Below are 144179 nucleotides of genomic sequence, written 5' to 3'. Positions count from 1 at the left end.
TGACTGCTTAATGGATAAATGCTACATTAAACACATTTATAAATTTTAGGTTAAGGCGAAATGTTTTGTCTTTTCTGATACATGCATTGCGTATAAATTAAGTGAAAATTAAGATTGATTAATGAATAATTATTAATTTTCGTTTCCTGTCGCATCTAGTAAATGCTTTTGATTCTGAAGCCTACAGTTTATTGATACAATTGTCAAATACTTTATCACTGTTAAATAATTTTCTATAACATAATTATGACGCTACCTCCTTAGTTATACTTACTTTATGATGAAATAAGTATTTGTCATCTTATTTTTCTCTATTTTTTTTTAGTTTTTCACATATGAAATATGCGGGAAATATTATAATCGTCAAAAAACTCCAAATCGAGATTTTGAGGCATCTCCATGTTTCAGAACTCCCTAACTCCGAACAGTACTTTTTTGGCATTATGTCTGTCTGTCTATTTGATAGTCTATAGAGTCTGTCTGTCTGTCTGTGAACCCGATAACTCATAAAGGCTTTAATCTAGACTGCTAAAATGTGGTATATAGAAATACGACTAAATTTATAGATTTCTTTTAAATTCTGAACAACATCAATTCACAGGAATTCTGTCTGTCTGGAACACAAGTGAACTTTTTAGCTTCGAAGCGTAAAGAATTAGAAATATAAAATTCGACGCACAAATTTAGAATCTAAAATGTAGATTCTTAAGGAATTTTGAACCAAATCCATCAAGCGGTTAACCATCTGTCGGTCTGTTCTTTCGCATGTATGTAAACAGAATAACTCGTAAACGCAATAACTTAAATCAATAAAATTCAATATGTTATCTTGAGATTGTAACTGTGTGTGAATCGGCAGGCCAAAAAGCGTCAAAAATATATTTTTTCATGATAGATACCTTAAGTAAACTAGATTCAAGCCAAGGAATTAAATATCCTAACTATCGTTCATCAATGATATGCAATCTATTCGTGGATCACCCAGGATCCACAGTTTTATTCGGAGGAAATGAAGACGAGAATGATTTTGGAGAGTATGCGAGAAAGTTTCAAGGAGACTACTCCCAATGGTTTCAAAAGTTTTTCTATCTGTGAAATTATATTAGAATACTAAGCAAGCAGAAAAGATTCAAATTATTTCATTAAGTATTGTGCTATGCTAAGTTTCATTTTGAAAAATTCTGAGTTTTTATAGACTTCTGAATCATTTCAATCAAATAAAATTTAAATATTATTTTCAAAAACCAACGTTTCTGATGTTTTTGCGACTGCAGAACACAAGCGGTTCGAATCACTTTGATCCCGGGGACAAAAACGCAGTTAACTAAGATTCCTCAATCTTTAGGAAAAAATTGATCCTCTTTATAAGCCGGTTAAAGTTTTCTGCAAATTGACTAAGACAGCTTAATTAAATTTCTATTAAAAATGATATGTTAGTTTTTTTTTTTTTTTTTTTTTTTTTTTTATTCATTTGCTGTTTTTATAAAAATCTTGAACATGTTTTAAGAAGAAGGAAAAAATGGAGGGAGAGCTGTTTCGGATCCAGTCATACTAGAGCTTCTTAAATTAAGGACCTTGATTTCAAAAGCAGAATCGTTCATGAATTTGGGACCCCGCCTATATTTACGCCATATTCTTCAATACCTTTTAACAAAAATTATTTAAGAAGTTATCTTGAGTTGAAGTTTTTGAATTTCTTTTTAAAAGTTAATCGAAATTTTAGAGATAAGTATGTTAAGTCGAATTTTCGTTTATCATTAACTTGTGCATCGTTGGCCTGTTTTACTTAAAAACAGTGTTGAAGAAAATCTTTGTATACATAGATTGTGGCTCGAAGAATTATTTTGCAAGACAAAACGGACGTCTTATCCAGGTTAGAGAGCTTTTAATATCTTATGATGAGTTTTCGAATTCTTTCTGTACTGTGTTCTTCGAAATCATACTTTGTTAATAGAAATCTAAGGTGTTTTTATTTGTATTTACAGCTTGCGAACTAGATACAAATTCAGAAAAACAAACAATAATTATGTTCTCAAATGAAACAAGCATACATCATAAAACAGTAGAATAAAAATATTGTATTAATTTATTACAAGTAAACTCTTTTAACAAACTGGTTTATAGTTAAATTCATTAAGCGAATCATCATTATTCGATAATTCGAATAATTACTCCAACTTTATCCGTTTTCAGTAAACTAAAAAGCAGCTGACAGGGAATAGATTTAATAAAAATATTTCTCATAACGAAATGTGGATATTTTTAATCCATAATTAAAATAGTCTTCTCTATTTTATCGTGTCTTATCTTATTTATTAAGTCTTGTCTTATTTATATTATTTAAAGAAAAATGCGATTTGTATGTTAATTCAGTTAACCATGTATTACGTCTAACACCGTTTCAACTTCTAGAAATGAGCATCAATAATATTGCTTTACCCTCTTCGTTTTCTTTATAATATTTCTTAAAACACCTATAAATTAGAAGATAATTTTTTTAAAAAACTTGAATTGCAAACTTCTTTCCTATTTAAAAATAATTTCAACATGATATTTCAACTTTCTTATGTTATTATTTGTCTTATGTATGCAGATTATGCATACAAACTTCAATTTGCTTCTTCAACACCAGATAAAAATTAGTTCATTAGGCTGTATTGAGATATATTTGTATATTTACTTCGTATGAAAATTGAGTTCTTCTTTGAGAAGTCGGTCATTAAACATTCTGAAATTTGTTTCATTTCTGAATGAATTTTTATACTTTATGAACATAAATTTGATTGCTAGTGATTACAGAAAACAAATGCTTATTCTTTAGATCAGAAGCGTACACTGTATGTAATTTAATTTTCGCTTAACATGAAAGTATCTTTCCTTTCTTGATAAAAATATGTTTATAAAATTTTATTTTCATTGATAGTATGCAGCAAAACAAGCAAGTCCATAAGTAACAAAATAAATGCCTTGTAAATTATGTTGTTGTTTCTTAATTGCCTAATTTTTATGTTTAGTATACAATATCCATGCAGCGGAGTTGAAGGAAACAAGTTACACAAAAAGTCTCGGATGTTTTAGCTCTTTCTGAAATTTTGCAAATTCTTTTATGCCTTTATTTAAATGCATTTATATGTTTTCGAGTAAATGCTTTAATAGTATAATTGGACAATTTCCTCCGAAGTTGGAGATCTTTAAGCCGAATACAAAAAGAATGTCTTATTCTTGTTTTCTAAAGATTTTCCATTCAACGGCTTGAGTGGTTTTCTCCTCCCCCCCACCTTTCGTTTTCTGACGCAATCGTCAAAATTTCAGTGATTTCTTTTTCTTTTATCATTTGAAGCTTAATTTTTATTGTCTCTGTTAAGGTTTTGAATTCTGTTTTCTCCTTCATTTCGTTATTACAAAACTTTTTTTTTTTTTAGTTTCATTTATTGTTTACCCTTATATTCGAAATACAATGAAAGTATTTAAAAGGGTTCATTTATCTTTCTAAGAAATATCTCAAACTATTTCTTACTTTGATTTCCAATCAACAAGAATTAGGCATCTAATACGTAAAATTTGTATTGGTGAATACTATTTATTAGTTAATGGTATCTTTATTGAATAGTTATAATATAGATTTAGGTAGAATGACAGTTTAATATTTTCACTGTAGCAATTTGATCCAACAATATTTGATTAATTTATATTTTACCTTAAATTAGTTAAAATGCCACTTTTAACAATAATATTCCTTTTTTTCCATAAACTATCGCATTTAAAAATGGAAATTATTTAATCACTTACTCAATCACATTTTATACAACAAGCGAGATTTTTCAAAAAAAATAAATGGAAAAAACAACAACTCTGAAGTCAGAACTTCAATTGCTTTCGTGGAAATTTGATTCGCTCGTATGTAATTTGTCGGCTACTTCACCTCTCTCCCCCATTCAACTTTTACTTGAGGTGAAGCAATTATAGGTTGAGCGGTGCATACTAAACTTATCTACTGTTCCAAGGACCTCTATTATTAAGTAAGAAGTTGAAGCACATGCAAGAGGGCCTGGCCATCAAACCCTCTTAGTCCCGCCCATACCTAAATCTCTGAAACACACTTGGGCCTGGAGCAGGCCACTGGCCTCGGAGCATCTTGTTCCAGCCTACAGAGATCGACTTTTTGTTCTTCCTTTCTTATTATTATTCGGCTATTTTGTTTTTATGCAGATTTTTTTGAAACACGCTGTTGTACGAAATGTATGCAGCAGACGTGGGGGGAAACTGTTTTTAATAACTAGTTTTCATTATAACTCAATGCCAGCTTTTCTTAGCGTGTTTCAATTTTCTATGTTTTACCAAATATCGAAAGAAAAAAAAATGCAATGAGGAATTGTTTTTCAAAAGATAATACTAACAAAAGGTAAATAAGGGTTATGTTTTTCTTTTTTTGACTAATTGCCTTGTTTGCTTGCGCGCGTGCAAGCAACTGAAGCAAAAAAAGTCACCATCGCTGTGATCAGGAAGCTATGATAATTTGAATAAACCATTTTATTAAAATAACTAAGGAATTTATGAAGAAAACTGTGCTTTAAAATAGAAGTTTCCTTTGAATGTGTTTTTAGTTTTTATTTATTTGAATATCTCTATTCATCTTGTCCTCCAACAAAAAAAGCATTTATATTCAATGCATTTATTTATATTTTAGCTCTGCATTTTCTCTGAACTCAAAATCAAATTAAATTCTAAAATCTTTATTTTTTTATTGCATATGTAATTTTTCTGTCTTTATAAGAATATAGCATTAATGAAATGGCTACAAATTATTTATGCGTTTAATTTGATTTCATACTCCAAAAAAAGTATTTAAAATTAGCATTCATCATTACTATTACCTCAAAATGCCAAATGTCTGATTTGCCAAAGAATTCCATTGGTTCAAAATTTTTGTATAGTGTAATTGCATCTGCTTTATAATTGTTGCATTGCTGTAATACGTGAATATTGTTAGGAACGCTTGGGAAAGTTGACGAGCTGGACAAGATAAAGAATGAATTAGTTTATATTAACGCTCTCATTGCCATGAACCATTCCTTTGATTTGGACCACTACCTAAAAAGATGCTTACTTCTTTACTATCTCTTAATTGTAGTAGAGAAAAGAATATATAATTAGAAGGTGTGAATCACACTCGGTGAACAGGGGGATAAAACAAGGTGATTTTTACTAAACATAGGCGTGTTCTATTCGCATCTAATTTTACACTGAATGAGAATTCTTGCAAACAACCAAATATGGATGAAACGGCTCTCAACGTGTTAATTGATGGATATTGCTAGCGCTTCACACTGCTATAGTCTGTGTATTTTTTGTAGGTGCTTCAAGGTCGCATTTTCTACCGCGTTACTGGTACTAGACAAACAATAACGAGGCAGAAAATGTGACCTTGAACCGCCTACAGAAAATGCAGACTATAGGTAATACAAATTCGTACAGTGAGGCCTCGATCACATTATCATTGTTTGTTGACTGCCATGCTATAATTTTTTAAGGTCTGAAACGTAAGATCTCCTTGAATAGAAAGGAATGCGTTTATTCTTTGTTATAAATGATTACTTTAGACAATTCAATTTTAATATAATATAAATTACTCTTTATTTATATCTTATTCTCGTTAATCCAAAAAAAAATGAAAAACTTTTGATGTTTCAAATCAGTGCAAGATGACCAGGCTAAGTTAACGATCTCGCCATTTTGTTTCGAATACTTCTAGTTGAGTTTTATTTGGCATTTATATGCATTTATTACTTATTTTTTATGATTTTCTCGATCATCATGATCCCCAAATTGTTTCAAACCATACTGTAAGTCATATAGACCTAAAGATAATATATTAACAATCTTACCTTTGGAAGATATGCTAGTTCCAGGGGAGACAAACATATATTGAACAACAAAAGCAGGAGTACTGGGATGAAAAAAAAGATAAGAAACTGAAATTTGTATTCTGACACTCGTGACATGAGCTGAATATTCCTGAGAAAATTCAGTGCTGTTTCTGCATGTTGTGAAATCTATTTTGATAATCCATTAGGAAACTGGAACAGAAATTTGAAAAAGCTGTATATAGTGGCACAGAAGATCCTCAAACTGAGGAGGGAAATTCTGTTCTTGAATATAATAATAAACCACGTCGATTTTGTGTTGCCTTAATTTACTAGGAAATACATACTTCAGCATAATAACCCTTTCGTTAATACTATTCTTGAAAAACATTTGATAATCAATTAATTAACTTAGTCTTATATCTTCTATGAATAACAATATATTCAATTTTTACCTGAACTTCATCTTGCCCAGATATCAATATCATTTTGTCCCAGTATTGGAACAAAATGACATTTTTGGATTATCTTTTTCTATGAGGAAAATAATATTTAGTAAAATAAAAATTTATGCATCTACGTACATAAAAGAAAAAGCTATTCTAATAATGCATGCAAAGAAAAAAAAATTACCTTAAAAACTGAATTAATTAATGATCAAATTGTTAGGACCGTTATCTTGTCCTAGTCGTTCCTATGTTATATACTACTAAAACTTTCAGCTGCTACATCAAAATTTCGTGTATAAGTTTTCATATACGACGGAAGACATAGCGACTTTCATATAATAGCGAAATATGTTAAAATTAAAACTTATTTGAAAAAGCAGTAAAATGTTGACAACAAGCAAACGCAATCAACTGAACAGATACACGTCAGATATACTAGGCCAAGCTTGGTGATATTAATATATCTGACGTGTAATATATATTTCTCTTAAGAAACTACTGGGCATTTTCGACAAAAAAAATTTGAGCAGAGTATTCATAATATATTTTCTTTTTAATTTACAGAAATTCTCTTTTATTTTCAGATAAGATTTTCCCACTTTTCTAATTAATTTGCTTATATACATATATACCTTAGTTTGAGGATCTTTTGTGCTCCTTGGGATAAAAGCGTTTTTTGTTAATATACAGGACCACTTTATTCTTCGAAACAGCTTAAATCCGGCTTCAATAACTTTTCCTTCAAAAATTAGTTCCATCTTGAAGGGGGTGGGGAGAGGGCGGACGTCGATAACTTGACTGAAATTAATGTGAAAGTCTTACATTAACAAAATGAAATGAAAAATATTTCCAAATCAGATTTTACTTCACAGAAGTAAATTTTAATAGCTGGCAATAAAATTCATCATTTGAAAACCATGGAGCTAATTAGTGATAATTTTAGAAATGATACTTCGTTTACTATAGAAATTTTTACGCGTATCTCAATAGTAAGAATATATGCCATGGGACGTAAAAAATATATAATTTATTTCAGTTTATTACGAATTCAATATTACATCCTTTCTTATTAATCCTTGAAAGTGAAATTATCTCCTGTAATGAATTAAATTGAAGAGGATATTTCGGTATTAAAAGATCTGAAGAGATACAAAGTTCGATTAATGTAGGTTTCTAGATTTCGTTAACTGAAACCATAAATTTATTTGCAAATTCCTACTCGATACACCTTTCACGTCACGTCACACGTCTTTAAAGCTCTCTCTTTCTGTTTGAGGCAGAGATTATAAAACGAATTCATTGCTTTGATAATGCAAGACACTTTCACTCAATTTATTTTCTTTATTTAAATAGGAAGTGGTAAAAATAGAAAACTTTGAACTACTAAAGCATCCTTTGCCTGCAAGGAAATGAAAAGAATTAATACGTTCAAATTTATGCAAAAGCAGTTAGAACTGCCTAATTAGTATCGTAACATGGAATAATTCTTCAATCTAATGGCTGTGTATTTTGTAATATCAATGATTAATAACATATCTATCCATATATTGTCCCATAGAAATTGTTACTTATATCTAGGTTCGAACTAAATAGACAAAGAGTTGATTGTTTATTAGGCTCTCCTTTCCAAAGGGAATATGATATATCAGATATATGAAATGTTAGATGAATAAAAATTAGCATTAGTCATTTCGATAATTTTGTAAATCTGTTTCAAATTTTTGGAATAAAATTCAGAATACAATTCTTTAAGTAAAATTGTAGACCTCTATCACGTTTTGAAATTAATACATCCATGAGTAATGTATGGGTAAATGTATCCATGAGTAAATGTATGTATACCATGAGTACGAGTGATTTTTCCCGTAACATGCTCGTCTTTTTTCACTGTACTAAGAAGCAGAGCAAAACAGTTTATTTATCAAGATATTTTTTAATATGATTGATGCCATTAAAGGCTTACGGAAAAGCAAAGAGATCACTCCTCCAATTTCGTAATTCAGTGATCTAGCGAATCTATGGAGCTAAGCAGTCTCTTTTCATGTTCTTAAAAGGTAAGAACAATAAGTTGATGCTGTCGGCAATAAGTATAAACCGATTGTTTCGTGAAAAATGACCCCCCCCCTTCCATTTCAGAGAAGTCAAATAAACCAGAATATTCTTGAGAACTATGGATTGTCTTCATGAAATAATTCAATTTGGTTTTCTATGGACTTACTCATTTTTCATCGCCTTGTTCTAATATTCACCAACTACGCAATTTAATTTTCAAATATGAAAGTAGAGCTTTTATCCTTTGTTCATTTCATTCCTTTATAAAATATTATGTAAAATTCTGATAGAGATGATTTGAGATTTGTTTAATGCACTTTGCTTGAACAACAACGAATAAGGAATGCTTGAAGAGAAAAAAGAAAGCTATACCCGCTTGACAGACAATAAATAAAAATATGCTTCAAGCGTATCTTCTTTTGAGCCTATGTGCAGCTCCCATAGGAATTTCATGCTGCAATATAAATTTCCGTCAGATTTTATTTAAGGCACTTTCACTCTAGATAAAATACATAGTTTCCCTCCCGCTGTTATTGATTTACTTCCCCCAGGCCTTACTTTTTGTTCCCCCTTTTTTTTCCTACCCTCCGTCAACCTGGATTGAGTCAGATATCCCGTCGAATCTTTAGCACCAATCCTCCTGCAGTAGAGTTGGAGTAGAAGGGAGTTTTAAGCATCAACCGCAAAGTTCCCTTTTATTCCAGCATACTGAGGTTGATCTGGCGATGATTCTTTTCATGGTCGACTTTACGCCACACTTGCTGCCTGATAGATTGAGTTGCTGATCTGGCTTCTTTTTTCGGACGGTAACATCTTTTAGCTGCCTCTTTTTACTTACTTTTCGCTTTCTTTATCCATATTTTATATTGCATCTTCCTCACTCTTTTACAAGTCGACTATCGGCTCGTCGCTTTGGTTGTTTCTCTCAGTAATTTACTTACAAAATCCCTTCTAAGTAAAAAGTAAGTCTCCCCTCCCTCCCTAGTCTCATCTTGGCTGTAGACTCTGACAGACTTAGATAACGATCGATGTTTCCAGTGGAAAGAGTTATTCCTCTTTTGATTAATATTCTTGCATATGTTATTAATCATACAGCTTTTCAATCGAACATAATAACAAGTGACGTTTGGCTCGTGCTCTGATAAGAGTTCACTCATAAATGCCTTTAAATATATCTACGAAGCATTGCGTCTGCGAATTAAAAATGAAGTGAAAAGGCATTAGGCAATAATTTTGTTGAGCCTGGAAACTATGAGATACATTGTTCAGCATAAAAAGGAGACTTTTGACTCTATTTTAACTTTTGCATGGAGCGAAGTGTTTTGAATTCCTTTGTTTTGCCACTACATTAACTGTTGTTGAAGATCAAAAGTTTTAAGAGTAAATGACTTTAAATTGCATAGTGAGGGAAATAATATAAAAACTTAGGAGGAAAAATAATGTTTTAGAGATTATGTCAAGCTCTCTCATGAAATATATGCATATTTTTTTTCTTGTGACATTTCTGCATTTTTCTTCGTTTTAAAATAGTGCTGTTTCAGCACTAGACTTATAATATAAAGAAGATAATTGGCATTTTTATAAAAAGCTTTATGGAACTTAGGAATTATTATTGAGCAATGTCTTAAAATTATAAAATACATATAAATTCCCATACTTTTGCTTTAAACTGTAAAATTTATTTTAAAAAAATTCAGACAAACAGTCGACTATACAGCAATAAAACTCAAGGAAATAATTGGAAACGAATGCTGAACTAATGAAAATTATATATTCTTTAAGTAATTATTATATTTCTTAAATACTTATATTGCTGATATTTATAATTTCATTGTTTTAAAAAACAAACATAAAAGGAACATTTATTTAACGCTTTGTTTCCTTTGTTAAATCATGTTTCTGTCAATATTCTTTGAATAGGGCTTTTTAATTCTAAGATGTTGTTGGTTTACCCTTTATTCTTTACCGACGTATCAATTAAACTAAACGAATTAAATTAGCAGTTTAAAATGAAACCAATGATATTAGCGTCAAAATTCTTTTTTGTTTGCCAAGTTTTTAAGTAGTGGGTAAACGTTTTTTTTTTTTTTTTTTTTTTTTCATCGATAGAAGTAAGATTTTCATTAGATTATTCTAGTAGCATATTTTTCAAACCTGACCTCTTCGAAATCAAAATATTTTTAAACTAATTTCACTTTTGCAAGCCAATCCTGAAAAATGAAACATAACTTCCTGAACTCGATTTTTTCGTGGATATTTTAATTGCCTTTCCGAAATTAATTAAATACATGGAAATAAAAGTGAATTAAATATGAGATTAACTATAGTATGCGTTTAAATTTTGAGCAATTATAAAAACTGCGAAATTCCACGACTTTCTTAATAGGTAACATTTTACGACTCGGTTTAATTTTACATATTTCATCGTTATTATCATAAAGACTTACTTCGGAATATTAGAAACTCCTGACCTATCTAAATCTGAGAAAATAATAAGGAAGCCCGAATACGTATTTACGAAAATGAAAGGATATTTACATAACAATCGAATATTTCTTATCTTGTGGAAAAAGGAAAAAAAAATAAAAGATGAAATGGAAGATAGCAAAAATAAAATAGTTCGGAATTAAAAAGAGATTGCAAAAGATTTTTGTTATAAATAATTCTAACGTTTTGCTATAAAGCAGAATGCTAAATATCTTTAAAAAGGCAATGCCCATCTTTACTTCTAGTTAGCAAAAAATGAAAAGGCGGCGATTGATATTATCGAAAATGCACCGAAGAAAAGATTTACTAATGCAAATGCATTCTTTAATGCATCTTCATTGATGTGTCATCATTGTGTTGCTGATGAATAAAAAAGTAATAAATATGAATTTATACTGAAACAAATTGAGTGATAAATGTAGTCAAAAACATTGCTTCATTACCATGAAATGGAACTTGTAAAATTAATGTGCACTTGAAGTTAAACATTTTTTGCTGGATGGCAATGCAGTGAAAACAAATTTACGGGAATTCCTTTTTTGGGGGGGAGGGGAAGGGTTTTAGAGATAAGACAATGAAAGGCAGATAGGAAATGATAGGAATTATTGCTGTTAACACATGGATATTTAGACACAACCTAGTGAAAAGGAAATCTTTAGATAAAATTATGTTTTATGCATTGCTAAATACAAATTCATGAGCCGTCCTTGCATCAAATTTAAAAATGCAAGCAAAATTAAAGCGCGCCCACCCAATATTTCATACGATTTCATAAATGGATTCAGTTTTGATAAAATAATTAAAAAATTAAGATATACTTAATTTTTTTTTGTATTCTCAGATCATTAAAATGGAACGTCGGATGAACAAAATCGAAAGCATAATAGTTGCTAGCGCATGAATTATTATGCATAAAATTTATCAAGTCACATAAAAAGGAAATCATTTCTTACAGTTCCATGTTTTACGTACTGTGTTAAATAATGATTCATGATATTTTTGTTCTGGTTTAAAAATGCAATCGGAAACAAAGCATGCAAATCTGGCCAAAGGTTTAATATTGTTTGAAAAAAAATTCAATGTTGCACAAAATAGTATATTTTGATTTTTTTTTTTAATGTTGCTGATTCTGTATTCTCAGATCATTAAAATGGTATATCAGGTGATCGAGGTTGAGTATTATTGACCTCATTTGCTTTTTGTATTTAATGGAAGTGTTAAGATGGTCGAAGTTATTCGTAAGATAAGTGTTGTGCGTGGAGCAGAAATAATGACTCTTTTGAGCGACGAACCACTTTTTTCATTAAAAGGCTAGATGAATTTTTTAAAACAGTAATAATAATAATAAATTTCAGAAACACTCATGAATTATTATTCAATATAATAATATGAACTCTCCAGTAGCGAGATTTCTTAATTTTAAAAATAAAAAATACCGCAATCGTATCATATAATTTTTTTTCAATATTTTGTTAAAAACATACGGAACGTAATAATTTACAGAAAACAATGAAATTGGTATTATGGATTTTAATAATTAAAATAAACTTAGGCAGCTCACTTAATTTATAACTTCGAATTTAAAACATTTTACTTTAAAAAGAATGTGAAGTGAATATATAATATAATAGTGTATCAACTTTTATTTCCACAGCGTTTCTTAAACTGCAGCATTTTGCGCATTTTCATCGAGTGTTCTTTTTTATGTCCAACCCCCCCCCCTTTTTTTTCATGTTTTAAACACATTTCTTCTTTGCTCTGATTTACCTTCAGTTTTCATACTGCTATTTCTGTTTTTATATTTTTTCTTGTACATTACTGTCTCTCTCTCTATATATAATATATATACCGAATTAAATTGTACTAGAAATATATTTGTAATCCCTTAAGACAGATTTTTGCAGGTGATGAAAATGTAAGGAATGATGATGATGTCCAGTCTCATAAGGGGTTTTACGTCTCAAAAACTTGTTGCATTGATTTATTCAACAACACTAACAAAAAGATCTACCCCCTGGCCAGGCGGACTTTGTTTGCAGCTCAACAGGAGCTAAAAATATCCGAAAAATCTTAAAAAACAATAATGACCATAAAAAGAAGTATCCTCAAGACCTTGTAGTATTCATCCCCTTAAAGCATAGCAGTGTTTACGTCTGCTTGGGCTCTAGTGAAAGGGATAGCCATACATCATACAAGGCTTCCGTGTGCTGCAAACTGTGCTACAGTAGCGCATTAATCATCCGTATGAGCCGTCAGCTACTCCCTTTATCCCCCCTTTTTATGTCTGGATCGTTCCATTCTGTCTCCTACCCTTAAATTTTTTCCTTTACATGATCTTTCTCTCTCTCCCCTTTTTTTATCCCTTCTTTCTTTTCTCCCCCTCTAGGGACCTTTCATAAAATGGGTACTGTTCTGTCGATTACCAAATTCAGATAGTCTTTCAAAATATGAATAGCAAACAAATTTGTGAAAGAAGTTGAAGTTGTTTTAGGACTTTTTTTTTCTTCACAAGAATATGTTCTGGCACAACTAAATTAAATGCTTCTGAATTTTTGACTTTTTAGCGATCATAACCGAATTTTGAATAGAGAATTTGATACCATATTTAACTTAACGAAACACCCAAATTTGATGCATTTTTTAAAAATGTTGAAGTTCTTATTCATTCTCAAACATACTTTATATTTAGACATAAAAGTTTAATATGATGTTATAAGATTACTGACATGGTATTGCATTAATCAAGATTCCGAATAATTCATTAAATCGTTGAAAACTCCAGTGACAAAATATTAATGCACAGATAAAATTAAATATTACATTCTTTTTGAAGAATAAGCAAAAACATATCGAATTATTTTGCCACCTATGAGATAATTTTTACTAATAAAAGTTGACATAAATGCAGATTACTGGTGGCAAAAATGACTAAAAAATTGTTTCCATTCTTGAACAGATTTGTATGATACGGTACTACATATGACGAATTATTTAAATCCATTAGTTCAGTAATTTTATGCGCACTCGCTTGTATTGATATTGTTTTGTTATATTCTTTTATCACCAAATTTATTTGCATAATAATTAACTAAATATGCGATCTGGAGTTTTGAAATTTTAAAGAGAAATTGGCTAACAGGTAGAAATAGCTTGTCATTTTTGTTAGTATTGAAAAAGGGACATAAATTGATCCAAATTGCTTTCTCTTTTATAATAATGACCTGTTTATTTGTCAAGGATAACGATATTTTGTTTTTGCCTTATTAAGAAATAGAAAAAAGACAATATTCTTTTAAATACTTTAATTGAAAATACATTTTGTTTTGAAACTATCGGTCCTCAAATTGCTTAAACGTATTTATGTACATGGAATTTTCCTTGAGCAGTTCTGTAGATATTTTCTCTCTGTTCACAATGCTTAATTTTTAGAAACAGAATTATTATTGATTAAAGATTAAGTAGTAATTATGATAATCTCTATTTAATTAATTATAATAATTATTAAATATAATTGTAATGAAAAAGAAATGGAATGTAGTTTTCTTTAGCTTTAACCAGGGATCTCTTAATATTTAATTACATTAATTATATAATGCAACAAGCGGCAGCGATTTCTGGTGGAGGAAATATTTTGGTTTCAGGAATATTTTATCTAAAAAGCCGTAACTACCATTCTTAATTTGTTTATATATATATGTCTAAATTTTGTACATAATTGACTTTCTCATCACACTTCTATAGCTTTCTGTTCATGTAGACAAATTTTGATTAATTCTGTTTAACAGTTTGTTTCTGTTTCTTTTCTGTTCAATGACTGAAATGTCATAATTATTCTTTTCTATAAGCTACTTATATGTTGTTTCTAACGTAACTGCCACTGTCTTCACTTTTACGATACTCTTCATTCCATTTTGCGAATATTGCTTTTAAGAGCATATGGTTTGGTGGAAGAGCATATGGTATACTGCTAGATTTAAAAAAAAGCATTTTCTTTTGATATCAATGTGCATTTTTTTTAACAATGTATGACTACAACTTTGTTTTTTTTTTTTTTTTTTTTTTCATTTGATAAAGAGTAAAAGTTTCTAAATAGTATGCAATCTACAGTGACCCTCTTGTAAATCCTTTGCACCCAGATGGCTCCTCTCTGGCACCATTCAAGATGGTGCATCATTTTGACATTTTATTTATTCATTTATTTAATTTTTGATTAATAAAAATACTTTCACAGTAGTAAGAAGATGTAGATTAATTTTTCTGGGAAACTCAGCTTAAAACAATTATATATATTGGAGCAATGAACACGCCCTTGTGTAAGGTAAATAATTATGCACCGAATTACTTTTCCGATTGCAAAGAGTTAACTTTCTGAAGCGTTTCGATGTCTTATTTTTATATTTTTTATGTGCGATAGAAAAGAATTGTTGATTAATAATTGAATGTATTGGAATCTTTCTTTAACAGTCAATATATTAATCAAGTAGCCTTCTAAATGCCAAAACTGAAATTTATAGTTAGTTTATATTGAACCATACCCAATTTTTTTTTTTTTTTTTTTTTTTTTTTAGTTCTAATGTTTAAGCTTCTAAAGCTTTATTTCAAGAATATTAAAATAGCGATTGGATAACCATGTTATTTGAGAGAGTTATTTGTTACATCAGCCCTTTTTATACTTAGTGTTTATATCTGGTATGTTCTATTTCGGATATGCTTTGACTAAATAATCCGATTTATTAGAATTGAAAATATAAGATACCGAATGATTTACTTGCTATTCCTTGGAATTAAAATATATAATTTTTTTTCCCACCATCAACAGGTAATGAACAGAAAATGTCAACACTTAATTAGCACAATTCTGCTCAGCTTGGAATTGGTATCTGAACTTGAACATTGTGGAGGTTCCTTATAAAATTGAAATCGAATTCCTTATCAATTTAAAATGTCTAATATTTGAAATAATATCGCTTCTTGTGCCCTGACCAAAATTCAACAAGGATTTTTTAAAAACATTTTTGTGAATTGCCGAGTATAGAATTATATCAATTTGTAAAAAGATAACAATAATCTAGAATGCAATCTCAATTTAAAAAAGGAAGAGCTAAGATAAGCATGTAAAAAAAGGGGGGAAGAACCACAAAATTTTCTTGATAATCTGATTACCCAAATGTATCAGCCCCCCAGGGGGCACCTCGAAATGAGGATGAGATGCTTCCGGTATGGTGGTTGGATCTTGCCACCCTGGAGGGGTACACAAAAAGGTGGGGGATCTGGCTTCCTCCATCGATGACGGGACGTACTTCCTTCGGGAAGAGTTGTACCGTGGTCGTGGTACCCTTAGGACTCAATTACTGTTCCCGTCAGTGTTGCTGTTGCAGCGCTTCGGTCATTCAGTATTTTTATCCGTGTGCCTTCGGGCGGATCAGAGAGTCAGAAGTATGACTTACCATGTGTATCGGAAAACATACAAGGAAGACATAATGTGCATTTTGAAAGATATAAAGGGAAGTCAGCAAACTTTCTGTATTTTTATTCTAAAAGAACCCCTGTTGATATTATAGTGTATTCAAATTCATGAAAAAAATTATCTATACAATATTTAATGCATGCTTGCTTTATATCATTCACAAACACTCCAACGATACGAATAAAATCAATACGAATCAATCGTTTTATATGAATACGTATAAAATCAAATACGAATCAAACGTCTCCCTGTAAGTGTGATTTGAAAGTTATGAGAGTGATTATTAGTTCAGATGTCAATCGCTCCTTTTATCAAGTATGAAGTTCGTCTCCAACTGCCGTCTTGTAATTTCAAATTAGGCTCTAATTTAACTAAAGGCGTGATAGATTTTTTTTTACTGTAATTTAACTCTAGTGCCTATTAAAAAGTTTGCCCACATGCTTTTTAATTCTTTTTTAACGATTTCAATGAACAGTTTTTCTAAGTTTAGAAATCTTTCAGCATTAAAAATTGCTGTGAAGTGAAAGTGTTGATTTTAAGATAGAAAGACATTGATTCTTTCTGAAGTTAACTAGGATTTTTAATCTGTTCAATAGCATTGAATAGATGCAAAAACGTTGAACATCAATTTTATCAAATCTTCCTGAAAGGACTAAATTCCAATCGTAGTCAGCATTTAATTCAAAATTTTCTCCAGTTTTCTTGGTATTTGAAAGATATAATTATTCTCGATTATTCAAAGTAACGTTAATAATTTCTTCTATGTAATAAAAAAAGCATCAAATATTTTAGATTCAAAAGCTGGACTTCAAAATATTTAAAATGGTGCCTCGATTCACTTTATCTTGCTTAAGAATACACCTTTTTTTCTAATTACAATGCACACATGTCAAAATAGAAGAATGATATCACCAGTTTTTGAAAAATGTTTCAGATTATAACTTAATGATTAATAATTGCAGCTTATTTTGATAGAAATGACAATGTTTAGTTTTAAATGTCAGGTGACTTAAGATTAATTTAATCATCAAAGTTTCATTAGCTTTAATATGAATACTTAAAGGAACTTCACCTCATGTCTGGCGTGGAGCTTATGAATTGCACATTGTATTATGTAGCGTTTAAAGCTTTGATATATTACATGATGATATCCAAAGTTGTTTATAAAAGAGTTTTTAATGTTTGAATGTTAATCGAAAATTTTAAATTGCAATCTGCTTATTTTGAGAGCAACTTTTATACTGAAAGCAAAAAAGCAATACAGTGGGAGAAGTGCATGCATTATTTGTGTAAAAATCTCTTTACTTTAAAAAAAAAAAACTTTTTATCAAAAATATATGATTTTTCCCTATATATATTTTTTTCAATAAAGGGCCAGCAAAAGATTAATACATCGATTGATCACCTGCCTCTTATTAAACTATTTATCTATCTATCTATCCATTTATATAATATTTTTCTTATCTATATATTATATTTCTTATCTATCTATCCATTTATATAATATTTTTCTTATCTATATATTATATTTCTTATCTATCTATCCATTTATATAATATTTTTCTTATCTATATATTATATTTCTTATCTATCTATCCATTTATATAATATTTTTCTTATCTATATATTATATTTCTTATCTATCTATACATTTATATAATATTTTTCTTATCTATATATTATATTTCTTATCTATCTATACATTTATATAATATTTTTCTTATCTATATATTATATTTCTTATCTATCTATACATTTATATAATATTTTTCTTATTTATATATTATATTTCTTATCTATCTTTACATTTATATAATATTTTTCTTATCTATATATTATATTTCTTATCTATCTTTACATTTATATAACTTAAACGGTATTTCTAAGCATACTTGAAATGAAACTGTATAGATTGTTTGTTATAACAAAAGTTTAATTAATTTAACTATTTATTATTATTGCTGTATTTTAAATAGTTATTTAGTTGCATGTTAACGTAAATATAGCCTTCAGAATCAATATTTTAGATTAGAAGGCATCCCATACAGCCTTTAAAAATCTCATTCACTTCGTACCTATTGAAGCTCTTGCTGAGTTCCTGTCGCCAACTTTTTCCGACATCAGCCTATTCGGAAAACGGGAATTTGGCAGAAAAAAATAAGCGCTCCCTTTTTTCAATCTGGCAACCTGGATCTGTCATTTCATGTCGGGATTTTGACGAGAGATGGGGACCAATTGGCGGAATGCATGAGACAGGGGGATCTCCCCCACCCTCCTCCTTATCCTAGCGAGGTCAGCGGGAATGCGGCGCAATTTTCGTCAGACTGCTTGCCAATTCTTCGTTGGCAGAAGAAAAAAATTCTCAGCGATATTAAAAACTTTCGCTTCTTTTACTTCATTTAACACATCGTTTTTATCATCGGATTTCTTCGAGGAAATTTTAAATAGCTTAGAAAGTGTGTGATTGAAATTGTGAGATATTTTCTGATGAATGTAAAGCTATGTGAAATTGATAAAATGATTAATCTCTTGACCTCGCAATTCAATTTAATTGGATGAGACATTTTAGTGCATGCATTTGTTTTTATTTCTCTCCTTACAGTAAAAGAAGGGACAACTGAGAGACTTAAGGATAGTTCGAAAGATTTTTGATTTTTAAATTAATTGCTGCTTAAATACAGGTTTAATACCCCAAAATTCTGTAATTCGGCAGGAGTCAAAGTTCATTTCCATTGAAAGGATTAATTAATTTTTCACTTTTTATTTAGTCACATGAACCATACTTTGTGTCATTCACATAAAGTAAAAAGGAGTTACATGTCTTTTATTTGAAAGTAAGAAATCAACGTTATGCTCTTTCAGTTTCACATGAAATCTCATGTCTTTTTGTGAAACTGAAATTATCATAAAGCATTTATTTTTTCATTCTTTTTTTGCATTTATGTAATTAAAAATTTACATTAAAGTATATTTTCCTTTCTATAATTCTTCTTTTAGAACAGGAAAAGAAAATCAAGTAATGCTTTTGTATATGGCATATTTCCTCCATTAATTAATGTTTATTTAGCCCCCTCCCCAAAGCAAATGGCATAGATTTACTCGTACTTTGTGCATCTGGAAGATTTAATGCTCACATTGTGTTAACCCTTTCTAAGGCCATGGGAAGTATGTTTCCCACCAAGTTTATCAATCTTTGTATGAAATTATGTAGGTTGCCATAAGTTCTGACAAATTTTTTTAGTAAATCAGAATTTTAGATGCTTCAGTTCTTTATCTCACACAAAATGATGTCTTGATTTTTTACTTAATTATTAATTAATCAAATTAATTAATCAAATAAAATTTATTTAATAAGCTAAATGAATCCCTTTTCTTATTCTAATTTCAAGTCTCAAAATATTTTAACATAATATGACTAGAAAAAAATGGCCCTTTAAAAAGTTAATGAAGAAAGAAAATGGGCATGGTTTTGAGATAATTCCTTTTGACATTGGATTTAAAGTTTTTAGTGAACGTGGGGAAACAGAAACGTATGTGTTTGTATGATATATGTTGGCTCGTACAGTAACTAATGACGTCGCCTCTTTCACGATAAGATTTGGACTTGTGAAAGTTTTCTTCGGATAGCAGATTTGACAAATATAAACATTACGGAAAAACAAATAAAACTTTCTTGCAAAGCCACAATCTGGAAAAATATACCTACTACAGGCAAAAAATTTGAACTTAATTGAATTCTGTGATTAATCCATTGAGAAGAATACCTCTCTACCATGCCTTTTCATATTTTAATTGAAAATGGATTGCATATTTTGCTTAACCTTGTTGCATCAATCCAGTGGCAGTGTAGAAGAAATATACCAAATAATCCAAAGGCAATACAGAATATAGATGTTTAAGATTTGAATTGATCGTAAGATCAAATTATCACCTTAAGTCTATGTTCTCAACATCTATAAATGATATGCCACCAGCAAACTTTAATCCATTTTTTTTTCATAATGAAGGATAATATTTATAAATGTTGCAAGCATTCGAATTTTTTGAGGAAACTTAAAATTTCTTATAAAGATTTTTTTTTACAACAGCATCAGCCTGTTACTAATAAAAAGTATCACTAGACAGTTTTGCTTTTCCTTTCAAAAAACTCCAAAACCGTTGAAGTATTCTGTAAAGTCCTTTTTATTTCACGAAATAATTATAAGATAAAATTTTAACTCACAAATGGTGTATATTTAACCTTGTCTCCTTAAATATAATTCTGCAATACCATCATCAGAGTTTTTAAATTTATTGAACTGAATTGAAATGCATTCCTCTAATTATTTAACTACATTAATAAATAGACTATATTTTCATTAGTTTTTCACTTCAAAACATGCACTAATACACAAAATTATAACGTATTTTCCAAAATCTTTCTTTTTAGAATTTAAGAATGAATTTATTAATAAAAAAACTACAAAATATTAACTTTGTTAAGGTAATAAAACGATAAAAAAGAACAAAATGGTGAAATTTTACTTTAAACATTTTTTGCCGTCAAAAATAGTCAATATGTTGTTAGGCTATGCAGGACGGACGGACAACTTTCACAAAACTATTGCAAAATGATAATTAGACTGTCAATCAGATCATGGGGAGTAAATAGCTACTTTCCTGAGAGGGCGGGATGGACCCCCTGGAGTTTTTAGAAGGTTAGCTTCGAATGACCCACCCCCGCAATGTGTGCCTGGAGTTGCATTATCTTATTCTGAATTAGATAACTTGCTGAATAATGAATACAGCCAGGACAACATTTCTTGGAATATGATTCTTTCATCAGGCGATCTTGGCGATCTTTTTGTGAAGTGTAGAAACACTTGCAAACAATGTCATAACCGTAAAAATTGAAATAGGTAGCAGTCGAAGTACTTACTCTTTATGCTAATTGATGCAATATGTGATCAAAGTGTCACTTCTACACACAGATGTTCTAATCAGTTACACGACTGCTTACCAATGCGTACAAGTTTTGGAAAACTTACAACATTATTGCCATTACCCTCAAAGGTATGACTTATTATATTTTGTCATATACTGAGGCTACTCATCCTCCTTTAAATGACTGGCTTTAAAGTAATTTAAATAAAGGAAATTGTGCTTGACAAACTTCTTTTCGTAATATTAGATATTTTTTTAATATTAAAAAAAGTAAACGCCTTATACTAAATCTCGGACACAAAAGTTGATACTGAATGCCAAAGATGTTTACAACTTACAAAAAAAAAAAGTACTATGTTTAGGAACATATTGCCATACTAATAGCAATTCGAGAGAGTCACCTCCTGAACTCTCATCTAGAATAGCAAATTCTATTACTTAAAAGAAGATAAATTAAAAGAAATAAAAAAAAATTTGAATATTAAGTTATATTTAATAAAGCTACTTTTATGACAATCCATGTCAAGTTTTTCAAATCGAACCAATGTGGGTGAAAAGGTCAAATTTTAGTTTATAAAATAACTGTTAATGCACATAATTTATTAAATTTATTTTATGAAATTGTTTTTTTTTATTTTAAAATGTTTGAAGTATACACGTTAAAAATCAGATCGTTGTAGAAGCTCGTCATTTTCATCGTTCTGATCGATCGGAAGAATAAAATATTGCCAAAAGATTTCTGAAAATGTAGTAATTAAATAAAATATTGCCAAAAGATTTCTGAAAATGTAGTAATTAAATAAAATATTGCCAAAAGATTTCTGAAAATGTAGTAATTAAATAAAATATTGCCAAAAGATTTCTGAAAATGTAGTAGTAATTAAATAAAATATTGCCAAAAGATTTCTGAAAATGTAGTAGTAATTAAATAAAATATTGCCAAAAGATTTCTGAAAATGTAGTAAGTAAATAAAATATTTCAACTCTATTGAAGAATGGGCTATTGTTTTATTTGTTTTAAAAAAATTTGTGATTCCAATGCACAAAATTATTCAATGAAAATAAATTTGTTTATTATTATTTTATAATTTAGAAACTATTCATGCACAATGTGTTTGCTGCAGTTTTCTTTTATTTTATAAACGTGTTTCAGTAGTTAATTCTTCAAATGATCGAGATAAATTTTCTGTATTTTTCTTCAAAATCATTAGCAAATTTATAATTTTCATTATTAGGTTTAATGTATTTCTTGAATTATTCAATAATTGCATAGTGGGCATTTGGATAAATTTTAGTGGTTGAAATTTTCCAAGAAATCTTTAAATAATTTTGTGTATTGTTTTCATTTGGTCTCAGAATCTGGATTTCAAAGAAAAGTTTACTTGTCTGGTCTAGAATAAAGAAGAACCTCTTTTCTATAAAACCATCATTTTCCTTTCTTCTTGAATGTTACAATTTCTAGCAAGAGCATTTACTTATTTTCTTAAATTCGTATGTCGGAATAGATCTTTCTGTAAATCATGTAATTTTTTTATCAAATATTTCAAAAAAATATTTTGGATTAGAAGCTTTTTCCTTTTATTAAATTTTCCCCCGCTTTCAATTTTTTTAGAAAACTTACTGAAAGAAGAAAATGCTTCTGGCAGGATTTTATAACATTCATCTCTCTAAAATATATATATTTTTTTCAATGTATTAAAAGCAATAAGGCTTATGATTCCTATTTAAACGAAATATATTATTCAATTTTTATGAAAAGACATATTCAGGTCCCATAAAAGTTTCTTTAAAGGACCCTATAGATCTCTCTGTTCAAGTCTTTTATCACTCTGAGTTTTACAATAAATTTAAATACTTACATAAATGAGTTAGTTTTATGGAAAATTTTAATTTCATTATCTAAAATCATTGTTGTATTTTAAGTATCCAATTTTATGAAACGGCATTTATAAATGCTTCCTCTTTCTTTAAATTTTCCAACGAAAATTTTTTTTAAGTCGTTAACATTAATTATTACAAAATCAAACGGATTAAAAATTGTGTCAACAGTTAACAAAATCTGAAATTTTCCATTTTCTGACTGAATATTTTAACTTGAGTGTAGCTTTTTTTCTTGTATATTCACAATATATTTAATGTAATATACTAGTGCAATTTTAAAATATATTCAGTCCATAAAAAAAAACCATAACTGAATGGTAAAAGTTTCTTTTTATTGCACAATTTTTTACATCACAAAAAGCAACTTTTTTGTGAACAAATGGAGCGAAAGTATTATTAAATCATACTTAAATTTTTATGAACATTCGAATGAAACCTTTTTATTATTCATTTATTTTTATTCGTTTTATTTTTCTATTTCATTAAAACAAAATATTTTTTTTTCCTTAACCAAATTCAGTAAACGAAAGGAAGTCTTATCTAGAACAAAGACATTTAAAAAAAAATGTTTACGATTTTGTTGTGAATGTCGAATAATAATTTTTAAGGAATTACTACAAAGAAACTCATTAACAAAACAACTGCAACGGTCTTTATTTCATGAAAATACCAGAATGAGAATCTATAGCATAAGGCTTTCACAATGGCTTTCATGTTCAATATGGAGGGAGTATAAGCAACTTTTAGTGATGAAGGTTCAAAAGCTGGGAATAAACATTTACAAACAAAATGCGTTGCAGTTACTCGCTAATCCATTGAAGCGGCACACACAAAACTAAAAACATAATCATGGAAAAAGACTTTTTGCCGCTTATACATAAGACAAACATTTAGACAAAATGTGCTGATTTTTCATAAAAAGAATGTGCAATATACACATTTGACATTATGTGTAGTAACAGAAATAATCATTTGTTGTTATAACTTGCTAACAACATCAACATTTCTGTCTATCACCGAATATTTTAACAGTGATATATTTTTTTTTCAGTCCCAGTATAACGCTATGAATGTCTGTTTTTTCCCCCTTCCATTATAAATGGAGAAGACAGTTGCTTAGAAAAAATTATTATTTTCACACAAACAAATGAAAAATGAAATATGAAAAATGCGTCCATTAATCAACTTAACAATTGGCATATTTAGAGATTGATTTTCAACATTAAAAACATTTTATAAAATTCTGTATATTTATTTATATTGTCATACATGCAATGGCAAAACAACTCTACTGTACATTCGAGATTTTTTGAAATTTCGATTATCAATTAACATTCAACTTTATTCATCGCTTTTTTTTTATTTTAAGATAAGTATGAAAGATATAATTGTGGCTATTAGAATAAACTGCTAGTCTTTGTTTAATTTAATAATCCGAATATAGTTAGTTTTTTAATTTAATAGTATGCCACCAATTGTTTGGAATTAAATCTGAATTTGTGTTTTATTCAGAGGTGAATCTGTTGCACAATAACTAAAAAAAAAGTCAATGAAATATTGAAATCATTAATATATATATATATAAACAGCTTTTTAAGAAGTATTATAAAATATCTATACAAAAAAATTAAATGTCTCACTTCATGATACGTCAATAGAGAATTTTGTACACTTTATTTATTGTATATTGAGAAAAAAAAACAACACACGCTGGAATAGTATATGATAAAATGTTAAGGAGGTTTTTCATACATGAAGAATTGTTAATATAATTTTTTGTGACATTAACTTTTTAGAATTGTTAGCTAGGTCAATAGTATTCTGTACCTTTATTTCGTTTAAATAAATTTGTTTACAATAAACTACTGTATCAAAGGCTGTAGGATTTCTACGCTTTTGATACAGTAGTACCCTGTTTTCTGGACCAAGCGTAGGATATCTACGTTTCTTAATTGAATGAATGCCTAAGACTACACTAAATGTACAATCACAAGCAGGGGTAAATTTAATTTTTCCTAAGTGATTTGAAAAAAGGAGAACTTTTTAGATAAGCATTTCCCAAAACATTCATAAGTGTTTTAAAAATAATATAACAAAGGTTCTGAATATAACAAAATGTGGATGCTATAAACAATTAAGTCATCTGAGATGAAAGTGTGAATTATTTTTTTTAAACATTACATAAATATTCTTTTCAATTTCACGCATATTTGCCAAACGGTTTAAACATTAAAAAATCTAAACAAATTTTCACACGTAATCAAAAAATTAAATATCTATACAGAAAAAAATTCTCACACAATGATAATTCGAACATTTATTTGGTAAATTGTTACACTTAATGACTAATCAATATGAATACTTTAAATTCGAAGCTTCATTTCAAAGTGACCGATACCATATTACCGCAAGTCATTATTAATGCTATTCAAATGACCTGAATGCGTCGATAAATAATACAAAATCATTCTGATTTCAGTAAAATATTATATACAGGTTTTATGTGTTTTGATTCACTATCTTATGAGTATTCCTATAGAAACATATTCTTGGTAATTTAATCAGCCACTTCAATTTCAAATGAAAGAGTACAAAAGTATTTACACAACGATAACAAACAAAAAAAATTATTTACACAATTCGGATTTGTAATACTTGAATGTATGCCAATCATCATACATATTCAAATTAAGATATCTTGGAAAACTAGACAGCTAACGAAGCTTGCTGCAACATGAATTTGTATCGAAAGAAATTATTCTAAACCGAGTAAAGATGAGAAATTTTTCTGTTCTGTTTCAGTCTATGAAAAAGCAGGTGAGAAAGCAATAGAAAACAAATATCAATTTCCTTAATTCTTATTTACCTAGATTATGATAAACCATTTTAAAGTGAAACTGTTAAAACTTTTTCCAGCAAATTGTTTTTTAAAATTTATTTTATGAAGAGAGATTTATTTTATGAAATTTATTTTCTGAATTTTATTTCAGAGGATATATTTCAGTCTCTTTTTTTTATTAATATTTAATATTCAGTGCGATTAATTCTTTAACATTTTCTGAAAATACTAATAATCATGGAATATGCATTTTGTAACAGATAGCTCTGAATCGCAGCCCTATATTTCAATTCAGAAGACAAACTTCGAAATCGTTTCGACAGCATAGTTTTTTAAGTAAGGATGTTAAAGATTTAAATATTTTTAAAGTTATCAAAAAGCTAAATTAATTTATATCTTTAACTTTTTTTTAAACTTCTTTGACTTTTTCTTTTTATGTAATTAATTTTCTTCATTATTTCTTTAAAAGAAAATTGGACTTTATTACTAAAATTGCAAACTGTGCTATTTGAGTGAATTCAAACTTTAAATGGACAAAGGTATGTGACCAGAATTTTTAAAAAAAATTTTAGTTAGAAAAAAGTTAAACAACTTAGCTTAGTTAAACAAAAGTTAAACAACTTAGTTAGCTGTTAAAAATTTAAACACTTTTCCGGATATTGTAATAATTAGTTTAAGTACAAAACGGTTTTGAAGGAGTTACTCTTGTATACGATGTAATAAATGACCTTCTGTATGACCTTTAAATAGTATTTTAATAAGCACCATTAATTTATTTAGTTAAAAAATTCAGCGCTATATCTTTAACAGATATTATAAAACATATCTGTGTCATCTTGAACTGTCATTTAATGCCAAAATGAAAGCAAAATGTCAAAACCAAATCTGAAATTTGTTGATGTTATTTTTGTGAGTTACTGAAGCTTATAATTCAAAGACTTCGCAAATACACAACCAAAAACGGTACTCAAGAGATTCCCGTTTTTACGAAATATAATAAACAATTTTTCTCCCCAGATGTCTTAGTTAAACAATGAAAGACATTTATCAACACATTAGTACTTCATACTTAACAGTATCTAATATTTAACACTCATTTGTTAACATAAGTCTCCATCAAGCAACGATATATCTTTAATTAATAAGAATAATAACATAACGTTGTTTTGCTTGCTTCAACTTTTCAGGCAAAATCAAAATGCAATAAACCCTAAAGAAATAGTTTTTCGCTTAAAACTTGTTCTGAACAATTTGTAACAAGTTGAAGATCGATTTAAATGATTTATATAATAGAATAAAAGAGATTTCTTGTATATTACCTGAACCAATCTGGAAACTGTAATAGTTAATATTGCCTATGACGATATTTCAGTTATTGAGTGCTATATTCAAAGGAAATCTTTGATATTTAAAAGTAGAGATAAGGGATTTTAATTCAATAATAAATTTTAATTCTAGTTTCTGTATAATGAACTTGTGTTTATTCACATAATTACATTTTTTCATATCGTACAAGAAATTTAAAAATTACCAGGAAGTCAGCAAAATTTTAAAACTTAACAACATTAACATGGCAAACTCTTCAATGAAATTTCAAAATGAATGTAAAATCTGTACACTTTTAACATTTTTAATATTTTTTACAAGTATAAATTAAGAGTCACTTAAAAGATACTGAAACTTTAGTACATATTGGCTTTGTCATTTAAAGATAATTAAATTTTAAAAAATAACAGAGGGTAAAGAATGTATAATTATACTTCTACTGCATAATTACTGCCTATATACACACAACTTTTAACGAATGCAATAAGCAAGATTTTCTTCAAATAATAATCTTTAATAAATAACTATCCTTATAAATAAAGTAATAATTGATAAATAATGAGAAATTCTTTGAAATTGAATTTTTTGTCATTTCACATTCCTTTTAGTTTACATTCTCGACTCTGCTATGTATTAATAATGATTCAGGGATAGTTTTTAAAACTTATTTATTTTGTTTAGAGAAACATACTTTGCATGTTATGTTCTTTTTTCAGGATATAACTATAACTCGCATTCAATGAGTGATTAATCGAAAGAAATTTCTAATGTCCATATAACATAATTATTTTAACATTAAAGATTTAAAAAACAGTACATTTACATTTGTGTGGATTAACCTTCTATCAGAGGATAAAAGAAACATGCAGATAAGCTTTTGATAAGGCAATAAAGGATTTTGGATGGACATAACTAAAAAAACAACTATTAAAATCTTTAGAAAAAATGTAGTAAATAAACTACAACAAATTGATACATTTATATCAATTTTATATTCTCCTGAGCATGATAATTGTCACTCGTTCTTTTCTCGTTTTTCTTACTTATTTGAAATGATGTTGAACAAAGCACTTTCATTTATACAGCTTGCAAAACGTGGTTTTATTGTCACTAGGGTGCTCAAATAGTTCAGCATTTTTGTATAAGAATCTACTATGCAACAAGAGTCAGTTGATTGAAAACTACAAGATTTTCAGTCTTTGTGGGAGTTCATTTATGAAATGAAGTGCAAGAAGACTTGTAACCACCTCGTTTGAGCATTCATGACTTGCGCAATTCAAATTAGCCATTGCACTAATTTGCTAATGTCACTGATTTAGTGTCTGGTGGTGTAAGTTGTCCACTTACAACTACTGAAGTTGGAGGAACACTGTTTGGTGAGCTTACAGGTGCGGTGCCAGTGACAGAGCCAATGGGACAAACAGGTGGCGAGGAACCAGTCTCTCCTCCAGAGCTTGGAGGATCAGGTGGTATGAGACCCTCTTTCGCCCTCTTCTTCTGCTTCATTCTTCTGTTCTGAAACCATATTTTTACTTGTGTCTCATTTAGATTCAATGCTTGGGCAATTTCCATTCGTCTCACCCGCGTTAGGTATTTGTTGTAGTAAAATTCCTTTTCCAGTTCTGTAAGCTGCTTTGTGGTGAAGTTAGTTCTTCCCGTTCCGGGTCCACCGTTGGGATCGTTACCATTTGGCGTTGAAGAATTATAGCCATTGTACTCGGGCTTTACAGCTGAAAGGAAGAAAAGAGATAATGAATCAAAGGTGTCCATTCATGTATTATTATTATTTATAATTTCGAACAAACAATATTGCAGTTGAATTAAAAATTTCAACGATGAGAAAAGTAGTCAACATATTTTAAAACGTTAAATGTGAATGTACTAATACAAAGTGCAGATTTGACTTTCCAGTAGCATATCTTGAGATTTTTTGGTTTGGAAATTAAACTTAATTCAGTTGTTTCCCGTGATTTCAGAGGGCTAGTGTATTATTCTCTAACTACTACAGGTTTGCACGTAATTAACAATTTGCTTCGTTTCAATCTGTTTAAAAAAGTTGCATCATAAAAAACGTTTTAGAAAAGTCGTCTTTTGGAGGATTAAATCTAATTTTGAACGACTTTCTGTTTTTCAAATTAAGACCATAATTTTTTTCACCCACGCAGAGAGAGAGGGGAAAAAAATTCTCAAAACATACCATTAAAAAGTAATTTCAAATTTGTTTTTCTCGTCCAAACTTTATCCAATTTATTTTTTAAGCCGTATAATTTATCACAAAATGCATAAAAAAATATAGTACCCTTTCATAAAACCTGTTTATTATTCTGGTTTCATTTACCACACATTGCATCAATCACTCAAAATAAACAAATTTTGATGGAAGTCGCTCAAAACTTGGCATGAAAAAAGACAGATCGACGACACACACTAAAAAAATAGGGCTGAAAAAACTGACACAGAAAAGGCCTTATTGGTCAGTACCATCCAATCAACGATCACATACTACTTCTTGTCTACATGTTAATAATGCAGGCATATTCCCAGAATAATAAGTTTAAGTGACTTTTCACAGTTACTGCTTCAGTATTCAGCCAACGTTCGTTGTCGTGAAACACCTCGGTGACTGGCATGTCTATTTTATTTTTACCACCTAGATTCAACCTCCCAGCAGGATATTAATAATTTTCTTAATGGTGGAAGGTATATATAAAATAACGCATTCCTCTCTTCCGACAGCAAAGCTAGCATGTCGGGAAGGTGGCAAACTCCGGTAATGAGGAACTGGTAAGCAGGTTGTAACTGATTGGGTAATCAATTACGTAGATGCGAAGGAGGTCTTCGAAGCCAGCGAGGGTGAAGCTTTTCTCGTGTGAGAAATATTGCTTCAGAGTGGTTTTAAATTGCATTATAAGCGTTAATCATTTCGAGATGATGCTATGATCAAAGGATCACGCAATAAACGATTTTCTTTAGATTTCAAGTGAGTGGAGTAGGTGCATTCGTATGTCAAGCAGCCATTTTCAAATTAATAAGTTTCAATAAAATGATTTTGGGTGGATTTACTTTTCTTTTTATGCATAGAATGCCAAAACTGTTTAAATTACGTATGGTTTTTAGCTTTTTTATATAAAAAAATCTGAGGGAATCACTTGCTCCCTCTCTTTCTAATCACTTACATAAGAAAAAAGAAATTATTAATGAAGCGTTTTATGAAGAAAATAAAATGAAAAATTTTAAATACGAATTTGAATCGAGGCAATAGTTTCATAAAGCAAAATTTAAGAAATAACTGAAAAATAAATCTTAATTTTCTAATTGATTTTAAACTTTATAAATGAATCATAAAAGACTATTTGATGAGAGATAGTACGACTAAAATTTGTCTTTTTTAAGTCAAGAAATATTAATTCGAAATATTCCGAATCATTTCAAAAACATCTAACTGGGAAAAATGAGTTTTAGCTTATAAAAAACATATATGAATTCTCTCATCATTCCCAATTACTTAAAATTAATTCAAATGACTTTATATTTTATAAAGAACTTATTAGGAAATAAATGCATTTCAAAAACCAAAAATATTCTTTATATTGGCGATTTTTCTTGGCTGAAGCTGCTTAGGATCGCTATAAATCATTTTCATTATAAGACGTCTCTTCTTTATTGGTTAAATAAAAATGAGAAGAAATAAGGAGTTTTCTTTAATCTAAAGGACATTTTGCAGATTTTATCAAATGAAGCTTAGTTGCAGAATGCATAGTTTTCTGATTGACAGCAAGCTATCCTTCGGCAGCTAAGGCATAGTAAGTGAGGATCAGCATAATTTGGTTGGTTTTATAAGTGCAAAAGTTCAGTCAACTCCAGACGACTAGGTATTAAGGGGATTAAAGTTTATAACACTGATTAACGCTAGGAGAGGCTCAGAACATTGTAAATGATAGCAGCAAATTCATGCAGTTAAAGATTACTCACATCCAGTTAAAGGAAATTTGTCACGGGCTGAAAGAAAGATCTTAATTGCGAAAAAATTGGAGATTTGGTGTAATGAAGCAATTTATTTAATATATTCCTGAAAGAAAATGAACAAATTTATACATTTTTAATAGATGAATCTCAAACTTCAAGATTCCTTATATTAGTTTATTATAAATTATCAACTCGTTATTATGAGATAATGCGCTATTAATTCGAGATCAAGTTGTTAAATTATAGATTGCAGTAATGGTAGCTTTCAGGGATCAGTTGAAGAATAGAAAAAAAATATTCTTATTCATACTTCTTAAAGTTCTACTTAGTATAGTGATAAAAATATTTAAACATCGCAAGCGTTTATTCGTTATTTTATTTCTGGAAATTGACTTTGATTTCTTTAATAATTACCTGCAGAAATTTTGAAAGATAACATTTGTCAACATTGAATGGGCAGCAAAAAAATCGACTGATTTATTTGAATTAATAAAATGACAAAGAAAAATAAAAGCAGTAATTAAATTTATACTAAGCAAAAACTAGCACAAAAACAATAAAACAGCTAAATTTATTCTGAATATAGACTAACAAAATATTGGCGAAATAATATAAAAACAATCACAGTAGTTTTTAAAAATAATAAGGTTTTCATGTGTCTTTTAGAGTTTTTAAAAGAAACTTCAAATATTTTATATGATGGGTTATTGAAAATATATGATGGTGACCGTATTTTAAGTCGAGATAAATTATTTCAGGAGGTGAGCATGTCATAAACTGTTAAAGCTGTACCATTTATGATTAATCTTAAAATTATTGTTAAGCGTTTTGAATTTTTTTATATTCAATATACAGTGCTGCAGGTATTTTTATTTTAAAAAATGACACGTAATTCAAATCATAAGTAATCTCAATGTATTTCACGTTAGCATGTTTATATGTCTGTGTGATTGACTGATTCTAAAAATGGAAAGGTTTTTTAAGTTTTTCGGCCTGTTTCATCTTCCCCATTAAGAATTCCTTCCATTTTGTTCAAAACACGAAATTATGCCATTGCATCAGCTTATCCCTATTATAACATCCGCTTTTAATATTAACGTATGCTCTATCTTTTCTTTTCTCACGATTGTAACACTCACTACATTTAGATATATCGTTCACTCGTTCATCATGAAGAGTGAGTGCATTTATTTTTAGAAGTAATGGTAATAAAAAAAATAAAAAAAATACAATCATATAGCACGACTCTGACGTGTGTAGGTGGCTGGCGTTCGATTTCAGGCAAACAAGTAGAAGAGATAGGAGCTAGTTGTAGCAGTTTTTGGAAAAATGCTTATAATTTTGAATGTATTGGAGACTCCAAGATTTTATTTTTATAGCTTAACCATTCATTATATGCATAAACACATTCAACAATTTTGTTGATTTTAGCATCAGAACTATATATATATATATATATATATATATATATATATATATATATATATAATATATATTTGAAAAATTTTCGGCTGTTACAATTTGCCCGGACAAATTGTAACAATAAAAATTTGCAAAATCATTTTTTCTTTTTCCGTTCTTTTAATAATCAAAATATGTCATTTGGTAATTACTATCACTTAGAATAACGATAATAAATGATAACAAGTGGTTTACAGTAAAAATAAAACATTTAATCAAAATATAAGTAACTCTGCATCAAATGGTAAAATACTTCTTATCGTACATATTTTGTACCCATATATTTCAAATTAAGTATTCAACCCATTTTTCTTCATCAGAATCGGAGAGCCTCAGCAGTCTGATTTGGATTCCAGGTCGGAATATTTCTGATTTGAAAATCAATTTTGCCGAAGGACCACTGTGTACGTGGATTTGGTGTATGCTATATCAGTAGAGCCTAAATGTTTTCCCTCTTGTACGACACACAAGGGGGAAATAAAGTGCCAACTCAAGCAGTATCGTCGTCGTCTAACTGCTGTTCAAAATTACATGGCCTATTCCAAAATAACCTCAATGTTGCTTCAAAATGGGGTGCTAATGAAATATGCTATAATATCATCAGGATTGCTGTACCCATCTCCACAAACTAGAGGAAAACCATTCTTCTTTTTTAAAATCTTTGTTAGTTGAAAGTCCTCTTCTTCACACTTTTTTCTATTTTCTCATTCGTATTTTTCTTTTTCTTTAAGCTTTTTTTTTATCCTTTCTTCTTGATTTCCTTTCTTATTAATTATATAAACATTTTCTCTTTCTACCTTTCTTAATCAGATGGGTGAGTTTGGAATTGTTTATATTTCATCTTTTAAACAAAAGTTTAGAGCCTCTATTAGACTCTTTCAAAAGTGAATCTTTAGAGAGTGATCTGATCTTTGAAGATGCATAATACTTAATCAAAATGTCTAAGTACGTGAATTAAACACAAATGAAGCGAAATCTCTCAAGGTTTTATTTGTTACAATTTGCCCTGAGATTTTGTTATAACTTGTCCCATCACAAAGTTTCGGACATTTTTGTTGAGTTATAAAAAAAATATTGTGATTTAATAAAAATAATAACAACTTTGTGAAAGCTAACACATACACAAAGTAAATAAGTACAAACATCTTTAAAAACAATCAAGTAACTTATCTTTAATCAAAATTTACAAAATATGTTTTCCCCCTTTTCCTAGCTAAAATGGAATACGTGTTCATAACTTCTCACTATCCGTTTCGACCAGGTACTGACTGTACTGATGTAATAGAGCCAGTTATAAGAATAATATTTAGCAAACATTTTGATTATAATTTTTAAAAAGCACTGTGTAATGTACGTGTTATAACTCTCTTCAGTTACAACTAGCCCCTGGTTCCCTGGATTTACTGTGAGGGTAAAAAATCACGAAGCGGTTATCCTTATAGAGCATTCTATTATTTATCTATTGAGGTCACGAAGAAATAATAGAAGTGTAATAAGTACGATTGTACTCATTTAGGAACTTTTTTCCCTACTGCTCATTGTTGACATATCTTCAATCATGTAATAGGAAGAAACGAAGTGTAGTCAATACTGGAAAACTTGATTCGCATCTATCTCCTAACTTATAAAAATAGATTCATCTGATATCATCCATTTCTTATATCTCATCCAGCGTCAGAACCTGGATAAACTATGCTTGTTGATTAAATAACTTCTTGAAATGATTCTGAAATGAAGAAATTTGCTTCAAACTTAAAATTCATAAATATTCCTATAACTTTGAAATTGCGCATGTTTATGACCTCACAACCAACTTTATTTCTAAATGAAGCATTATCAAGGTAAATAATGATTTTCCATTTTCAAAACTCATGCCTTGACTTAATGACGGTCCTTTAATTCTAAACTTTTTTTAACATTGCTACAGAAAATCATTAAGGTTTTTCAATACTTCCTTTTGCAAAAGAAAAAATTGCATTGTAATTGTATTTGAAAAATTCAATTACAATATTTCAAACTTGCTGCATTTCATTCAATTAGAATATACAACTTATTAATTAAAAATAAAATTCCTAGGTCTATTTCAATTTTAATGAATTCAACCTGCATTTTGACTTTTCCGTATGCAGTAAAAAATATTAAAGGTTTTTATTTTAAATAAAATCAGTTGTATGCCTAGCAATCGAGTCAAATTAATTACCTTATTTAATATGAGATTCGTATGAATAACAATAACATAAACAAAAATTTGTAAGGTTTATTCTCACCATAAACTTTCAAACTCAAAAGCGGGCCCATCAAACGCAAAGTAATAACAAATACCTTATCACTCTACTTCGTCGAGTTTCGGATTCTTGTGCTTCAGGCATTGGCGAGGGGAAATATTTGTGGTTAAGCGGCATTTCTTTTTTTCTTTTCATTGTAAGACGTTTCTGTTGTTTTTTACTTGCACAATTTGGAGCATTAAATTGTGTTTTTTTTTTTTCTTTCGAACATCCAAACCAATATGTCGTAGAATTATAATCATTTCACAATTATTTCTCACTTGTTATTATAATCTATCTGAAGACTGCATCAATAAATTATCAATCAAGCATTTTTCTGTATCTCTGATGCATGGTTGACATAATTCAGCAATTGAGCTTGGTTTATTTTTTCCTTACTTTATGCGCGAATGAAATAAATTTTTAACTTTAAATTCTTCCAAATGTATGCATTTTCCACCATTTTTTTTTTTTTTTTTTTTTTTTTACGCTTCGATTCTTAGACCGGCGATGTAGACGTTCTTTGAACAACGAATAAATTTCGCTTTGTTTTAAAATTTCAAATTAATAATATTTATTCAGTAGTATATTCATAAAATTCTTATTTTCTTATCAAATTGAGTATCATTTTTAGGTAGAGAAAAGTTGGGATGAACTATTTATAAATTTTGATTAATAATAAGAACGCCATGTTATGAATAAATTCATAAAATGTAAATGAATATAAATGTACTACTTCTATGTATTATCAAGGATCTAAATCTTGTTTCATAAAAATGACGGGATAAAATACTGTTTAATTTTCAGAAAAAAAGAAAGCTGAAAATTGGCGTAACGATTCGAGCGAAAAAGACACCATCATCTACTGCATATAGGCATTACTTATGATCAAAATCGGCAATAAATGATAGATGTGACATATAATTGATATATAATATAATTGAAAGCAAAAAAATTGTGCTTAAAGAAATTATGTTTAATTAGAATGCATTAGACATTTTTAAAAATTTTATGTATTCCTGGATAATGCAACTAAAGATATGGCCAGTATACAGCGAAAAAAAGTGACCAAGAATAAAAAAAGTGTATTTTCTTTATAAATATCACGGCTGTAGTGAATTTGCGAATACCAAAATTGATGTGCAGCGCATTTTTGCATTCTGACGAAATTTAATATGCGGGTTTTTTTGTTGCCACAGAGAAGACATTATTTCAAAATGATAAGAATCGATTTACTTATTTTAATTTTTTTTATTTATTTTATCACTTTTAGCTACATAGCGACGATATGTGGAACTGAAATAAAATATTACTGTTAATAAAAAATATTGCAGATTCAAAAGATAGCCCATTTAAATAAGTAGTCCGATCAAATAAATTTCCATTTCTTGTAACAACTTTAAGTTTAATCACTGCTTTTTTTAGTTAAGCAAAAAAAAAGAAGAAAAATTTTTTTCTGATTTTTTTTTTTTCGTGACATTATTAATGTACCAATCATTTTCAAAGCATCTCTGACAAAAAAAAAGAGAGGTCAAAGAAAAAAAAAATACATTTAGATACCTTTCTTTAAAATAAATATATTGTCGTAGTTAAACATGTTGCACAGTTTTCAATGAATAATAAACTGCAGCTGAAAAGGCTACTTTATGATTCCGACTTTTCCGCCATCGTCAGTTTAAATCCGGTTGATGTGTTTCAGCGGAGAATGTGTTTTCAGTCGAGTAATCTTGTTACCGAATGAGTAGCTTAACGACACTAACGAGGCGTATTGAAGCACGGACACGACGAGACAAAGCCTTAAAAGCTTTTTCAACCCCTGAGCATATATGAAACAAAAGAAAATAAAAATAACTGGGAGAATTCCACTCTTTATCAAATCTCTGTATTTCCTGCATTCTTCCCCCTCTCAAAATCTGAACTTCAACTTGAGTACATCTTTAATTTATATATATATATATTTCTTAAACAGCGTAAACATTCATCCCCTCTATTGAAGTCTATCAAACTAATTTGAATTCATAAGTTGCTGATTCATTTATTCCATGTTTCTTTATGCTAATACCTCTAACTGGGAGGTCTTGCAGATTCGATGGGTGTCAGGTCAAAGTTTTCAACGCAAGATACAAGGGCGTGGTTTCATCTTGGATTTGAGCAATGTTTTTCTAGGATCAAACTTGAGGAATGAATCAGCTATTTAAGTAAAATGGATTAAGGGGCTGGGTTAGGCCAATGAGATTTCACACCGAGATACGTCTGTGACTATCACTCCGAGCAGAGCTTAACATTAAATGCCTGTCAGTGACGTTGTACTCTAGAAATTGAAGTAGTAAATATTTAGGGGAGTAGCACACATGGGGAAGATGTATCATCTTGACTGATGTTTGAGATTTATGATATGGAATGGATATTTCGCGATTTCATTTATTTTCATATATCGTTTCAGTAACAAGCAATCATAAACTTACTCACGGTGTTGTGATGAATTTCAGTTTCGTGTGTTTTAAAAAAATTATGCTTATCTGAATTTTATCATGAATAATGTAGGATAATATACAAAATTATGGCATTTGTTTTCAAATGGTTATAGCACAGCTGTTGTTTTTGTAATGGTATAAGTTTAATCAATGCTTTATTTGATAAGTTCGAATAAATTAGATGAAGGATAATAATATTTGACCAAAATGAAGTTTCATGTCTTCTCAAGGACAGCAATAAATTTTTAATAAAGTAATTCTCATAAAAGCATATAACTTTTTAGTGCTTACAGCATTTTAATAATATACATACCAAAAGGTGAATTCTATAAATCCTAATAATGATAAAAATTACATTCTTTTTTTTTATTTAGTTTAATTTCTTAGATGGATAAAATTAGCGTTGTAAAATTTATTTTTTAAGAAAACTAATAAGATTAATTTTGCAATAATTTTTTAAGGTTTTTGTAAGACCAGAGCTTTTTGAATCTTTTCCACTCCTGATGCAAGAAAATAACTCTCTCGATTTCATTTTCGTTCCAAAGCTTTAAAGAGATTTCCGATATGGATAATAAATATAAAAAAGAAGAAAAAAAGTGAGAAAATATAATTTTGAGAAGTTATGTGATAAATTTGAAGGAAGCCGAGATTATTTTTAACGACTTTTGGATACCAAAGCTAAAAACTCAGGGGGGGGGACTGGATTTAGGGTAGCTTTAGTAATTTCAATATTATTTTAAGCTCCTCTACAGCTCAACTGGTATTTATTCTCTGAATAGAACTGAAGCCTTGAACTTTTTTTTTTCTTACTATCTAATTAAAAATCTTCCTTTTTGGAAATGTAAATTCAATTAAAATAAGGAATTCAATTAATATAATTAAAATAAGGAATTCAATTAATATAATTAAAATAAGGAATTCAATTAATATAATTAAAATAAGGAATTCAATTAATATAAACATAATTCCATTAAAATAAGGAACTAATTCAATTAAAAATCCATAGAATATGTGAGTTGTCTGCGGATTATGTGTAATTTTTGTATCGAATCATAACGTCTTAAGATGATTCAATAGTAGCTTACTGCTTTCAGAAACGATAATTCGATATACGTATGATGCATGGGAACGACGATCCAGGCTTGATAAACCCATTTTCTTACATTATTTACAAAAAAAAAAAAAAAAAAAAATCTAAAATGATTTATGGTAGAATTCCCAATTACAGAGAAACGAAAGTTTTTTTCGCTGCTTATATTCTTCAAATTGCAAATAAACTTGTAAGAATATCCAAAGCCCTTCAAGAATATTAGTCTATAAATCAACGCTACCCTCCAATTTGTGGCTAGTAGTAGACCGCCTACGTAGAAAGGCAAGTCGGTTCTATTCATTTTGTTCAGTAGATAACAAACCCACGTGTCGCTTGAAGAGAACCCTCTTCTGAGAGGGGTGGTACGAAAGATCATAACTTATCAGTTAATACCAATAAGTGGAACGGGTTCCACCTCCAGTGTAATACAAGGAGCATAGACAAATCATGTAACAAATGATCATCACCTGGACCATGTCTTCAAGTACTACCTACGTTTAATTTATGATCATAGACTTCAAGACAAGTTTTCCAAGTCTATTCAGAAGAGTGGTTTGTGAGCGCGTGTGGTGCTATTCAGCCATGAACACCTGTGCTTGTCGAAGTTATCTTTCCTTAGTTTGTCTCCGGTCATAGATTAAGGATAAAGTATAGTGGAAAAACGAAGTTAGATGTTAGGTTTATGAGTTATGGCATATTTTATCATATTAATAAACAAGAAATGTAGGGCACAGATTAAAATTTGTATGAATGTTTAACTTTTATATTTGCAACTGCATTTTGAAACTGACATGATTTTGAAGCGTCAAGACTTTAATAAATTTTTAATTAAGAATTTTGTAAATTTATTAAGTAATTTTAAAATGTATCACAAAAATTTATATTTTCATCTGATAAGAAAAGAAATTGTTGAGCTAAAATATTAAACACTCAACGTTTACAACACGACATACATGCGCGCGCACACATGACACACATGATCACGCATTCGGGCACACACCTAGTATATCTTATCATAGATTCGGGACAGAAGGTTCAGTTTTGAAATGTTCAAATAGTCTGACTTAGCAAATATGAACTACTACTTTAAAATAATTGATATTAAGATGCTTTTTTAGGAAGAGATCTAATCAGAATTTTCTAATCTTTTTGATGGAACTCATTTTCACTTTAGTAAGAAATCTGTTTAGCTTCTGTTTAATTAAAATAAACAAGTTGATGCGCTGTCTTTCTGAAATTTGAATAACCAACCATCTAAAAATTCCTCTTATTGTATATGTGCATATATATTACTGAGATTTGATGCTATACTGAAGAATTTTCATCTTCAGTTTTCGTTCAGTTAAAATAATTGCTGCTCGAACTGCAACACTTCTACCTTTCTTAGCTACCCTTTTTACTATTTCTATTGTATCGTTTTCATCGATGAAAGTTTAACCCTTTGACTACACATTTATTTGAAAGCGTTTTTTGTATTTGGAATGTTTTTAATTTTTTGAACATGTGAAGATAGTAGCTTTTACGTAAGAATTAATTTATTTCTTCAGAATATATACTGCAGCAAGATACCGATATAATTGAAGCTAATTATCATTACGAAAAAAAAATGGAAACAAATTTAAACAAATATGGACCGTTCTGATACGTGAAATGCACTCAAAGGGATAATATTTACAAAATTATGTTCTTTATTTCAGAATTTCTATTCAATATTCAATGAAATTCGTTGGCAACAACTTCAGAATTTCGTTTTATAATTCTGATAGATGCTTTAGTGAAAGTGGACTATAGATTTGAAATTTATGTATATCATTATTTAATTGTTTTGAACTAGATACGCAGAGGAATTATAGAAGTACGAAAACAGAAGCTTCATTGCTGATTTTTAAATTTGGGATCATTCATTGGTAATAGTTCTTTCAAAGATACATTTTAGTAACAGTATGTAAATTTCCGGTCATCTAGATTTACTGCACTTGTTCCACACTTATTTTTGCAAGGGGCCATCAAAACTTATCAAATAAGAATCGGAGCGAATTATTTTTCCAATGCTTTCTCAACACCTTTTTTAAAATTATATTTCCTTCTAGATTAACAAATAGGCTTAGAGCAAGAAATTTTAACTCGTCAGTTTTGCCAGAAAATTAAAGCAATCGACTCATTTTTGTTTAACAAATACGACAGTATAGCCATCGTTATATATAAGCTTCAAAACAGCACTTGTGATATGTATTAAGAAAACACAATGCAAATTATATCAAACGATTTTATAATTTTAGGATTTATTTACAATAATTTTAAGATTTTCTATTTTTAGTATTGTTGGCTAGAAAAGAAAGGTTTTAGTGTTCTAAAAAATGCGTTTTCAACTTTACAGATCAAGGCTGCAACTGACTGTAATTAATATCTTTTGAAGGTAGGGACCGTTTGAATTATAAGGCAATGTGAGTATCGAAATAGTGCCAAGAAAAAGAGCCATTTTCAGGAGATAAACATCCAAGATCCTTTGAAAACGCATTTGACATTAGGCACAGCTGCTGAAAGTATAAAAACTGCAAGCTATTTACTAAGTCGTAGAGAAATAGCCCCACATAATTAACTACCTGGCTCTAAATAATCAAACAAATAAGATAAACCCTTAGCCGAATGATAGTAACAGGACTGATCCATAACAGTAAATTCAAGCCCCAAGAAAGTAACGATTGACTTTGATCAAGGAACTCCACTTTCGTCATTTTTGCTTATGTGTATTCGATACTGAAATTACTATGTAATTAGATGTTTACAAGACAAGAATATATTCCAGCAGAGAGCAAAATGCCACATGTCAAAAGGTAATGAACACCAACAAGACCGATTGCCCAAATAAAGGACAAGATCAAAGTGGACTTGTCGTCACAATTGACGAATTGGCCCCAGGACGAGTCCCCTTGAGGAGAGACTCCTAATGACATGTTTTTAGTGGGGATACAGGGCATGAGGGTTTGAATTTACCAGTTGAAACCAGAGACTTGAGGACTCAGTAAAAGTCATCAGGATTCTGACGTTAGTATTTTGAAACACATAAATCCTACAATGGGGTATTAAGATTTTGGATGTTTTTTCATTTGATAATTGTTTTTCAGCGGTAGTCCTAAATGTCACGGGAAAGGACAGTAATACTTCAACAAAATTTTATTTACTTTGAAATTGTAGCTTTCTTACGGTCCCTGCATTATCTTTCCAGCAGTATAGCAACTCGTCCGCATATGAGCACACGAGCGATACTTTTGTTCGAGCATACGGCTTAATTTCCTTGACTAGGCAGTCTGACAGTCTCTTTCCTTTTTTTTTTTTTTTTTTTTTTCTTCTCATCCTTCTAAAGCACCGCCTGTGATCATCCCAAAATGTCAGTTAATTTCTAAGGAGGCTTGAATCAATTGAGAGTTCTTTACAATCCAGGTGAATCTTCTATGGCAACAGGGATATGTATGTACATATATGATAAACCCTTTTTCACGTTTGATGTAAAAATTAAATCATTTCTAGTTCTTTCCTTATTTTAACAGTCTTAAAGCTTACGTTTGGATCGTATTTCACCTTGAAATTTTGTATTAGTAAATTAGACTCAGTATTGCATTCCACTAAAGCGGTGATCTCTGCTTATTTGCTGTACTCTTACTGCTCTTGTCTTTGTACGTTTTGTTTTTTCCTGCAATTGGTCATGTCTTCGTGTTTATCGGGAAGATATCATGAGGTAGTCCTGAAAGTTACTTTCAAGAATATAATATGATATACAAACGGACTGATTAAAGATATTGCCAAAGAAAAAAAAATTATTACTGAACTTTTTCGACCGGAAATATATTTACTTAAAATGTAGACTTCCAACTTGTCTTTATATCTTTCAGACGAATCATCTGAGTCTAGTTTTAGCAGTTTTGTTTTATTCTTAAGATTAATACATTTTGCTCTTGTTTCAGTTTTAAAAATCCCTCTTTATCCCTTTCTGCCCCCTTTAAAAATCCCTTTAATCTGCCTTACTTATTTAACAACTTTATCTCTCATTCAAATGCTTGTATATAAAAGGAGACAAACCCATTGAAAGCTATTAGAATACCTATATCCCGATACTATGATCCATGCGAGAATACGACAAATCAAGAATTTAGGATCAATATCAAGACAGGAAATAGTTAAGACTACAAGTTCATGTCTCGAAATTATTTTTCTAGTTTTTTTTTTTTTTGAAACTTTTAAAAAAATAATTTAAAACTTAGCTACCCGCAATTTGTTGGTTATTTAATTAAATAACGAGGGGAAAATAAGTATTAATTCGAATTGCATTAATTTTTTTATATATACTGGAAATCTTTCATCGTCAAACTTTCAAACCTGGTTAGATGTTAGGTAAAATGAAATTTTATTTGTTATGTATCTATGGCCTCGTGTAACCTCTTTTTTTTTAAAAAACATATCAAAGCAAGCTATCCAATTACCGAATTAATGCTGCATCTAATAAAATTATTCCATCCCGAACTTTTTAAATTTCAGTTGTTTCCTTACGACTTTTAAATGGATTATTTACAAAGGCAAAAAGTTTTTTTTTTTTTTTTTTTTTTTTTTTTAACAAAAAGAGAGAGAGAGAGAGAGCGCGTGCGGAAATCCACAAACGGATTGATAAACGGGATTTTAATTCGTTTAAAACAGGACGTTTTGAACAAAGGTCGCATTTTACAGCAATAATTAAAAGACAATTTTTAAATTAACTCGTATCATGTGCAATCAGTAAGTTTCTATTCCCTCATTAGCCACCATGTGTAATTTTTTTCTTCTAATTTTTCTCATTTTTTTTTTCTGTTTTTTTATTATATTCAGTTATCATCAGTATGAATTATCTACGTGTTTTGACTTAGATTTCATGGTTAATAAAGGTAAAAATTGATAAAGTATATTTCAGAATATATAAAAGCTCTGAAGTATTTGATACATTTCGAAGAAAAACTCAAGAGCCATCTTCTGAAATATTTTGCATGATTGTAATATAAATTTGGCTTGTAATATTTGGAAATATTTTCAATAATTCTAATTATTCTTTTAGTTCGACGCTAATAAGAATAAAAATGTTGTTATAAAAGAAAATTTCGAACAATCAAGGGAAAAACGCGAAAGTAATTAAGTATCAAAACAAATTAATAATTGCTATATCAGATTCGTTTTATCTAATTATTTTACAAAATAAAATTGAAAGTCACATGAGAGTCACAGGCATCAGAAAGATATCAAGAATATAGTTAACAGTGTGCTTCAAGTTACGTTGAAATTATTTCGATCTATAAAAAAGAAATGGAAATGTTCTAAAAGATGTCAAACGAAAATCCTTGTAACAGAAATTTAAATCAGAGTTGATGATTCATGAAGAAGCATAGTAAAAGCACAATAATTGAAACAATAAATGTTTTATCATAAATCTGAATGAGGAAGCACGAAAAAATATCAAGAAAAACCACAGCAATCGAATGTAAAAAAAATTAAGCAATTCCAATTCAAGATCAAAAACAAAAGAAACATTTTTGAAATCCGATTACTGATAGAAATGAAGAGAAACATTTGAAGAATCATTCTGAAATCCAAAGGATTTGTAATGCAATGACTGTTTTTCAATAAAATTTGGTTTCCCAAACATTATTTAATAAAGATGCAAAGAGCATCGTCAAAGAGAATATTTTCTTGATATTCTCAGCAATAATTGAGTCTTTCTCTCGGAAACTTTTTGCATCCATTTTATGGAGTTTTGCTGCATATTAGAAACTGTAAAGATAGCCTGTTAGACTAATTTTTGAATGCAACTGCAACTGAGATTTTTTTACATACACCTTTTTCAATTCAATTTTTATCATTGATTTAAACTAGGTCACTGGTAACTTTTTTTTATTCTTATCAATCTCATCACTCATTGATAGTCATCGTCCTGTAAATCGTCGTTCTTAGTCGGTATGCACCATTTTGCGGGTTGCCTCCAAAACTCTTCCATCATGTATTACATGTGCTTGGAAGCCCCCCTTAAATATGTTCGATTAGTAACCCCCTTTCTCATCCCAAAATAAATCATTTCCCAAACTGGTTGCTGCAATGTATAACAGAATTTTTAATGCTAGACAAACGCGGAGAAAAAAAAGAAAGAAAAAATGGGATAGTTCTCAGAGGAGTGTCAAACAAGGCGGCGCTGTCCCGATCAAAATCAAACCGCAACGAAACAAATTTTCAATTCCTGTGAGCCACATATCGGGAGACTTTTTCTTTCATGGGCAAAATGCTGTGAACGCTTTACCCGAAACAATCTAAGGGGTTTCTGTGAAGGAGAAATAATAATAATAATAAAAAAAAAAAGCCTGCCCATCTAACCCGGGAAAGCGTGAAAACGGCGAGACGATTTTTCGCGAAAAAGCTGCGTGCATACATGTGCATGAGCTTCGATGGGAACAATTCCTGACGCTATTGATCATGGTCCTGTTCCTCTTCGTCCTCATCCATCATCTATTATCCGAGAAGACTTCACTCCCTCTGCTCCTTCCTATTTTTCTAGTAGGGGAGCCCCCTTTTGTGCAAGCCCCTCGCCCCAGCCGCCGAATTAATGGGATTAACATACGTTCGGACCAATTGTTTTTCTCCAGCCGTTCACTTCTCTGGAAAGCCTCGGAAAAGCCACTGAACCGTTTTAAAGACTTCACGTTAACAATCCGGCAGTGTGTTGGCAGAAGAAGGGGGGGGGTTGCCCAAAAATGTGTAAAAGAGGGGGGATCGTGTAAGGTGGTGTGAATGGATTTCTTAAAATTGTTCAAACGATTAAAGTTGTCTTGTTCATTGGAAACTCTGAAAAATGACACGGGACTTATTGAAAAATTTTCAACAAAGACGGGGAGGTTTGTGGGCGCGTTCGTTATTTTAAATTCTGTTCAGGGGAAAGATATTGGTAGTTATTGAAGCGTTACTGTCCGAAAATGTGGTATTGAACTGTTCGTTTTCTTAAGAATATATATATATATAAAAAGATATGAATATGTCCGTAACTTCAACATAATTCACAGAATATCATTATTTTTGGATACGTTTGAAGTGGTGCGGAAGTTTTAAAGGTTCGAGTTGATTGCAGCTCTGGCCTTCTTTTCGATGTGAAAATTTTATATAAAGGAATGAATGTTTTTGCCTTTGTCAAAGAATGTTTTCTTTATAAATGAATTTCATATTAATGTAGGTTTCCTTGAAATCATATTTCTTCAAGTTTATATTTAGTAAATATGAAGTTTCATGCACACGCTACTTAGCAAGTGAAAATATAAGTGTATCTTTTGCAGGGAAGTATATGTCATTTCTGAAAATTCACATCTTATGAAATGTGTAAATGCATGTATTGGCTGACAACAATAATGATTTGGTGAAAACTCGATTCATTTTATATCAGAAATAAAGCTCTCAAAAAGTCTTTGATTAAAGCAGATTTTTTCTGATCATAATCTGCTAAAGTATACGGAAGAGGAGGAAATAAGTGCAGAAGGGAAATTAAATGTGTTTATGTCAGTGAAGACAAGTATTTATGAAATTGCAGACATCGTGAAGTTAAAAACATGATGGCAATAAAAGAAAGGAAATTTCATAATGTTATCAAATCAAAATTTCTTAAATAGTACCTTCCTTTCAAGTACCAAAATAAAAATAAAGAATGAGCGTTCCAAATCGTAATTTAAATTTAGAGAGTTCATGAAGCTATAAGAAATAAGCGAGTAACTATTAAAAAAAATTGAAGCAGGTGTAGTAATGAGGGCTATTTCCCAATACCTATAGAAATGATATTTTTTTCTGTATTGAGACACTTTGCTTCGTGATTTTTCTGATTTTAAAACTCTGGCTTAGATACGAATATATTACTATGACATTTAGTTTATAGATTTATTTTGGTTTGAATATTATAAAAATGAATTATGAATTAAATAAATAAATAAAACTCAAGAATGGAAATAAATTTTGTATCTAAAAATATGACGCAAATTGAAAATCTGAATTGAAATTGTACTTGAATTACAGTTATTAACAGCAATTAATTTTATTTTAAATTTTAAGTTAAAATTTTCCTACATAATTGGAATTATTCTATAATTTGACCAAAAAATAGATCTAAAAACAACATGGATTTATATAAAAGAATATGAAGAAAGATATAAAATATTAGATAGCAAGAAAGTGAGTTGTAATCACTAACTATATTCAAGAAAATATGAAAAATAAAATATGCATAACATTTGATAAACTTTTGGAAACAACAATAATATTAAATTAATTTTTTTAAAGAAAACATCATTATATTAAATACCATAAAGAGCATTTGAATTTTTTATTTACCATCATAAATAAACTTGCGTTATTATTTGTTATATTTATCACCATAAACAAGACTTGCGTTATTATTTATGTTATATTAAGCATCATAAAAAATATTTGGAAAATTCTTTCGACTTGCAAAATATTATAAAAGTAAGACAAAATTGGCATAATAGTAAATAATACTTCCTGACAACAATTCAAACCATTTTCATATTATCTGTATATATGTGAACAACAAAAGTCCTTTAACATTCTTTTAGGAAAATGTTGAATAGCTTAATTACTTTGAAGCATTTGAACCGCTTGAAGCTGAAATTTTCATCACTTATTTGTATTATCTAATAAGTTATCTTTTTATATGAATCATTTTATATGAAGAATTGATTATCAATAAAACTAAGAGATAATCATTCTATATTTGTAAGCAATATACATTTTTTTTTTTCTTTTTACTCGAACTAAATGTTCGAGAAATTTCTTACTACCCACTTTTTTTTCTAGATATATTGTTTTTAAATTAATGAAATAAATACTCCTTGTACTTTTAAAACTTCTATAAATGAGGATCACGTTATTTGGATCGTCGTAAAAAGATTGCACCTTTACCGAAATCTCAAGTTTCTTAATTATTTGGGTTGTTAAACGGCAACATATTACAATGATGTAAATATGGTTTGTGGAATAAGAATTTTGGAGAAATCGTGAGAAAACGCTGCATCACTACAGTTAGTGATTAAGTGTTTACACTTTGAGATAAGTGTTTTAGCAAAAGGCTAATAGTTCGACTCTGTTTTGAAGTAGCAAAATATATTATTATATCTTGCGAAAAGAGTCTTGTTTATTTGCGATTTACTATAAGAATTTTATTAAAATAGTTTAAAGACAAGGGTAGGTAATTTTTTTTTGTATGTGTGTGCATGCAGTCAAAAAGTTGCTTTAATTGGATCATAGAATTGTATTCATTTATTTAGGTAATCCAGTGGTCCAATAGCCCAGAAAACAATTTAATAATTAGTAGCGCTCATACACTAGAAATACAGCAAGCAAAGACAAGAAATCACAATAAACAGACAGAAGGTATCATATGTTAGTTCAAAAACTAAGGCAGTATGGTTTTGTATCAGTTGTGAGAAAGCATAGAAAGAATAATACAATACATAAAATGCCATACTTGTGATCAAACATTATTTGCTGGTATAAATCTGAGAATAAATAAATATTTTTTCTAGAATTGTGTTTCAAGAAATTGGTGATCCAGTTTGTGAATATAGTTTCTTTAAGCTTGACAGATAGCATAATTTTGATATGTTATTTTTTTTAATACTTTTAAGTGCATTTTCTTAGAGATTAATTACGTTATTTAAAAAAATAATAACTGAAACAAATTTCTAATACATTTTCTTTCCTTCCTCTATCATAGTACGATAAAAAATAAATACGGGTGACATAATAAAATGTTAGGTGCTCCAAATAAAATATCTTTTTATCATGATTTTTTAAAAGCTGACTTTCTTTAAAAAAATTATATTGAATATTTGACAACTTGTTTTGATTTAAATTTCCTCATAGACATAAAAAGAAATTTTTTTTTGCAAATTGAATTCTATATGAGCTGTTATAAACATTCTGTGCAAACAAAATAAAAATTATTCTATAAAAATTATTTTATATTCTATAAAATTTATTTATTAATAAAAATAATTTTATTTGGTTTAAAAATGAGAAGTTTGCAATATTTCTACTTTTTTTCAAAAACTTAGTAAAGAAGCTCTCATATAACAAAGTGCAAATTGTTTGACAACTAAACAATATGTTTATGCAAAAATGAATCATTATCACTTCATTTGTCTTAAAATTAAAGTTTGTTTTATAAGCTAATATAAGACAACTTCTTATCGTTTATTATGTTTCCAGAATATTTTATGAAGTTTTATCTGTCACCACAAATGGCTTTGATTTATTTTTACTTAGATTAGCCCTCGTACACAACTGATTCTATTTTATTTTATTTAGTAATTTCGTTGATTATTATTCTATAAAGCTTAAAATGATGAAAAATTTGATTTAGAATTACTTTTTCTCGTATGTTAGATAATGAAAAAAATTTTATGGTTTATTGTAATACAGTAATATCATAAGCACTTTCAAACATACTATGTACACAAACAATTTTTTTTTTTTAAACTTGGATTAAATGTTCGAGAATTTGTTTGGTGTCTATTTTTTCCCACTGAGTGGATAAGGAAAGTTTCCGGTTACTTTTGAAGAGCTCATCTTTCTTTGGCTCTCAAATTGCCTTTTCTGCACTCCTTTATTTACCCCCCTTTCCCTCTATTCCGAGAATCGGTTCATTTTGAAGCTTCATTGGATATGCTGCAATAAACGGTTCTGACAGTTTGGATGAGCTCTCGTAAGTCGACGCTTTGTCTCTTTGCCGGGCAGATATAAGTTAAAAGCAGGTGAATCAATAAGCTTTAATATCTATTGACAGCCAGCTATTAGATATAAGGTAATGCTTTTAATTACCGCCATCATTTTTTGGGTCAGATGAGGTTACTAAATCATTTGCCACTTAGCCGCAGGTGTTTTACGTAAAATCTCAAAAAAATTTCTAATGTGGATTTGTTGTCAATTCAGTCGGAAAATTACTATTGTTAAGATCAGGGCCTCTTCCCCTATACCGACTTCCTTCGACCCCTTCCCCCTCCTTTTAGAAACGAAAAAAAAAAAAAAAAAGTGAAAGTAGATATTGCATTTTCTTCCCTTACAATTGCATAAAAGGATATGAAAGCTAAAGATATATTACTGATAAAATATTTAATGCAAATATTTTTTAAATTTTGATGATTTAATTTGAATGAAATTATTTAAAAAATAATTAAAATATGACGGATCTTCTATTTTAAATCTTTATATCGCAATGATTTAAAATAATTCTGTCATAGATTATCTCCGATGATAGATAATCTATCATCGGAAATATATCTATCGATAAACGTATATGCATATATAGAAAAGTTTCTCTCTGTTTCTAAAACGGACAAAGTTATGAGGCTTTAATTTCATTATTTTAAGCCAATTATCGACCATTTCGAGAAATCACTATTTACTGGTTTACTATTTGGTCGATTTTCCTCGAAATGGCCAATTAGGTAGTCGAGATGGTCTCTAATATTCGAAGTTTTATAACTGTCAGCTACTATTTTGTTTAAAATAAATGCGTGCCAAGAATATTTTAGTAATTATGACAAATAGAAACGAAGAATGTCAAAAATTTATATTTCCTAATTTTTTCAGCAAGACATTTATTTTCTGAAACAAAATAATGTTTTTTACATAATTTAAAACAGGCATATATATATATATTGTCATTATTTTTTTTACTAGTAACAGAGGAAATAACAGTAATATGCCTTAAAAATTTCTGCTAGAAGTGTAAAAGCAAAATGTTGTGATGAAAGCAATAACAATATAATAGAGGCATAGGAAAATGTTACTAATATAAGTACCTTGAATCCTTTTAAAAATAATTTCTGCATAATGAAATATTCAAAAGGTAATTCCGATTTTTAATGAATAGAGGAGACAATATTTTCGATTGGAAACTCTGTAGTAAAATGTTGAAATACCTGAAGGGGCTTAGTATAATTTTTAAACTATAAGTATTCATGTTAATAATTCACCTTATAAAATATTAATCATCAAAGTTGCATTAATTTATCCAAAAGGCCATATAAACAAATATCTCAAAAAATATATATGAAATTGCCTTTTCTGCGCAGTAAACTTTTATCAGAACTCCAGCTTTCAGTCAGCAAAAAGACCAAGAAATTTTATTCAAAACATACTTCCAGATTGCAGGAAATAAAGCTAAAAATTAAATAAACAAACCATTAAATGAACTTTATCTTTCAGAAATATATGAAATGCAAATGATCGTCAATATCTTGGAAGGTTACCAGTACCTATAAACATTAAAAAGCAGCAGAAAGATCCTTCTAAATCTGATTTCCCATTTTTCTACTTCATAAATTCCAAAAAATGATGCAATTTGGTATATAAGAGTAAAATATATATTTATTGAAAACTGCTGATGAAAAGTATTAATAAAAAGAATTAATAAAAGAATTGACAAAATGGTACATATTTATTGGACAAGTAATATTCAAATTAAGTCTGACGAGTCTTTGAAGCATATTAATGTGTATTTTAAGCAAATCCGGATATTTCGGAGGTCCACAACGGAAAATTGAATTTTGTCATAGAACTGTAAATCTCGCATGTAATTGCAGGAAATAGTATTTCGTAAAAAACTTTATATATAATTTTTAAAATGACTAAGTTATTAAAATAAATCGTCAGTTTGGAGAAGGGAAAAAAATACAAAAACTGGTTTCTAGAGAAGATTTTTTAAAACTTTATTTTTCTTATTTATTTCTTATTCAAGGTAGATGATTACGTTGAAAAATAGATTTTTGCAAGAGTATGATTTTTAAAAAAAAAAATTTAATATTCTTAATGTTTAAACAGGTTTCTTTATGAAAGTCTATTTTTTGGAAGTTACACTGCATTTATGTTTTAATGCTATTTTACATCTTTAGATGCTATATTCTCAAATTCTAATCCTTGATAGAATTTTCTTACGAAAAACCTCATAAATTAAAATCTAATGCATATTTTTTGTCCAAATTTGATATAATAATTTATCAATATGTTCTGCCTTTCCTGAATTAGCGAATAAGTAATCTGTTCATTTATAAATATTTTATAGTTTTTTTAGTACCTTACAATGTGAAAAAAATTGAAAATTTCGTGTTATCTCTCAGTCGAACCTAAAATTTAAAAAAATGAATAGAAATACTGCTTATTGTTTTAGTTCAGGAACTTGATAATATATTTCTTAAGCTACCTGTTAAAAAATTTAAGCAAATCATTCGATAAACCTTTAAACTGGAAGATTTTTGCTCTATGCCTCTTTTTAGCCCCCCTCCCCCCATTTTATCCAATTTTTAAAAACTTTTGTCATTTAACTGGCATATTTTGGTTTAATAGATGTCTCTTCAATCTTTTTTATCCAAATATTCAAAAATATAATTGTCGAAAGTTTTTTTTTTAAAATTTATCCCGAACGTAGTCATATTACCCTAACCAAACTTTGAAATGAGATTGCTTACATCAATAGTCTACTTAATGATTTTCTATCCTTTTTTACAGTTAACAACGAGCGTCTGCATGTGAACATATGGTTTGCTCATGCTGTGTATGTTTCGATTTGTTGCAGCTTGTTCAATACATTGATTTAATTACAAGTGAATATTTTGTCCCGTTAAATTTATCATCATTAAATAGTTTTATTAGTAGTGAAAAACTGTAACTGTTGGTACAAAATATTGCCTTATTCATCGCTTTACAAACACGAATATTAAGAACTATTTTTGATGATATAACACAGATTCAATTTCTTCATTAAAAGATAAATCATCTTCAAGTAAAAATAAAAAGTGCAGGAAAAAGAAAATGAAGCGATTGTCTTAATCCACTTTCGAACAAAACCACGAAATCTTCTGTTAAAAAGTATTGTCCCTTTTCCCACATTTATGAGAAAACATTATTTTCCGTCTACCTAAATGGATTGTTTAACGTAGCAGAAAGAACGGATGGAATTCTTCTCATAACAATTAAACTAAAACGAGAAATTAGATGACACAATCGAATGCTGCTGAGAAAGTTCCTTTTCCCTGAAGAGAGAAAAAAAAGTTTTGCTCATCCTTTGAGCTGTGGACGGTCACTATCTTCTGTTGGGAAGTCATCAATCAAAATGCAGTTGTTTTCTGAGTGTACATACTACATTCTGTCCATTGACAAAGTGTTTCTTATGCATTTAAAATCTTTTCTTTATCTTTCGAGTTTTTCGTCCCCCTTTGCGTGGTGATGAGTTTCTAAGTGTTAGGAACAAAAACAAAAATGTGTAATTTTTTTTCCCCATAGGATTCTTTATGCTTTGAATTTCATCAATTATTCTTTTACTCATGGCGTTTGTATAATATTATTTACACATCGGTATTTAAGAAAGGATTTGGAGTTGTTGGATGAAATTTCTTCAAATCCGCTTAGCTTTCAAGAAAAATCTTCAGATGAAATGGCTGATTTTGAGTTTAAAACATATTAGAGATTTCAGATATTTTAAATTATTATGAAAGAACTGCGAGCAGAATTACCATTGCAAGTAACTCCTAGACAAGTAACTCCTAACTAAGTAAATCAATTTATACTTCTTATATTTTCAATTTAAAATTATCACTGAAATCAATAACGTGATACATGATGCTATAATCATTTATTTAAGAAGATAAAATTTTTATGTGAAAAATAAATAAATTAAAAAAAACACAAATTGAAATTTTTAAATGACATAGCAGATAGCATGACAGGCAGACATTAGCAGAAGCAATGTAAATTCAGTCTGGAAGAAATATGAAAACTTGAAGTAATCTTTTGAATTATATTTTGCTTCAGGTTTTGTTTTCTATAAGATATTAAAGTTTTTAAAAATAAATATTAAACGATTAAAAATTTAAATAAAAGCAGTTTCTGAAAACATTTTTATTAGATGTGCAGAATTTTAAAAAATTAATTTCTGCATTTTAATCTTCAGTTATATTTTACTGAATTCACTATTTAATGTCGTCACTTATTAAAAAAAAGAAAATTCAATTTAATTAGTAGCTAATTGATTATTCACCAAGTAAAATTAGTTTATTTTTGCTATGGCAATTATTTTGTCACTAAAAACTGAATAAGAAGTAATATATTTTATGATGAAAAGATACGAATGCTATATAGGATATATTTTCGAAATAGCATCGCTAAAATAATAAATAACATTGAACTTCGTAATTATATTTGAAATTTAGAAAAAATATATAAAAAATTTACTCTAAAATTGTATCATAATACTTATTTTTTCCAAATAATACGTTTTTTTCTTGTAACTTCGTCACTTTTTAATGCTTCTCTGTATTTTGAAATGAACAATGCTTGCTTTTTTGTTTAATGCATAATGTTAAATACACATTTTTATGCATATACAGTTTATCTGTAATATATATTTCTTTGGGTTTGGGTCAAAAGAAGTTTTTACCTTTTCATATAAAATATTCAATAAATTGTTTGAATTTTGGGATGAAAGGACTTTAACCATTAGAATTAGGAATAAGAATTGAAATATATTCCATCTTGTAACGGAAAACGCATAACTTTTGTTCATATTCTCAAAATAAGCTTGATAATGGAATAATATTTATAAAAGATTTAATAAAAATGCTTTAAAATGAATTTTTAGCAAAAATTGTTTGCATTTGTTTAATTGAAATCGAACGGAAGAAACATCCCTTATGTGAAGAGGGTTTTTTCGCTAATAGCAAAACATGGCAATAGAAGGAAAGTTTTTTTTTTTTTTTTAATTTGCGTTTTTCTACGTGTGGGAAGTTTAATTCATTTTAATTTAATTTAAAACTACTTCAAACTTCTAAAAAGATAATCATAATCAAAATAAAAAATAAAAAAGTAATTAATTAGGGTGTAATCTGTAGTTAAAGCTAAAATGAAAATCTTGTTATAATAAAGATGTTAAATTACACCACTTTTATTTAAAAAATTGAAAAATTATTTAATACTTATCTTTAATTTAAATTTTAATATTTTTTCAATATATATTAATTTTCCACAAACTATTGAGAGCTCTGTTATATATTTATGGACATAAGAAAATTGGGCATTTTCTTTTCCCAACTAAAGGTTACAATTTCTGCCTGCATTTGGAGATAAAGTGTTATCCACCCCCACCCCCCTTTAAAAGTAAAATTACGAATATTATAAACGTTAAAAAAGCAAGTTTTTACAAGTCATTTTTTTATGACTTCACGCCTATGTAACATCTTGTACAAATTAAAGACAGCTGCTTAACAAGCAGCAAACTCATTCAAAATATGCAAGTCATAAAATATTTAGCATCTAATAAAATGTAGACATGTTGCATTGTTTAATAAGTACTTTGATTATTTTTAAACATCTGAAAAGTAATATTTCCTTTATTTTAAACCAATTTCCATCCCCGCTATTTAAAGGATAAAATCATTGAAAGATATAATGGATTTTCATAGGCAATTGTGAATTGGTGGATAAAAAGTTTTTCTTTAAAAAAAATTTTTTAAATGTTTTTTTTTTTTCATATTTAAAAAAAATTATTTTCATTTTTTAATTATTTTTAGCATTTAGACGTATCTGATTTTTTTTATCTATCGGAAAGGTAATACCGTAGAAGTGAATTAAAAATACATTTGAAGGAGTTTTGCTTTATTTGCATTACAGTTTGAGAAAAATTCTTCTTTATAAAAAGTAGCAATATAAGTAGTTTAGTAGAAACAAAACAAACAGCAATATATAAATATTTAATTAACGTAAATTTTCAAATTTAAAATATTAGCCATAAATATTTTAATTTTCTTATTACAGTTTAGCATATTTATGGTCATTAACTTTAAATAATTTAATGTATATACAGTCTAGAATTGTGTTACTCTCATAAGAAGATCTGTACAAAAAATTACATAATTAATATTTCTCGTCCTCTTTAAAATAATTAACAAAGGAACTAACTGCCTGTAGTCTCCCGAAATTTCCAAGCATTCTCTCCAATAAAGTACTTATCCCCTTTCCCCTCATAAAATTGTGGACTTTATGGCCGCGAATGCCTTGTATGGCATGAGCAAACGTTAGTTACGAAATAGAGATCTTTGGCATGAATATAGACTTTTTACTGATCGATCGTGCGAATGTGTTTTTTAGATGTCTTTTTTCCCAGCCAACTGAAATCAGCATTTGACACTGAACTATAGCTGTAGTCACAAAATCACTTACCGAATATGACTGATTTAAGTCGTCGTGTTTATGAATCATTGCGTTTACATGCATGTGAAGGAAAAGACCGACAGGCGACCATACTTTTGGTGGATTTAGTTTGAAACTTGTTCAGAAATTATATTTTAGATTCAAAACCTGTGTACTTTTTTTTTTATCTAGCTCTTTACGTTTTAATGTTTATTGAGTTCACTCGTATTTGAACAGCCAGGCAAATGGACTTCCTATGAATAAATTTCCTTCAAAATTTGATAAAAATCTACTAATTGGATCCAAATACAAATCAAAGATCGTGTATCAAATTTCTTTTGTCTATCTTAAAGCATTTTTCAGTTATTATGTTCACAGATAAATATAATGCCAAAAAATATCTTTCGATCTCGGGAAGAAACGGGAAATTTTAGTTTAAATTTTTAGTACTCTTATGCAAGAATATAAAAAAGGAGGGGCATATTACAATTTTTTAAATATCCGTACTAGTTGCAAGCATCATTAATTTCTCACTTAAAAATCGGAATATTATTCATTTGCCTATGAAAACAAGTAATATATATAAAAATTTAAGTCAGTTCCTACTTTCGCAAGAGCTGAACTCGCATTCTTCACCTTCACGGGAAAAATACTGAAATCCTTGCATTTTACCGATTGAGCTACTGTCTGTGGATTTCAATTTTCATTACAAACTTCTAAAACTCTATTTAAAGTATTAAAAATTAATTAAATTTAATAATTAATGAATTAATATCTGAAAAAACTGTATTAACATCAAGTGTCATCCACTACAAGTTTAAAAAATGTATTTGAACTTGAGTGGATGAATAAAAAGTATCTTGTTAACGATTGAAAATTTGAACAAGATATATAAATATATACATGGAAAGTGTAAACTAATAGTAGGAATTGAAAAATGCTCTTAATTGCTTATCAAAATTTTAAAAATATTTTCATATCATATCAAAATAAAACAATTGCATATAAGTAATATAGCCAATATTGCCATTTCAAGTGTTAGTTAAAAATTTTACCAAAAAAAAAGGAATAATAATGATAAGATCTTTATCTGTGCTACTTTATCTGTGTAACACTGAATTAGTTCAATAATCTTTCCTATGGATGAGAAAAATTGCGTTTGTTTGCCTTCCAGAGCAGTCTTTCTTATTTTAATCTCGCAAATTTATCCTTTGTTGATATAATCCTTAATTTGAATAAATGTAATGTACTATTAAATCTGATAAGATTTTTCACGTTCATTGATAATATCTATGGATTTATCATAATATCTATGGATTTATTAAATATTTATGATTTTTGCATAAATCACAAATAGTTTTACAAACCTAGCTGTAGAAAAATAAAGCCATTACTATCTTTAATACCCGCATGCCATTATTCCTTCAAATTATACGATTTTTTTGTGTGTGTTTAATTTTTCATTCAGACCAGCCTTCTGCGCTTTTTGATCAAACTTACTGTTTGTTGGTATTTTTGACAGCATTTTGGGATACTTTATTTTATACTTAAGTTATTTAAAATCAAAATGCATTAAATTCTTTCTATGAAAACATTGTAACTGTGCCTTTTTTTATATCAGCGTTTACTTTGCTTAATTGAATAATAATAAAACTCAGTAGAAATAGATTTATAGAGAAAAATAGGCGAATAGCCGAATAACTTTCACTGGACACTCAGATTACCTTCATAAAAAGTTAGTTAATTTGAAAGAATCTGAAGAAGTTATAAATGAAAAGAAGTTATTTTGAGAAGAAGTTATAAATTTGAAAGTAGAAATCAGAAGTAAGAATTTTTTTTTTAATTTGATGAAACAAATAGCATTAATAATGACTCCTTTTTCATCCTTACAACAGCAAATTTACCAATTTTCCAATCACCTTTTACCAATTTTTGTTTGAAATAAGAGAGGCCGTATTAGCCCTACCCAAATACTTTATTACAAATAAAATTTTTACTTTTATTTGAATACTTTTCATTATCGTTGCGCGTTTTTCAATGAATATATAAAATATTAAAATGACAGATAACAAATAAAAGGGCATTATGAATAAAGGAATAAATGTTTACCGAATAGTGAAATCAAATGACTTTTAATAGCACTCAGAAGTTATGTTAGACAAGTAAAAGATAATCTCTCCACATGCTCTATCAATTATAGTCTGTGTATTTTCTGTAGGCGGTTCAAGGTCACAATTTCTACCTCGTTATTGGTTGTCTGGTACCAGTAACGCGGTAGAAAATGCGAACCTACTATTTATTTCATTAATTGCTAAGTGGATAACTACATGCAACAGCAATCACTCGTGTGTCACGATAATGATAAATTATTTTCATAATCGAATCTTCATCGAAAATTCCGACGCAATGAATACCTCTCCAGCATTTCCCCTATATTTTGTTTTCTATCAACATCAAAATCATGATTCAAACATAAAATTGATTATGTTCAATTCTCACTTCATGTTAATAGTTCCAATAGGAAATTTATAAGACTGAAAGCCATGTTTAATATTTAATGATTTTTATATAAAAAAAATACAAAGCATTCATTTTCTCAATAAATTTTAAAGACGTGTTAAGTGTATTATAGAGTAGTTTGAAATATTTAATTTGATTTGGAATGCTGGAATATGGATTAAAAATTTGAATTCTACTAAATGTTTGTTGGTCAGTTTTAAAAAAGGAATTTTATAAATACATTTCTACTTCTAAATTCTTATGAAATAAAGTGTTTCTGTAAAAGACAAATTAAAGCAGTCAGATAATTGAGAGTTAAAGAAAACAAAGATAAAATATAGCAATAATAAAACAAATATATACATTATTGTGTTATAAAATAAAAAATATTTCAATTTATTTAAGATTTATTATTACACAAAAGACCCAAAACTCAATTTGTTAATAATTTGATTTTTCAAAAAACGTTTTTTCAGTTATTTTGTGTACCCCTCTGAAACACTTCATTTGCAACTCTTGCTCTACAAATAGCTCTACAAATAAGGCTGATCATTTCACAGTAAAATATTAACTCAATATTATTTACCATTTCTTGCGAATTATTTTGTATTGGTTAATTAAAATAAGTTTTTGCGAATTTCTTTTTATACATATTTTATATTAAACACAATTATTTAATCAACTGTGGCTTCTAATGATATTGGGAGTAAAAAATATATTCTCCCATTAGATCTTTAAACAAGGACATTTTTTTTTCAAAAATCATATTAAATTTTGAGAAATGAATAAAAAGTGTTTTCGTGAAGTATTCATGGAATTCCAGTTTTGTAGTTCTTCTAATTTAAATAAATTTGATCGAAACACAGATTGCAATTTAAACTTTAAAATTTATTCATACGAAATTATTCATATTCAGGCAAAGAATAATATGAGAAAAGATTTAGTATATGAGTAGAACTCAATATATGGATATTATTTTGTACCTTCATACAGTTAGAATTTAATATCGATATTTTATAATAGACGGTTTTAACAATTTTTTGGCAATTTGTTAATAAAATTAACTCGGATTAACCAAATTTACCTAAAATAACCACAAAAACATTTAATGTCTTATCTAAGCAAATTTTCATTTTTCTGAAATAGTATACTTCCAAAATAGTTAGTAAGATGTAAAATAGCATAAAATTATTTTTAAAATACGAAACATATAGAAAACAATTTACTTTATAGACACAGAGTTAATTAATAAAAGTATCATGGCACAAATATATTAAAAACCATCTCAAAATTTTATATTTCATATCGTTCACAGAGTTATTAAATTTGTCTATCACGTTTTCGGTCAATCAATCTATGTATTGCATGTATGCATCAATGCATTGTTTAGTTATGCAAGAAAATCCAATTTTCTTAATTTACCATTTTATGGCTTGTGTTAAAGAGCAGGATTAACTTTGCAATCACAGCTTTGATTGTAAAAATTAACTTTACGATAAAATATTTTCAATTCATGAAATAAGTAGTTATAATACCATTCCATTTTTATTATTTATCTGATATAATACAAGTATAATCAACAGGTAGTCGCTTTATTATTCTCTCAAATAAATACATAGTTTTAAAAATCCCAAATTCAGAAACATAAATAAAATAAAATCTCCATTTGTTCATATTTTATTAAGGTAACTGCTTATCTGCTCTCGGCAAGACAAAAAAAAAAAAAAAAAAAAAAAAAAACCATACCACACATTACGAATTTTTGTTGTTCATTAAAAAAAAAGTTTTCGTTTCCACCTTTGAATCCAATTCTTAGTTTCTTTTTACGATTCTTTCTCTCTCTCTTTTCTTATGAATACAAATAGCTGATGTCATAAATTAACCAGCAGTGGTTTTACAGAACCACAAACCGCTGATGCAGAACAGAGGAATTCCAAACATAATCCTTTTTCAACCTGGTCTCTTCTACGGCAGCCATCGGGCAAATTCAAACAAAAGACTTTCACACAAAAGCGGGGCAGTAAAAGGTAAAAAGCAAGATGGAGTGAGATGCCGGGATGGAAAAAAAAGACAAAAAAAAAAAAAAACGCGGAAGTTTATTGGAAAAATAAATAAATATATTCCTTGCGTGGCATCATTATTAAAGAGCAGCAAAATGGGAGGAAAGTGTTTCTTAATGGACTTTCGATGGCTGCGAAACGGGCAATTCCTCTTTACTCTGAATTAATGGTGTCTTGTCAAAGGGACTGAGGACAGGCTTCTACAACCAGAGCGAGTGTTAATCGAGTGATTTATGTGGGAAAAAGCGGCCAGCTTTTCCTTTTAATAGTATCTTTCATATTTCTTTCACACAGAGGATTATCGTATTTAAGAAGCAGGGACCGGTTCCGAAGATTCAAGGTGGAGAAAGAAAGAAGAAGAAAAGACTGATAATAAAAAGGTCGTATTAAGTTGCTCTTCAGGTCACTTTGTCGGGGAGGATTTATCTAATCTGTGGGACGTCGGAAAAGACTTCTAGCGGAAGTGTGCAAGGATTGAAGAAAAACAAATGGCATCGTACTGAGAAGAAATCAAGTAGAATAACATTTTTTATAGACTCGGTTTATTTATTTAATTTTTTCTTCGCATTTAGGAACATTGTTTTTACTCTGTTTCAATTTTAATTTGATTTCCGGTAAGAAACTTTTTTTTTTATTAAAGACCGTGTTTTTGCGAAAAATCCATAGTAACTGGATATTCCATCCTACAGATTTAAAGATTATGGTTGTTTAAATGGAGAACAACAATAATAATAATGATGATAATAATAATAATAATAATAATAATAATAATAAAGAAAAAGATAATATATACATATAAAATAAACCAAAAAGTGTGGAGTATGTTTTATATATCAAATTAGCGGTTATCGTTACGAGATTTTTTTTTGTAATGTTTGGAATTGTATTCATGCTGTTATTTATTTTCTATATTTTTCATAAGATTTATTTTTTATATCTATATGTTATATATTTTATTTATTACATCTAGGTTCGCTGATAAAGAGAGCTAATAACCAAAAATTATTTTTCATAGATTACACTATTCTTCAATGAAAATCTACGATTATCAATTTCGTTCTTGCTAATTCTATTCTATTTCGTTCTTGCATAATTTAGAAACAATATATAATATAACAATTACTGTTGTTGCAGCTTTTCTGAATAAATTTCTAAAATTTCTGCTGAATAAGTGAAATAGTTTCCAGCATATTAAAATCTTCTTTTGTATTTCAACTCTATTATTTAGAAGCCGCTTATTTAAGTAAAAAATGCAAGTATATTCATTACGAAAAGATTCTGTGCTTACAACATTCCTTAATAATTGACAAACAGGAGGACAAATTTTATAGAAAGGAAATATCTACAAAAAATTAATTTAGCATGGCAGTAAAACTCATTAAGCCTAATGGTTCCGTGTACGATATTTGCTTTAATATTTATATCCTTAATTAGTTGAGCATAATTTTTTAAAAGGAAAATACGCTGTTTGCAACACATTAATGATACAACTTGATAATGAAAAATGCGAAACATAGCTATTATATTTAAAAAATATTTTCATAAGGAAAGTATTTTAATCATTTAATCGCATTATGTTGATATAGTGTATTAAGTAAGATTGAAGTTTTATGTGTTTTGATTTTGCGTCTATCTTAGAGGTTTCAGTTATATTTGTAAGAAACCATAACGTTGAAATTTGAAATATATTAAACCGTTCTATATTTGTCATATCATTCTGATCTTTTATCAAATTGATTATTTGATTACTTAGTATTTTTTGGTATTTTGTTTTTAATAAAGACTAATTTGGTTTTGGAAGACTATGAAATAGCAAAACAAGTATGGAAAAGGGGAAAAAATTAAAGAATGGGAAATAACAATCTGCATACTACGAACTAAATCTTTGTTAAAGTCATCAACATATTTATTAAACGTTAAAATAGTTAATTTTTGAAAAAACAAGTTTAAAAAAATTTCTATCAAAATAGGATAAATAATCAAAAACGGATTCCAAGACATTTCTGGCGATATCTAAAATAATGAATATGGCTCAATGAATTTTAGTGATTAATTGATGTTGTAGTAAATTATGCTGTAAAAAGGTTTTTTAAAATAAATTTTGAAATAAAAATTGTAATTAAACATTCAGATAAATTTCTAGATGTTTTACTTAAATTCTGAATGCAACTAGATATTATCTATAAGTTCCAACGCGAATGAAGAGAAGCGATTTATTTAAAGTAAAACAGTATGATATAAATGTTGACTTGATGTATTTGAATGCTTAATCAAAAATAAAGCAGTTTTATGCATTAGTTATCATAGTTAATAAAGCTATGTATTATTATTTTTTTTTAAATTCTGTTATTGTTTGGTGTAATAGTGCCATGTTTGAAACTACACGAGGACTATTTTAAATGCAAATTCAGTAAACGTGTCAAACGTGTAATCTATTTCGAGCTGCCCAGGCACTCATCAATTCCTAAAGGAAATGAGTGTCATTTAAAAATGAAGACAAGGCAAGTGCTTGAAACTCTCATGAAACGAAATTATCAAAAAATGAAAGAAAATCTATTAAATTTTAAGTGAGTGATTTGCATTTATAATCGCAATCCTTGAACAAATGCAAAATTAATTGAAATTCAGAAAAATAAGAAAAAAAAAATGCGATTTCTAGAAGAGCCGGTAATATATGTATGTAATACTAATTTAATAGGGTTATTATTTTGTTTAGTACTTTTTTTATTAGTAGATTTCCGTTCAACTCGAACTAGTTCTGCTATAAAATGTATCTGAAATATATAAATTATCTAAAACTCTTTGAAAAAAAAAAAAAAAAAACTTTTTAACAAAAATTAGAAAACGAAGTGGTTCATGACCTTTTTGTAAATGTTTTATGTTTGATGAAATGGAAGTTGCTAATTATTCAAACAATTAATCTCTATGTTCTGAGCAACATGCTAACTTGGACGACGATAAATGATAACTTGGAAGCATCAATCAAAAAGAAAAGAAAGCCCTTGAAATAATTGGAGTCTTCGGGCGTTCAATCATGCCTTCATTAGTTGTGTTGGCCCGCAGATTCTCCTGTCTACCACCCGCAAAGTGCGCAGTCTTTCCCAGTTACACGCCACTTACATCAATCATATATTGATCTGAAGGACGTGGATCAAGAAACATCCCTTTACATCCTAAAGAGACCAACTGCTTTACCGACTCAGATTGTTCTAATTGGACTTGAATTGTCCATCATGGATTTCATAAGAATGTATGAGCGAATCGATTGACTAGACAACTTAAATAATTACAAGATTTATTACTCAATTGTTGCAAGGTACATCAATCATCAGAGTTTCAAGCAACAGTCCGAATGCAAGTTGTATAAACCGCTAAATTGGTTTAAAATGTACCATCTGCATTATTAATATATGTGTTTGTAGCAAGAAAAATCTTACTGTCAAGACTTTAATTTATTTTAGACACATATGTTGCTAGTGGGCGGAGGAGATATTAACGGAACTTTATATCAAATGCTTCTTTGTATTATTTTATTTTTCATAAATAATTTTGGTCACTATTGCTAATTATTTTTCTCCACATTATTCGTGACTTCTTAAATAATTTGCTAAATATGCATGCTATAGTAATTCTTTGGGAAAATATTTAAGGGCAAAATTCCTTCGATGGAATTGCAGATTTTTTTTTTAAGATTTATTATTTCTTTTATGAGGAGGCTTATAATTGCAAATTAATTAAATGAGTTGATTTATTTAAATAAAAATTTAGTTGAAAGTTTTAATAGGAAAATATCTTCTAAAATAACGTTAAAAATTAACGATATTAAATAAAAAAAGGATATACTTTTACTTTTATTCTGTGAAGTTTTCCATACTTCAGCATTGAATATAAGGGGTGGAATTAGATGTAAATTAGAGATATGATCATTATATCTGGTTGATATAAAAAATCTCAACTAATAGTTTCTACTCTGTCCTTTACAAATAGTCAAGTCATCGAACTGTGTGTAAAGAATTGTAAAGCTTATTAAAACTAATGTACATTATTATTTAACAGTAACAATTTTAGAACAGAAGAATCTGAGGAATTATTATTGAATTTACAGATTTGAAATAAATACTAGCAGTAATTTCAGAATTTTTTAATGGTAAAATCTTATGCTAATGTCTTCACACAATTTTTTTTACACTGCGAATATGAAATAAACATTTTAAAAGTTGTGAATTGTTTGATTCGACAAAAAATGCTGCATAATCTCTGTTTTACACAATAAATATTCCACTTTTTCAGTTTCTATTAAAAAACAGTCATATTAAAAATACATATATTTACTTTAATTATGTATCAAATTAATCTACATCTTTTTACATTTTTCGATTTTTTTTTCTATCGTATTATTTGAATCTAATGCTACCAACCTAGCTGTATCTAAAGCCACTTATTTTATCTCAGCCTACTTTTCCTACTTAAGATAAAGAATTAATAAAATTTATAAACTATTATTGAATTCGACTTTGTTTCTCCGAATCCATTCCTCTGTATCAAAGATTTCTAACCTATGGCGCGTGTACTCCTGGGGATACCCTAGTGGACAGTTTAATACAAGAAAGTATTGTTGATAAAAGCGACAAACACAAAACATGAAGGATTAAAATTAAAAATTAAAAATGTTATATATATATATATATATATATATATATATATATATATATATATATATATATATATATATATATATTTCCGCAAATTCGTGGGGAAATTGCAATTTAAGCAAATCCGTGCCAAAGCCTACTGAGATATCAAAGAAAAGTATCAAGTGAAAGAAAAGAATCAATAACTTCAGATGGAAATAAAATATTTAATGGTTCTCACGAACACAGAGCTTTTAGAGAGAAAATACTCGCTTTATGTGTACATTAAAATAAACAAATATATTAGCAACTATGAAGCAGTTTGAGGCATAAGATCATATCCGCCTTTATTTGAATTAACTCAGTTCTATGAAATAATTCGAAACATTGTATTGAAATTGTCTTCTATTTGATTAGATGAACATCGTACTTGTTAGTTTTCCTCAAAAGTTAACGAGAAAATTAGTTATTTCTCAGAGGAGACTTTTTTTTCTGAAGAGAAGGAAAAAATTCAAGAACACTCACGAAATACAATGGACTCTGATTATTACACAGGTCTGAGATTGAAAAAAATCGTCCTAAAATAATTAATGTTTTTTAATAAAATCTTAGAAGTTTATTAATGTAAAAATAATTTTAAAAATCCATTGTGTGAATTTTAGCCCGCAGTATTGAGTACAAATTTTACATATTTTAGTATTACATATTTTAGCATATTACATATTACGTAATATTATTTGCATAAACTTATCAAATTTATTTAAAGATCTTTAGGCATTGTATTCAACATAAATTCTATTTTTTTAAAAAAATAGATATTATTGATTTAGAATTTTCTTTTATGTTGGTAAACTACCTATTAAACACAATAGTATAATCTGAGAAAACAAGTTAATACTTGATCATTAACCTATTGGTGCATTGCTGTCCTTCACCCCCTCCTTTATCATTCCTCTGATATTTTTCCTACCCTATCATCAATGTCATTCTTAGTAAATTAAATGAATTCTAATATTTTGAATTGATGCGTAATAAAGTTTCGTATTCAGAACACAAATTAGCAGCTTACGGTGATTTGGAGATGATACTATATTATTCCCAAAGAGTGATAACACGGAATTATTTATATATATATATATATATATATATATATATATATATATATATATATATACGAATGTGATAGCAAAGAACGTTATATAAAGAAGGAAAGAGTAAAATGAAAGGCACTGAAAAGTAGAATTAAAAACATACAAAGGGAATGTTTGATCAATATATAAAGAAGTCTTTACTTCCATCACCTAATAAAGTTGAAATTAAAGTTTTAAACTATTATTTTTCGGTTTTACCGAAGGAAGGAGAATGTTTTAACCCTTTGCATTCGGAAAAGTAATTCGATGCATACTTATTCACCTAATGCAAAGACTTGTTTATTGCCCCGAAGAATAAATATACATAATTGTTTTAAGTTGAATTCTCCCGTTTAATTAATTTGCATCTTCTTACAACTCTTCAAGTATTTTTTAACAATAAAAAATAAATAAATAAAAAGTGAAAATAATACTCCTTCTTGAATGGTGAGTGAGAGCCACCATCTGAGTGTAAAGGGTTAAATTCTTTTATGAACTATTATCGGATTTATCTAAAATAAAGATGGAGGAATATGGAATATTTGTAGGACATGACATCTAAAAACTGATAAAGAATGAAAGTTTTGGCCCAAAATGGATACAAATGAGAGAAAAAAAAGAAACTAACTGTAATTAATTTTCTTGGAAAACGAAGATACCCAATTTACATATGATGTATTGTCGAAGAGATGTTAGACAAATTCGCACTTGCACTGTTTTTCTAAACTTTCGATGTTAACAATGAAGAGCAAGATGGGAATTCCCCAAGACATAAAGAAAATGGAAATTCAGTGCGAGGGAAGGTTAAATAGCATGTTAACCGACTATTGTTAAATATTGAAAAGTTCAAACTCAACAGAAGCAAAGAAAAAAAAGTTTGGTGAAAGAGAGAAAATTTTTTGAAAAAAAAAGAGAAAATGCTTATACGTATAACCATTTTTACATTTCCAATAAACTCGTTTGTTCTTTAAATTTTGACAGAAAAATTTCGGAAAAAGATAAAATGCTTATATGTATAACCATTTTAACCTTTTACATGCACTCATTTGTCCTTTGAATTGTGACAAAGCTACGATATGAATGTAAAGAATATATATATGATGCTTTAAAGTAAAATTACCAGAGGAAGTAGACCAACTTTCACGCTTATTTCCCAATAAAGGTCTTATCCCCTGCCATAAAATTATGACCCTCGAATAATGCCCCGAATGGCTTGAATAGCACTTGCGAACAATACTTACGAAATATTAATATTTCGTAAGTATTGTTCGAAATGAATTCAGCATTTTTAATGAATTTATGGTAAGAATATGTATTTGGGATGCCTTTTTGTCGGTCGATTGACACCAAAGTTGAACACCAAACTACAGTTATAGTCATAAGATAACGTACCGAATTTCATTTATTTAAATCATTGCGTTTATGATTTCTTGCGTTTGCGAAGTAAAGACTGACAGATAGTTAACCATTTCAAAAATTGGTTCAAAATTTGATGAGTATATTTATTTTAGATGGTAAATGCGTATCAAATTTTAGCTATATCGCTAGCTATAATTTTAGCTATAACTCTGAGTTTTGTAGTTATCGTGTTCACTTTTACTTGAATAGCCTACTAGACAGACTTCCTATAAATGGGTTTCGTTCAAAATTTGATATAAATCTACAAATTTAAACATAATATCATGCATCAAATTTCACTTGTCTAACTCAAAGCGTTTTTGAGTTATCGTGTTCACAGACAGACACACTGACTGACAAACCGACAGACAGATATAATGTCAAAAAGGCATTTTTCGGACTCGTTGAGGTCTGGAACGTGGAGATTCGGATTCCTGAGTTTGAATTTTTTTAACGATTATAATATTTTCTCTATATTTCACATACGAAAAAGTGAAAATGTAAAACTATTTTTATCTATTTCATTCAAAATATGTAATTATTTTGCAAAAAAAACTTTAATAATAATAATAAAAAAGATTTTATTTATGGAATTCTCACTGAAAATAATACAAAAGTCAATAACCAAAACTAAAATTATTTTCAAGAAGTTTTGCTTTTTTTTTTGAAAACGTACGTTTGTAGTATTACAGACTATAAGTTTCAGAAATATTTCTTAGTTTAAAACTTAAAATGTTATTTAAAAAAAAAAAAAAAAAAAAAAAAAAAAAAAAAAAACAGGAACACTACAATAAATCAATCGTAATGTGATAAAAAAATAAAAATAAGACTTATATTTCCATAATTTAAGCGAAATATCTTAATCTTGTATTCAAGAACATTTAATAAAAGTTAAATATATGCTAAATAGATTTAAAGTTTTGAAAATTGACGTGAACATTATCTCAGATAGCAATAATCATATGATTTCCATGTATAAGAGAAGACTTGATATGCGAAAGGAAATGCATTGCTTTCTCCCAAGGTATTTTCTTTATTTGAATTGTTTCATTTCCTATAAGCTAAAGAAAGATTGATTACTATTCAGCTGATAGTAGGATGCGGTACACTGAGAAGAGGCCAAGCGTTACACTTGTAGATAAGAGTTTTGTATAGATTTCAAACTTTCTCTAGCTCATGGAGGGGAGATATTGATTAGTGTGCATACGAAGGCAATATTTTACTTTAAGACATACAGACATTACCTTCAAGTAAAACATTTAAGGATTGATCTATTTAAGTATTGTTAAATGTTATTCTTTTATCGAGCATTAAAACTAAAATTGTAATATCGTCTGAATTGAAATCAAATATTGTTTGCCAACGAATTCTAAAACCCTCCGCGTTTTTGCGCATGCGTTAGGATGGGTTTAATTCGGCAAAATAGGGGTGAGAGGAAAGAGGAAACGAAATGTTGACATTTAACCATAAATTCCGGAAAGGTGCACATCCTTCCTCCTGTCACCTCTAAATGAAATAGAATCGTCGGAAGGTGGTCGTCTTAGAATACTGAAACGAACAGTACTAACATTTATTACTGCGACCAGTTTGAATAAGTTACATTTTGCATTACTTTACCTTTTAAAATAGAGATAACCAACATCACTCGAATTACAATATTCGATTCTTTACTTTGCATTCAAAAGTCTTTTTTTTAATATGCAGCTTTTAGCCATTTTTTAACTTTGATCTTAGTATCATATATTCCTATATCTCAAGCTGGTTTTAAATAGGATCAGTCAAGCTGGAAACTTGACTGATTCTTAACATACTTAATAATACACATTTCCATATTTTATACTTTTTTCAGCTTTGGTCTTTAAGATTGAAACTTTCCTTTAAGTATCTTTTAAGAATTCCGAAGCAGAACAGAAAAAAATCTGCTTATGTCTGAATAACTCCGGGTGGGAAAAGACATTCATGGACAGGAAATCGTGGTGCACCACACGCAGAGAAGGAAAAGGGCACGCATAAAGTTAAGGATTTTTATATTATCATAAGAGATAACCTCCAAAAACCACCGATAACGCAGTCATTAACTTCACTATCATACTTGTTACGCCTTGGTGAAGAGACAAACTAAATGGACCACCTGTCACTAGAACACTCCGAGTGATTTGTGACGAGTTGAAGACGAGATATCAATGCAACCCTCCTGAATAAAAGAACATCAGCTTTTATCGTAACTTTATCCTAGCGCAGCTTTTGCTACAAGCCGATTAGCAATTCAATTCTCGAGCTACAAGCTAACGAAGCATTGTTTAGGACGGTTTGCTTGAATCCCTGCTGAGGCAATAAATTTGCTTAATGGATCACGTACGATTGATAAGAACACTTCCCTTTTCTTATTTTTCAAGATAAGTTGGTACACACAATTCACTTTTGCGTGGGATACGAAAAGGAAGTTCGTTGGAAAGGGTTTCGTTAAAAGCTGTTGAAAAGTTCTTGATAGTCTATGGAAATTAAGAATTGCTATTGTTAATTTTATCGGTATGGAAAAATTTCATGTAGCAAAATTCTGCACAAACAAACAAGCTGAATAAGAACAATTGATATTTTCCTGGTCTCAAATTAAAAACCTGAATTATGTAACAATGAATATGCTAATGAATGATAACTAATTTGGCATTCATAATTTAATTGTTGTTGTGTGCCTATTGAGCTGATAAGCAATGAATTTATTGTTTCTATAGTGGGCTAAATTAACTTCCTTCCATTGACATGGTTGATTAATTATATTCAGAGTAAAATAGTTAAAATATATCCAACTTTATAAATACGCTTGATTTTTGAATGCAGAACGATAATTTAAAGTTTTGGTGATGAAACTTGAAGTAGACTGAAATAAGTATCAATATATTTTATTTGCTCACTTTTGCAACTAATTTAAAAGGAGCCAAAGTGGTCTACTAGCATTTCACTATCGGAACTGAAACGTCACAGGTTCGAGACCAAAGCCGTGTTCCTACGACCCGTGATTCTTTAGGCCGACAATTTGATGGTAAATTGGACAAGTATCAAAGAACCCCAAAAAAACCGCAAGAAAGGGTAAAGGGGGAAAAGCGTGCCTCGTCATTAAGACAACAGGTTGTTGGAATGCGGCTTAATTCTCTTTGTATACGAATATGGAGCAGTTGAAATCTGTTGTGGCTTAAACTTTTAAATTGTGAAGTGTGAAAAATTTAAGTGACATCTGAACGTATATGAAGGTTCACCCCAAAATAACCTTTATGCAGTTTCAAGTTGGGTTATTAATCTAATTAAGCTAAACTTGAAAGCACTTAACTGTTTTAATTTAGTCCTCATGATTAACAAAATGGCTGGTTCAGCAAGCATTTGTTCTTGACTTTTAAAAAAAAGTCTTTATTGCAATGTCTGTCGAATTAAGAAATAAATTATTAGAATGCATATAAATGGAAAAAATTTAGATCTTCAGTCATTCCCGAAAGTTTTGAGAAGTTTGCAAGCAGTTTATAATCATGCAAACCATATATTTAAAAAAAAAATTGGAACAATTTAAGTAGTAAATTAAGGCGGTTTCTTGATTTTTCTCTAAATTGACAACAAAGTCCATTTGTTTCTTTTCTTGCATGAATTTAGGTGAGAAATTTATATCAAATTATCTTACTCACAATTTATGGAATTGCATTTTGTTATTTAGCTTTCAAGTATTGGAAAATTTCTGGGAGAGAAAATGATGTTTTCCGAAGTTAAATTGTTCTGTTTGAAGCCTGCAGTATGATTATTAAACTTTTTATACTGTTTCAGAATGATTTTTTTCTTCAGAAATATTTTCTTATGAAACTTCAAATGAGATTTTACTTGCATAACAGACTAGCTTTAAATCTCATTGCGAAATTTTTGAAATATGTAAAGTATGAATGATATCTTTGAAAGCTCTATGTCATCTGTAAAAATGAAGTCAATTTTCTCTGTATCATTCAATCAACACATGATGACTAATCCTATAAAGTGTTTTTATTGTCTCCAATGAACAGTTTAGATCATAATACCTTTCAATCAATACAATCATATTTTGCGATAAAGAATGCATTACCGTTCTAATAATTTAGTATTTTACTTTAGATGAAAAATGTCTTTTGTAAAAAATAAAAATGCAAAAAGGTTGTTTTATGGTATATTCAGGTCTTATTAAATTCCTTTGTATTCTAAATGCAGCAATTTAAATTTCGCCTAACTGATTTCCCACCTTCATGAAATAGAACGACGAAAAAAATATCCTCCTAATTGGGTGATTTTGCTTAGTATATTTATTAACTAATTTTTGTCCACAGTTTAAGAATCAGGATTCTCCTTTTTTTTTTTTTTGTTTCTTGTAAAAAGATGTATCCCTCGTTTTACTTATAGAACACAGTGAAAAATAAACTTCTCGGTGAATCCTGCTTATTGGACCGCAAGGCAATCGACGATACGTTTTGCACTAACTTTGTTTTATACAATACTACAATCTTCCAAGACATAAATCAGATCCAGATTTCCAGATCAAAATTGTACTGTAATGCATTGAAAACTTGGAAAAGTTTAAGAAACAGTAAAATATGGTGACAAAAAGGGAGAAATTTGAACGAAAATTACTTTTGAAAGAAATTTGAACGAAAAGAAAAAAATTGAATCATTGCCGCAACATTATGAGTCTTCGGTGAATCTGAATTCTTCACAAGAATTGTTTCAGTGAAGGAACTAATAAGACATTCTCTAGAAAGAAATTAATTTTTAGAAAATAAGTAGATATGGGAAATAATAAGTAAAATTAATTCATACAATTATGATACCCAACAAATATGGCGCTTCATATCCATTTTAGAATGAATTGGAAATAGTCCGGTAGGATATTCACGGAACATTGCAGGACAGCATTAGATAATACCCATGAATATGGCCATTCAACAGCATGAGCAGTTACATTTCTCGTAGGAATTCGACGTTGCGTCAACTACTTCATCATAACCATCTACAAATTCGATGAATTCTTGTATCTTGTTTGGAATTGATATAATAAATCTATAATTATGAGCGGCCATTTTTTTCTCTTAAAAAATATTAGTTAAGAACATGATCTAAGTGTGTTAATTTGTAATGAAGTTTGAGGGAAATTTACTAGAAATGCTAAACAAAAAGAAAGGAACAAGAAAAAAAAAATTCGTGAATCTAGACTGAATAAACTTTTGCCTTAAAATTCTTTGCTAAATACTCGCATTTGCAATTAGATAGAATGTGAATGCTAGACACTTATATATACACTTATGAAATGAATGTAAATGAAAAGTTCATAATATTATTGCACTGCATAATTTTAAAAATTGTGTGAAAATAATATAAAAAGCAAGCTTAAAATGAAAAAAATTAATACTTAGAGTAATAAAGAAATAATAGTATAAAATCTATTACAATCGTTGAATACAATTTTTAAGTTCTAGAAAATTAAAAATTCTTCCATATAATTAAAGAAAATAAATAATCCATTTGAAAAACATTCACGATTTGAACATCATTCAAATCAAATCTCGGAGAACTAAATTATCAAAGTAATCTTCCAAGGCTTCACCGCTTCCGAATATATTTTATTTAAATTATTTAGTTTTGAATGATAATTTGTTATTTCCGACATGATATACTATCACTCTTTAGAAGTTAAAAAAAATAACTCGGTGAAATATATGTATATTTTTTTCAATAAACTGATAAAAATAATTTTCATTCATGACTTGAAACATTATATTTCTTTGTGGTTATATCAAACTGCCGTATAGTAAAAACCATTAACAGAAAGACATACGATATTTTGATGTAACAGCTGGAATAACTACTAGTGACATATGACATCTTGTAATAAATTATAACAATAATTTAAAGCTAGTATAGCTAGCCTACACAAATGTTTTACGTCTATTAAAAGTTTTTACAAATTTGACATATGATATTTTGATGTAACTTTGACGATATGCGATAATGCGACCTTCATTTTCTTTCTCGTACTCTTCAGTTTGGAATACATTACAAATATGGTAGGAGGAAAGAAAATGTAATATAACAGCAAGACTTATGACAACGGACAGTTCGATAACGTTATATCATATCATCATCGTATCGATATATTCTATTGTGCCTTCTACAAATTCTATAACAAGTCAAAGTTTGGTTTGAATATTTAATTATAACACACCTATCCTTATGAGAGGCATCTCTTCTTTTCGCAGAAGAAAGAATGTTAACTCAGATTTTTAGAGTTTGTGACATAATTGTAAGAAACTTAAATATAACTTTAAAATATGAAAGCAATCTCATCAATCTTTACTTCTTAATATAATAAAATTATTTGATTTTAAAAGCACTGTTCAAAAATGGCAACTACTCATTTCCAAAAAAAAAAATTATATCGATCTTTATAATTATTATTGAATCTAAAATAATAGTATCGGTAAAAATATGTGTAACAAAAAAAACTAATAATAGGTTTCTTCTATCTCATTATCCATGACTTGAAGCATTGGATTACAGTCGACACGAATGTGACATTGCAACTTTAATTTTCTTTTTCTCATCTCTTCCAGATAATGCCATCTGATAAAATTTCAATTTTAACGAACAAAGCATTACGTTGGAAAAGTTAAAAAAAAAAAAAAAAAAGGAAAGCTACGACTCAGCGGGGACTCATTCACTTGACGTGACGACTGCCAGTGAAAAAAAGAAACTAGTTTCTAAACTTAGCACCTGCATGGTTTCCGACATTTTAGTGACAGCGTTAATTAATGAATATGTCGAGGAAATCTTAAAATCTGCATTTTACGTGCAGTCAGAATAATTGGTTAGTAGTGCTGAGAGAGGAAGTGCTCGCCGATGGGGATAAAGATACGAACCGATTGGAGCAAATACACTTTATTTCGGATCGTGGACAAGTAACGAGATGCAAAGCAAATAAGGAAAGGAATAAATCAGTTTCGCGCGCAGGATGAGAAACGCATTTGTTGAATATCAATTTGAACTCTTTAAAAATTAATGAACACCAAACGGAGATTCTGCAATTGAAAGTTGAAAAGGAATAGGAGGGAAGTTAAGATTTTATCGTATGTGGCAAATGACAAACACTTCTTTAATCTTTAGGCACAACTAATCTCAATTAATAATAAAAGTGAATGTGTGTGCGACCTTTGGCTTCCCGCAGGGTTGACCGTTGTTGATGTTAGAATTATTAAATTTGGCTTATACATACTTTGGAGGGCGTGAATGTGTCTTTTCAGGAAGATTTCTTGGACATTTTAATTACAGTTTTTGGCGAAAATTTCTGAAAATATTATCAAATAAAATTGTTTGTATTACCATGAGATTCGGTAAATCATCTTTACAATGACATAAATTCAGTTCTACGATTTTTCCCTTGATTTCAAGAAATTTTTAAATACGATTTGCGGCAATATATTCCGTTATTGTAATAAAATAGAAGACTGTTTTATCTTTTCATTAAATCTTTAAACAGTACATTTTTCCTTTGTTAAAAAAGATCATTATATAACAGATGATTCTTAAAACAGAAAGTTCTCTCTTTATTAAAATAGTGAAAAAGTGAGCATTTTGTCTATATCATTAACTTTGTAAGTTGTAATTCGATGTATTTTCATTCTGTTTAAGCAATAATATTTAGTTTAAATATTAATATATTTTCTGTATACTATATATTAATATATTATCATTATATTTCGATCCAGTTTTTGGTCTTTTGAATCAATTAGTGTTTTCAACTTTCTAAGCTTTCCAAGAATTAAATAAGATATATAAATTAATTAATAATATGATGGAGAAATCAGCTGGTTATAGAAAAGGGTTTGTAACAAAATGGAACTTAAACGGATTTTATTGTCAACTGAGATGGAATCGAATTTTATAGATTTAAATTGCCTATGGGAAGATTAATACATACATTGAATACTGAACCTCACTCTTAAAGAAAAATATACAATAAACAGAGATTCTGAAAAAAAATCGGATGTGAAAATCAGAAAATGACTTCAGGTGAATGGTTAAAATATTATCATCACATAAATTATTAAATGATAAGTTATTGACTTTCGCTCACATTAAATCGTTAAGTGAAATTAAAATAAATTATACTGTATATTATAGTTGATGTATGTTGAAAAAAAAAACGCCACTTCATTATTTTGATAATACCTTTAAATATTTTTAAAAACAATAAAGATGCAGCAATTTCTAATACTTAGTGTTCTGTGTTTCTTTTTAAGTACTCGCAACCTTAATATTCCTCACGTTTAAACAAAAAAGAGCGATTCTTCGAGTTTTAAGTAATAGTTCTTTAATTTTAATAAGTAAGAATTTAAATTTTTTAGATTAATATAAAGAGATTTAAGATCCCACAAGTGTCATTTAGTTTACATATAAGAATATACATTTTCTTTTTAGAACTTGCATCTTACTTTTCAAGAATATATGAAAATAAATTTATCGAAATTAATAAACTTATACCGGCGTATTTTTTATTAAAACAACTTAGAAATAACATCTCCGTAAATGCCACATAGGATGACAGGGAAAACTGGGTCTCGAAATGTAATTCCAACACATACATTTATTTATAAATTTGTAATAATAAAACAAATGTTTCTTTGCTTTTAAGAACAAAATTACCTACATTCTATACATATAATTCTGATTCAAAAGTATATAATTTTTTTCTTTATGCAACTGTTATCTATTTGTATCATTTTATGCAAAGTCTTTTTTATTTTTTGTAAGATTTTCATAATTTTGTAAGATAAAATCCTATTCTCAATTTTTTTCAGAAATTTATAAATTATGAAATTATTAATTAATATCTCAGTTTCAATTTGTTGGAAAAAGTGAGCTTTAACATATAGCAGAATATATATATATATATATATATATATATATATATATATATATATATATATATATATATATATATAATGTCTTAGAAATTTTGAAAAGCCTTACGGTATGGTCAGACAGCTTTGATTTCGCTTTTATTATCAGAAAAAGAAATAAAGAATCCTTTGTTAATCGTCATGCAAGACGGCAAGCCAATTTCTATAAAATTATTTGTTTTATTATATGCTAATTTATTTTATAGCCCGCGAATAAGCTTATAAATAGTAAAATGTCTGAAAAGGAAAGCCATTTTGATTCCGAAACTACTTTGTCTTCCTACATATGTTGTTGCTTTTGTAGTCTCGTAAATGATATAGCCGAAATTCAGCTTAGATTAAACTTGAACTAATTCTAATCATGAAGGCCACAAAAATAAGTTTAAAATTGGGAAAGGAGAATAAGAAAAACAGTCTACACGCACCAATCAAGTCGTTTATAAGCGTAGTTTCATTATTTCCGCTCTGTTTTTTTGATATTATTACACCAGATCTTTCTTTATTTATATGTTCATTTAAACTTGAATATGCAGATATCTCAGATATCTACTGTTATTTTAATTATCATACTGGAGGAGTGGTTTTTTTTTTCATGAGTTCAGGTACAAAAGAGTCTTTTGTTATTTTAATGACTTTATGAACTTACGTTTCAATGTTTTTCATTCATCAACATTCAGGAGACTTTAATTTTTTACTATTAGAATAGTACACCGTCTAAACTTTTTCCTTCTCAAGAAAACTTTTGCTTGTGCTTCATCATTGTTGTGCTTTTTAACTGTTCCAACTATAATACTTGGTTTATATATGTGTAGAAAAGAAAAATATTAAGGAATTAACTGCTTGGTTCTGTTCAAATGTAGAATCTTTCCACTATTCTGTTTCAAGTTTTCAAAAGAAAAAATATCAAATTTCATCATTATATAAATAGGAATCCCGGGCAGAAAATAATTTACGAAAACACATAATTTTTATGATAATTTTTCATTCTTCAAAGGAAATATTATTTAAATTTGATTAAACTAAGCATTACACCTATATTAAAATAAATAAAACTTAATTAGGGTTTTAAAACACACACAAAAGAAAAAATACATGTGACATACATAGGCAAACTTTTTTTTTATTTTGTCGTATGCGCCGTTTACAAAGAAAAATATTTGTAATCGTCAAAAAATTGAAATTCGAGATTTGAATGAATCTCGACGTTCCAGACCCCTCCGAATTTGAAAACCCCATTTTTGACATTTGTAAGCGCACTAACTCAAAAACACTTTGAGGTAGATGGATGAAATTTAGTTGGCTTTGCACTACATTTGTAGGGTTTTATCAAATTTTGAACGAAATCCATTCAGCGGGAGTCTGTCTGTTTGTTTAATTACAAGTGAGATCAATAACAACAAAACACAAATAGATAAAATTTGGTCCTCAGTTTTGAAATCCAAAGTGTAAATTCCTATTAAATTTCGAAACAAATAAGTTAAAGGGATGACCGTCTGTGCTTTTGGGCTTTTGATCTCTGTTTTCGCAATCATACAAATGTAATAACTCAAAAACGCAGCGACTTAAATCAATGAATGGAATCATAACATGGTGAATCTAATGGAATCAAAACATGGTGAATCTAATGGAATCAAAACATGGTGAATCTAATGGAATCAAAACATGGTGAACCTAATGGAATCACAATATGGTGAATTTAATGGAATCACAATATGGTGAATTTAATGGAATCACAATATGGTGAATTTAATGGAATCACAATATGGTGAATCTAATGGAATCACAGCATGGTGAATCTAATGGAATCATAGCATGTTGAATATAATGGAATCACAACATGGTGAATCTAATGGAATCACAACATGGTGAATCTAATGGAATCACAACATGGTGAATCTAATGGAATCACAACATGGTGAATCTAATGGAATCACAACATGGTGAATCTAATGGAATCACAACATGGTGAATCTAATGGAATCACAACATGGTGAATCTAATGGAATAGCAACATTGTGAATCTAATGGAATCGCAACATTGTGAATCTAATGGAATCGCAACATGGTGAATCTAATGGAATCATAACATAATGAATTTAATGGAATCATGACATCTGGAATCTAATGGAATCATGACATCTGGAATCTAATGGAATCATGACATCTGGAATCTAATGGAATCATAACACGGAATCTTGAGAGAACAATTGCAGTTCTATGTCAAATTTTGGTTTCAATCGGTAGGGGAAAGAAGGTGTTTAAAATGCATATCCGAATTTCTGGTATTTGTGCATTAATCACATGCCAGGAATTAATCGGCAAAGATCGCATGATAGATTCAGTAAAAATGCTAAATTGACGTCAAAAATCCGTACCAAGTATAATTTACATTGCTTGCCAATGCAGTTATGTCCTTACCCAACATTCACAATTTCATATAGAAAGGGGAGGGATAACACCTTTATTAACGAATATGCGAGAAAGTTTTGGGAAGACCACTCTAGATGGTTTCAGCTATGTCTTTTTATTAATGAATTAATTTGCTAGGAAATGCATAAAGATTAACCGTTTTAGAGACATTTTCATAGTGACTAAATTATTTATTTTACAAATTATTTCCGATTGCATTTTTATATCCTTAAAGATTGCTTAAACAGATTCAAATTTCACAACAAATCTGATAGATATTTTGCTGAATAGAATTGTATTCAAAAAATTATATTCGATAAAATTGTATCCGAAACCAAGCGATAATCAGGTTTCAGATTGGTTTCTTTTTTCTTCGTTTTATTTTCAGAATCAGAATTAGAATAAAGAAAAGTTGGTGTATCGCTAATTTAATAACACGAACTGAATCCTTTCTGCTGTGAATTTAGCTTATAATGCCGTAATCGCTCCTCTTAAACTGATGTCATGTAAAACTGATTAAAAAACGAAGAAAGTATCATAAATTCAAGTTCTAAATTAGATTTGAGGTTTTATCAGATTAGAGATCTCATGACTGTAACAAAATTGCTACTTCTGTTCAAGTATCGCATAAAATCAGAAACATTTTTTTTAATTCATTGCCTGTTATTTTATATTTACATATTTCAAAATGCCGAGTCTTTAACATACACATTCTATTATACGGATAAATTTTATTTGAAATGTGCAGTCACCAGAAAAAGAGAATAACATCTTGTTTTTTCTAGTCCTCTAAATACATTTTTTTAAAGAATTTCCTGTGCTCTCTCAGATTACCTTGGGTTTAAAGGTAATCATTTTACTATCTTCATATCTGCCTATATACTAAGTTAATTGAACCCAAGTAGAATATATGCATAATAGTATCAAAGCAGCTAAAACAGTTTCAGTTTTACTAGATCCGGTTCGCATGCAAATGCAACTAAATAACTGTCAAATCATTTGATGTTCATAAAATGAAATTTCGCGCACGGTTTCTGGCAAGTACTTTACGGGAAAAAAAAAACCGTTGAAAATTTTTTGATATTGTATTACCATCTAAATTAGATAGTATTTAAATTTTCAAGGAACAAAATAGGTGCTAGTTTTAAAAATTACCTACTATTGCTTTTCCACATGCAACAGATTAAATAAAATATTTTTAAATTTTCATTGGATTTTCTTTTTAATCAATCATCACTTTCATTAATCGTTTATTTTCTCAGAAATAATTTGCATAATGTCCAATATATAATACATTAAGCAAACATAAATTTTTAATAATCTACTTAAAAATAATTTTATTAAATTTAAAAGGTACAATTAAGTAATTGCTAATATTGATATATGACATTATTGATATCTTAAATGAAATCGTAATTTTTCCTGAGAAATGTAAACAAGTATTCTCTATTAAGATACATTGTTAAGATGCATACATACAAGACATGAAGGTAGCATATTTTTTATGCACTTTATTTTTACTGAGCATATTATAGCATACTTTATTTAACAAACAGGAAAAAATATCGAAATAAAAGTAAGCAAATTTTTAACAGAATGAATGAAAATTCAAACTAAAAATTTTGTGTTATTCTTTCAAATATTGATCAGCGAATTCTATCTTTTCTATTTGTTTATTCAATCCATACATGAATGAGAAACTGATACGGGATGCTTTTATTTCTGTTGTCTTTCTATAAATCTTCTAAAAGCATCACAAGAAATATACTTGATATAAGCTATGCATATTTCTTATAGATGCTTTTAGAACATCAAGGACCTCAATAGCTTCAGCACCAGGAATAAGAGACAAATTTGAAACCAGCCATTAATAATCTACAGCAAGCGAAATTTTGAGATGTAAATCAACTTGCCCAACATCGTTACAAATCATCAATTTAAATTATAATCACACTAGAAGATGTGCTCAATATATTAAATTTGGGCCCATCTTCCCCTCTATGAAAAAAAAAAATGCATTGCCAAATACAAAATTAAAAGAGAGGCCGAAGTAAAATATTAGAAATAGCTTCCAACTGTCCCATGAAGGAAGAATATTATGAATCAGCATTATAAAAATTGCAGACCTCAGCTCATTGATCTGTGCTACAATCAATCACACAAAAATGTTAATAAAACATGAATTTTATGATCTCATAGCTAATTTTTATTTATGATTAGCTTTATTTAAACATATACAAAAACTTGTCTGAATTGTTAGAAGTCAAAACAGAGGTTGGGATTTCGCATCAACTGGGATATTTTTAAACTTCGCTCAGCGTTACTGACAACGCTGGACAATTATTTATACTGATATTATATGTATTACCAGAACCTTGATAATTCAAGGCTAAATTTTAAGATATTTTTAATATTTTGTTCAGTTTTCTAAAAAAATACAAGGAAAAGAGTGAAACTGAAGAAGATGCATAATTTCATATATTTTTTTGTCTTGATGAGAAAATATTTAATAATAAAATTTGATTACATCAATCACGTAATGGTTACATACACTAATATATACACATATTGTTGCCAAGAATTTTGTGATATTGCCAATTTCAGAATTAATCCTGTTTGCCATTAATCCCATGGATAGACCAAGAAAAGCTTCCAAACTTTAACTTTTGCACCACCCTGACATGTATCTACGGTTCTTTGTGCTTTGTTTGAGCAGGTGTCGAAAGACTGCTTGCAGGTTCTTTGTCTTGGAGAAGATAATAGAAAAGACAAATGAAACATGTTCCTGTTGCAGAAGTCAAAGGATTGTCTCTCACTGGTATCATCAACGTCAGTGTCAAGAGATCTCAGCAATAGTTCCGACAGCAGCGGCAAGAACAAGCGTTGACGCATTTCGGCAGTGTATCCAAACAGACACTGGACTGCATCCAATATCTAGAAATGTGGTGAGGCCTGTAGCGCACATGTCCTGTTTTATCTCTCAAAATAAAATATAAACGTACAAATTCCTACATATTTTCAGTTTATCTTGGGTATTTCGTCATAGAAATGTCTTAAATTTAAATCTATGACACATGGAAAGAAATATTGTAAAAAATACTTTTTTTAAATTCTTACTTTATTTCATTAATGCTAGAGTTTATTAGTTAAATTCTTAATTACTGACAGGTGGATTGAAATTTTATCTATGAACATTTATTTATATATCAGCTGTAGTTTGAAAAATCCGAATATATGGACTTGCACCCGAATGTATAACTTGTCTTTCTCCCAGGGATAAAAGTTTCTCGGACAAGTTTTATTTGTTCATTGTGAAAGTTAATCAGTGATAAAATTAATGGAAAATAAGAATATTGTTTCATTATTTTATCAGAGATAAATTATGCAGGCTTCCCTCATTCAGAAAAAATTGGTAAAAATAAAACTGAGCGATCCGCTTACCTCGATTGTATTTATTTACTTATTTAAAAATATGTCTTTAAGCTCGGTATGGCAGATTAATTATGTTTCTTAATGGTCAAATATTGATAAAAATCACTTTTAAGTTTAATTAAATCCCCACGAAATAAAAAAAATGTCATTGTTTTTTTTTAATGGTGATATTCTGTCGGAAATTCATAATCTTTTTTAAAATGGTTCTCTTTACTCATAGTCCACGATAATAATTTTAAATGCCTCTTAGTATATTGATTTCGTACTTCAACACGATTTCTGTTGGAAACAATCTGAATCAATCAGATTCAAAATTTCGAGTCACATCATATGAAATATCAGATATTTTTTTGTATTAATGTCACTGAAGGAAAGTATAAATAAGAATGAAATTGCCCGAAGTAATTTAAATCGTCGGAATGGAAAAATTTCGAATAGGAACATAAATTCATTGACCAATGAATAAATTTTTATAAAATGATTATACGCCATAAAAAATTTGAAAAAAACTGTTATTAATTAGACTGAATATTAAAGTCCACTTAAATATTTAATTGCTTAATGCAAATGGATTTCATTCTTAATTAGAGGATTCACTTTTAGAGGGCGTCCTTCGTTGGTAATTTCGGAGAGGTCCTTTTTCTTTTTTTAGAAAAAATAAAATTTAAAAAAAAAAACATTCACAGATAAAATATACAAGGTATATTTCAAGTATTGAATTCCATTTTGATAAAATTAAATACATGAATTGGTTTGGAATAGAATGGGTGGAAAATTAACAATATTCAATTATCTGTTTTAAAATTAAAAAATCATTACTCGATTTAAAAGTTTTTCGAACAGAACTTCTTACAAAAAATTTTTGGGCATTAAAATTTTGTTGAAATTAGTGGGCTGTTCTTTAATATGAAATATTTTGAAATTGCTTTATATATAAAGTATATAAAGCAAATATTTAGCATTATTTTATGCATTCTAGTATGTGATATTTCTTCATGCTTCAAGCATTTCGGGAAATTAGATTGCTGTTCTCTCGCCGATTTAGATAAAAGCGTTTTATCAGAAAAGTTTTTTCTGAAAATCTGATTGAAATTTCTAAAATGGAATTATTCTTATATATATATAAGCTTTGATATTTATTATGTGGTAATTTTACGAATAACCGGAAGGTTGACTGGCTTTTTAGATATTTCAGTTTGATATAAATATATATAGTATTGAAATGATTTTGATATATATAATGAAATATATCAAAATAAATATATATCTTTCGGTTATTCGTAAAATTATCACATAATAAATATCAAAGTTTTCTAACAGTTTTTTAGAGTACACTTTTATTAGCGCACTGAAAGCAATTTTATAGTAAAGATAGCATTAAAATAAAACCTTAGAAGTGTGGGATGCCGAGAGAAATACTTTATGATAAATCGAAATTCAATCACGTTTACAATTTATTTTTTATTTTTAATACGTGTTTTAGTATTTTTTTTCCTTATGGAAATCGTTGATGCGTAATTTCGTTATAGTACTGTTTCAAAGCCTCACACTTTTAAGATTTCTTTTGAAATTCGTATTTTTAATTTAAAAAGACTCTTTAAATCATTAATAAGGATAAGAGTATTTACTCTTATTATTTTCAGGTTTTGATTTAATTATTATAAATATTATCGAAGTATTTATAATCAATTTTCTTCCTCCCAGTTCACTTTCAGAGGGAGCAATTTATATAAAATAAAAGATGAAGTTCTGAAAATATTAAAATTTTATACTCTCATGCAGAAGAAACAACCGTAAAAAAATTTGAATTTCTAGTATACCAAGAAATTAGTGAAATTACCAACAAAATCGCGTCGTCACAAGCATGAAAGAAATGAAGTTAACTAAAAACATCAAAAATATCAAAATGAGCAAGTAAGGCTCTTGATTGAGATTCTATTGTAAATTGAATATAAGATACATGTTGAAAAACTTATCGAAGACAATTTCAAAGGCTCATTTTTTGCCTTTTGCACTCAGTTTAATTCCGCATTTTAATCGTATGAAAAAATAAATGCTCAAAAAAAAGGCATACAATCGAATTCTATTGTTGGTAATAATAAATTTCTAGTAAACTCAATATTTTTAATAAATTTGTTCAATCAGAAAGAATTTCAAATTTTACGGCGTATTTAATCGGAAACAATTGAAAAAAATATTTCAAGAAATGAAATTTTAATCTTAAAATGTAATATTTTGTTAAATGTTATCGTTTTTTTTTCTGTCGCTTGCAAAGTTGTGAACAGTGTTTATTTTTTTTATTTTATTATTATTCTGTATCTGGTATCTACTACGTTTTCTAAAGACCAATAATCTATGTTCCTTGAACGATTTTAAGAAGACACTTGTTACAAAACTATTTTATAATGATAAAATTATTCAACATCTAATTAAGCCATCTGCATTATTCACACATTATGTTTATCTGGCGTTGATTCTGTTACAAAATATGAGTAAAATTTTCATTAAAAGACTATCACTGCTGAAAAATATCAGAACATTGAAATATTTTACCGATCTGAAAAAATAAAAATGCCACCTGTTAGTGTTCAGAGTTCTTTCAAAATTTTCCTGAGATATTTATAGAATAAAAATTATTATCGACACTCTATTCTATTTTAAACAAATTTCTTCTGAGTTTGAAAGGTGTTGTTAAATATGATTTTCCTCTTTTTAACTACTGTAATGTATCACTTTCTCTTTAAATTTGTTTATAAAACTTCCCAAACGTTATTTCCGTTGAAGCGCAAAAGCTAATTTGTAAATATGCAATAGCAGGTACCCAGCTTTCCATTATTTAATAATTTTCAAGGATTGGTTGCAAGGATAAAAAAAAATTAAAATGTTTTTATTATTGCTGTAAATAAGAAGGATACTGGCTTCTATCTCAGCGGTAGATTGGGAGCTATAAAAATACTGTTTAATATCTGACGTGTTCTTTTATTATTTAAAAATATTTAAGTGTTAGTTTTAGGGATCAGAAATTTAAATGTGCAGTAATATGTATATATGTAATGTCCATAGTAATAATGTAATAATAATAATGTGTAATGTGCATTAATTAGTAACGTGTGCGTTATATTTAAATATGCATTTGTAAATGAGAAGGATACCGGCTTCTCAGCAGTGGACTTATATGTTCCTAACCGATTCGTAATAAAGCAGTTTTTTAATCTTGCATAATATGTTTCCAAATATTGCGCGTATGTATGAGTGTGAAACAGCAGGAAATATAATAACTTTAGATTATAATTTCGATAAGTAACAGCATTTATTAAAGGGTCTGAAATAAGCATATCAAGTTATTTTCAGAAACCACTGGAAGTAAATTGTTACCAATGTTGATTAACTTTTCCTTAAATTAATGTTATTAATAAAATCATTCAAAATTTAAAAAATAAAATGAAGTAGTAAAACATTTACACTTTACAATAAGTAAGTGGTCAAGGTAATAAATAAATAAAGGTCAGTACTCGAAAACAATGCGTTGTAACCTAATAAAATACTTAAAAACTAACCAGTTCGCAACTGGGATAATTTATTCTGAACAAATTAATAATGAGCACGATTTGGAAAACTTAACTTACTGATTCAAAAGATATTAGGAGATAGAGTCAACGCGGGAACCTTGTACATCTAGGATTTACTTATCAGTTTAGACGGTGGGATTATCTCAACTGTTTCAGAATCATTATAAAAAAATTTCCTCTCTTGCATTTCCTTTTCAACATTTCTTATTTATAACCTAAATTTCTTATCTATAACTTTCACTTTATCGATCTTATTGGCGTTTGTTTACTACTATTATTATAAGTTCAAACAATTCAATAAAAGCAGATTTTGAAAATACTCTTTTATTAGTGTAATTAAAAGAATAAAATTGAGTTGTTTTACACATAATTTTTGAGTTGTTTAATTTATAATTCATTATTAAAAAATAGTATGGACTTTTGAAATCATTGCTTTACAACTTTGTTGCTAGGAAATGTCACGAATATGGAATCAAAATATAACTATATTAATCGATTACCAGAAAATTATGTTCTGGAAATACTGAAACAGTGTATTTTCATCAAAAATACATAACTGTACAAAATTTTAAAATTTTAGCACATCTGGAAATGAGTAAACAGTCATTTACAAATTTCCATCTTTGTAAACATGAAACAAATCAAGTTAAAATAAATTCATAAAAATACTCGAGTATCTTCAAACATGTTTAAAATCGCTTTAATCGTAATGTTGAACTACTTGTCACTACAAAACTTGAACTAGACAAATCAGAATACTTCTTTTTTCTTTTGTGTCTGGTTTCTATTGTGTCTTTTTTTTAAATTAGCTTTAGTATTGTTGAGTATATCCTGGGCTTTATTTTGTTTTTCAATTCTTTTTATAGATTCACCCTTTCGCTTTCTTATTTCTTCTTTAAATAATCCTTTCTTATTCAGCAGCTATGGTTTAAAGAAAGAAGTAAACAAAATATATTAGTAATTTGAAGTATCTGGATACTGTATGGAGAAACTGGGTTTTACCAGCATCCAATTCCTTTTTTCCAATAGTCCCAAATCAATTTTAGTTTAATTTTCAGTTATACTAAGCAAAAAAAGAATTAAAATCTATATAAAGTAAACTTTAAAATGGTTATTTTTGTTGTAATTATACAAAATACAACAAAATCTATGACCAAAAAAACTTGCATTTAGCAGTATTTCAAGTATATGACTGTTGTTTCAGAGGTAAAACATATTCGTTATTACCAGCAAGATGTGTGGAAATTATCTATGTCTATTTCAAAAAATATAAGGAGAGAAACTAGATATTCCTTGCACCAAGTTACCTTATTTTATCTTAATATTAAATAAAATCAAAATGATAATGCACAAAAAATGTTAAAGGATAGTTAAAAGTGCTTGTTAAGTTGTGCTTTTTAATAATCCGCTTCCATATGGATTATACTTTGCGTATAAAAAGTAAACCATTAGTAAAACAAGTTGTTTATTTTTTAACAATAGTAATAAACTATGATAACAAAAACATTTTTATACGTCATAATGTTGACTTCATTTCAAAATGCCTTGTTTTTTCATACAATGTATTTCCCGTTTGTTACTGAAATGTAACACATCCAATATAAATATTTTTTAATCTGTTATAAAGCAAATCTATGTCTAGAGCATTTTTTATTTACCAGATGCCCATATCATATATTTTATTAAATTATTTAAATTAATTAATGTTTTGCACAAATTTAGTCAGCAGATAATTTCTTGGACAATTTTAAGAATCTATAGCTGACTCGGGAACATTTTCTTCTAAGCTATACCAATCTTTTGCTGCTTTCAGACAATAACTATAAATCAAAATACGAATTATCTACTCAAATAGAAAACACCGCTTACTAAGCTATAATTTTTCTAACTTTTTAAAACTAGAAGCAAATATGGATCTGTATAATCAAAACTGTTTAAAAGTCTACATTTATTATGGAAGTTTCTCCTTTCTTTCAAAATTAAATTAAAAAACAAACATACATCATTTTTTTAAGCTAGAAGCTAAAGCTAGAGCACAATGGAACTGCTTTTAGAACTAGGCTATTATGTCTATAAAATTGCAACCAGCCCAATGTCTCCATAATAGCACATCATTAATCAAGCCATATATTTGCAATTATTCGAGCTATCGTTGCGTTTTATATGACAATTGACACCAGCAATTTCCTCGACACAGGCAACTTACTCGAAAACTCTGCTCTATTTTGTTGCGACAATCATTAAGCTCTCCGAAAGAAGAAAGTGAAGTGACAAGAAAAACAAGATCCGGTCCGTAGATATTGTCTTGAGCTCATCACAGCCGAGAGAATGATAGCGTCAAAAAAGAAAGAAGAAAACCACCAGAAAATAACAATGGATTACCCACAATTACGGCGGAAAGTGTGGTGGGAGAAAACACTACTATTTGTGGTTGATTAAAGTGGATGTATCTCCTTATTGTTGGGATCTTTTTGTCCAAACAGTTGCATCGACCGATACGCGAGACTGCTTCTACCCAAAGAACGTTTCTCACGAACATCAATCAACAGATTTCTTCGCCATAATAGGACATCCCGATTTCATTTCAAAGCCTAAAAGGAGAAAGATTAATTTACGAATGTTATCGAATCCCTATTTGGCTATTTCGACCAAAAAGGAAACAATATTAGATCCTGTTGTATTTAATGAATAGGTAAGGAAGCTCTATAACATCAATCAAACGATTTCTTTTTGATAACTGAGGATACTAATTTTATTTTAAAGCTCGAATAGATATAGATTATAGATTAATTTACTAATGTTATCTAGGTATAACAGTTTTGTGAAGAAAATAATAATGTTTTAAAGAGAAAATAATCTATACTTGTAACTTCTTTCCTTTTGATTATTTTTCAAGTTATTGGAAATAAAAAGTACATATAATTCAGGAAAGGAGGAGCTGCAGTTTAAATAAAATAAATAACACCCACTTACTATATATTTAGAATCCTTCTGTAATTAAATATGCTATTTAAAAATGAATGGACTTTAATAGACTGAAAAATTCAGTAATATTTTTAATTTTATTAAAATTTAATAGACTTTAGTAATGTCAATCATGATTATTAACACATTACACTGATTTCAGAAGTAATAATTATGACTGAATTTATTATTTCTAAAATTATATTTATGAACAGAAAATATTTTCAAGTATTTCACAGGCAAAATTGGTGAAAACTTGAACGAATTTTATTACCATTTTAAGCATTTTTAAAAAAACTCATCTTTATGAGACATTTTTAAATAAAAGTTTTATGAAAAAACAATTCGGACTTAGATATCAATTAGTGAATTTGAATATGGATTTGAAAAATATTCTTAACTTGGGAAATTTATTTCACAAGGGAAAAAATGCATACCTAAAATTTAATAATTATGAATTCATTGATTAATTGCATATTTATGAGTTTTTGCGTTCATTGGAAATAACAATTATGCGCATGAGATTTAGATTATAGTTTATCACTGAATCTGATATAAAAAATCCTCTTTTTAAAAAATACTAACTTGAAATCGAAAAATAATCTTTAAAATAGTAAAATCGTCATTTGCTTGAAAGATATATTCAGTTCTTGCAACTTTTAATATGATTTCAACCGCATTTCTCTGCGTTCTTCTATAATGAAATACATTTAATTTTGTTAAGTCTTTTTAAAGTGACTAGTAGTTTTCATTCTTTTTTTTCTTTTTGCTATAATTTGAAGAAATATTTTTAGCAAAAAGAAATAGAAATCCCTGATGAAAGTAAATTTAAATAATAGCTCGCAAGAAAACAAAGGAAAAAAGAAATTCTTTATATGCTTTTAATAAAAAAAATGCACTGATTTATCTATATGAGAGTTCTTATCTCGGAACATTGATACATCGTGGTGAACAGCTTATGTTTTATGAGTAGGACGGAAGTTCAGATCTATGATAAGACATATCTATCTATATATATATGCAGGGTGATTCTAAAATCACAGGAAAATCTTCAGGAGTAGGTGAAGAATACAGAAGTAAATCCTTTTTGTAATACATAATGAGGTCGCAAATGCAAAGTGTGATTCTAAAGAAAGTAAATTAATTAAATTAAGTGAAAGAAATGGATCTATTTATATAAAATTTTAAGTCTGTTTGTTTGTTTGAATTGTAATCCCAAAACCCTTGACAGATTCGAACGAAATTTGTCAGATATGTTTCTTAGCATTTAGAAAAATTTAACTGTGCTATTAAAGAGTTTTTACGATTCTTCGAAGTGGGGGGGGGTTGAAATAGAGACTGAAAGAGTATACGTTTTTCCGACATAATTACTGAACAAATCACCGCACAAAAAATGTTTTTACATCCAATTAAGATTCAAAAAATTAGCTTTCAGGACATAAACTACATTTCCAGATGAAACAATTTTTCAAAAATATTTAAAACACAAATTATAACTGTTCACTATTGAAATATTAAACCAACTTTACTGTTTGATTACATCTGACATTGAAGGGGAGGGGGTCAATATGAAAGTTAATTTCTTCTTCAGATCTTTAAAAAAAATCAATTTTTTGCAATCTCAGATCTTTTTAGGTATTCTTTTTCTTACGTATATATTGAACAAACAAACGAAGGTGGAGCCACTGGTACAGCAGCTTATACTCTAATAAAGCGTGTAACAAAGATTTAATGAAAAATAAATATGTTATTATTTATGGTCGCACAGTAATAGGCAAATGTAAACAATTCGCTATAAGAACTTTTCAGACTGCTTCATTGAATGTAATTATTGCTGCCCTTAATTTAAAGCATTGCTAATTAATTGAGCTACAAAATATTATTATTAAGACTCTAGAAAGGGCTTATTGTGTTTCGAAATTCTCTATTCAGTCAAAGAAAAGAAATTGTAAAAGAAATCAAGAAATAGGCCTCAAATCAAAAAGTTTAATCGAGCATGAAAATAGATTTAACCGTCGCGAAATAGATAATCGCTATGACTTGCCTCTGGAAATTTATGACCATATCGTCGAAAATTATTATCACTTGAAAATGGTTTTTGGATTATCTTAAAACTTACAAAAATATCTTTTTGATCATATCCGTTTCATTTCCGTTCAATTTCTATCTTCGTTTTCAATAAATTTATTAAAATTAATTTGATACTCAACCTGTAACAATGTGTTTAATATTATAATGAAATTCAAGCTCATTCGTCAAAGCATTCCAATTGTGTACTTTTGCCAATGTTAAAATTAAGATTTAAATTAATTTAGATTTAATTTTAAGGCGGCTTGTTTGGAACTTCGAAATGGGATTTTCACTCCCGCTGTTATTTCGCACTTCTTAATTCGCACTCCCAATGAATTTTAGCAGATTGATTTAATTAACCCCTTAACTGTTTTTTCTTAACTATCTAATAAAATAACACCATCTATTTTGGGAATATTTTCTTAATTTGATTCAAATGGAAATCCATTGAATACTTAACTTATCTATTTATTCGAAGTAATTTTAATATTAAATTATAATCGTTATGAATGTTTTTTTGCTTACAGCTATCAAAATTTGATAAATCGATGCACGTATGACACTCGGGCAAAACAGTTAAGCGGTTAAATTCATGCTTTTCAATCATACTAAATAACAAGGTAGAAAGAAATGCATTCTATATTAATCGTTTAACAGTCTAAATAGTCAAATATCTGGCTACCAAAGGCGGCTAGTTTTATAAAAATCTTAAGCAATTATTATTTGAATGAGTTCCCACAACATATATTTAAGTAATAAATGTAGGAAAAGGTGATAAAGTTCTTCAAGTTCGAAGCAGAAATTTAAATTTTGCATAAAAAAAAAACTATTAGCAAACTATACTTGAGAGAAAATGCTAAAATTAATCATTTAGATATTTAAAATTTTTTAACCTTTTTTTTTAGACGGTGAGATTTGAAAGAAAAAAAAAATTGAAATAATTTTGAAAATTTTTTGTTATTCAGATGTAATAGAATAATTCTTTTCACATTTTCAAATAATTTTTAACTTGACAGCCTTTCATAAATGCAAAATAAATTAAGATATGTCAAAACAATTTTAACTCGCCTTTTTTTTATTTATTTATTCAGATAAAGCTAATTATAATTGAGTAACTACTAGCAAAACTGCCCCTCTAAGTTTGCTTTTTCTTTAAAAATTTTCACTCTGCAAATTAAAAAGCAATTTCCAGATCCCGTGCCGCCCTTTTTAGCGCATCTCAATTTGCTTTTAAAAAAGGCTGCTGTTTCTAAATCCCAAAACTAAAATTAAGCATTCCAATGACCCCTCTGATCTCACAGCATGTTTAATCATTACGGCTCACATTATGCCACTGGTTTTTAGCATACCTCAATTTACTTAAGAATCTTCACAATTCTCTGCTGGGTCCAATCCCCAAAGATTCCAAACGCAACTCAGAAAAAGGGGCTGCTTCTAAATCCCAGAACTGAAACTAAACATGCAAATGACCCCTTTGATCTCGCAGCGTGATTAATTATTACGGTTCACATTATGTCACTGGTTGTCGGTCTATTTCATTTAAAGTAATCATGATGATTAATAGCCCTACACGTTTCTGTCTTGACACTCACTCCCTCCAGTTTCTTCAAACAGTCCATTCAGTTGCTCTTTTTCTGGAAACCCTTGCTACCGAGAGCTGATCGGTTCATAGCAGCCAAGTGGAAGGCCGAGTGAACTTTGATTAAAACTCAAAATTCTCCCGTTTCGTTCGATTTCTTTACAAAGTAGGTTAGTTTCAAATTCTGTTTTCTGACGTACGTTTACAAGTAAGCACGCAATAAATATAATACTTACTAGATTTGTCTCGTTCAAAATGTAATGCATTGTAATAGTAGTAGTACAAATGTAGTGATTTTCTAAAACAAAATATATTTTTCATCTAAATAGATAGTTAAAGATGGCTTCCTTGACGGACTATTTAATTATATTTTCTGTATGGTAATAATGCCTCTGTTATATAAGGATACTTTTTCGTCAAATAAAATGTTATTCATTCTAAATAGCAACTTTCATTAAGAAAAGAAAATGAAAATGAAATGGCTTCAAAAATTGTCTTTTTCGAAATAAAATATTCTTTCTATTAGACATGAGTTGATTTAAGTATTATTTGGGTCCCGTTATGAAGCAACTCAAGGGTTCTGTGGGGTGAACCTTTCAGTTTTTAGCTGTGGTCATATGACGGTATTTGAGCCTGAATTCCGTTTACTGACTTCCTCGCCACACCAGAGGGACGATGTTTAACCCTCTTTGTCAGATTCAGAGTGCCCTTAGACGACACTCAAGAACTAAGGGTTTCGAGCTAAGAACATACCACTAGATCATTGCACCCCTGATGATGTAGGCATTAAAGACATTATTAGATGAAAACTGTTAATTTTTTAAAAACTAAAATAAGGAAATAGGTAATTATATTCAAAAGGAACTACTTTTGAAATAGCTTCTAATATTTAACTCTAATGCCTTTTTAACACTTTATTTCTTCTAAATGTTAGATTTCACTACCATGAAATTTATTATCTCTTTCGTCTCAAGTAACCACTCAAGTATAATAGAAAATATCAATGGAATTTTGAGGCATAAAATTTCCATGCTTATTCAACAAGTTTAATTAGTTCATTTCAACAATTTAATTAATTCAACAAGTTTAATTAAATTTTTTGCTGTTTTTCCGTTTAATGAATCATTCCGCTTATATCTTTGTGCTTTTCCAAAAGTCAGACAACTTATTCTATATATTTTTACCTTCTATAATATGCATATCTGACAGTTTTTAAAACAATTCAAATAAGCACAAATTAAATTAATCGAATAAAAGATGTTTATTTCTAATCGAAACAACTTGATATGTTTAAATAATTATATTACTTCATCAAATCCTTTCTATGCGATAGTTCTTTCATTGAGTAGAAAATGTGTGCTTATTTATGAACTAAATTATTCATTTTGACATTTAAATATTTGTCTCAAGTGAACAAATTCAAAGTAATGCACATAATGAATTGACTACAATAGCTAATATAACAATGTATCTCAGAAAATGCAATTAAACTGTTGACTGCAGCATCCTTCGAACGGGTCAATAACGGAGCTGGAACTTTCGGAAAGTTCGCTGACTGTCTAAATCTTGATAGATGCTGGGAACCCATTTATATTCCCGTTCAGAAGAGCATTTCCCAAATCGCTAACTTCGAGACCCGAGTTCAAGGAGTAATAAATTATTGGCATGATTTGAGGGCAACTTTTCTACAGCAAGAGCGGTGTTCACTTGCCCGTAAGATGTGTTGTCAGCAAGAAAGAGTCTGCCTAAATTAGTTTTTCAAATTTCCGGATTCATTTTGTAGAGTGAACGACGGATTAATGTCCTGGAGGTGATACATCACGATGTGTCAGTACCCTACGACAAGAATTAAAAGAGAAGAGAACGTGCGTAGAAATTCGCTTACCTACCGGATGCGATTCTGTGGTTTTGGTCTGCTGGCTGGAGAGATTGCTCCGCTAATAATACGCTCTTCGTTTACGTATGTGCACTGGGCTAAAAGAACAAGAATCAGCGCACACCCACATTTCGATGATTTTCTCCAGGGTCTCTTTCTTTCATTCAAAGATTTGAAAGGCTTATGTTCTTGCGCTCTAAGATTCAAATGAACTAGGAAATTTTTTTGGATCAACCAAAATCGGCAAAAATAGTATTTTATATTGTATTTATTAACTGAATAGAGTGGTGTGGATTCTTCTGCTCATACATTTGCCTTAAAAGGATCGATTTCTTTATTAAACTTCTTCCAAAGTAGTTTCGATACGAATGATTTTTGAAAATTAAACTCAGCTTCGGAATTCTTTCATTTTACTAAGAGAGTTATGTTTTCATGATCAAAACAAACTGCGAAGTGATTTTTGCACTTTGGCAATGTTTAGAACATCTATTTAAAAATGTAAATAATTTACTAGTACATGTAATAAATTTAAAATTGTAATAAATTAACTGTAATAAATTTAAAATTGTAATAAATTAACTGTAATAAATTTAAATTGTTAAAAATGCAATAGCTTTGAACTATTAAAATGTAATAAATTTACTGGAAGAATGGCAAAGGGAAGAGTAATACAATAATTAACAAAAACTACAACTTATCAACGATATATTAATAAAACTAGTAAATTTAGGTAAAAAATAAAAACAAAAATAATTCAACGAATACCTTTTAATATAAAGAATTATTTTATGAAAGCTCTTCTCGAAATTCATCAAAATGAGTAAACTCAAACATATTGAACGGAAATAAAATAATAAACAAAATTTCACGATAATTTTCATTTAAAACAGTTGAAATTTTTGTCATTATTAAATTATTTATTTAACAAACAACTCCATGGTAACATTTTTATCTGATAAAAAAAATTCCATTAAGAATAGACATTTCTTCAGATGGCATAGGTTGTAGAGCTTAATATAGGGAAATTATTTAAAAGTCAGTTATGATTGGAATTCACTCAGAGCTGTTCGGCACTAAGTGAATTTGACTAATTGATTTTAGAAAACGGATTGCACAGAAATAAGCTAATCAACTTCGTGATTATTTCAGAATATCGCAATTTAATAATCATACAAATTTCAACTATTTATTTGAAAAACATCCCGTCTAGTAATGTCGTGATATTTCTATGTGATAAGGAATTCTTTTTTAAGGAACATCAGCTGTACGGACTGTCCAAGTCAGTACAGGAAGATTATTTAAAAGTCGGTTATTACTAAATTTCAGTACATTCCTCCTTTATTTTATTCGTGATTTTCACAACTTATAAATAAAGGCTGAAATCTGAAATGAGTGACAAAAAATTATGCTCGAATTGTGTTTCATTATAATCCCCTTTAAAGAAGGAAAAAAAATATTAGTATCAAAATACAACGTTTTATCTCAACAGCATCAGCTAGAAACACATGTGGACGCAACAGCTTAGAGCAGAACAGACACAAAGAGAGGTGAAAACTGAGTAATGTTAAATGAAATAAAAAAGATGTTATCTTTGTATAGAGTTTCCGCCCACACTCAAATCTCTTCGAAAATAAAAAAAAACCGGCTGACTTCTGCGCAAATCAAAAGGTCTACGACAAACTAAAATTGAGATCATGGTTATCCTCTGATTAGAATTCGTAATAATCCAAACATTCCTTTATTTCCAGTAAAAGGTTTTTGAATAAAAGTTGTGAGAAATTTAGAATATCAGAATTATCTTCTGTTTAGAAATTTATAATAATCCAAACATTCATTTATAAGCAGTAAAAGGTTTTTGAATAAAGTTTGTGATGATTTTTGTTAATTTTACATGCGATATATTAAGCCTCAGATTTGTTTATAAAGTATTCCAAACTTTACAGAAAAATGTAAAATTAGGCATTTATTTAACACAAGACATTGTATTACCATCCTTGGAGTTATAGTTAATCTTTTTCAGTTCTTAAATTTTTTTCAAAATATCTAACCACATCAACTTTATTCATATATATATATATATAATATAAAGTTGTATAATAATAGTAATATAAAGAAAGGAGTATAATAATATACTTCTAAAATAATCGTTAATTTTTTTTAGAAGAGGCACTTCATAATAAAAGAAGTAAATCATTTATGAGCTTTTACTTAGTTTCCTCGCAATATTGTCTTTTCACAGGCAATTTTTAAAAACTTTCCATCTGTGAAAAATATATAATACATCTTTTATTTCTTTGTTTTCTGAAATGCTGTCATCATATGAAAGAAATTCGGAAATACTTTTTTTCTTAAATAAAAGAATACAAAATTAAAATTTAACAAAAGAGAATAAATTGAGCAATAAATCAAAGTGAAAACAATTTTGAATATTATTAATAATTTTGTAAATAAATTTAAATAAAATTAGTCTACTAAGCAAATATTTCCCTTTAAATTTAACTTTCATGTATTAAATATAATTGTCTTTCAGTCAAACAATTAAAATATGAATTGACAGCTACAATAAAGGAAATATGAAGACGAGTGAAACTGAGAGTTGCTTCTAAACACTGGCGTTTCTAAATATATTGACGAATGCGGTCTCTCGTTTCTAAATATACTAGCGAATTGTGACATAGGGAGAGCTTAACCAATCTGCACTCACAAGAAAATCTGGGCAGAGATTGATGGCGTAGTGATAACTCCGAAATCTACAGAAAGGTCAAAGAGTGAAATGGATCTGGTGGAAACATGTAGAAAATTGTTGATGAGGGGGCCTTCTTTTTAGAAGGTCACCTCGTCATCTTTCCTGACAGCCCGCAAACATATGGAGCTTACTACAGCCTCTGTAGCGACACATAATTATAATCGCATCTGCACTCGGAGAATACTATTTAGTCAACGGGAAACAGAATATTAATTGGTTGTGTATGATTCGTATAGTAATGATAAGAAATGCAACCAAAAACATAGACAAATATATATATACAATTATTTGACAAAATGATACTTTTTTTATTTATATTACATAAACTTAAATTACTTATATGCATTTATAAAAAAAAAATACTGAGAAAATATAATAACTATCCCCCTCAGCTTACCTAAGAAAATCAGTGTGAAATGTCTAAACTTTCTCAAATAATAATTATATTTTAAAAAGAAAACAAAAATTGAAGACATCGAAGTGCATAAATAAAATAAATACTTTTATATATAATAGAAGATATTTCTGATTAGCTTTAAAAAATTTATTTAATTACGGTACATATTAGTATTAAACATAAAATTATAAAGCTTAATTTATTGCTGAAAATTAATATTATGAAAAAAAAATCCTTTTTAACAGTGAAATGTGCTTTGAATTTTGTTCTGAAGTGATAATGATTACTTAGATGCAACCATTTAATAAGTATCAAAATGTTAATCGATTATATGAACCGATAATAAATTACGAAACACTTTTGTAATATGCTTTGTCAACACTATGATCGGAATTTTTGCATTTCAATATTAGTGATAATATTCTTTTATATTTCTGATTAGATGCATTTTTAGTATATATATATAATATGAAATCACTTTATAAAAAAATATTTTAAGAGGTTTTCTTTTGCGACGAGACTAGAATACAAAAGAACAGGAGAATACAAAATATGAAGTATTATTTATTGAAATTCTACTATATAAAATAAAGAGAATTAAAGATTATCATTTGTTATGATTTTCTGTATCTAACTTTCGTTGATCTCTAATCTTTCATAAATTATTTCCGATATCTTCCCAACTCTTTGTTTAAATTTATATCATATATTTTTTTGTTGAATAAGATTCACAGTAATATGACTATTTACAATTTTCTAGCTATCGTTCTTAGTTTCAATACAGCATTACATTCGTTTTATTTTATCTTGTATTGTATAGAAGCTATTTTTTTTAAGCATCAGTTAATTTAAATGTTAAAATTCACTGAAAATTAAACTATCCTCTGAAAGTTGTTTGAAACCTTACTTCTTAGTAATATATTAACGCAAAGCATTTAAAAGAGCCACAAGCTCAGGTTTCAGTTTTCCTCATTTAAGGATGCCATATATATAATATATATATATATCAAGGTAATTATGTTTTCTTTTTGAAATACTAATATTAGAGCATGAAAGGAAAATATTTTTTTTCCAGTAAGCATCTTAGGTAATATTATGCGATATGTTACGAGACGTCATTTGTTATAAAATAACATCAAAGAAATATAGCAAAGCATATACGGTTATTTTTATTTTTTTTTACCAAATATGTAGATATTTTAGGGTCTTGATTGTTCGATATAATTTTTTGAAGAAAGCAAGGACAGGTTAATATTTCTATTTCGTTAATTTGGGCATTTATTGTTACAGTAAATATAAGGAAATATTAATTCCGTTGTGCAAAATAAACAAATGAATGTCGCAACCTAAATCATTTGCGAAAACTTGATCTTTTGTTGTGTTGTCTAAAATTTCTTGAAAAATAGTAACAGTTATTTTCCGTTTAGTTAATGCATATAATAAATGTGCTAAGATTCCATTTTATGATTGTGTCGCAAATTTTACAAATCCTCAATCAATTAACTATACCACTCTGACTTTAATCGCTTGTCCGAAATCGTCACTGAGAAGTAATAGCTGTCGGCTTCTTTTTTCTTTGTTTGAATTCTCGATCCAGCTACCTACAGAAGCTCAATTAATGCACCAAAAAATTCATTAACTTAACATAAAGTCTCATCACGCAAAACCTCCTCTTCCATTGCTTGGAGGTGATGAATAAGCACCATATCCATCCTAAAAGCATGCAACCTGAAAACAATTTGTTCCCTCTCTTCTAGAACTTTAAATCATTAATATCTAGGTTAAAGAGCGAGGCAAGCCGACACTTCTTGGGTGTGGTTATTTATAAACTAACCTCCGAAACAGACGCTGCCGAGCACTGCCCTTTGAAATCGGGACTGCAATAAATAAAGCGCACTTTTTCTCAGGAGAGAGCACCTGATGCAGGGAAAAGTGATACCTTTGAGAACTGACCGGCTTTTTTAGTAAACGAACACTTGAAGCGCATTCTTATAAGTGATTACGAATAACTGGGAAGAAATTTGATTTCTTGCGGTTCAAAATCCCACCGATGGCTAGAAGATTTTGTCACAAGAGTACTTGATAGTGTCTGCTTGGTCCCTGAGAGTTTTGGCAAGCTTCAACGTCATTAACTCGAGTTCTTATAAAGAGTTGCTCCTGACCTCAAGGGAGGTAAAATATTTCCTTTGTTAAACTCGCGAACAGATCTCTTCTTTGAGTACCGTTTCCTTTTACAGTTTTCGGAGGAATGTTTACTTGTTTGTGGAGAGTTTGAATTTCTTCAGCATGCCCGACAGAAGATAATTTATTTACTTGGATTCACAAGTAAAGCAAAATAATTTCACTCTCAATTCTTTTTTTCTTTTTTTTTGTCATTTGAAATTTAGTTACAATAAAATATACATTATAGATCATATATATTATCACAGAATATTCGAATCAAGTCAAGAATATTGCACTGAATGTTATTCACAGTCAGAATGTTTTTCATTTTTGTAGCACGTTATTTCATTTTTATAGCGAAAATAGATTCATGAAAAACAAAAGTTCTAGTTTTGCAGGAAACTCTGAAAATGAAATAAAGATTTTTTTAAAAGATTATCCATAAAAAAAGTGTTTCAAATACACTACACAATGTTTATTTCCACTTGTTTTGGAGAAATATTCATCTGTTTATTGAAAACCCGAACATCACATTTGTCTTTCTTTTGTCTCAAATTCTAACAATCAAGCATCAATTCAATCATCTTTATTCAAGCCCTCAAATATTTTGGTATCTACTAACTAATCTCTTAGAACTCAGGGAATAAGAGCGTTAGTCACTATATCACACACTTTTACATTCAAGTTATTAAGTTTGTTTATCTGTTTAATTATAAAAGAATTAAAACAAAATTTTGAAAACAGAATGCATTTGAAAACCGAATGTGTTCACATGCATATAAAGAATATTTGAATTAAATCCGGGATACTGTACTAAATGTCACTAACAGTCAGATTTTTTTTTTCATTTTTGTAGCAGGATTATAGTGAAAATAAATTCATGAAAAACAAATGTTCTTGTTTTTCAGGAATCTCTAAAAATGACCCAAAATGGATTTTTTTAGAATCTTTCCCAGATAAACCAATACACAATGTTTATTTCCTTTTGTTTTGGAGAAATATTCGTCTATTTAACTATACAGGAATGAAAACAAAATTTTGAAAACAGATGTGCTTGTTTTGCAAGAATTCCTGAAAATGACATAAAATACACGTTTTTTTTTTAGAAAATATTTCTGATTTTTCATAAAAATGGAGGCTTTAAAAGCATTACATATTATAACATTTTTGTTTTATCTCGGGGAAATAAATTCTAATCAAATGATAAAAAAAAATGAAATCCCAAATATAATAGATACTTCAAACGAACCAGATTCTGAAACATGCAAAAGTAATGACTTTAATTTTGCATTAGATTTTATCATAATAGTAATTACTTTGATTAGAAATTGTACTGAATAAACAATAACAATAATTAAATTGGCATGTCACCGAAAATGTCCTTGAATCAAAATAATTACAATCTTTTTTAGTACCACTGTTTCCACGGTAACTCTAAGGATTTGTTAATGCAAATCTGTAAATTGAGTCATAAAAATAAATCTGCTAAATAACCGTTAGATTAGATAACAATAAAATAAATGAATAAAGTTAAAATACAGTTCTAAAAAAATATTAGTGCGTGCCTGCTGATAAAGAAAAAAAAATCAGAAATAGACGTAGCCTTAAACCTGGGTGGAGAAGACGGTGAAGCAGTTGGAATATTAGCATTAAATAACCAGAACATTAGGAAATAAAAATCGTGATTAAATTTATATTCAAGAAACGTGGCACTAGTGACGATAGATTTGACCAACATTTTCTACGACACTTACGGGCAGAAAGAGAAAGAAAAAAAAAAAAAAAATGGGAATAAAGAATTCATTCGTATACGGTATGGCATAGAGACATTAACATTTCTGTGATTTTCTGCTGCAGTTGAAAGAACTGAAACACGTTTTCATCCGTTTCATATGAGGACAACAGCGTTCCTTTATGCGAAAGCTATTGAATTATTCAACACGTGATTCATCTGATGTTTAAATGCAGTTTCGCTGTGAAATGTCTTGTTTCTTCTCTGAAAAACGTGATGTAGTTGAAGGACTCGCATCAAATGAATTGCCTCACGAAAGTCACTCAAAAGAAAATGTTATGATTTGTTGAGTCAATGATTAATTTAATTATTTAAGTATAATAGATTTTAATTTTCAGTTTTCTTTTATTTTTTGTCATAACTTATTGCCAAAAAATTTAAATATTTTTTTATACATCGGAAGGAAAAATTTCTTTTGATTCATACTATTCTATAGATTCATTTTCTAGTGATTCATGATATTTTCAATTAATTTTATTCTTTTTTTTTCAGATGTGTATTTTATTAGCCTGAACGTTATAAATCACACTGGGAAATTATTTAAGAAGAAAGAGAAATTATTTAAAAAAAATTTCACAACAAAATGGATCAAGGTATTTAAATAATATTATATTCGTTAATGAACATTTTTATATGCAAAATTTCTTTGTTAATAGATCTTGCAAAATCTTCAGAAGACATATGGACCGATTTATCATTCTGATTCTGTACTATTATCCGGCGTTCATCATACTTTCTGATATATCTAAATATTTATTATCTTAACAAGAAAAAGAAAAAAAAAATTTCTACATCTTTTTTTGGGCGACTCTTTTTTGCTGATTTTAAATATTTTCTATTTCATCACATTTTTTAAGGAAGTAATTAAAATTTAAAATTATCGGGGATTTTTTGATGCTAAAAAATTAGTTTGAAAGAAAACAAATTAAATGAAATAAAAATTATAGTAATAAATGAATATTTCATGTCATAAGCGGAATTTGCAATTAGTTTTCTAAATTTTGCTCAAAGTAAATGAATACTTCAAATTTTTTTAGAAATCAAGAAAAAAAATTCCGAAATAAGAAGAAAAAAAGAAAATAAATAAAAATTTTGACCACAAAAATCCGATAAAAATTTTGGTCACTATTGTAGGTAATAAATACTGCGGATTTCCGATAACAGGCAGAATAGCGTGTAGGAACTTTGGGATTTAAATTCTGCAAGATTCTCTGCCATGATATTGGAATGAATATTTAGGAAGTTATCTTAATGAAAACTTAATAAAAAATTTTACAAAAAAATGAAAAATATTTACTTTATCCAGTTTAAAACTAAAATCATAAGAACTGAAAAGCATCCACAATTAAACGATAAGTCGCCTTTCATACATCCATAATTGTGACTAAAAATTGTAACACAGAAAACATATTGTATTACATTAACTATTTTTATTAAAAAAATAAAAAAATGTATAAAAATAAAATAAAAATATTAAAATGTAATATCATTAATGATGATATTACATTTCATTAGTCAGCAATAGCTGAAATTTCTGATTTTCTGCTACTAAGCTTTGATAAATGTAAAAAGATTTCGAAAATCATTAAATACATTTGTCTTTTGGATGAAAAATGTAGAATTTAATTAATAGGTAACCTATCTTTATCATACATCTTAATAAAATATCCGCTCCAGCTGCAATTCTATACATTGCTTAGTAATAAAAAAAACACTTCACGGGAACTGCTTTTGTTAATAAAGCAAGTAAAGGTGAAAAAATATTTAAAAAAAAGAGCTTATAAAAAGTGCTCGAAAAAGTAACGCCTCTTATTAAATTTTCGTCGAAAAACTATGATTTTTTCTCCCCTTAAGTCAGCAGAAAGGTAACGGGGCAATTAAAAAGTATGAAAGCTATCAAACCCTAAATCATTTAGGAAAGGAATGCGGGGCCCGGGGCTCAGCGTTCGTCTAATTTCAGCCGTCAATATAGCGGCTGCTACTTAAAAAGTTTATGAATATTCATAAAACGACGCACAATCCCCAAAGCCGACCTGATGTACCGATTTCCTGCACCTCGACTGGTTTAAAGATGATGGAGGGTGGGGGAGATGTTTAGAAAAAACCAGTTCACTCACGCTGGATAGTCAATTAAATTTTTTTTTTACCTTTCAAGCGAACAGCATTTGAAGCATGCATCACGATGTTTAAATGAAATTTAAACTGTGATGATCAGTTTGAAAGAAAGTTTACTCAGAAATAAAAGAAGCCATTTAGAAGCAGAATTTCATTAATTCGTAGTTAATAAATTAAAATGGCTCTGAATTCGAAGTTTATAAAACGTTATTTTGAAGTTTACCGTTTAATTCTTGGTGGTGATGTCAGAGATTTGATTTTTGGCACACACTGTATGTTAATTAATCATTTAGAACTACTGACAAAAAAATTGAAAATGGGACAGATGAAATTAATTTATGAACCGCTTCAAGAATGATCTGATGTTCATAAAAATATTTTTAAATGAATTTTATATATATTTAGAAACAGTTAGAAAGCTGCAAATTTGAAATAATTTTCTAAAAAATATTATAAAAACGTTAAACATTAAAGCCTCAAAGAATAAATTTATTGAAATTTAAATCGGTTTTGGCAATAAAATAATAAATATAAAGCAGAAGTTTTTAAAAAGGGATCAACTTTTATATTTTAAACATTTTACTATAAAATAATTAAAATATCCGTTTTCTCTACAAAAATATATCTATTCTTAAATTTATTTTCAATAGCAAAATGCTATATAGCAAAAAAAAAAAAAAAAAGTGCAATAAAAATTAAGTACAGTATAAATTCCCGCAGTATAAAATACTAGCAATTGCTTTTTATTCAAAGAATTTGATATTTTTATTCAAAACAATTTTTCGATCCAACACAAATATAATTTATTACTTGTTTAATGATTCTTCTTCGATCAATAACGCAAATTATTTTTTAACATAGAAAAAAAAATTCTCAAGAACAATAACTTTTCTTTTAGGAAATAATTAAAAGCATTAAAGGTTTGATTTTATCTTACCAAACTCTTGCTTGGATTGATACTGTGAAAAAAAATTCAACAAATCAGTATTAAAAAAAGTTTCCGCTTACATTTTTGATGAACTTTCTTAATTATAAGTATTTATCATGTATTATTAAGCTGGCTACATATGGTAATAAATTTGAATTGTAAAACGATAAAGAAAATATCGTAGCACAAACAAATTTATGCAATAAATATTATTAAAAATATTCTATTATAAAGAAATAATTAACTTTATATCCTGCTGGAAACGTGACACCACAGGAATTCTAAACCATCTGATTTTTTTTAAGGTTTGAAATTAAGACGCAATGCAAAAGCGTGATAACTATCTTTCAAATTTACGGAAAATCATAGCAATGAAGCATTGTTAAAACAGATTTTGCAAATGCATGTGAAGTGTTTTTTTTATCAGTTTTGAAAGAAAAATCAAAATTCTTTCCACGAAAAACTGGTTTTTAGATCGAAAAGATTTTCATATTTGAGCCTGCTGTATTTTCTGCAAATTACGAGCATTTTAGATAAACATACAATTATTGCAATACGATTTGTGAAACAAGTTTTGCTTCAAAATATATCCCCATATGTTGAAAATGCTCCTTTTTACGTAAATCAACTGATATCAAAAGAATCGCTGAGAGAAAGTATATTTTTATAAAAATGACAAATGTAATACTCAAAGTATTAAAAGCTATGTAAAATACTTTTTAAGTTAAAAGTCAGTGTTTTAGGGCGCTAATCGCTGTATACTTTTAATTCATTGATTTAATAATTTAAATTTTTTTTAATTTTTTAAAATTAATTTCAGTTTTTATATCATAAAGAGAAATACCGGATTCTGATAAAATAATGCATAAATCAAGGAGATCTATTTTCTTTTACTGCTATTCACTGTGTGATTCTTTTTTCTATAAATCACTTCAAAATTGAAATATAACTCTGGCATAGTAGTTCTAAAAGAAATTAATTTAAAAGGAAAACTATAATCCTTTGCAAGAATTTTTTCTCTAATGAATAAAAATGTTTAATTATATAATAAAGGTCCTGCTTCGTTGTTTTACATTTACTATCTGAAAACTGTTTATATTTTCTTAATTTGACGCCAAAAATATTAATATTATTGTTTTATAATGTAATGGATATGAATTAATCATACCATTGATAACCATTTTCTAAATTGATCCAAGAGATTTGGTTTCTTGTTATGATAATACAATTTAGCATCAAATTTCAAAAGAGGTAATTATTGAAAATTCAATAAATAAATAAAAACCTAAATACTCGTACCGATAAATACAAAAGAAGGCATCAAATCCAATATGAAATGTCATCTTTTCCAAGGAGCATGAGCAATGTTTAAAATTTAATGAAACAGAGTTACGAAAATGAGTTTAATTTCATTGTGTAAATTATTTCAAATGAAAAATCGAATCTGAATCAGTCATGCATATTTGCCTAAATATATCAGACATCATTTCAAATTCCAAGAATGCTATTAAAAAATTAAAAATTAGTTATACAAAATGACAAATTATTATTAATATCAAAATTTATGCTAACATTGAATTTAATTCCCTACATCTAAAAAAATCTGTTTTAAGAATTATTCCAGTGGAATTTGGAAAAGCGCTTCCTGTTTTATTTATAAGACACCTTTTCGCACTCTTACGATTAAAGCTTAAGATTACAAATGTATATATTTCACAAATACATATATTTTGCAACATTTCATTGATGACTTGTTTACTAGATTTATAACCTTGTCCATTTTGTAAGTTAAAAACAGCGAAGACTTTCATACGCTGAGAGAGAGTAACATTATTACATGCTAAAGGATATAAAAATGTTATTTTTAAATTTTAAATTATTATTTATAAATTATTAAAATGTTATTTATAAATATTAATATGGAAACGGTTATATAAAGGTAACGCGTCAGAATTGTTGAAAATTTAGTCAATTATTTATATTACTTTTTCGACTAGCTGACCTCTTTATGAAACAAATTCTATATTTTTTTCTGTAATTATATTTAGTTTCTTACAAGAAATAAATAATTGCCCGCAAGAATTAGGATTTTTAAAGAACAGGAATATTTATTTAAACTTATATAAGAAATTAAAAAATGCAATTTTGTTGGCGCTGCAAAACTCATAGCAAAATTTTTAAATGCCTGAGAAGCATTATTTTTATTTTAGGTTTTTTACAAATATCTTTTGCTTTTCAGAAAAGAAGCAAATTTTAAAGTAATAATAAATTCTTAAAAAGTGGGTAAAAGCTCTGAAAAGAAAGCCAAAATCAAGTCATTTTGCAATGAGTAAGAAATCTCACCATTCTCCATTTCATTAATAAATTCCTTGCTCTTCTCTTGGCATCTCTGTGTGGCTCAGATAAGAACCATGTACTTTCAACTTTTCTCTCATCAATATGGTTATATGTTTGACATTATGTGACGTTCGATTAAGTTTTCGGTCAAGAGAGCTGAAAAACCGGTTCTACGAGGCTCGAGGTCAAATACGAAGTTGCAGAATGCACAGAATACGATGAATGTTTTAGAGAGAGGTATTTAGCACAATTTAAGTAAAAACCTAGTTTTTGCCTCTGCTTTCGGTAAGAATAAGCATTAATGGTTCTGAAATTACAGACTTTGCAGGCTTGATAATTGTTTAAAAGAGCCCATACTTTCAATTTTTGAAAATAAAAGGCATCTATAACTAACTATTAATAAAGAAATACATAAAAAAAATTATTTCAAAGAATGTCTTTGTTCTTTTTTGAAAATAAACTAAAAAAAATTATTAACATACTAAAGATTATTAAAAAAGAAAGTTAGAAATTGTATTGAATAAGAATATACTTGAATGAAGAACACAATAGCAGCTATTTTATTAGAAAGTAAATGAAAATTAACCCTTAACTGTCGTTCCTAAAAGCCATATGACTAATGATCAATCACATTTTTATAAGAATAACAAAATAATAATAAAAATAAACTACATCTGTAACTACCTATTAATACAGCAATATATATTAAAATATTTTAAAGAATATCTTGTTATTTTTAAAAAATTGAAAAATTATTAATCATACTGAAAATTATTAAGCTTACTGAAGATTATTAAAACAGGGAACTAGGAATTACATTCAATAATAATATGCTAGAACGAAGAACAGAATAGTGTACTCCGTGTAACTATTTTATTAGAAACGAAGTGAAATTTAACCCTTAATTATCTTCCCTAAACTCCATATGACTATTAATTAATCGCATTTTTACTCTTATAAACTAAATTTAAGACATTGAAAGATGTTGTATTTCGATTTAAAAATTGAGCGTTTTGGTAGTTCCCTAGGTAATTAATACAACAACGCATTACCAAACCTGATACGCCAGCTAATTATATAAGCAATAAAACCAAATATTTAAGATTTTTAAACATATCATTTTCTTCGCTATATTAAAAAATATAAATACACAGATAAATAATGGAGGAAAAAAATTATTAATAAGAAATATATTTTGTATGATTTATTGAATATGAAGGTATCTTTAGGGATGAAGGTATCCTTTTTAAATGTACGCAACAGAGAAACAAATAAACAAAAAGCAAATGGTGACCACTCATCCAAAAAAAAATTATTCAATAAATTGGAATATAATTAATTAAAAATTTTTTAACCTTTACGGATTAAAAATTCTACGCATTTGTTGGAATTACTAATGAAAATGTATTTTAACTCTAAAGTACATGATATTTTATTTTTCTACAAAAAAAGTGTATTTTGAATAGCTGCATATAATTCAAGAAAATTACTTAAAAAATTTTAAGTATTTTTTGTGAAATTTTAAAAGAATTAAAATGCGCCAAATGGTTACATTATAAATTAAACAATCTCCCAGTGACTCAAATCACATTATAACTATTCTGCAATAACAATGAAAGTCCCTTTTTGTAATATATTTTTTGTAAATATATTTTTACGAAACAGAAAAATATTTTTATTGTAATTTTAATGGTAGAACTATTCATACAACAGCCGTCCTGGTAATTTCCCAAGTTTCCAGTTTAAATTTAGTACCGCTATTATAATCTATCAGTCTTTTCAACAAATTTTTATTAAAAAGCATTTAAAAAAAATTTCCAAACATTCATTGTTAACCTTTAAAATAGTCATGTGAAATTTATAAATATAAATAAAAGCACGTGGCTAAATGTTTACACGATGCACTGAAAGGTTAAAACATTTTGCCAGTTCTATCATGTCAGATAATGATTTCATATAATTATTAATTGTTAGTTCCGGAAGCATTCATAAAATTTATATCAAGCAGAAATAATTCTTAAGCAATAAATAAGCAACAATTCAACTCGTTTTTCGTCAGTTATTATCAGTTAAAATAATTAATTTTTTTCTTAGTTATGGGAATAATACAAAGTTGATATTAAATCATATCTAACAAATGTTTCTTATTCACAGAATAAAAAAAAAAAAAGAATCTTTGGTAGCTGAATCAATCAAAGGAACGTGTTCTTCTGGCATTTTTATCCCCTTCCAAAGTAAAACCTTCTGTAATCCGATAATAAAAGCGACGCTCTTCTCAGACTAAACCGACGCGGAGAATGGGAGAGGGGGGAGTGACAACTCAGGATATTTATCAAAAAATAACACCTTGAAATTTTGCACCCCATTCAAGATAGCTTTTTAAGTTATCTTGAATTAAGTTCTGTTGAATTGAATTCATTTTTTTAACTTTCTTTTTACATCCAGTACTTTAAAAATAAATGTAGGTTTTTAATTTAATTGTGCTTAAACAACATGTTTCCGCCATTTCTGGAATTAATCTTAGCTAGTTTTGAAAATTATTGTGAATTTTTATAAAATTGCTTCGTTTTCTCATAATATTGTAAATTATTGGATCTCTTCCATCTTTCAAACTCTGCCATATTACTCAATTTAAATCTATACAGAATTACTGTACAGAAATCGACAAATGGATATTTCTTTATTGCGATTCATTTTTAATTGAAAATCAAGCTGTTACCGTCAAAAATAAAGATGAAAATGAAACTCTTAAGAAATTCATCTAAAAGAGTAAATTATGTGAGTAAGTATAGAGTTATTTTGATACTAACTTTAGTATATAGTTTTTTAATCAGTTAATGTATATAGTTTTTTGATAGATGAAAAAAAGATTTATTAAAAAACACATTGAATTCTATATGAAAATGGAACATTTCATTATGTGAAACTTTTATGTATTTCAAGAGAATAAAAACATTAAAAAAAATCTTGTTTCGATGACAAAAATAAAGGCATAGTTTTTAAATACAAAATCTCTTCTCTGCCCTCCTTTAAAAAAAATGAGGTATTACGTTCTAATTGTATTTGTTCCCGAAATGTAGTGCTTTTAGAAACTGAAAGGTTTTCGTACAAACATTACATTACGAATTGAAAAGAATTAAACAAATAATAAAAATATTAAAAAAGGGAACCATTTATTTAACTATACAAAATAGCTTCTTTAAGCTTCAATTAATTTAAAACATACCTTTCCTTAAAGAAAGAAGAACATTTTTGAATTGCTGAGATACTAAATATTCTTAATTTTGCTTATAGAGGTGGTAGACAGAGAAATTTATATATATATATGAAACCATTATGTCGACATTTTTGTAGAAGATAGATTATATCCAACCTATAATAAAAATTCTTTTTATATATTCAAAAAAATATAAATAGGTTTCGACAACTTTTAGATAATTACAAATTAATTTTAATACAGGAAAGAACCCACGCATGATTCTAAAGAAAATTCTGCCGGAATGTATAAAGATATTTCCTAAAAAAATAACTTTCAAAAGAATATTTAAATTATTTTTATGTGGTAATGATGAAAAATTTTAAAAATTAGATCGTAAGAAATAATTAGTTTTTCAAATATATTATATATAATTTTACATTTTTGAAGATATTATATTTCGTTTAAAAGGATTTTTTAAATATTTAATGTAATATATTTTATTGTTTAGTTTTGTGTCATTCTAAGGCAATAATTTGCAAATAGGCTTCATAGAATCTACCGTCCCCTTAATTTAAAAGTATAAAATATCAACTCATGAAGAAAAGTATGATAGTAACCCATTTTGATTCCAAAATGTCTAAAATACCTAACTTGTTTGAAAGAATGTCTATTTGTCAGAAACTAACTGGAATATATCACACATAAATTTTAGCGATGGCATATATATAATACAATGAAATTGCTTTTGTAACTATATTTTGGGGAGGTTTCTCTTTTAATTATTAACGATGAATTTTAATGCCAATATTTTCAATCTTTTAACATTTCAAATATAAAATATATATATTTATTAGCAAATAAAAAAAATTTTACGATTTATTTAAATAAATTATATACAAGTAAGAAATAAGTCCCATCTCCCAAAAAATGTTAAGTAGTATGAATTCCTTTTGAATTTATTTGTAAAAAAAAATGATACAGGAACATAAGCTTTTTAATGAGCATATCTCCTTTTTAAGATTTTTCTAAAACATTGTTCTAAATATTCGTTCACAAATTATGAATTTCGTATTTTCTTTCCCTTGTAATTCAAACCCTTAAACGATGTTTAAATTTCGTTAGAAATGACTTAAAATATCTAAATATAAGAATTGTCGTTTAAACCGAAATTAATGTTTCGTAAAATGTAGGAAAAAACTTGTATTTAATACACTTTCAAGCATTCAGGCATATTGTTACTATACAGATAAAATAGGATTCTTAAATCACGATACAAGCTTTAAGGACCGATTAAGGATATATAAACACGGAAATTTAGCACAGCAATACAATTACACGAATAACAACATACGAAGTCTTTTGATCGTTTACTTTAATCACTTTAAAGGTACTTTGTTAAAACTATGTTTTACTTGCCATTGTATCTGCCATGCTATGTAAGAACTACTAATAATAATGCTATTTATGTAATTTGCATTTCAACAACTTCATTTATTCAATTCACTGGCAAGAAGAACTATGCAGAGTTCGGCCTTTGCGTTTGCGGGCTCATGTTCTATTACAAATATAATTTGCTCTATATAATTAAGTTACGTCTTAAGCTAGTCCCATGTTTATAGAATCATCCAGTATGCAAAATAGTACAAATGAGAGAAAAAATCTTAATTCAATTTGATGCACTTTTAAGCTGCTAATGTATCAAAAATAACAAACTCGTCATTACTTTTAAATTTTGAACTGAATTAACTTTTACAAATTTTGTTTCAGATTTTATTTTTGCATTGTTCCAATTCTATAACAATGATACCTGTTATTTTCATTATAACTCATGTATTTATTTTAGTTCTAACGAATATTTATATATAAAAGATACAGCATTTTATAACTTCGTTTTTATATTAAGTTTATCAAACTATTATAATTTATCGCAAAAATTTCCTCTTGAATATTATAACAGTAAAAAAATAACTTTCTAGAATTTTTTGATAAATATTTTGTTTCTACAGTCTCTGAGAAAAGGTAAGCATTCACCGAGTAAATTTTCTCTGAATTGGTTTTCTTGGATTTTTTAGCCCAAATTTTACCACCAGATTTTTTTTTATTATCGTGATTGGATTTTAAGAATTTTTTAAAATATTTGTGATAATCTTAATTCAGTTTACTTGCATATTTAAATTCTCAACGAATTTTCTTAGCGTTTTTTTTATTGGATTGTCTATTCATTCTATTTTAAATATTAACTCACATTACTTTTACACAGATTTGTGCTCAACAAAAATGTTTATTGTCTCCACCATGCATGATTGAATACATCTCCTCATCCAATTTCAGTATAAATTTAGTCGTTATACGAGCATACATGTAAAAACAAATGATTAGCTACCAACTTGATACGAACTTATAAACCAATCGACTACGAATACATGTGATTATAGACGCTGAACAGAAAGAATTAATGGAATCAATATTTTATCTCTCTTTGATTCTATATAATTTTATTTAAGAAGGACAATTTACTATAATTCTTAATAAATCTATGTTTGTATTGTGATTTTTTAAAATCAATTCATGTAGCTGGTTTCACTATTGAATAAATAATAAATAACTAAATGAGTAAATGAATAAATAAAAAATAACTTTCTAGAATTTTTTTTGTAAATATTTTGTCTCTACAATCTCTGATCAAAGTGAACATTCGCCTAGTAAATTTTTTCTGAATTGGCTTTTTGGGATCTTTTAGTTCAAATTTTACCACCAGATTTTTTCAGTTTAAATTAGATTTTCAAAGTTTCTAGTAAAGTATTTAGGATAATCTTATTTCAGTCTACTTGCATAGTTAAATTCCAAACGAATTTTCGTAGCTTTTTTTGGATTGGATTGTCTATTCATTCTATTTTAAACATTAACTCGCATTCTTTTTCTCAAATATGTGCTCAGCAAAAGTGTTTATTGTCTACGCCTTGCATGATTGAATGCATCTACGCATCCAATTTCAGTAAAAACTTAGTTGTTATACGAGCAGACATGCGAAAACGAATGGATTAGCTGCGAACATCTGTTTCTATCACTCTCAGCTCTTTACACAACCTAAAAATACTTCGACCAAGAATTCAGATGAAAAGTCTACAGTAACGCCAACGTGTGTTACCTTGTATTAATTTAAATGGGTTAAAGCCACACACATAGGAGCTTGTTCTAACTAAAACAATGTTTCAGTTTGTTTAGTAAATATTTATTTAATGTGGGAGGTACTTAAATCAATCTTTATTTTTTATTTTTTACAAATACTTAATTAGGCACTTGATTTAAATTTATGTTTGTCGGAACATAATTCTTTTATTTGGTCTTATAATGCGTTTTCAGTATTCCCGAAATTGTAAGATTAAAACTGCTAACAGGTATTCTATTTGCTTTCGAGAAAGAAAAAAAAATTTAAGAAAAAAAAATGAAATATTTAACTGAAAAATTCTAATATACACTAAAATTTTTGATGTTTGGTCAAACCAGTTTCTCAAAAATCAACAATTTTTTTTTCTTTTCTTATTTTTATATTATGTCATGCTATTAAATATACATAATTAAATTATTTTTAAGTGAATTACAAGCTATACAATTTTGAGTTAAAGATAACTTTCAAAAAGTTTTCATTATTCGAAAATTTATAATCAATTCTTAATGTAATCCTAGACTTTTAAAAATGCATAAAATTTAGAAATTAATCATGGAATATTGCAATGGTAATCAGAATTTAAACATAAGCCAATTTTTTTCACCTACATTTAACATTTTCTTTAGACAAGGTTTTTAACTAAAATCCTTCGTAATAAATATCTTGTGACAGTAGCTTTGAATCTTTAAGTCCTCAAGTTACAATAAATAAAAATTAATTGGAAGTTAGCTAATAAATTTAATAAACTCGTTCTTTTTTTTTACTTAAAGAAATGAAAAAGCAAAATAATTAATTCTTCTAATCGGATTTTAGGAAACTTACAAACTGATTGGATTTTATTGAAAAAAATGAATACTGTATATTTATTTTAAACTGAGAAATAAATACAGTTATGTTAATGTCATATAAATTAAGCCGTTTTAATAAGTTTTTGTTGAGGTTAAAAATCTACTAGAGTAAGCTTTTTTATTTAATTAGCATCGAATTCCAAAACATTTTATTTTTCAAAATGTTCGTCAGCAAAATATTTTCAGTTAAAAAACAGTTACTTTCAAATGAGATATAAATCATATTTAATAAATATTATTAATTACTTAAGCTGTTAATAAAGGGTGAATTGCTATCCTTTTAAAATAATTGAGGGAAAAAAAAATTGCTGAATTGCACTGTTTCATAAGGAATCGTATTCATAAAAAAAACTGTTATCGAAGTGTTAGATTGGGAATTTTAATTTGTCAGTTTCTTTATTTCCCTGTTTATAAATATTTTTGTTTAAAATATTCCATAATATAATGGTTCTATGTTTAACAAAGGTGAGTCTATCTGAAAAAGTCTATTCTCAGTGCATTGTTTACGAGCGTTTTCGTAAATTATACTAAGGCATCTTTATCCTGTCATTTACTTTCTACTATCTTCTTTAAATTTCGAGCTTTTCTTACGAACTTACGCTTTAATATTATTTCGATTTAAATCATGAAATGGATCAAACTACATTTTTTTTCGATTGAGGAATTAAAAAAATAATCACCTTACTTAAGTTTAAGTCGTCTGTTCTCGAAACGAAACTAGGCCGCCTGGAAATTAATCCTAGAGTCTTTCAAGGGTCTCAGTTTGGACGAAGTTAGGATATTCGGCCTGCGAAAATGATGCATGTATTAGGAATTATGAATCACACAATCTAAAGTTATATTAAAATAGCAAGAAAGATGAGAAGTAGAGTAATTAATCATTAAGTTCTAATGTTTCAGGTGTTGGAATTTTGTATTAAAATATTTGAAATTGTGTCTCGAGAATTCGAAAATCTATAATATTTTAGTTTTTTATTAATGTATTTTTAATGGAAGTACATTTTGCGTACATTGCAAATTATAGAATGAATATTCAAAATTTTCCATCTGTCCAAACATAAGTCTACGAAAAGCATGTATAGATAGGAACGATAGACATAAAATATCAAAAACTGTTCAAAAATCTAGTACAAAGGAAGTAGGTTTAATTCCAAACGTTGACAGTGTGTACTAATAGTTTTATGTGACTATATAAACATGTTTGTTACATTATTTATGTGAAAAATTTGAATAAAAAATTTTTCGAAAAATTTTTAGTACACATGAATTTAAATGAAAAAATATTCCATTTCCCATAAAAATTTATTAACAAACTATAAAAATCACTTTCTAAGGCCTGAATAATAATTTGAAATCAAATATTTTAAAGTGAAAAAACTATTAAACTACTTTTTAAAATTCAAGTGAATCATTCTGTATTTCGTATTCAGTAACACGGCCCAAAATTATCCATCCACTTCGGTTGTATCGAATACGATAATTTTCACAAAACCTCACTATTGAGAAGTAGTTTTTATTGTATTTTTTCTGAGAAAAAAATAAAGCCGTAGTTTGGAAATCAATACTGTATTTTCTATTTGGATATTATTTTCTTACTTTGTCATTCTTTTAAATTAGCATCCGATAAAAGCATTAATTTTTTTCCCATCCCATATGCTGTCAGCTTAAATAAAAAAGGAAAGAAAAAAAAACCAATTCATCATAAGTTGATATTGCAAATAATAACTAAAAAAAATTATTTTAAACCAAAACTCAAATATTTTTCGAATTTCATTTTGCAAATAATTACATTTTTAAAAAATTTTTCGTGTTTTATGAATGTTGTACTTGCCATTTTTGAAAAATAACAATTTCTTTTTTTAAAGAAATGGGGAAATTCAATTGAAAAAATCCATTATATTTTTCGCCTTTTATTTGCTGGTAATAATACCATTCACTTTAAAAATAAATTAAATTATCTTTATTACATTATCGACTATTCAGTAATTGTGGAGGACATTTGTGTTTCATATTCATTCGTCTGCAGTTAACCGCTAACTCTTCAAATCCGAAAAAAAAAAAAAAAAAATTAAAACTTACCTGATTTAAAGATTATTTTGAATGCTTTCACAAAGCAAGTAGATCTTTATTAGTAATTAAATATTACTTACTTTTATTTGACGTTAGGCTCCTCCAAACTTCGAGGTGATTCTATCCTTCAGAAAGAAAGCAAAGTGCGAAAAATAAGAGCAAACTGCTCATTTTCAAAATCGAATAAATGCGAGTCAAATCTTTGTTTTACTGGAAAAAAATAAGGCTTCAGACCTCAAACAGCTAAAAAATTATATATTGGAATACTCCCTGTAATTATAAATTCTTTAGGAAAAAATGTTCACGATTTTAAAATATTTTATAGATTTACGATTGAATTGCCCTTTTATGAATGGCTTCGATTCCAATAAATACTATTCTCCGAAGTTTGTCGTGATAGAAAAGACAAAAATTTTATAAATTATAGTTAATTAAATATATTTTAATTTAAAAATAAAAAAAGATTAATTTTATATTCAACTAAATGCTGTATACCCATATTTCCTTGGAAGATCGAGTAAAACAGTAATTTTTTTCAGTATTATAAATTATAAAACATGAATTTTGGAATCTTCATTTGAAATACAAGTAATCAAAATAAATAAATAAGAATATTTCATATGGATTGATTAAGCAGTTTTATTAAATTTTGAAGTTTTGCAATTCCTTAACGTATCTATTGTTATTATCTTTTAAGTAATCTGCTCTCCAAAATGATCGAAAGTTTTCAAATATACCATTTAAAAATTAATACGCTTATGAATAGAAAATGATGTTTTAAAGTAGATTTCACTCTTAATTTTACAACTCTTCCATTGAATTCTTAATTTTACAACTCTTCCATTGAATTCTTAATTTTACAACTCTTCCATTTATCATTTAACGCACCATGTTGGATTGAGCATTCACAAATGAAATTATAATTTCATTGCACAAAAGGAAAGTTAATTTTAAATTTAAGATAAAATAAGTCAGAATACATTTAATACGAATTTTAATGCTCTTTCTAGAAGGACATCAAAACATGATCTGACAATTTTAAAATTCTTTTATTTCTTCTTTGTTTTCCCCTTCCGATATTGAATTAAACTTATATCAATAATTAACATAAACCACTTACCTGATTGCCAGAAACTTTCCACAGAGGCAGTTATTCTGCTACTTTAAATTACCAAAAAGCTTTGAACACATTTGAACACTTACCTTTAAATGAAGTTCATGCAATAGTTTTATTAGAAAATGATTTCGCTTTCAAGTAGGTATTAATTTATATTTAAATATGCACTGCTCATTAAAAAAAATGCCTGCAAAATCAGTATAAGCAGATCCATTGCAATTGATTATCTAAAGAAGATAAGAATTCCCCAATAAATAACAGTAATTTGAGATATATAGAGTCATTATTGATTGGTTTGACGATGGTCGAAACTGTTTTCATTTTCATGATTCATTTTTTGTAGTTTGCATCGGTTAGTATGTGTGTGTTTCCAAAACATGCCTTTAATCAGCTAATTATGTATTTAACAATTATAAGAAATTCGCAAAAGAGATAAAACATAAAATTTCGCCCATGGAATAAATTGTGAAAACTAAGGACTTCTTAAAATTTAGAAAACCATCAGAACCCAGACTCTCTTCGAAAAAGCAGTTCTATAGTTGATGAAATTTCCGGTGATGGGATAAATTGTGGAAACTAGGGACTACTTAAAATTTAGAAAACCATCAGAACTCAGATTCTCTTAGAAAAAGCAGTTCTATAGTTGATGAAATAATTAATTAGGGACTCATTTGATTGTTAAGTTAGGCATTGATTTCAATTTAAAATGAAAAACTTTAGATTCCAGATTATTGAATAGGCAACGAATCATTAAGAATACGGATGATAATAATCAAAGAATAATACTAATTTTATCTATATAATTACATTCACAAATGAGAGGTGTACTAAAATTATAATCCAATCGACTGATTAAGATTATAGACACTGACCAGAAAGAATTAATAGAAGTAAAATTTTATTTCCCTTTGATTTTATATAATTTTATTTAAGAAAGACAGTTTACTATAATTATTAATAATTCTACTTTTGTATTATGATTTTTCATATCCATTCATTCAGCTGGTTTCACTATTGAGTAAATATTAATAAAAAGAATACAAATTCAAAAAAAAAAATGCATGAAAAATTTGTGTTAGAAAAAAAAGTTTTCATTTTAACTCATTAGATGCAACATGTAAAAAAATATGCGAAAGTATTTTCCTTCGTCCAATCCAATTTTTTGAGAAGAGTCAGTACTCTTAAAAATACAACTGTTGTTGTATGGCATACAAAAAACCTTATTTAAATATTAAAGAGCCTTATTTTTATCGGTATTAAAATGCATTTTTAGCAAAAGCACTTCAGTCATTTCGTTACATTTTGTTAAAATTTGAAAGTAAGATATTTTTTAATTGATACATAATTGCCTTTTTTTTTTTTTTTTTTTTGCTTAATCATATAGATTGAAACGATATCTTTTGAACTGAAATAATCAATGAATAAAAAGAATCAATAAATCAATAGAAAAAGTGAATACAGCTAAAAGTATTTCAAGTGAATTCGGTGTTGATATCATTCTTATCCAAATATAGCGATAAAGTACATACAGCTCTCCCATTACAGCATTCGGTACATTATGTGCGGAAATCAATTTATTAGTTTTCGGTACGAGTGCGAGTGAAGTACGAGTTTGCAATCATTGGCACCTACAAAGAGATAGTCGTGATCTGATTTCTACCCCTCCCCCCAAATGTTACCCTTATTTTAAAAAATGCTCCTGCCTTTCACCCCCTTTTTTCAAGTAAGGTATTAATTTGAATACTTCTTCATTGAAGCATTTTAAGTATTTCTAATATATACAATTATTTTAAAATATTTGGAATTTGGTTTAAAGGAAGGAATGCTATCAAAAGACATTCCTATTGAAAACTTCATATATTTTCAATTCCCCGCTTATTTATTTGGATCATCTTTTACTCCCCCCAACCCCTTTTAGTTTAAAATGTAAATATTCGTCATATATGATCTAAAGTATTTTTTCCCCTTAAACCTGTTAATGAATCATCATTTCACTTTATAGTCAATACATAGGAGATTGAATTTCATTGTAAAATTCGATCTCATATATATTCTGCTCAAGTCAAAACACTGCTACAGTATTTAAAGTATTTTCGGAAGAATTTGTTGATGTGTAAAAGTAATCCAATAACGTAATCATGTCTTTCAAAATTTAAATCTTATACGGTTAGTAACTGCTTAATCATTTCACAGAAAAGAATGACCAGGATTTTGACAAATATCCAACAATTATATTAAAAATAAGCCCATTCTTAATGCATAGTTAATTAATTATTAATTATAATATAATGAAATTTGCTTGGTGAAATTTTTGTCAAAAGACTGCAATTCAAACAGATTTACAGAAATATGGGAGAATTTTTACTGTTATAAATTTTACTATATTTATTGCAAATATTTTTATGTAAAAAAAGCATTTAAAAATATATTGTTTGATACGTTAAATGTAAAAATCAACTAAAAACTTTAGATAGTAAAAGCTCTGAGTAATTGTTATTTTATTCGTAATTTTTTTTTATATCTGGATACTTGAAATTACCAAAATTTAATTCTTTTGCATTTAAAAAATGTATTGACCAAAAAGGTAATCATAAATAAAACGACAATATTAGATAACCGTGTGATCAAAATAAGAATTACTTTTCCAGTGGGAAGTCATTGAATTTTAAAAATGTGTTTTATTGAATATTTAATCAATATAAGCATTTATTGACTATAGATATTATATAAGTCAAGATATATACATTATATTTTAAGTCAAGTTCCCTATATCATTACATTTTCTTCATATTCTTGTTGAACTCTTTTATTTCAAACTTTTCTGTAAAAATAATACTCTTGGATAGATATATTCAGAAATAATGTATTTTAATGTATAAAAACGTGAAAAAAAAGAAGTTTGAGTGTTATATTATGAAAGATTGTTGAATAATAGAATCCCCATTACAAATTTCTCTAAATTTTATTGGGGAATCTAAGATTTCTTAATGTTTCTTTAAATAATTGTAGCATGGATATTAAATGCATCTAGTTCTTTATAAATGACTCTAGATTTACAAGATAATAGATTCACATTCGACCTCTACAAAGGAAAGTTTGAAAAATTTATATTGAAAATATTAGTTTTTAGATAACGTTACTGCTTAACTTGATTTGCAGTAATAATTTAACTCGTCTGTCCATAATGTTATTTGAAGAATTCCCCTTTTTGATTAATATTTTTATATAATTAAAATTGAATCTTTGCTGGAATTATTTTTCAATTAGTTAAATAAAAAAACACATTTCAAAATCATTAATTTGGGAATTAATAATAGATATTATCTTCTTATTTCGAATCTAAACATATTTTTTTGGATTATTTTCAAATTTCCGGATGTAAATTCTTATAAATATTCTTAAAGCAATAATTATCTTAAACTGTTGGTAATTTTTTGAATTTTGCTACATGAATCCAGGAGGAGGGTAAATACTTCGACTTAATTTTTATTCAAAAGCAAAAAAAAAAAAAAAAAAAAAAAAAAAAATCGTAATTATAAAGATTTATTTTATTAAAGTCTTTAAAATAAATCCGTTCTAATGTATCAGTTTAATAACAGGAAACTGTTAAAAATTAAACGTAACGATGAAGATATCTTCCATTACTTATTGCTATTATACATACGAAATACTTCATAACCAATTAGCATATACCAATTAAAACATATTACTAATTAGCATAACGAATGAATTTCACCCAAGTATCATCAAAAGTCAAGAATAGGAAAATTAAACGTCATTAGAAGCCGAATAAAAAATATAAGCGGATTGTTTGAAAAAAAATTTGAATGGTATAGTCTGAGTTTAAACAACTCAAATACCATTAAGCACAGTAATTAGAGATTACTGATGTCAAAATGTAGCAGTTAAAAAAACACATCACTAGTTACGACTTATTAAGTACTTTTTAATGATGAACTTTTGCTTGCTTCTAAGCTTTGAGCTCAGTAACATTAAGAATTCTATTACACATTGCTCAATTACCATGCTTGAAATACTTAAAAAGCATTTTTTATAAATATATAGAATATTGAATAAATTTCGAAACAAATTCTATTCTGTAGTTTTGTATAAATAAAGAATTCATATAAATGTTCAAAATTAAATAGAAGCAGGAATTATTATAAAAGTGATGATTAATTCATGTAAATCAAATGCTACTGGAAGACGTAATTAAATGCACAGAGTTCCTATTTCTTGTAATAAAAATTCATTGTAATAGATTACTAACCTTTTCTCTCAAAAAATTTATCATACATAATACTGGTATTGAATTCGCATCCCTTTAGTTAAAAATTTCAACAGTACCACGCAATTCTAAAATAAATTCTAATTTTCTACTTATTCTTTGTACAAAATCGTCTTTTCATTCTCATAAATAAAATAATAATAATAATAAACAAGATTTACATTTTAAAATTTTAAGTCATTATTCAAGGTCTTAACCAGTTAACTGTTTGGACCTCTTCGGAAAATGCGTATTTAAATTGTGTTGCTTAGCGATGAATAATATATATATATATATATATATATAATATTTATCTTGACGAATAAACTCGTCATAACGCAAAATGTACTTTTTGACGAGTATACTCGTCAAAAACTGTTAACTGGTTAATAATTAATTCCAAAAGAAGCAAAAGGAATCGAGCTTACTTTAATTTATATTCGAATGGAATTTTTACTACATAAATATTTTTCAATAAACAAGGAGATCCACTTTCAAAAAATCAGAAAACCAGGAAAACATTAAAAACAACATAAAATATTCTGAATTAGTTGAAAATAAACATTAGCTCTTACATAGAGTGCCTTTTTTTAAAGTGTAACATCTCTTTTAAAATTACACTTCACGTTTCTATGACTAAAGCTAGAATTAGAATAACAAAATCCATTAGGAGCAGTTGTTTTCAAATATTCAGGAATAAAAGGTCGGCTCATTCTTCCTTTTCTGCTGAAAGACAGACGAAGAAATCAACCGAGTTGAATGAGCAGACTCGGCTCGGTAACACTAAGAATTATATTACCTATTACCCAATTACTATGCTTGAAATATTTAAAAAGCATTTTTTTTTGTATGGCATATTGAATAAATTTCTAAACAGTTACATTTCTGTAGTTTTGTATGAATAGAGAATTCATATAAATGTTCATAATTAAATAGTAAAGCAGATGTTACAAAAGTGATGATTAATTCATCTAGATCAAATAATGTTAGACGAAGTAATTGAATGAACAGAGTTCCCGTTCTTTGTTATAAAAATCTTGGTAATGGCTACCTCTTTCTCTTAAAAAATATTTATCGTACATGATATTGAATGCGCATACTTTTAATTAAAATTTTCAACAGTACTCTAGTTACCACGCCAATCTAAAATAAATTCTAATTTTTAATTTATTCCTTCCACAAAATCTTCTTTACATTCTTATAAATAAAATCAAGATTTATGCCTTAAATTTCCAAGGCATTATTAAAGGTCTTAATAATTCATTCCAAAAATGGGGAAAGATAATTGAGTTTACTTTAATTTATATTTCAAAGGAGTTTTTACAACCTAAATAGTTTTCAATAAAAACAAGGAGATCCACGTATCAAAAAATAAGGAAAACTAGTAAAACATTAAAAACGAAATATGATATTCTGAGTTGCAAACAAATAGTAGGTTTTACATAGAGTGCCTTTTTAAAGTGCAACATTCCTTTTAAAATTACGCTTCTATTACCTAAATAGTTTTCAATAAAAAACAAGGAGATCGACATTTCAAAAAATCAGAAAAACCAGCAAAACATTTAAAACAAAATATGACATTTTGAATTAGTTGAAAGCAAACAGTAGCTTTTACATAGAGTGCCTTTTTTAAAGCATAAAATCCCTTTTAAAATTACGTTTCAAGTTTCTATGACTGCAGCTAGAATTAGAATAACAAAATCCATTAGGAGCGATTGCTTTCAAATATTCTGGAATAAAAGGCCGTCTCATTCTTCCTTCCCCGCTGAAAGACAGACGAAGAAATCAGCCGAGTTTGAATGAGCAGACTCGATTAAAACAAGACGATTACAAATCACAGTTCTCCGCCACGATTCTAAAAGTAATTGTGTCCGTTAACTCTTTCCGACACGGAATTTTGTCAAGTCGACTCCCCGCGGACGGATACGAAAACATCGCTTGCTTGTTGATGATTCGGGACAATCAATCAACATTTTGCCTCGACGCAAGTGTTAAAATTTGGCGGTTAGAAAACACAATAGCTAAAAAGAAAATGTTCATCCAATTCTTCGAGGCAACTTTTTTTTTTCCCATTACATATGCATGACAATTCGTTTAAGGAAGAGATTTCTTCTCTTCTTTTATCATTTTTCTTTCCAGCTCTCATCTGAGCTCTGAAAGCCGAGGATCGATTTTGTAATTAAGGAGACTCAGTAATTATTCAAATTAAAAGCCATCTTGAAAAAAAATATAAACTAATTAAGGAGAATAGAATATTCATTCGGACAGACGTTTTTGAAATGTATTCGTTTTCGTCGTCGGAAAAACTTTTTGCCTGAATTTTTCATGCTGGCTTTTGGGGACTGCCGGAGTGAACCGCTGAGATTCAAATAAATGTTTATTGACACCTCGCTATTGATCCATCGCACTTTGCAGCACCTTTAAACCTTTATTTTATTTCACATTAAATTATCCTCGACTCCACCCTTGTTCTTCGAAGGTTTAAAAAAAAAAAAAACATATAATTTATCTTTCCGTGGGAGAAGCTGATAAGTAAATGTCTTAAAAGGAGAAGTAAAGTTTTTCGTTTATTATGTGATTTAAATGAGGAAAGCGCAGAATCCTTTACAATTTGAAAAAGAATCATAAATCGGTTTGAATTATCGTCTATCATCAAGTCAATTAGTCAATTTTAGTAGTATTAATTAAACAGTCAGTTAAAATATTACACATTTTTTCATTTGGCGTAATAATATACAAAGCAATCGGAAGAATAATGGTGGTAATCCCTAATAGTTGCAAGAATATTACGGAAAAAATGTATATATTGTTATATTTTAAATTTCTTAACATTGTAAATCCTGTATATTTTATACTAGAGATTACATATTATTTTGATATCTTCAGGAGAATGGTTTGTAAATATTGTAAAGAATTATTAAAGTATGGTGTATATTATTATAAGTCTTACTAAATTGCAAAAATTGCATTAAGAAGTATATATTCTGAATTGAAATTCATATTTATCCTATTAAAATGGCATGAAAGATAATTGTTAAAGTAGCAATTATTTTATTTTGTGATCCGCATTCCAAATACAGATTCTTTTTTAACCAACTTTCGAATTCGATATACTGATACTAGAAACATCATTTTTAACGTTTAAATTTAAAAAGAGGAATTAAATTAATAAGGGAAGAGAGCTTAAAATTAAAGAGAGGGTAATTTCATTCGAATGAATATTTTTAAAATTTAGTAATTTCCTGTGAAATTTGCAAACACTTTCAATCAGGATTAATTTGGCCAGAAGTTTCTTAAATAGTAATATTTCATTATTAATTTATTTTCGAGGTTATTTTGAATTTATTAATTTCACGAAAGGATCCATTATAAGAGTTCAATTAATTAATTAGAAAGTTTTAAATTCCATGTAACAAACTTAGCATAACGTTAAAAATATGCTAACTAGATTGCATATTGTTGAATTATTGTTTGCCCTGAACCGAAAAGATTCTTTATATCCTTTGTTATATTCAAATAATAATAGAAATTTAAAATTTTGTTTTCGACAATAGTAGCATTGACTATTTTGAAAAAAGAGAAGAAAAAAAAGCTTCCTTATCAAGAAAAATATCAATAATTTTGGAAAGGATTGCGGCAAATTGTTTATACAGAAAGGAAGTGTATAAAAATGTTTTATTATGCTTTATTTTGCCCGTATGAATAAAATGTATCTTTGACTGCCTTTTTATTTTATTTAATTGAAAATAATTAATTATATGCATTTAATTTTATTTTCAGGTTTTATTCATTAATTTAACTGTTTTATCCAAAAAGATTAATAAGTTGATTTTTAACCACAACAATATAAAACAACGCCTTATTTTCAAAGCGGGGATACATTTAAAATAACAACACTCCGTTGTTAACTAATCCTAATATTTCATAAGAAACTATCTTGAAATTCGGAGTTACAATACTGCTTCTATTATTTACCTACCAATATTCGGAAATTAATATGTAACTGCCATTATAATTAATTTTATAATTTTATATTTTATAATATTAAATTTTATAATTATATATATAAATAAAACAATTCATAAATATTTTTATGAATGCACTATTAAATAAAGTTTTATTAATTTTTGTGCATATTATATACATATAAAACACTGCAAATAATTTTTTAAAGTAACTCGAAAAAAAAATTTTACTAAAAAAATTGTTTTAAGCTAACATTTTTATTTTTATTTGCTAGGAATAAGGAAAAAAATGTGTAGAAAAGCCAACTCTTCAACAATAGTAAAAAGAGAATAACATTCGTTATAGCAACTTTCAGTAGAATATAGCGATTTGCGAAATAGAAACAGCATAAACAAGATATCAACAAATAAATAAATATATATATATAAAATAGATGCAAGCAAAACATAAAACTAAATCATTTTTGCCATATGCAAGCTTTCAAAAAATGTAACATATAAAACTAAAAATAGAAAATTTTAAAAAACTCATAAAAAAGAAAAATGTATATCAAAATATTTATGCATATAAAAATCGCATAATTTTTCACAAATGTGTTTTTTTTTTTTTTTGCCTTTAAATTTTTACCAAGATAAAAACTGAGCGAAAGCGGAAACTGAAATTCACTATAAGCAATCAACCATGCCACATAGAATTAAAATCTTTTCGAATTTTAGAAAAATAATAGCATAATTTCAAAAAATATGATTTGTTTGCAAGAGGCCAAAAACCTACTTTTCTGAAATTATTACATGCTTATAAGTTGTATTAGAAATAATACTACAATAACCACACACGGTATGAAACAGTCTCATAAACGATTATCAAATATCGCTATTGATTAAACAAATCCAATTAATTTACCACATAACAGAAATCAGGCATCTGTTATTTTCCTCTCGAATCAAAAATATTATTGAATAACCGCAATGATATGCACTTAGAAGTGAAATGTATTTAATCTTCTTTTTTTTAAAAAAAATTATGTTAAAAGATAAATTATCAGCAAAAATTCATTTCTTTCCATCAAATTTATATGCTAATCCAAATTAATTTTATAGCGATGCAAAATATAATTTATAAATTGTAACTGAAACTCCGCAAGTTGTAATTAGGTAGAAAAAAGCTGCCGAAATTTTGCCTCTGACTTATGACATGTTAAAAAAAATATCCAATTAGATATTGTAATTATATCATAGCTGCTTATTAAGTCTTTTTGTTTTCAGTTTAAAAACAAAATAACATATATGCTTATATATTTAGGCAAACAAAATTATAGGTATCCCTTGGATTGTATATCTGTATCTTCAAACTTACAATAATCGGTTTAAGCAAATTATTTTTTTAAAAGAAAAAATAAATAAATAAACTTTTTATAAAATGTCGACTGAAGTTAATCTTAAATCCCTTTCTATAATATTAAAATGTTGCAGCATTAACAAATCTACGAGTGAATCTTGAAGTAAAATGAAGTTGTAATGTGTTAATTTAAATGTGGATGGGCTTTCTTTCTTGAACTTTTACATTTCGTTCCTTCAGAGCAGCTTTAAAACGTTAATATTTATACTTTCTTTAATTTCACTGATATAAAACATTACAATGTTATTCTAAGCTTAATAACTGGTTAAAAAAATTTATATGGATTCTTTGAAATGACTCATCCAAAAATGAGCCTAAAACAACAACAACAAAAAAAAAAGGCTTTTAATTTCAAACAACAAAATTCAAAAGTAGACACTAGTAGATAATATAATTCTTTCACAATTATTAATGTAATTGTTTGCTATGTATAAACTGTTCATGAACACCAGTACTGTATATTCGGCTTCTCAATTATAACTTTTTAGTTTTATTGCAGAAAATTAATAAATAGTAAAAGAGGAAATCTATGAGAAACCCCAAAGTACACACGTGACTTCATTTAAAAACAAGCGCCGTGTTTAAACATTACCTACGAGGCATATTTTTGCACAATTAAGAATAACTTTCTGAAATGTATTTAACAGTACCATCGTTTCACTTCTTGTTGATCAAATATAAATATGAGTTTCAATATTGTATTTTATACATAAAAAAATGCATCCTTAATATGCTGAATTTTTAAAAGCTCTATAAAAGCATGTAAGTAATATTGTGCAGACCGTTACTACTTTTGGAACATATTTTGAAAACTTTTTGTCTTGAAACTTCTTCAAGATAGATAATCTAGAAAAGCTATTTCACCGTAGACGAAATAATTATACAGAAAATGTATATCAAGAATAGCGAAGAGAAAAAAATATATATATTAGTAATTAAACTTTGATCATTGGAAAACAAGTCAATCAAAAAATATGTTTCTGAAAATAATTGTAAAATATACTGTTAATATTAAATTGAAATTAATTAAATACTAAGGAAAATTTACTTTTTATGCATCATTTTACTTATTATTACATGAATGTTAAAAGTTTTTATTTGTTTATAGAAATACATAAATAATGCAAATTAAATACTGGAAGTAAATAATTTATATGAAATCAAAAAGTATGTTTTTATCACAGAATATAGAAAATGTTCTTTAAATTTTCCCCATTTTTAAGTATAGTGTGCATTAGGAATTTTGCTTTAAAGTGAATAAATTGTTTTTGATACAATTATCCTAATTCACACTTTTTATCCAACTTCTTTTGCACTAAAATATGTCTTGAATAATTTTTATTTATTTATGATCAAGTACCATTGTTATGAATAATTTCTTTTCCACGAGTTTTCACTTTTAATTGCTTTAATTTTTGCTGTAAAAATCATAACGCAAATTTAAAAGTAGAAGCAGAGAATAAATAGCATTGCCAGTGTCGAGCAGTAAGTTATAAATGTGTTGAATGTATGTTGGTAATTTCACGTTTATTAAGAAGAATAAAACGACTGAAAACAAAATTATCAAACTTTAAAAAGGGATAAAAATTATATAAAGTATTAAAACTTTTTATCTGATAATTTGTATATCTAACAATAATATGAAATCGAAAACTGCAGATTTTAATTTTAAAAAACGTGTAAAATTTTTCGAGCTTGGAGAGTTTTTATCATCTTTTATGCTCATTTTTTTCATAGTATCCTCTAGAAAAATTAAAAATCTGATATGTTATACTGATTCATTAAAAATCATCTGCCTTAACACACATTAAATAATCTTTAAATATCAAACGGAAACAGATTTAAAAACAGTAGCAGTTTCACTGATGAAGTGAAGCCAGAATGTGTTTCATTTTTCAAAACTAAATGAACAGCAGATCATTTGTTATCCACAATGTGTAATTTGTTTACAGTTTATTGACAAACAACAATCCCACTCTCCGGCCCTCTATAACCAAGGCTTCAAGATATCCATTATTAATGATGTTTGGAGTGGGAATGCCAGCCCATGATTTATAGTACTTGTTGCATTGCCCTGCATTACTGCACTAATCAAGAGTTAGAAAACTACCATTGTAACTAAGATACATATGAAAAATAATATTATGTCATTATAGAAAAATTTTGATATTAAAATTATACTTTAAAGTTTCACGTGGGTAAAAAAAGTCACATTCAAGCAGTTTATTTCTCTCAATAATTGTATCCTTGCATGTAAGAACTTTTCTTCTCATAAAGCATTGAGAAAAAGAATCAGTAAAACATTTTTATTGTTGAGAAATAAAATAAAATAAAATATATGCGAAAGGAATTAAATTGTTTCTTTTTAAATAAAATACATTTAATATTAAAACTTGTTTTTCATTTATAAATATCGCACTTGCTTTATATAAATGTAAATTACTATAAAATGTAAGATTTTATTTCAAAAAAATTTTAATGGAAATGTTTGGTACAACTTGGGAAATTTAAAAATAACTGGTTGATTTCATTTATTTATCGAAATGCTGTTCTATCCTCGAATAATAGTTCTTCTGGTCAGATAATTACTTCTTAGGAACATATGTTTTATACGTGTAAGTATATATATATAAAAAAAATAACGAAAATCTACACTATAAATTTTATTCAAACTTTTACAAGCTTTAAAAACTCTAGAATCGTGTAAGAGAAGTTAATATTTTGGTATCTAGACTTCATTAAACTTGAAGAACATACGTGAATTGAAAACGTATTCTCGAAACAAATGTAACATAAAATTATTAATATTAATTTTATTTTATATGGCAATATTTGCAACACATTTTTGGGTGATTTTCTGTTTGTTTTCCTTACTCATTACTCATATTATAACTTCACAAAATAATCTGTTTTCTGCACTTAAGCACGCAATTTTGTAGCCTTACAGAAAGCAAAATTTCAACTTTTGAAAACTTAAAAAAGTAAGAAAACTTTTTCTCAAACTTTTAGAAATTCGAAACTAGAATTTTGCTCTAGTGATCTAAGATTTACCTAAATTTCTTTTATACAATAGGATAAGAGTGAATCAAAATAGGCATTTTAAAACTTATTGTGTAATTTAGTTATATAAATGCAGATACGATGATTTTTTTGATTATTTTTTTTTTTCTTTCTCCTTTCATAATTTACAATTTCTCAATGATTTTCTGATAGCTTAGCAGAATTATATATATTTTTACAATCAATTTTAAAAGTTCAAAGTTAAATGGAAGTCAATACAATAAAAATTGTATAAACTTAAATTACTCAAACATAATTAAAAAAAGAGTTAACCTTTATTTAAAAGTTTACTAAATTATGGCAACATTATCAAACATGTGCGATTGAAAATATTTTCCTAAACAATATATAAGGCAAAAATATTCGTACAAGAAATTCATTTTGTTTTGAAAAACAATTTTCTAAATTTTCTTTAGCTGTCAATAGAACAAAAACTTGAAAAAACTTACCGGGCTTTGGTACACTCCTTTTCACTTGCATCCATTTATATGTGGGCATAGGGGTTGGCTGTGTTGTTGACATACGAGTCCTGTGTACAGGAGACCCGTACTGGTACCCACCATTCATTTGACAACTCTCTCGTAGTGCTGGGTCATAATTTTCATACCCTCCGAAACCATTCCTTCTTGAAATACTTAAAGAATCGAGATAGGGATACGTAGACGGGGGTACACCGAATCCCGTGACCACTCGGGCTCCTTCGGGACCTATAGGTACCCCTTGTGGGTGATCAGGAGTTTGGTGTGCACTAATTTCGTAGGAGTAGTCTAGGTTTCTATAAGGATGAACGTACGCAACATTGCGAGGAGGTACGTCGGCTACGGCACTGTACGGTGAGTGGTGATGATGGTGGTGGTGATACGTCGGTGCTTGATTGTTGGCATGTCCCATCCTTTGGTGATGTTGCTGCTGGTGGAAATGGGACTGGTCAAGGTTGGTGTAACTAAGTCCATTGCTATCACTGATGATCTGGTGTGGGGTTGGATGACCGTTTGTGGTCTCTGGATGCAGAGGGGACGTCCGCAGCTCAGGTGCGCTCGAGTAGGGTGTCATAAGAGTAGTTGGCAGATACGAAGGTCCTGCTGGTTGTATAACACGCTCTGGAGTTTGTTGGTGATGATAATAAGCAGTGATAGAGTCCGGCGAAGTTGCGGACGAACCGCCGTTGTACAACGGTTGTTGCGCCGGAGGATTGGACGCCGTCCCGTAAGTCGTCGCATCCCCTCCGTTTCGGCATACGGAGGCGTACACGACATTAGAATTCATAATAACCCTCGCAGGTCACCCTTTTTTCTTCTCCAGTTCGACTGCACAAAAAGGGGGGCTTACTTTTCAAAAGGATGAGGCCTCTCTAAATTAGCTGTCTCGCCGGGAGATAAATCAGAAAATAAACGGACGGTAAATCATCGCGACCGAGCTTGACAGAAATATGGGAGTTAAATGAAGCACGTGACTCTCCGGTTCGACCAATCGAGTCGCGAGTAAGGCGGAGTTCGGGAGCTTACGAGCGGCCGGCACAAGCCATTAGAAGCACGGTTTTCCGATAGGATTCAGTGACAAGTTTATGGAGAAAATTATTTATTTTTTCTTCTCTCCACCTTCTTTGGCCGGCGGAGCGCCGTTCGATGTCGGAGCGTTGACATTAACAGCGCGTTTTAATGCCCGTATCGCTAATTTCTCTAACAGGTGTTTCGAAAGACGGATTTGCTTCTTGTCGAAAGAAAAGAGTTTGCACCGTTCATCGAAACTTTTTCAAAACTTCAAGTTCTTGACTTTGAGAACATCTGATTGACAGAATATCAAGAATTTCCTAATTCCTATAGAATAATAGTATGAAAAGGTTTTCTACACTTTTTAAGAATTTTTAATGTAAATTACATTTATTATTCTAATTTAAGTTCTTTGTCATATAAAAATATATGGCTGAAAGTATTTGATCCTTAAAGAATTCAGAATAACGCAATTTCAAATTTATGTAAAATCTTCAGAATAACTTCGAAAAGTTTTCTTGGCCTTTGAGACTAGAAGATGTTGAAAATTAAGCTAATTAAAAATATTTTTTATAGATAAAAAGTTTTTGAAATATTTCAGCTGTTATTTTTAATGATTTTTTTTTAACTAGAATCAATTTCTTATAGATAAATTTAAACTTTCCTTTCAATAATAAGAAAGGAAAAATTATGTTATTTTCTCCTCGAGATTTTCACCTCAAATTTCTTAAATAAAAATTTCAACTCCTGATTTAATAAAGTAATTACCTTAATCCTTTTATTAATATTTTTCAAATTTACCAATTATTTAAAAAGAAATAAACGAACTCCTCAGGCGCCTCTCTTAATGAGGTAATAAACCATACTTGTTTATCTATTTGATTACTTGAACTCGGTAATTGTTTTTTGATACTATTCCTAAAGGTTTTGACAAAGAGAATCAATTTGACACCTGTGTAAAATTTTTAGAGTATTGTACCAAATTTCGATCGATCGATCGAACAAATCGATCAAACAAAGCTCTTCTTTTCTTTCAGAATTTTCAATACGAACCTCATTGACCATCCATTTAATCACTTAACACTCACTAATTACCAATAAATAATTTTCACAAAGTTCAAGAGCATTAATTTAATAATTTTGCAAATTTTCCATTTAACTAACCAGAATTAATTGGCAGTTGTTCTTTCAAAAACCAAACCAAATTCCCCTATTACTATTTCCTGTTAGAAAAATAAATATGACTTGAATGGTTGATCTGCTTCACGAATTCTACTAATGATGAATCATTTATACATTCTACAGTACTAATGATGAATCACTTTTTATATTCTTCAGCACTAATGATGAATCATTTTTATATACTGAAGTACTAATGACGAATCATTTTTATATACTGAAGTACTAATGATGAATCATTTTTATATACTGAAGTACTAATGATGAATCATTTTTATATGCTGAAGTACTAATGATGGATCGTTTTTATATTCCCTATTTAATTAGCCGAAACAAATTTCTATTTTAAAAGATAATAAATAAAAATATTCTACCTTTCCTGTTGGAAGTACTAAATATGAGCCTAAATGGATAATCGTCTCATGTCTTGACACTCAGCGGTGACCGATTTCAGAAATGCTGCGCCAGGCACATATAAGTTAGAATATCAGAACCACATATTCTGAAACTGAACAAAGTTTCTTTACTATCTTTCGTGTAAATGTAATAAATACGAGGCTTGTTGGCATTCACTTATTCATTTGATATTCAGTTATTACGGATATAAGGCTTATTGAACTAAATATGCCAGGACTAGATGGACTAAATTTGCCAGCGATTTTAAAATAAAACAAATACAGTTCCTTTGCGACCTATCTTGATAATGCAATGAAGACGAACCTAATTGATTATTCACCTAATCACTCATACTCTCAGAGGTTAAAGCCGAATCTGTTTTACTGGGGCCAGAGCACCAACTTCACACTTCTGACAATTCCTGCTTCGAGGCAAAGACGAAGGGCTCCATGGGAAGGATTTCGGGGTGGCGGCATCCATGTAAGCGGATTTTACCATTGGTGGAGAGGGAAAAAGAATAATGATAAGAGAGCAAGCATTTATGTTTCGGAGTTTTTCGTTGCACACTCTAAGGTGCTCCCGTCACATTTTTCTTGTTTCTTTTTTTTTCCCTCTCTTTTTCTTTTTTTCACTTTTCTACCAAACATCTGCTTGAATTTTGCTTTTGGAACTTTCCAGCAGATGTTCGAACGCGTCAGCAGGAATTGCCGTCGTTTGCCAGAGTTTTAAGGCTCCGAAACAGAAAAGAACAATAAACTTTTTTTAAAATAGACGCAAGTCTCGGAAAAATATCGTGCCAAGTATTATTTAAATAAAGTAAATAAATGTTTTGGTGCAATAATGTAAAGGTCTATTTCCAGGAATTAAAGAAAACAAAAGCACGTTAAGGAGTGTGCAGACGCCATTATTACGTTTCTTAAATACCGTCGATTTATACTGATAAATTTTGTAACACACTTTCAGAAACATTTCAAAGAATGCTTAACATTGTTACACACTAGGATGGGCCGAAAAATTTATTTTTTTTCTGTATCTATACCGCGGGAAAATTGAGAATCGATAAGAGATATAATGAAGGGGAAAAAATTGATTGATGGGATATTAAATTAAAAAAAAATTATCCCTCTTTGAAATGGAGATTCTATCAAGTATTCAACGATTTAAGAGTAATTAAATGTATGTTATAAAAATAAGCTCATAACCTCGGGTTTCATATTTCCTTGTAAAGTAAACAAAAACTACTTTTGATTCCTTACCATATCCATAGTTTTCAACCATAGTCTTATCAATAAATTTTAAAGGTTCGATGTCTATGCGTATGAAAATGTTATTTATGTCTAAAAAATATCAACATCATTAAATTTCATTGTTTATGGTAACACATTGCAAAAATAAGCTCCAAAACTTGAATGTCGTTTGATAGTAAATAACAAATGGCAAAAATAAAGAGAATGAAAAAAAAAAAAAAAAGATACTAAAACATCTTTTTGTATTTGATTTTTTTTTGGTACTGAATTTTACTTTTTATTCTTATCAGAAGGTACTTAAAAGTCTGTTTTATGGGTGAATTCGTGCATTACAGGTAACGGTGACGACTTTGCACTGAATCCATCCAAACTTTTCGAAACGCTTCTGATCAGCGCTACCCTTTAATTATTGACGTCTGGATTCAGAGAGAAGTTGATACTTGCCTAATTAAAAAAAAATAATAATAATGGCTTTCAGAGTGTGAATTCTCAATGAAGAAGGAAAATCGACTTCTCGATATATGTATCCAACCTTCCAACCAATCTTAAAGAAAATTATATATTAACCCCTTCGCATACACTGACGAGTTTGTCTTCGATTACTGAATTTGTAATTTTAAATCTGTAATTAAGTGAGAGAATAAAGTAATTTAAAATGCAAAAATCACTGAAAAACGTTTCAATACTTTAAAAGCCCTTATATTATTATAGAAATTAAAATAATAATAAATGTTCCAAATAGGATGTGTCAAACAGAAATTCTTGTTAAGCGATAAAAATAGTTTAATATTATTCGCAGTCGGAATAGTTTAAATAATTGTGTCAGAAGCTCTTTTAATTATTTTTCTCTTTGCGACTAATTTACTCGTCCTTAAAAAATGATAAATGCCCAGTTCTCTGAAGTGGTTTAGGTTGTCCAATGTCAAAATCAATATCTCATTTTCAACATGGGCAATAATAATAATAATAAGCATTGCATTCGTTTATAGGGTTTATAATTTTAAGTAAATATTCTGCGATTTAATTATTTGTTCCAAAGAATTCGGGCTCCAAGAAATATGTCTTGGTTTTAAAATTTAACAACTATGACCTAGGCAATTTCAAATGAATTTTTTTTTTCAGTACCAACTGAGTGCTTTGTTCTCTGTTGTTAATAACTAAAATGTGACATTTGGCAGATTTGCGGTAAACCAAATCTTCATTGTTTTTTACCAATTTTATGAGAAGTGAAATACTGAGAAGATTGTTTTGATCCTTATTAAGGGAAATTTAGTCAGCATAGGGGTTTAGATCTGTAATGCCCAAGCTGTTTCTTGAATGTCAATAAATCAAACTTCCAAATGTCATCTAGTGAGAAAAAAAGACTGAAATGTCATGTAAAGAATTAAAAATCCATTTCTTACTTCTTTAGGAAATATGAAAATAGGAATTATAGATCAATTATATTAAAATAAATTTTATTTCTCTAAATGCGTTTAGTTCCTAATAGGGTCTTGATTTTAGGGATAAAGAAAGAATTTTCAGTTTTAAAAATTAAGGGAAAACAGCTGAATTTCGCCGATTTTATTGACTTTCAAGCCAAGTGCGGCAGTGAAAAATATCGATCAGTGTTATTAATTTTTTTCTCTGTATATTTCGCAGTTTTTCTATTGTACAGCGACAAAAAAAAATATTTTTGTCGTCTAGAAACAGATATCTTTAGGCTTAAATTAATCGACATTGAATAAAAAAAAATTAAAGCTCCTATCAAAATATTTATGGGTTCTAATGAACAAAGAAGAGGCACACTAAGCGTGTGTCTAAAAATAAGCACTGAAGATTGCTTTTCTCTTAATTCATTAATCTTGCTAAACGATAGCGGTACTTTTGATAAGATTAAAAGCTTTAGAATTAGTTTATTAGAATTAATTAAATATTGATAAATGCAATGGCACTAGATAAAAGCCAAATTAGCTAATCTTCTGAAGTATGATATTGAAATTCGTAAAACTTTAATTACATTTGATTTTCAATTTCACATTTCATCTAAGAGACTTTTTTAACGTTGAGCTAATTTGGGCTATTTGGACGATGCCGATTTTGACAGGTAAAAAATAAATTAATATTTGTAAATATGTTTCAAGAATAATTTTTACTTGTTTTGTGATACATCATTTACAAGATTCCAATAGGTAGTTTTTAAGACATTTCTTTTAAAGATGGGCCATTTTTAAAAATAATTTTCAACATTTTTTATTCATTGGCTAAATTTTAAATATTGGTAATTGTTTCAGAATTTTGAGCAGTTCAATAATTGTTTTGATAAAACATTTTACTGTCATCACTATCATATAATAAATATCAAGCGGAATATATATATATATATATATATATATATATATATATATATATATATATATATATATATATATATATATATATATATATATATATATATATATATATATATATATATTAAGTTGCAAAAGATGAGGGTTAGAAAACTAGCATGTTCCATTCTCCTCTAATTGTTGAATCTTTATTTTTAATTAACAATTTTATTTTTAAAAATATCAAATGTAAACAACTTTTTAATAAATACTATGTTTATTTTTATTACTTTTGGGCTGTATTATTCGAAAGATAAAATAAAAATAAAACAATATAAAAAATTTAAGCGTCCCATTTCTATAGATAAACACATATTTTTGAAAAATTCCTCTTGATATTTTATTCAAGAGCTTTATACCGATTTAAAAAATAAATATCGCTAACATTCTGTACTTAATACGTCACTGTCATTTTTTGAAATTTCCAAAGAAAGAAATACGAGCAAATAAGACAATTAATAGCAATTTACGTTTTATCTTTAAGGTATAAGTGAAGTGATAAAGCAATGTTTTATTTTAAGCACAGAATCACTTAAAAGTATATAAATGGACATTTAATTCGAGAAGAACCTACTTGTAGCGGCATGTATTTAAAGTAGAACAGTGGCCCTATGTGCTACATTATATTTCCATAATGATTACAGTTTTGAGAAGCATTAGAATGAAAAGATTCTATACCCAGGTATTTTTGGAGGTAATTTTCGAATGTGTTATAACCCCAATATTCCCTATGTGTTATCTTCCATTTCATATTCCCATAAAGGTTACAGATCTGAGAAGCATTTTAATAAAGAGACTATACGTTTCGTCTTTTTTGGCTGGATCCAATATTCCATAAGTTACGTCTACTTTATATTTCCATAAAAATTACACATTTCATAAAGGCATTTTAACATGGAAATTAGTCTTCCCGGCTTATTTGGATCGTCCCAATTTTCGAAACTTTATACTTGTTTTAAAATTGTCCCATATTTGTCTTGGATTTGAATAAATCGTCTAGGATCGAGCAGTTTTTTATTTATCAATATATTCTTTATATTAAAGACATAAAAAATTAATAACTAGAGTTGATTTGAAAACATTAGTTTCCGAAAAAGTCAGTCTCTCATTAGGTATAAAACCTATTTACTTTGATAAAGGTAAGGAGGTCAATCTGAAAAACAAGTAGTGGTGTATTGTTTATCTTTTAGCATTTTTAAAAATATTTTTATTCATTATTTTTGGAGGGAATAAAACCTTCATTTCTTTTACTCTTTCTTGAATATATAACCTTTTATACCTCTTTCCCCAGTGAGCAGTATCCTGGCATAATATTAAAAAAATTATATCATCTTAATTTCGCTTATAATTTCATAAAAATAATTTCGTACTGATTGTTTATGACATTCGTTGAAGAATAAAAGCAAAATTATCAGACAGTCATCGTTTGCAAATTTTTTGAAGCTGTAATTTAGAACGTATAGATCTCGAGATTCTTTGTTAAATGTCACAACGCTGTCTTAGTAACTTTCATTGGCTTACTGAATGGGGTCAAAAACAAGATACTGTCTTCAAAACAAACAGGAGATTGGAAGGATGTGAACCTTGATAATAAGATAGGCACAAACAATGAAATTTTCATTGATAATATATTTGTATTTGATTCAAATAAATAAATGTTTACCTCACTTTACAAAAATTAACAATTGAACCCATACCTAATTACCAAATTGTTTAATCTGAAATGAGAGTAATCATTAAATTGCTACATCTGGGAATTTTGTAACTTAGGATTAATTTCCTCCTATTTTCGAATTAAATTTAGCATGCAAATCATTCTAATTTAGTTTAAAGGTCCCACCGAGGGGGCACCTCAGATATGAGGATGTGAAGCTTCCGGTATGGTGGCTGGTTCTCGCTACTCAGGTGGGTACAGTAATGGTATGGGGTCGCCCACCCCTATCGATGACGAGACGAACCTCCCATGGGAGGGATTATACCGTGGCCGGTGATGTCCCTTATTTAGAGCCAAACTAAATGTAGGTAGATGTTTATTTTTTGGATTTGTTACGACTCCTGAATAAAGTATCAAAAAAATAAGATGCATTATTTATTTGAGATAAGCATAATCTTATAGTCGTTTTAAGAACGTTTTTAAGAAGTAACGTTAATTTCAATAATATCTAAGATTTGTTGTTGTCTAACAAGATTAATATGAAAGGAAATTTTATTTCTAGACTAAATTTCTTTTCATAAAAAAATTAGCTCAATATATCTCTCACATACACAAAGAAAAAGTAAAAGAAAGGATCAAACGAAAATATTCAATTATTACCTTTGCGAATTAATTCATTTATTCGGATTTTAATTTTCCTCTCAAATATATTCTTCAAATATCCTTTAATTTTTTTTTAAAAAAGTAAATTTATATTGAAAGACAGAAATGCATCCAAATTTATTTTGAAACTGAATAAATAAAAGTCAGGGATAATTTGACATTTTTCATATTTACTTTTAGAAAAAATCTTATTAAATACATTAGATATCATTGGAAATTAATTAAGTATATTTTCATGTTTAGTAGAAATTAATATCCAAAAGACATGAATTAAAAATCTGACAGTTCATTTGTGATATTGATCGATAACGCATTTAAAAATTAATCGTTGATCAATATTTCGTTTCTGTTGCGCAAATAGATGTTTAAATATGAAAAGTCAATCCAGGTCGAAAAGCTGGAAATTTTTTTTCCACCTTTCCCATCACTGTGATGAAGTCTATAATGTTTTTCCCCCCCCCCCCCGTTTCTCCTCTCTCCTCAATTATTGAAGGTGATCTGAGACAGGACGGAACTAAATTACAAATTTTTATCGATCCAATCTTCTTTAAAAACATAATTGGAAGATATAGGATTTTGTTTTTTATCATAATTTCTGAGTTCGTCAAATTTTAATAGTTGTAATTTCGATTCTCTGAATTAAAAAATTGTTTTTTTTTTATATGGATTTCAAATTATTTTATGTTATTTCATGGGGATTAAAACTTGTGTTATCATATTTTTCATACTATTCTTCGATTTTAATTGAAAATAAATATTTTGATCGGTTTAAAATTTTATATCTTTTTTTTTATGAATTTGCATGATTTTGAAACCCATTTTAATTAATAATAAGGATGCAACCATCAGAATAAATACATATAAAATTGTTATTTAAACGCTAATTAAAAATAAAGATATCTAAATATCTCAGAATTAAAGATATTTAAACGATACATTTTATATACTCGTTATAACTAATGTTTTGAATTAAATTTATTACATATGCAAGTAAATACATGTTTCACCCCCTTTTATTTAGTTCTGTCTTTCTGTCCTTTCCTCTCTTTCTGAAGAATCTCCTTGAGTACCAGGATGGAAAGTCAGTGGTTCAGATTTAGTTTTCCAGTTCGGAACGGCAAATTAAGAGGGTGCTATTCTTTTCCGTTCATGGTCCACATTAATTTGCAGAAGAGATGTATCAGATACGTTGCAACAGCATCTGTTTTACAAATAGCTGAAAACTTGCCTTTGTGACATATTCCCACTGGTCATTCAAGTTTTCAGTTGCTAGTCAGGCCGTAGATTCCTACACTCTTTCTTTTTTTCGTCTTATGAAAACCTCTGAGTTTTGAAAATTAGTTTATTTCTTATAAGCTTTTCATTGAGTGCATCACTATTTCTTGAGATGCAGTAACACTGAAGGAATATAATTTTCAGCATTGTTAGTAAAAAAATTATTCTTAAAAGCATGTTTAAAAATTAAATCAGTAGTAGTATTATGAAAATTAAATCAATAGTAGTATTAATTAATAATAAATAAAAATAATGAGACAATTGTTTAATAAACTTTTTAATGAATTTAATTATTTTAATCAAGATGGAATCCTTCCTTTGGTTTTTAATCGCTTGAACTGTGATTTTATTTAAAATTTTAATTAGATGACATATTTTATTGTGATTTTTGTTATTATTTACATCCATATAAAATCAGAAAAATACCCGATGTACCTGGTATCAAAACGCTTCTTACCTTTTAATTTCAACAGATATTTAAAAAGTAATCATTTTGCAATCTGATTCATATGTGTGACCAACACCTTCTGGGTTATTTAAGTACAAGGGGTTAGTTCTAGAAATTCTAGCAAAATCACGAGTTATAAAAATGTTGACTTCAAAGTTGACCTTTTTTGTGGGTCCAAACATAATATAAAAAGTTCTGTTTTAAAATCCGACACCATCGACAAAATTGTAGAAATATCTTTACCCCAAGCGTCCCTAATGTTAAACAACTTGTTGCTTTTAAAATTTAGACAAACAGTCGCCGCACCATTCGGAAGCTACAGTTAAATGGGAGGGTAAGGCGATGGCGGAATCCCTTTAACGATTGGAATGCCATTGGGTGTTATTCAAATGATTTAAATGATGACGTTGTAAAGGGGAGGAATGTGAATGAATCATTGTCCATCACGCGCGAGTGAAGTGAATGGTAATTTATCAATATGGATAGGTGACAAAACAAAATCATGCTTCGTTCTTTGCCTTCAGGGAAAAAATGAGCTTAAAGGATATGCTTTGACTAATAAAAAATTAAATAAATATTTATTCTGACAACGGATCATGTAGAAACCGACACATTTGAACTGAAATGATGTAGATAGAAATGAATGTTCAATAATAACAACTTGATTTATTTTAGTTTGATAGATATTCCGTTTGAAAGCTATATAAGACTATTTTGGGATATACCTCTTAAGTCTGAACTACTGTTAGATGATGGAAATGACACTTCAACCGCCCTCTTTCTCTTTGAACTCCCACATCAGGAAAAGACGTTTGTCTTTGACGAATTGGCAGATGTTTGTCGGAATCAGATCTCGAATCTATGATCATCCTGTCTCTGATCACCGCGGTTTAAAATAATAATATCCACAAAATAGAATTTAAAAAAATCTCATTAGCAGCTGAATTAACTAAAATATTTTCAAACTTGAGAAAAATTGGAAACAAATTAAATAAAGATAATTATACTAATATATCATAAGATTAAATTCTGGATGCATTTTGGCACATGAGATGACTAGTAGAAACGAATTACCATTATAATTCTTTACCATTATTATTATTATTATTCCTTTCATTCAGTAATTTTTAAAGATAGAATGCTTTGCAATATAAAAACAAGAAAACAATTTGGATATCTTAGTACATTTTTCAATAAATTCAGTTCAAAAGTGAGACTTTCGATAAGTGTAGTTATTTCCTATCATAAGTGGCGGTTCTGTTAAAAATAGTGATTATCTTAATAAAAACATCATAATGTTCTTTACAAAAGTAGATAATATTATTTTCTTTATATAAAACTTCAAAATATGTGTAATTCAAGGAAAACAAAAGATTTTTCTATCGCTTTTTTAATTTTGATTTTGTCATTTGAATTTGAATAAAACTATGTTTAAATGAAATTGAGAATGCATCTTTTTCTTTCTAAATCAAATTAATTCAGTAAAAATATCGGCAGTACATAATAAATTTGTACTAGTATTGCATTATTTGCTCAAAAGTAATATAAGTTCAATAACAAAAACATCTTATCTCTTAGAAAGCTCTGTTTCGTTGTGAAAAATAATAAACTTTATACGGAAAGAATATATCTACATATGAAGGCTAAAAAGTATTTATGATTGACTAGATAGAATAAAAATGTACCTGGTCCCCCCCCCACATGTGCTTTACTAGATGTGAGAGCCAACAATTAATGACGATGACGGGCCATGGCGGTAAGATTACGGCTTCAAGACTGAAAAATTTAAGATTCGAAATTTGATTTCTACAAAAAACCACTTTGTATGCATTCCTGATGAAGGTTAAATCTCACGCTGGAGTTCAAATATCCTCCTACTAGTCTGAATGAAATTATTAGAAGAGGTTCCATTTTTTTCTATAGTTGTATCTGGTGCCAGTTCTTCTGTATTATCTACTTGTTATCTGTTTACGGATCCTAAAATGGCTTACTGATTACTTAAAACAGCACGCTAATATGACTAAGCTAAACATAACCACCATTAATTCATTAAACCAAGTGAGTAAATTTTCACCTTCCTCATTTAGCATTACCTCATTCTATGACAGAATTCGAAATTTGTATTAACATTAAAATATGTAATAGTTATCAACTATTACCCCTCTTACATTCCTTATTCCAATGTACAAAATGTGAATGTAAAAAGTGAAAATTGCGTTTCTATATATCGATGCTATAAAAATGATTATGTTTCGATTTTTAATTTAATCTACGGAATATTAATGTCTATATATGAGCAGGCTAAATTATTTTAGTAAGAAGTGCAGCGTTTTATTTGAGAAGCAGAACAATGAGGATGTTTCAAATGACGTAATGTTCTGTATTGAGGATTTTTACTGCTTCAAATTAAAAATACTTTTAAATTAATATTGCCTTTGATTTTTTTTATTTTCCTTATTTATTTTAAATTAATATCTTTTTATTAAATTCCCCAAATGTAATTTTCGCTCAACGAAAGAGCAGAATATATTTGAACAGAATTTTAGTATTTCTTGGCATTAGGCTCACTATATGAAAGAAAATGCGACAGAAGATTTTAAATCAATTTTAGAGGACTAAAGAACGTTTTATATCAGCGTATTACGCATTTTATATTCTGTAACCTACCAATCTTTCCAACCACTTCAACGGATTGCCTTCAAGTTTGCAAACCCCATGCAAATCCATTTATTTCCTTTAAGTACATCAGTATAATAGGAAACTAATGGAGGGAAGGGGAGTTATGGAGTAATCACGTGCCCTGGTTCTGACAAAACTCCCTTGATGATAGTCCCCAAGGCACTCCAGGTTTACTCTGGAATCTTGTCAAAAGCGAGAACTTGTTGCTCGCGTGCTATATCAAAGAATTCTGTTTTTCCCCCGTCCTCCTAAGATCGAAGAATCCCAATCACATCCCCTGTATGTCGCGTGTGCAGCGAATCTCGTCCAAATCTGAGCTTTCGTTAGTGGAAGGGGATTCTTCGGATATGTCTCTGTTTCAAACCTTTTTGGCGAGCGAGATTGAAATCAACAGCTCGTCCGTGTTTCTCCTCTCTTTTCATTCATTTGCTCTTTTCAGTTTGCCCTCTCTCAGCCAACATTTCGTGAGAAATTCTCGTTGTTGGTCCCGTAAACGTAACAAACCAAAAGGGGATCGCGATTCAACACGGAATGATGGATTACAGCCGAGCCCTGATCTTTCATAATGCCAGGCACGCAATGGTAACGGATCTTCCGTGCTCTGCGAGGTAAAAAGGTCTCGCGCACGATTTTGCCTAGCTGTGACGAAAGACAGGCTTTGCTTGGGCCTCTAGGCTCGCAATCTCTGCTTTGGCGGATGTAAATAGGGTGGAGAAGCGCCCACGCAGGGTGGCCGTTGCTATACATTTCGTTTTATTCGTCTCTTTCTTATTTGTCTCGAATCGAGATGTTGCACCGGCAGCTCAATTTATAAAGGATGTAAACTATGATTTCGCAAGGATT

At 28.3% G+C, this 144179-nt stretch overlaps 1 protein-coding gene across 1 annotated transcript; it reads right to left on the bottom strand.

Moving 5' to 3' along the window:
• Window positions 1-27692: 27692 nt before the first annotated feature.
• Window positions 27693-131353, bottom strand: LOC129959069 (homeobox protein Hox-A1-like). Its single transcript, XM_056071864.1, has 2 exons — window positions 130386-131353; window positions 27693-29018 (listed from the first exon to the last, which is right to left on the bottom strand). Exons 1-2 carry the CDS (start codon window positions 131200-131202, stop codon window positions 28582-28584), a joined length of 1254 nt encoding a protein of 417 aa, XP_055927839.1. The 5' UTR covers window positions 131203-131353; the 3' UTR covers window positions 27693-28581.
• Window positions 131354-144179: the final 12826 nt, after the last annotated feature.

The sequence above is a fragment of the Argiope bruennichi genome, chromosome X1, assembly GCF_947563725.1.
Source record: "Argiope bruennichi chromosome X1, qqArgBrue1.1, whole genome shotgun sequence".
In the NCBI taxonomy this organism is placed as follows: domain Eukaryota; kingdom Metazoa; phylum Arthropoda; class Arachnida; order Araneae; family Araneidae; genus Argiope; species Argiope bruennichi.
Note: the sequence above shows the minus strand (reverse complement) of the source record. Positions and strands in the feature narration are given on the sequence as shown.

Coding starts and splice junctions, on each gene's coding strand:
- LOC129959069 (XM_056071864.1), bottom strand. CDS start 131,202: ATGAATTCTAATGTCGTGTACGCCTCCGTATGCCGAAACGGAGGGGAT. Junction 29,019..130,385: donor AAGGAGTGTACCAAAGCCCG/GTAAGTTTTTTC, acceptor TCTTCCTTTCAG/CTGTAAAGCCCGAGTACAAT.